The 144,179-nt window shown below is 44.0% G+C and overlaps 4 protein-coding genes and 1 pseudogene across 7 annotated transcripts; 4 read left to right on the top strand and 1 right to left on the bottom strand.

Moving 5' to 3' along the window:
* Positions 1-24,623: 24,623 nt before the first annotated feature.
* On the top strand, positions 24,624-28,511 carry LOC135507391 (leucine-rich repeat-containing protein 74A). The gene is given in 13 exon segments (XM_064926938.1): positions 24,624-24,795; positions 24,930-25,105; positions 25,261-25,368; positions 25,596-25,689; positions 25,795-25,844; positions 25,943-26,024; positions 26,165-26,250; positions 26,362-26,556; positions 26,642-26,737; positions 26,820-26,963; positions 27,176-27,280; positions 27,440-27,525; positions 27,849-28,511. Coding segments are annotated over 13 exon segments (1,950 nt in total). The 5' UTR covers positions 24,624-24,683; the 3' UTR covers positions 28,465-28,511.
* Positions 28,512-31,934: 3,423 nt separating this feature from the next.
* LOC135507390 (olfactomedin-4-like) lies at positions 31,935-33,811 on the top strand (annotated as a pseudogene).
* A 922-nt stretch (positions 33,812-34,733) lies between these two features.
* LOC135508219 (ribosomal protein S6 kinase delta-1-like) lies at positions 34,734-44,535 on the top strand. 3 transcript variants are annotated; one of them, XM_064928263.1, is made up of 12 exons: positions 34,734-34,824; positions 35,643-35,765; positions 36,121-36,294; positions 37,066-37,190; positions 37,708-37,800; positions 38,058-38,105; positions 38,808-38,940; positions 39,177-40,694; positions 40,813-40,902; positions 41,064-41,146; positions 42,820-42,915; positions 43,068-44,535. In XM_064928263.1, the coding sequence occupies exons 3-12, from the start codon at positions 36,159-36,161 to the stop codon at positions 43,176-43,178; spliced, it is 2,433 nt and encodes an 810-aa protein (XP_064784335.1). In that variant the 5' UTR covers positions 34,734-34,824; positions 35,643-35,765; positions 36,121-36,158; the 3' UTR covers positions 43,179-44,535. The 3 variants fall into 3 exon arrangements, with proteins under 3 accessions (XP_064784335.1, XP_064784336.1, XP_064784337.1); XM_064928264.1 differs by lacking the exons at positions 40,813-40,902; positions 41,064-41,146 and having other exon boundaries at positions 43,068-43,154; XM_064928265.1 differs by lacking the exons at positions 34,734-34,824; positions 35,643-35,765; positions 36,121-36,294 and adding an exon at positions 36,504-36,573.
* On the bottom strand, positions 44,098-59,425 carry LOC135508220 (dihydrolipoyllysine-residue succinyltransferase component of 2-oxoglutarate dehydrogenase complex, mitochondrial-like). Of its 2 annotated transcripts, none has more exons than XM_064928266.1 (15): positions 59,299-59,425; positions 58,097-58,130; positions 56,185-56,278; positions 56,003-56,064; positions 55,819-55,893; positions 55,651-55,706; positions 55,387-55,495; positions 54,993-55,154; positions 53,305-53,381; positions 53,009-53,106; positions 51,704-51,834; positions 48,299-48,372; positions 45,879-45,962; positions 45,629-45,796; positions 44,098-45,490 (listed from the first exon to the last, which is right to left on the bottom strand). In XM_064928266.1, exons 1-15 carry the CDS (start codon positions 59,359-59,361, stop codon positions 45,356-45,358), a joined length of 1,422 nt encoding a protein of 473 aa, XP_064784338.1. In that variant the 5' UTR covers positions 59,362-59,425; the 3' UTR covers positions 44,098-45,355. The 2 variants fall into 2 exon arrangements, with proteins under 2 accessions (XP_064784338.1, XP_064784339.1); XM_064928267.1 differs by having other exon boundaries at positions 56,185-56,224.
* Positions 59,426-63,264: 3,839 nt separating this feature from the next.
* Positions 63,265-71,675, top strand: LOC135507389 (prospero homeobox protein 1-like). Its single transcript, XM_064926937.1, has 4 exons — positions 63,265-64,816; positions 66,538-66,647; positions 67,733-67,927; positions 71,508-71,675. Exons 1-4 carry the CDS (start codon positions 63,265-63,267, stop codon positions 71,673-71,675), a joined length of 2,025 nt encoding a protein of 674 aa, XP_064783009.1.
* Positions 71,676-144,179: the final 72,504 nt, after the last annotated feature.

Genomic DNA, 144,179 nt, shown 5'->3' with positions numbered 1-144,179 from the left:
AGTGAGCTTTATAACGTGAAAGAATCCTTTTCATAGCATCACTTTCATATACTGTACATTAACACAAATCCTACTGTGAGTATTAGAACGCAGTTTACATAACCTGATGATGACTTGATATTTGAGTGTATTCACAACAAGCCACCTGCAGACAACTTACAAAATGCAATATTGCATTTGAGGGTTTGTTTTTCTGATAAATAGTTATTTGATGCATGGCCTACTACTTCTAACTGGGAAAATAAATTCCTACGTCTTTTGTGAGTAAAATCCTTTTTCCAAAATTGATTTAGGTACATTTTTGTGAAGAGGTATGAGGGTTGTGATATGGGTAATTTAATAGTAAAATCCTTTAAGGGATCAATACATTTCTATGTTGCTTCCCCAGTATCTGCATGAACCATCAGGCCAAGTGTTTTTGGTTGACCCTGCTGGACAGAAAGAATAGGAGGAATCGGAACACGGTGCATTCAAATTCAGGTCTTGGTTATTCCATTGTACTGGATCTAATACATATTAGCATTTGACATACATTCATAAGTGTAATACTTTTTTATGACATACTGTGATAAACTCTCTTGGCTGCTGGCTATGTCACTTTCAGACATGCGCAGAGCAGACTTGAAACACAAGGGGTTCTCTGTAAAGAGAGAGTAATCCAAAAGACAGACACACCCTTGACATTCAATTGGCACCATTGACCTATATGTATTCTCTCCTGATTGGCTCTGTGGTGCACAGTCTGGCAGTCTGACTAAAGTGCCAGAGGTATGAGGAGAGAATTCCACCTTTGTATTTATGGGAACAAATATTTCCTAACACTTTGGATCCTATTCTTGGACAGTTAGACACAATGCATCAATGCAAAATGTATTACTAATTACTGTCCCTGAGTAACCTTAACCTTGTGGGTCTATGGGTGTTTGGGCCAATAAAGTGCCAACTCAATTCTACCACTGACTAGTCTCTCATGCCCCTATGAATGGGGACACAGGGCAATAGTTTTTAATCTAAACCAGCCCTTTTTTTACTGGAGTACACTAACCCCTAATTGGGGATATTTTCTTGACACATAGTAGCAGTTCACCAGATAGGAAGTCAAGAAGATCAAAAAGTTGATTGTTGGGAGTGTGTTATACATCCTGTGCTGGCCCCATTGTCATATCCATTCTGGATTCTAAGTGGTAAAATCATAGCTGAAAAATGCCTCTATGTATGTGTATACATTTCTGCCAAGACAGAACTGCCAAAGGGGGTGGAGTTGCAATCTACTGCAGAGACAGCCTGCAGAGTTCTGTCATGGTATTCAGGTTTGTGCCCAAACAGTTTGAGCTTCTACTTTTAAAAATCCACCTTTCCAGAAATAAGTCTCTCACTGTTTCCGCTTGTTACAGACCCCCCTCAGCCCCCAGCTGTGCCCTGGACACCATATGTGAATCAATTGCCCCCCCCCCCATTTATCTTCAGAGTTTGTACTGTTAGGTGACCTAAACTGGGATATGCTTAACACCCCGGCCGTCCTACAATGTAAGCTAGATGCCCTCAATCTCCCAAATGATCATGGAATCTACCAGGTACAACCCCAAATCCGTAAACTCAGGCACCCTCATAGATATCATCCTGACCAACCTGTCCTCTAAATACACCTCTGCTGTCTTCAATCAGGATCTCAGTGATCACTGCCTCATTGCCTGCGTCCGTAATGGGTCCGCGGTCAAACAACCACCCCTCATCACAGTCAAACGCTCCCTAAAACACTTCAGCGAGCAGGCCTTTCTAATCGACCTGGCCCGGGTATCCTGGAAAGATATTGACCTCATTCCGTCAGTAGAGGATGCCTGGTTATTCTTTAAAAGTGCTTTCCTCACCATCTTAAATAAGCATGCCCCATTCAAAAAATGTAGAACCAGGAACAGATATAGCCCTTGGTTCACCCCAGACCTGACTGCCCTTGACCAGCACAAAAACATCCTGAATAATGAATGGTTAGCTGTTATGTGACAATTAGGTCAAAAACTCTATTTTTATTTTTTGGGTGTTTTGGGTCCATGGCCAGGAAACTCCCCAGACCTTAATCCCATTGAGAACTTGTGGTCAATCCTCAAGAGGCGGGTGGACAAACAAAATCCCACAAATTCTGACAAACTCCAAGCATTGATTATGCAAGAATGGGCTGCCATCAGTCAGGATGTGGCCCAGAAGTTAATTGACAGCATGCCAGGGCGGATTGCAGAGGTCTTGAAAAAGAAGGGGCAACTCTGCAAATATTGACTCTTTGCATCAACTTCATGTAATTGTCAATAAAAACATTTGACAATTATGAAATGCTTGTAATTATACTTCAGTATTCCATAGTAACATCTGATAAACTTTGTGGAAGCAGCAAACTTTGTGGAAATTAATATTTGTGTCATTCTCAAAACTTTTGGCCACGACTGTAGATGGCCAAGGAAGTTGCACAGAACTTCCCAACATCTCCTCCCAAATTGATATGGAACCTTCAAAAACACATGGAGCAACTGCGAAAAGAAATGGCTGAGGATATACTAAAAATGTCTGGTATGTAATGACATTTAATTCAAAGTAAATATAAATTCTTTATGTTTATGTAGTTGTGTGGGACAGCCATATGTTCAGTTCATACCTATGATTTCAGAGTTCAACAAAGCCAACAACTGCTTCATGTGTGACACTGATAAAGAACCTGGATGTGGCCCAAAGATTGACTGGGTTAGTAACTTTATTTAACATGTTTATACTCTTTTGACAAAAGTGACGGCATGTAAGACAATTTATGATATAACACAATGGGATAGCTAATTTGTCATACTGCATTGATATTTGATATTAATTATAACGTGTTACACAGAGTAAAGAACCAACTGGAAGTGCAGTCTGTGACATGTACATCAACCAGGGATACAGAGAACGTTAACACTGTGAAATGTTTCATACTTAATTGAAGTTAAGTGTCTGTTGACTTGTTGGAAAATATTAGTCTACAATTTCTATTTCATTTGTCAATATTACATCTTTATTCATTGATTTACTGGCCAGCATTACTGTGGTTACATGTTCAGTATATGTATTGACCAGCAAACCCACTGCAGCCCAGCTCACTAGCTCACTCTCCATCCCTGTTCAGTATATGTGTTGACCAGCAAACCCACTGCAGCCCAGCTCACTAGCTCACTCTCCATCCCTGTTCAGTATATGTATTGACCAGCAAACCCACTGCAGCCCACCTCACTAGCTCACTCTCCATCCCTGTTCAGTATATGTATTGACCAGCAAACCCACCTCACTAGCTCACTCTCCATCCCTGTTCAGTATATGTATTGACCAGCAAACCCACTGCAGCCCAGCTCACTAGCTCACTCTCCATCCCTGTTCAGTATATGTATTGACCAGCAAACCCACCTCACTAGCTCACTCTCCATCCCTGTTCAGTATATGTATTGACCAGCAAACCCACTGCAGACCACCTCACTAGCTCACTCTCCATCCCTGTTCAGTATATGTATTGACCAGCAAACCCACTGCAGCCCAGCTCACTAGCTCACTCTCCATCCCTGTTCAGTATATGTATTGACCAGCAAACCCACTGCAGCCCAGCTCACTAGCTCACTCTCCATCCCTGTTCAGTATATGTATTGACCAGCAAACCCACTGCAGCCCACCTCACTAGCTCACTCTCCATCCCTGTTCAGTATATGTATTGACCAGCAAACCCACTGCAGCCCACCTCACTAGCTCACTCTCCATCCCTGTTCAGTATATGTATTGACCAGCAAACCCACTGCAGCCCACCTCACTAGCTCACTCTCCATCCGTGTTCAGTATATGTATTGACCAGCAAACCCACTGCAGCCCAGCTCACTAGCTCACTCTCCATCCCTGTTCAGTATATGTATTGACCAGCAAACCCACTGCAGCCTACCTCACTATCTCACTCTCCATCCCTGTTCAGTATATGTATTGACCAGCAAACCCACTGCAGCCCACCTCACTAGTTCACTCTCCATCCCTGTTCAGTATATGTATTGACCAGCAAACCCACTGCAGCCCACCTCACTAGCTCACTCTCCATCCCTGTTCAGTATATGTATTGACCAGCAAACCCACTGCAGCCCACCTCACTAGCACACTCTCCATCCCTGTTCAGTATATGTATTGACCAGTAAACCCACTGCAGCCCACCTCACTATCTCACTCTCCATCCCTGTTCAGTATATGTATTGACCAGCAAACCCACTGCAGCCTACCTCACTAGCTCACTCTCCATCCCTGTTCAGTATATGTATTGACCAGCAAACCCACTGCAGCCTACCTCACTATCTCACTCTCCATCCCTGTTCAGTATATGTATTGACCAGCAAACCCACTGCAGCCTACCTCACTAGCTCACTCTCCATCCCTGTTCAGTATATGTATTGACCAGCAAACCCACTGCAGCCTACCTCACTATCTCACTCTCCATCCCTGTTCAGTATATGTATTGACCAGCAAACCCACTGCAGCCCACCTCACTAGTTCACTCTCCATCCCTGTTCAGTATATGTATTGACCAGCAAACCCACTGCAGCCCACCTCACTAGCTCACTCTCCATCCCTGTTCAGTATATGTATTGACCAGCAAACCCACTGCAGCCCACCTCACTAGCACACTCTCCATCCCTGTTCAGTATATGTATTGACCAGTAAACCCACTGCAGCCCACCTCACTAGCTCACTCTCCATCCCTGTTCAGTATATGTATTGACCAGTAAACCCACTGCAGCCCACCTCACTAGCTCACTCTCCATCCCTGTTCAGTATATGTATTGACCAGCAAACCCACTGCAGCCCACCTCACTAGCTCAATCTCCATCCCTGTTCAGTATATGTATTGACCAGTAAACCCACTGCAGCCTACCTCACTATCTCACTCTCCATCCCTGTTCAGTATATGTATTGACCAGTAAACCCACTGCAGCCTACCTCACTAGCTCACTCTCCATCCCTGTTCAGTATATGTATTGACCAGTAAACCCACTGCAGCCTACCTCACTATCTCACTCTCCATCCCTGTTCAGTATATGTATTGACCAGCAAACCCACTGCAGCCCACCTCACTAGCTCACTCTCCATCCCTGTTCAGTATATGTATTGACCAGTAAACCCACTGCAGCCTACCTCACTATCTCACTCTCCATCCCTGTTCAGTATATGTATTGACCAGCAAACCCACTGCAGCCCACCTCACTAGCTCACTCTCCATCCCTGTTCAGTATATGTATTGACCAGCAAACCCACTGCAGCCTACCTCACTAGCTCACTCTCCATCCCTGTTCAGTATATGTATTGACCAGCAAACCCACTGCAGCCTACCTCACTAGCTCACTCTCCATCCCTGTTCAGTATATGTATTGACCAGCTAACCCACTGCAGCCCACCTCACTAGCTCACTCTCCATCCCTGTTCAGTATATGTATTGACCAGCAAACCCACTGCAGCCTACCTCACTAGCTCACTCTCCATCCCTGTTCAGTATATGTATTGACCAGTAAACCCACTGCAGCCTACCTCACTAGCTCACTCTCCATCCCTGTTCAGTATATGTATTGACCAGCTAACCCACTGCAGCCTACCTCACTAGCTCACTCTCCATCCCTGTTCAGTATATGTATTGACCAGCTAACCCACTGCAGCCTACCTCACTAGCTCACTCTCCATCCCTGTTCAGTATATGTATTGACCAGCAAACCCACCTCACTATCTCACTCTCCATCCCTGTTCAGTATATGTATTGACCAGCAAACCCACTGCAGCCCACCTCACTAGCTCACTCTCCATCCCTGTTCAGTATATGTATTGACCAGTAAACCCACTGCAGCCTACCTCACTAGCTCACTCTCCATCCCTGTTCAGTATATGTATTGACCAGTAAACCCACTGTAGCCTACCTCACTAGCTCACTCTCCATCCCTGTTCAGTATATGTATTGACCAGCTAACCCACTGCAGCCTACCTCACTAGCTCACTCTCCATCCCTGTTCAGTATATGTATTGACCAGCAAACCCACTGCAGCCCACCTCACTAACTCACTCTCCATCCCTGTTCAGTATATGTATTGACCAGCAAACCCACTGCAGCCTACCTCACTTGCTCACTCTCCATCCCTGTTCAGTATATGTATTGACCAGCAAACCCACTGCAGCCCACCTCACTAGCTCACTCTCCATCCCTGTTCAGTATATGTATTGACCAGCTAACCCACTGCAGCCCACCTCACTAGCTCACTCTCCATCCCTGTTCAGTATATGTATTGACCAGTAAACCCACTGCAGCCCACCTCACTAGCTCACTCTCCATCCCTGTTCAGTATATGTATTGACCAGCAAACCCACTGCAGCCCACCTCACTAGCTCACTCTCCATCCCTGTTCAGTATATGTATTGACCAGCTAACCCACTGCAGCCTACCTCACTAGCTCACTCTCCATCCCTGTTCAGTATATGTATTGACCAGCAAACCCACTGCAGCCCACCTCACTATCTCACTCTCCATCCCTGTTCAGTATATGTATTGACCAGCTAACCCACTGCAGCCCACCTCACTAGCTCACTCTCCATCCCTGTTCAGTATATGTATTGACCAGTAAACCCACTGCAGCCCACCTCACTAGCTCACTCTCCATCCCTGTTCAGTATATGTATTGACCAGCTAACCCACTGCAGCCTACCTCACTAGCTCACTCTCCATCCCTGTTCAGTATATGTATTGACCAGCAAACCCACCTCACTATCTCACTCTCCATCCCTGTTCAGTATATGTATTGACCAGCTAACCCACTGCAGCCTACCTCACTAGCTCACTCTCCATCCCTGTTCAGTATATGTATTGACCAGCAAACCCACTGCAGCCTACCTCACTATCTCACTCTCCATCCCTGTTCAGTATATGTATTGACCAGCAAACCCACTGCAGCCTACCTCACTAGCTCACTCTCCATCCCTGTTCAGTATATGTATTGACCAGCAAACCCACTGCAGCCCACCTCACTAGCTCACTCTCCATCCCTGTTCAGTATATGTATTGACCAGCAAACCCACTGCAGCCCACCTCACTAGCACACTCTCCATCCCTGTTCAGTATATGTATTGACCAGTAAACCCACTGCAGCCCACCTCACTAGCTCACTCTCCATCCCTGTTCAGTATATGTATTGACCAGTAAACCCACTGCAGCCCACCTCACTAGCTCACTCTCCATCCCTGTTCAGTATATGTATTGACCAGCAAACCCACTGCAGCCCACCTCACTAACTCCATCCCTGTTCAGTATATGTATTGACCAGTAAACCCCTGCAGCCTACCTCACTATCTCACTCTCCATCCCTGTTCAGTATATGTATTGACCAGTAAACCCACTGCAGCCCACCTCACTAGCTCACTCTCCATCCCTGTTCAGTATATGTATTGACCAGTAAACCCACTGCAGCCTACCTCACTATCTCACTCTCCATCCCTGTTCAGTATATGTATTGACCAGCAAACCCACTGCAGCCCACCTCACTAGCTCACTCTCCATCCCTGTTCAGTATATGTATTGACCAGTAAACCCACTGCAGCCTACCTCACTATCTCACTCTCCATCCCTGTTCAGTATATGTATTGACCAGCAAACCCACTGCAGCCCACCTCACTAGCTCACTCTCCATCCCTGTTCAGTATATGTATTGACCAGCAAACCCACTGCAGCCTACCTCACTAGCTCACTCTCCATCCCTGTTCAGTATATGTATTGACCAGCAAACCCACTGCAGCCCACCTCACTAGCTCACTCTCCATCCCTGTTCAGTATATGTATTGACCAGCAAACCCACTGCAGCCCACCTCACTAGCTCACTCTCCATCCCTGTTCAGTATATGTATTGACCAGCAAACCCACTGCAGCCTACCTCACTAGCTCACTCTCCATCCCTGTTCAGTATATGTATTGACCAGTAAACCCACTGCAGCCTACCTCACTATCTCACTCTCCATCCCTGTTCAGTATATGTATTGACCAGTAAACCCACTGCAGCCTACCTCACTAGCTCACTCTCCATCCCTGTTCAGTATATGTATTGACCAGCTAACCCACTGCAGCCTACCTCACTAGCTCACTCTCCATCCCTGTTCAGTATATGTATTGACCAGCAAACCCACCTCACTATCTCACTCTCCATCCCTGTTCAGTATATGTATTGACCAGCTAAACCCACTGCAGCCCACCTCACTAGCTCACTCTCCATCCCTGTTCAGTATATGTATTGACCAGCAAACCCACTGCAGCCCACCTCACTAGCTCACTCTCCATCCCTGTTCAGTATATGTATTGACCAGCAAACCCACTGCAGCCTACCTCACTAGCTCACTCTCCATCCCTGTTCAGTATATGTATTGACCAGTAAACCCACTGCAGCCTACCTCACTAGCTCACTCTCCATCCCTGTTCAGTATATGTATTGACCAGTAAACCCACTGTAGCCTACCTCACTAGCTCACTCTCCATCCCTGTTCAGTATATGTATTGACCAGCTAACCCACTGCAGCCTACCTCACTAGCTCACTCTCCATCCCTGTTCAGTATATGTATTGACCAGCAAACCCACTGCAGCCCACCTCACTAACTCACTCTCCATCCCTGTTCAGTATATGTATTGACCAGCAAACCCACTGCAGCCTACCTCACTTGCTCACTCTCCATCCCTGTTCAGTATATGTATTGACCAGCAAACCCACTGCAGCCCACCTCACTAGCTCACTCTCCATCCCTGTTCAGTATATGTATTGACCAGCTAACCCACTGCAGCCCACCTCACTAGCTCACTCTCCATCCCTGTTCAGTATATGTATTGACCAGCAAACCCACTGCAGCCCACCTCACTAGCTCACTCTCCATCCCTGTTCAGTATATGTATTGACCAGCAAACCCACTGCAGCCCACCTCACTATCTCACTCTCCATCCCTGTTCAGTATATGTATTGACCAGCAAACCCACTGCAGCCCACCTCACTAGCTCACTCTCCATCCCTGTTCAGTATATGTATTGACCAGCAAACCCACTGCAGCCCACCTCACTAGCTCACTCTCCATCCCTGTTCAGTATATGTATTGACCAGCTAACCCACTGCAGCCCACCTCACTATCTCAATCTCCATCCCTGTTCAGTATATGTATTGACCAGTAAACCCACTGCAGCCCACCTCACTATCTCACTCTCCATCCCTGTTCAGTATATGTATTGACCAGCTAACCCACTGCAGCCCACCTCACTAGCTCACTCTCCATCCCTGTTCAGTATATGTATTGACCAGCACTAACTCCATCCCTGTTCAGTATAGCCCACCTCACTAGCCCACCTCACTAGCTCTCCATCCCTGTTCAGTATATGTATTGACCAGCAAACCCACTGCAGCCTACCTCACTAGCTCACTCTCCATCCCTGTTCAGTATATGTATTGACCAGTAAACCCACTGCAGCCTACCTCACTAGCTCACTCTCCATCCCTGTTCAGTATATGTATTGACCAGCTAACCCACTGCAGCCTACCTCACTAGCTCCTCTCCATCCCTGTTCAGTATATGTATTGACCAGCAAACCCACTGCAGCCTACCTCACTAGCTCACTCTCCATCCCTGTTCAGTATATGTATTGACCAGACCAAACCCACTGCAGCCTACCTCACTAGCTCACTCTCCATCCCTGTTCAGTATATGTATTGACCAGCTAACCCACTGCAGCCTACCTCACTAACTCCATCCCTGTTCATTGCCCACCTCACTATCTCACTCTCCATCCCTGTTCAGTATATGTATTGACCAGCAAACCCACTGCAGCCCACCTCACTAGCTCACTCTCCATCCCTGTTCAGTATATGTATTGACCAGTAAACCCACTGCAGCCTACCTCACTAGCTCACTCTCCATCCCTGTTCAGTATATGTATTGACCAGCAAACCCACTGCAGCCCACCTCACTATCTCACTCTCCATCCCTGTTCAGTATATGTATTGACCAGCTAACCCACTGCAGCCCACCTCACTAGCTCACTCTCCATCCCTGTTCAGTATATGTATTGACCAGTAAACCCACTGCAGCCCACCTCACTAGCTCACTCTCCATCCCTGTTCAGTATATGTATTGACCAGCTAACCCACTGCAGCCTACCTCACTAGCTCACTCTCCATCCCTGTTCAGTATATGTATTGACCAGCAAACCCACCTCACTATCTCACTCTCCATCCCTGTTCAGTATATGTATTGACCAGCTAACCCACTGCAGCCCACCTCACTAGCTCACTCTCCATCCCTGTTCAGTATATGTATTGACCAGTAAACCCACTGCAGCCCACCTCACTAGCTCACTCTCCATCCCTGTTCAGTATATGTATTGACCAGCTAACCCACTGCAGCCTACCTCACTAGCTCACTCTCCATCCCTGTTCAGTATATGTATTGACCAGTAAACCCACTGCAGCCTACCTCACTAGCACTCTCCATCCCTGTTCAGTATATGTATTGACCAGTAAACCCACTGCAGCCTACCTCACTAGCTCACTCTCCATCCCTGTTCAGTATATGTATTGACCAGCTAACCCACTGCAGCCTACCTCACTAGCTCACTCTCCATCCCTGTTCAGTATATGTATTGACCAGCAAACCCACTGCAGCCCACCTCACTAACTCACTCTCCATCCCTGTTCAGTATATGTATTGACCAGCAAAAACTCCATCCCTGTTCAGTATATGTATTGACCAGCAAACCCACTGCAGCCCACCTCACTAGCTCACTCTCCATCCCTGTTCAGTATATGTATTGACCAGCAAACCCACTGCAGCCCACCTCACTAGCTCACTCTCCATCCCTGTTCAGTATATGTATTGACCAGCAAACCCACTGCAGCCCACCTCACTAGCTCACTCTCCATCCCTGTTCAGTATATGTATTGACCAGCAAACCCACTGCATCCCACCTCACTATCTCACTCTCCATCCCTGTTCAGTATATGTATTGACCAGCAAACCCACTGCAGCCCACCTCACTAGCTCACTCTCCATCCCTGTTCAGTATATGTATTGACCAGCAAACCCACTGCAGCCCACCTCACTATCTCACTCTCCATCCCTGTTCAGTATATGTATTGACCAGTAAACCCACTACCTCACTATCTCACTCTCCATCCCTGTTCAGTATATGTATTGACCAGCTAACCCACTGCAGCCCACTCCATCCCTGTTCAGCCCACCTCACTAGCTCACTCTCCATCCCTGTTCAGTATATGTATTGACCAGCAAACCCACTGCAGCCCACCTCACTAGCTCACTCTCCATCCCTGTTCAGTATATGTATTGACCAGTAAACCCACTGCAGCCCACCTCACTAGCTCACTCTCCATCCCTGTTCAGTATATGTATTGACCAGCTAAACCCACTGCACCTCACTAGCTCACTCTCCCTGTTCACCTCACTAGCTCACTCTCCATCCCTGTTCAGTATATGTATTGACCAGCAAACCCACTGCAGCCCACCTCACTAGCTCACTCTCCATCCCTGTTCAGTATATGTATTGACCAGCAAACCCACTGCAGCCCACCTCACTAGCTCACTCTCCATCCCTGTTCAGTATATGTATTGACCAGTAAACCCAAACCCACTGCAGCCTACCTCACTAGCTCACTCTCCATCCCTGTTCAGTATATGTATTGACCAGAAAACCCACTGCAGCCTACCTCACTAGCTCACTCTCCATCCCTGTTCAGTATATGTATTGACCAGCAAACCCACTGCAGCCTACCTCACTAGCTCACTCTCCATCCCTGTTCAGTATATGTATTGACCAGTAAACCCACTGCAGCCTACCTCACTAGCTCACTCTCCATCCCTGTTCAGTATATGTATTGACCAGCTAACCCACTGCAGCCTACCTCACTAGCTCACTCTCCATCCCTGTTCAGTATATGTATTGACCAGCTAACCCACTGCAGCCTACCTCAAACTCCATCCCTGTTCTGACCAGCAAACCCACCTCACTATCTCACTCTCCATCCCTGTTCAGTATATGTATTGACCAGCAAACCACTGCAGCCCACCTCACAGCTCACTCTCCATCCCTGTTCAGTATATGTATTGACCAGTAAACTGCAGCCTACCTCACTAGCTCACTCTCCATCCCTGTTCAGTATATGTATTGACCAGCAAACCCACTGCAGCCCACCTCACTAGCTCACTCTCCATCCCTGTTCAGTATATGTATTGACCAGCTAACCCACTGCAGCCCACCTCACTAGCTCACTCTCCATCCCTGTTCAGTATATGTATTGACCAGTAAACCCACTGCAGCCCACCTCACTAGCTCACTCTCCATCCCTGTTCAGTATATGTATTGACCAGCTAACCCACTGCAGCCTACCTCACTAGCTCACTCTCCATCCCTGTTCAGTATATGTATTGACCAGCAAACCCACCTCACTATCTCACTCTCCATCCCTGTTCAGTATATGTATTGACCAGCTAACCCACTGCAGCCCACCTCACTAGCTCACTCTCCATCCCTGTTCAGTATATGTATTGACCAGTAAACCCACTGCAGCCCACCTCACTAGCTCACTCTCCATCCCTGTTCAGTATATGTATTGACCAGCAAACCCACTGCAGCCTACCTCACTAGCTCACTCTCCATCCCTGTTCAGTATATGACCAGTATTGACCAGTATAAACCCACTGCAGCCTACCTCACTAGCTCACTCTCCATCCCTGTTCAGTATATGTATTGACCAGCAAACCCACTGCAGCCCACCTCACTAACTCACTCTCCATCCCTGTTCAGTATATGTATTGACCAGCAAACCCACTGCAGCCTTCACTTGCTCACTCTCCATCCCTGTTCAGTATATTGACCAGCAAACCCACTGCAGCCCACCTCACTAGCTCACTCTCCATCCCTGTTCAGTATATGTATTGACCAGCAAACCCACTGCAGCCCACCTCACTAGCTCACTCTCCATCCCTGTTCAGTATATGTATTGACCAGCTAACCCACTGCAGCCCACCTCACTAGCTCACTCTCCATCCCTGTTCAGTATATGTATTGACCAGTAAACCCACTGCAGCCCACCTCACTAGCTCACTCTCCATCCCTGTTCAGTATATGTATTGACCAGCAAACCCACTGCAGCCCACCTCACTAGCTCACTCTCCATCCCTGTTCAGTATATGTATTGACCAGCAAACCCACTGCAGCCCACCTCACTAGCTCACTCTCCATCCCTGTTCAGTATATGTATTGACCAGTAAACCCACTGCAGCCCACCTCACTATCTCACTCTCCATCCCTGTTCAGTATATGTATTGACCAGTAAACCCACTGCAGCCCACCTCACTATCTCACTCTCCATCCCTGTTCAGTATATGTATTGACCAGCTAACCCACTGCAGCCCACCTCACTAGCTCACTCTCCATCCCTGTTCAGTATATGTATTGACCAGCAAACCCACCTCACTATCTCACTCTCCATCCCTGTTCAGTATATGTATTGACCAGCAAACCCACTGCAGCCCACCTCACTAGCTCACTCTCCATCCCTGTTCAGTATATGTATTGACCAGTAAACCCACTGCAGCCTACCTCACTAGCTCACTCTCCATCCCTGTTCAGTATATGTATTGACCAGTAAACCCACTGCAGCCTACCTCACTAGCTCACTCTCCATCCCTGTTCAGTATATGTATTGACCAGCTAACCCACTGCAGCCTACCTCACTAGCTCACTCTCCATCCCTGTTCAGTATATGTATTGACCAGCAAACCCACTGCAGCCCACCTCACTAACTCACTCTCCATCCCTGTTCAGTATATGTATTGACCAGCAAACCCACTGCAGCCTACCTCACTTGCTCACTCTCCATCCCTGTTCAGTATATGTATTGACCAGCAAACCCACTGCAGCCCACCTCACTAGCTCACTCTCCATCCCTGTTCAGTATATGTATTGACCAGCTAACCCACTGCAGCCCACCTCACTAGCTCACTCTCCATCCCTGTTCAGTATATGTATTGACCAGTAAACCCACTGCAGCCCACCTCACTAGCTCACTCTCCATCCCTGTTCAGTATATGTATTGACCAGCAAACCCACTGCAGCCCACCTCACTAGCTCACTCTCCATCCCTGTTCAGTATATGTATTGACCAGCTAACCCACTGCAGCCTACCTCACTAGCTCACTCTCCATCCCTGTTCAGTATATGTATTGACCAGCAAACCCACTGCAGCCCACCTCACTATCTCACTCTCCATCCCTGTTCAGTATATGTATTGACCAGCTAACCCACTGCAGCCCACCTCACTAGCTCACTCTCCATCCCTGTTCAGTATATGTATTGACCAGTAAACCCACTGCAGCCCACCTCACTAGCTCACTCTCCATCCCTGTTCAGTATATGTATTGACCAGCTAACCCACTGCAGCCTACCTCACTAGCTCACTCTCCATCCCTGTTCAGTATATGTATTGACCAGCAAACCCACCTCACTATCTCACTCTCCATCCCTGTTCAGTATATGTATTGACCAGCAAACCCACTGCAGCCCACCTCACTAGCTCACTCTCCATCCCTGTTCAGTATATGTATTGACCAGCTAACCCACTGCAGCCTACCTCACTAGCTCACTCTCCATCCCTGTTCAGTATATGTATTGACCAGTAAACCCACTGCAGCCTACCTCACTAGCTCACTCTCCATCCCTGTTCAGTATATGTATTGACCAGTAAACCCACTGTAGCCTACCTCACTAGCTCACTCTCCATCCCTGTTCAGTATATGTATTGACCAGCTAACCCACTGCAGCCTACCTCACTAGCTCACTCTCCATCCCTGTTCAGTATATGTATTGACCAGCAAACCCACTGCAGCCCACCTCACTAACTCACTCTCCATCCCTGTTCAGTATATGTATTGACCAGCAAACCCACTGCAGCCTACCTCACTTGCTCACTCTCCATCCCTGTTCAGTATATGTATTGACCAGCAAACCCACTGCAGCCCACCTCACTAGCTCACTCTCCATCCCTGTTCAGTATATGTATTGACCAGCTAACCCACTGCAGCCCACCTCACTAGCTCACTCTCCATCCCTGTTCAGTATATGTATTGACCAGCAAACCCACTGCAGCCCACCTCACTAGCTCACTCTCCATCCCTGTTCAGTATATGTGACCAGCAAACCCACTTGACCACTAAACCCACTGCAGCCCACCTCACTAGCTCACTCTCCATCCCTGTTCAGTATATGTATTGACCAGCAAACCCACTGCAGCCCACCTCACTAGCTCACTCTCCATCCCTGTTCAGTATATGTATTGACCAGCTAACCCACTGCAGCCCACCTCACTAGCTCACTCTCCATCCCTGTTCAGTATATGTATTGACCAGCAAACCCACTGCAGCCCACCTCACTAGCTCACTCTCCATCCCTGTTCAGTATATGTATTGACCAGCAAACCCACTGCAGCCCACCTCACTAGCTCACTCTCCATCCCTGTTCAGTATATGTATTGACCAGCAAACCCACTGCAACCCACCTCACTATCTCACTCTCCATCCCTGTTCAGTATATGTATTGACCAGCAAACCCACTGCAGCCCACCTCACTAGCTCACTCTCCATCCCTGTTCAGTATATGTATTGACCAGCAAACCCACTGCAGCCCACCTCACTAGCTCACTCTCCATCCCTGTTCAGTATATGTATTGACCAGCTAACCCACTGCAGCCCACCTCACTATCTCACTCTCCATCCCTGTTCAGTATATGTATTGACCAGTAAACCCACTGCAGCCCACCTCACTATCTCACTCTCCATCCCTGTTCAGTATATGTATTGACCAGCTAACCCACTGCAGCCCACCTCACTAGCTCACTCTCCATCCCTGTTCAGTATATGTATTGACCAGCAAACCCACTGCAGCCCACCTCACTATCTCACTCTCCATCCCTGTTCAGTATATGTATTGACCAGCAAACCCACTGCAGCCCACCTCACTAGCTCACTCTCCATCCCTGTTCAGTATATGTATTGACCAGCAAACCCACTGCAGCCCACCTCACTAGCTCACTCTCCATCCCTGTTCAGTATATGTATTGACCAGCTAACCCACTGCAGCCCACCTCACTATCTCACTCTCCATCCCTGTTCAGTATATGTATTGACCAGTAAACCCACTGCAGCCCACCTCACTATCTCACTCTCCATCCCTGTTCAGTATATGTATTGACCAGCTAACCCACTCCAGTTCCCACCTCACTAGCTCACTATCTCCATCCCTGTTCAGTATATGTATTGACCAGTAAACCCACTGCAGCCCACCTCACTAGCTCAATCTCCATCCCTGTTCAGTATATGTATTGACCAGCTAACCCACTGCAGCCCACCTCACTAGCTCACTCTCCATCCCTGTTCAGTATATGTATTGACCAGCTAACCCACTGCAGCCCACCTCACTATCTCACTCTCCATCCCTGTTCAGTATATGTATTGACCAGTAAACCCACTGCAGCCCACCTCACTATCTCACTCTCCATCCCTGTTCAGTATATGTATTGACCAGCTAACCCACTGCAGCCCACCTCACTAGCTCACTCTCCATCCCTGTTCAGTATATGTAATGACCAGCAAACCCACCTCACTATCTCACTCTCCATCCCTGTTCAGTATATGTATTGACCAGCAAACCCACTGCAGCCCACCTCACTAGCTCACTCTCCATCCCTGTTCAGTATATGTATTGACCAGTAAACCCACTGCAGCCTACCTCACTAGCTCACTCTCCATCCCTGTTCAGTATATGTATTGACCAGCTAACCCACTGCAGCCTACCTCACTAGCTCACTCTCCATCCCTGTTCAGTATATGTATTGACCAGCAAACCCACTGCAGCCCACCTCACTAACTCACTCTCCATCCCTGTTCAGTATATGTATTGACCAGCAAACCCACTGCAGCCTACCTCACTTGCTCACTCTCCATCCCTGTTCAGTATATGTATTGACCAGCAAACCCACTGCAGCCCACCTCACTAGCTCACTCTCCATCCCTGTTCAGTATATGTATTGACCAGCTAACCCACTGCAGCCCACCTCACTAGCTCACTCTCCATCCCTGTTCAGTATATGTATTGACCAGTAAACCCACTGCAGCCCACCTCACTAGCTCACTCTCCATCCCTGTTCAGTATATGTATTGACCAGCAAACCCACTGCAGCCCACCTCACTAGCTCACTCTCCATCCCTGTTCAGTATATGTATTGACCAGCTAACCCACTGCAGCCTACCTCACTAGCTCACTCTCCATCCCTGTTCAGTATATGTATTGACCAGCAAACCCACTGCAGCCCACCTCACTATCTCACTCTCCATCCCTGTTCAGTATATGTATTGACCAGCTAACCCACTGCAGCCCACCTCACTAGCTCACTCTCCATCCCTGTTCAGTATATGTATTGACCAGTAAACCCACTGCAGCCCACCTCACTAGCTCACTCTCCATCCCTGTTCAGTATATGTATTGACCAGCTAAACTGCAGCCTACCTCACCATCCCTGTTCATTAGCTCAATCCATCATCCCTGTTCAGTATATGTATTGACCAGCAAACCCAACCCACCTCACTAGCTCACTCTCCATCCCTGTTCAGTATATGTATTGACCAGCAAACCCACTGCAGCCCACCTCACTAGCTCACTCTCCATCCCTGTTCAGTATATGTATTGACCAGCTAAACCCACTGCAGCCTACCTCACTAGCTCACTCTCCATCCCTGTTCAGTATATGTATTGACCAGTAAACCCACTGCAGCCTACCTCACTAGCTCACTCTCCATCCCTGTTCAGTATATGTATTGACCAGCTAAACCCACTGCAGCCTACCTCACTAGCTCACTCTCCATCCCTGTTCAGTATATGTATTGACCATAACCCACTGACACTAGCTCACTCTCCATCCCTGTTCAGTATATGTATTGACCAGCAAACCCACTGCAGCCCACCTCACTTGCTCACTCTCCATCCCTGTTCAGTATATGTATTGACCAGCAAAAACCCACTGCAGCCCACCTCACTAGCTCACTCTCCATCCCTGTTCAGTATATGTATTGACCAGCTAACCCACTGCAGCCCACCTCACTAGCTCACTCTCCATCCCTGTTCAGTATATGTATTGACCAGCAAACCCACTGCAGCCCACCTCACTAGCTCACTCTCCATCCCTGTTCAGTATATGTATTGACCAGCAAACCCACTGCAGCCCACCTCACTATCTCACTCTCCATCCCTGTTCAGTATATGTATTGACCAGCAAACCCACTGCAGCCCACCTCACTAGCTCACTCTCCATCCCTGTTCAGTATATGTATTGACCAGCAAACCCACTGCAGCCCACCTCACTAGCTCACTCTCCATCCCTGTTCAGTATATGTATTGACCAGCTAACCCACTGCAGCCCACCTCACTATCTCACTCTCCATCCCTGTTCAGTATATGTATTGACCAGTAAACCCACTGCAGCCCACCTCACTATCTCACTCTCCATCCCTGTTCAGTATATGTATTGACCAGCTAACCCACTGCAGCCCACCTCACTAGCTCACTCTCCATCCCTGTTCAGTATATGTATTGACCAGCAAACCCACTGCAGCCCACCTCACTAGCTCACTCTCCATCCCTGTTCAGTATATGTATTGACCAGCAAACCCACTGCAGCCCACCTCACTAGCTCACTCTCCATCCCTGTTCAGTATATGTATTGACCAGCAAACCCACTGCAGCCCACCTCACTATCTCACTCTCCATCCCTGTTCAGTATATGTATTGACCAGCAAACCCACTGCAGCCCACCTCACTAGCTCACTCTCCATCCCTGTTCAGTATATGTATTGACCAGCAAACCCACTGCAGCCCACCTCACTAGCTCACTCTCCATCCCTGTTCAGTATATGTATTGACCAGCTAACCCACTGCAGCCCACCTCACTATCTCACTCTCCATCCCTGTTCAGTATATGTATTGACCAGTAAACCCACTGCAGCCCACCTCACTATCTTACTCTCCATCCCTGTTCAGTATATGTATTGACCAGCTAACCCACTGCAGCCCACCTCACTAGCTCACTCTCCATCCCTGTTCAGTATATGTATTGACCAGCAAACCCACTGCAGCCCACCTCACTATCTCACTCTCCATCCCTGTTCAGTATATGTATTGACCAGCAAACCCACTGCAGCCCACCTCCCTAGCTCACTCTCCATCCCTGTTCAGTGTATGTATTGACCAGCAAACCCACTGCAGCCCACCTCACTAGCTCACTCTCCATCCCTGTTCAGTATATGTATTGACCAGCTAACCCACTGCAGCCCACCTCACTATCTCACTCTCCATCCCTGTTCAGTATATGTATTGACCAGTAAACCCACTGCAGCCCACCTCACTATCTCACTCTCCATCCCTGTTCAGTATATGTATTGACCAGCTAACCCACTGCAGCCCACCTCACTAGCTCACTCTCCATCCCTGTTCAGTATATGTATTGACCAGTAAACCCACTGCAGCCCACCTCACTATCTCACTCTCCATCCCTGTTCAGTATATGTATTGACCAGCTAACCCACTGCAGCCCACCTCACTAGCTCACTCTCCATCCCTGTTCAGTATATGTATTGACCAGTAAACCCACTGCAGCCCACCTCACTATCTCACTCTCCATCCCTGGTCAGTATATGTATTGACCAGTAAACCCACTGCAGCCTACCTCATTTTTGTTCAAAATATTGCGACATTGAAACTGAAATTGTTGATCCTGAATAGGTGGAGGCAGCAAACAACGTACCAGGCCAGCTGTGATTTAAAACCTGATAGCAATGTTTTTTGGACTACCAAGAAATGTATTGGGGAATTATATTAATCATGCATTGAACTGCATCCATTTATTTTGCGAACAATGCCCTACTGTATGTCATGGAACTTTGAGTCAAATATATCCTATTTTTAAACCTCTTATAAAGTTGGTTTTCAAGCATAAACTGGGAGGTGTGTGTATATATATAAATAAAAGTTGAAGTCGGAAGTTTACATACACCTTAGCCAAATACATTTAAAAACAATTCCTGACATTTAATCCGAGTAAAAATTCCCTGTCCTGTCCACTTAAGAATGTGAAATGTCAGAATAATAGTTGAGAAAATTATTTATTTTTATTATTATTTAGCTTTTATTTCTTTCATCACATTCCCAGTGGGTCAGAAGTTAACATGCACTCAATTAGTATTTGGTAGCATTGCCTTAAACAATTTAAACTTGGGTCAAATGTTTCGGGTAGCCTTCCACAAGCTTCACATAATAAATTGGGTGAATTTTGGCCCATTCCTCCTGACAGAGCTGGTGTAACTACTCGCACATGCTTTTTCAGTTCTGCCCACAGATTTTCTATAGGATTGAGGTCAGGGCTTTGTGATGGCCACTCCAATACCTTGACTTTGTTGTCCTTAAGCCATTTTGCCACAACTTTGGAAGTATGCTTGGGGTCAAAGCACACCCACAACATGATGCTGCCACCCCCATGCTTCACGGTTGGGATGGTGTTCTTCGGCTTGCAAGCCTCCCTCTTTTTCCTCCAAACATAATGATGGTTATTATGGCCAAACAGTTCTATTTTCGTTTCATCAGACCAGAGGACATTTCTCCAAAAAGTATGGTCTTTGTCCCCATGTGCAGTTGCAAACCGTAGTCTAGCTTTTTATGGCGGTTTTGGAGCAGTGGCTTCTTCCTTGCTGAGCGGCCTTTCAGGTTATATCGATAGGACTTGTTTTACTGTGGATATAGATACATTTGTACTGGTTTCCTCCAGCATCTTCACAAGGTCCTTTGCTGTTGTTCTGGGATTGATGTGCATTTTTCGGCACCAAAGTACGTTCATCTCTAGGAGACAGAACAAGTCTCCTTCCTTAGCGGTATGACGGCTGCATGGTCCCATGGTGTTTATACTTGCATACTATTGTTTGTACAGATGAACGCAATACCTTCAGGCATATATAATATATATATATTATTTTTCCGAAAGTTTTTTTATGATTATACAGACAACAGACCGAACAGGTAGAGGGCAGAACACACATGGATCACCTACCAAATCAAACCCACCCCAAAACCAGATTTAAAGCAGGTATGATATACAATGAGTAATATAATCAAATAGTTTAAAAAAAATACAAAGATATTATAAATCAAAAAGTGAAAGTGTAAAAATAACGATATCATTTCTAATTTGGTTTGGTTTATGGAGTTGTGAAATTAGCTGGGTCCATGTCTTCTACAAAGGATAGGAAAGGTTGCCAGATATTATAAAATGTAATTACAGATCCCCTAAAGGAGTGGCATATTTTCTCTAGCTTGAGATGTTGCTTAACTTCCTTTATCCAATGGTTAAAGTAGGAGGAATCCAATCCTTCTACTTAAATAGTATAAGACGTCTAGCTAGAAGAGCATTAAATGCCAGCATTTTGCCCATAGAACTGTTGAGAGGGCCCCCCTGTCATGCCACTCCATAGAACTGTTGAGAGGGGCCCCCTGTCATGCCACTCCATAGAACTGTTGAGAGGGCCCCCCTGTCATGCCACTCCATAGAACTGTTGAGAGGGGCCTCCTGTCGTGCCCTCCGAATGATGAAAAAAAAGTAAGAAGATTCTATAGGTCTCTCCAGTATCTTAGAAAGGGTCTCAAATTGATATCCAGAAATCTGTCAACTGCAGGCATGTCCAAAACATGTGTAATAAAGTAGCAGGAGCCTGCTCACATCAATCACAAGTGGGATATATTTATGGTCTAATCTTGGATAATTTTGGTTTGACCAATGCAGCCGATTTAACTATTTTAAATTGAATTGCAGCATGTCTTACACATATAGATGAAGAATGTATTCTCTGAAGCATACTCTGCGAAGTTTAGTCTAAAAGTTGTTCTCACCTAAATCCTCTTCCCATTGGTTCTTAAGAGAGTTCAGGAAATCCAGATTGTGCGAGTTGAATAATGTATAGATCAAGCTTATGCCCCCTTTGTTATAAGGGTTCACTTTAGGGAATTTTAGATTTTTGACTGATATGAAACAGACAATCATATCGGTAAAGTAGTTCAAATGTGGTCAGTTCCACTTTAACTGTTCTCTACACAACTGGAGTCTCACCTGCCGTGAGTACTGTTGAGATGAAGTGTTTTAGTAGTTGTGTGTGTGTGTTACCATGTGTGTTGTCAGTGAACCTTGGGATGAGCTCCAGGTCGTGTGGCCCGATACAGGCAGCCTTACAGAAATGCAGCTGACGGAGGAAGTCATGGTTGTACTGCAGGTTCCCTACACAGGAATAACAAATATAAAGTCCACAGTCAGATCACACAACACTTAAATGGAGACACGCTGTCTGTGAGAAGAGGAATCGACCTATTGTCATAATGGAAGCTTGAAATCCCTCTATATACTTGCCTGACACAGCTGTATATGCCATCTGTAGTATTCATAACCGACAATCCACCCTGACATGGTCCAAACAGACTGACACAAACGTACCTGGTTCTGGACTCTGGGTTGTTGTGTATTGGCAGTTGTCATCGATGCCCACAATGCATGGCCAAAGGGGGGCAAACACCCTCCTATCATGGATATTGTAGGACACATCCTCTTGACCTGATATCTGCCACACAGAGGAAACAAAACACAAAACACAGGTAACATACAAATGATGACAACAACAAGCCATTTTCCATAGAAGCAGTGGTGGGGAAAGTACCCAATCGTCATACTAGAGCAAAAGTAAAGATATCTTAATAGAAAATGACTCAAGTGAAAGGCACCCAGTAAAATATTGCTTGAGGAAAAAGTAAAAGTATTTGGTTTTAAGTATACTTAAGTATCAATAGTAAATTTAATTACTAAAATATACTGAAGTATCCAAAATAAAAGTATAAATCCTTTCAAATTCCTTATTAGGCAAACCAGATGGCACAATTTTCTTGTTTTAATTTTTATTTATTTAAGGATAGCCAGGGGCACACTTCAATACTCAGCACGTGGGGGGCTGGGTGGAGATGGAATTCCTCTGTGAAGTGGTTCTCCTGGACCTCCTGAACACAGATCTACACATGGGAAAAACATACAGCTCAATTCCCAACAAGAGACACAGACATCATTTACAAACAAAGCATTTGTGTTTAGTGAGTCCACCAAATCAGAGGCAGTATGTCCAGGGATGTTCTCTTGATACGTGAGTGAATTGGACCATTTTCCTGTCCTGCTAAGCATTAGAAATGTAACGGGTACTTTTGGGTGTCAGGGAAAATGTATGGAGTAAAAAGTACATTATTTTCTTTTGGAATGTGGTGGAGTAATAGTTGTCAAAAAATATAAACAGTAAAGTACAGATACTTTAAAACTAGTTTTTATGGGTATTTTTACTTAAGTACTTTACACCACTGGCTCGCCAGCAGAGTTCGCGAAAATGTACATGCACTAGCCTATTATGACAATGTCTCAAATGGTGCTCTACAAATTCAAAATGACACTGAAGTGCATGTGGTTAACCTAAAACAGAGTTTCTACGCCGTGTTAGCGAGTAAAGTTCGTAAAATGTCAGGCTCCTGAACATGTTCTCCTCTAATGACTGCTCCAATGTTGTCAACTATATTCCAGAGTTCCGCTATTGGCTCCTTGATTTTGTCGGTATATTACGTTTTTGCCGTTGCCGCGACGACGTCACAGCATCATTTTGCCTTGTTGCGGCACACATGCAGTCCCCTTTCCTAGCGTTTTGCCTCCTCTCCCGCCGAACATTCCTCCCCTTTTGTGCCTGTGTGTGGGCTGCTGCTGTAACTTCTGTTTGCGGCAGAATAGAGTGGAAAAAGTCGCTAAATGATATCAAAATCATATAACCGCCAAAGACAGTCTGAAAAGTAGATGATTTTATCGCTAGAATCATTTACCAATAAAAAGTCGATACATATAGCGACAACGTCAGTAAATTATCTGGTCTGCTAGCTATGATTGTCTTTAAATTCGTTCAACAATCATACCTCAATGCAATGTCCTTGCTACATGGAATCCTTGCGACGTCCCAAATTGACATTTTTGAAATGGTTAGGTAAGGGTATGGTTTAGGATAAAAACATCCCAAGGATTCCAGGTAGAACTAACCGTGACTGCTGCAACCACCTCAGTGCCCGATTATCATTTTACTGTAGATTTAAAGATGACAGTGACAACAAATAAAACAAATTCAACAACAAGAAAGCTGCTCATGTAGGAATATTTGTAGAAGATTGTCATGGTCTGGAACTAGGAATGCAGCATTTTGTTTGTGCGTTGTAGGTAAGCACTCAATAGGCCTTCTCTTAGCCTTTCCCTGTGAATGGTGAATTCTTTATGACACACCATGGTCTCCTTAGGATTGAATTACAGTTTGGGACAACTCAGGTGGGTATTTGATTTCACTGTTGCAACAACAGTTGCTCAGCCCTCACAGATACCAGTGCATAATGTGGGAAGAGCCAAAGTCATAACGGGAAGTAAACTACAAATTCAACAAACATGTTTTAGACCGGGAGTATGTGAGTGTTAGGACAGAGATGTCGTCTGTCCTATCTCTCGAGTCCCTCTGCCTAGCAGATAATGACAGTCCATCCTCTGCAGAAGACCTAGACCTGGAGGATAAGTGGGATACAGACCTGGAGGTTGATGGTGAGTAGGCTATTATATTGACATTTTATGGATAATAACACATCAGCTCACTGTTGTTATGACAATGTATCATTGTTTGTATTGTAAGTTGATTTGTTTGATGCATGTCTCACACTGATGGTTGTCATTGTTAGAGGTGAAAAAGACCAGTAAAGACACATCGACTGCTGAGATATACCTGCAGGCCTGCAAGCTGGTCGGGGTGGTTCCTGTCTCCTACTTCCTCCGGAACCTAGGCACCTCCACCATGAACCTCAACCACCATGGCCTGGGACCTCCAGGGGGCAAGGCACTAGCCATCGCCCTGGTGGTAAGTCTGGTGGGCGTCTATTAACATAATTTCCACTTCAAGGAACTCTCTTTATGTTCAAGGAACTCTCTTTATGTTCAAGGAACTCTCTATATGTTCAAGGAACGCTCTATATGTTCAAGGAACGCTCTTTATGTTCCAATGTTTCTTCTCAGACTGACATGCACATCACCAACCTGGAGTTGGCAGACAACTACCTGCTGGCTGAGGGAGCCAGATACCTTCTAGAGATGTTAAAGGCAAATTTCACCATTCAGCATCTGGTAAGTTTGTATGAGATGGTCTTTAGGCAGCTCTTTGTAAGAAGGTAAAGTAATTGTATCTGGTATCTCTATAACATGTTTATTCAGAAGTGGGATACGTATGACATATGTCCCACAATCCTTGATTTGATTTGAATCTGCCACAAGAGGGCATAAGAGTCTTGCGGGTCATGCTTTCATGATGGAATTATAGCTCTGTATTAACATGCCCACTGTTTGTCTCGTAGGATTTGTCCAACAATCACCTACAGTCTGAAGGGGCTGAGTGCATTACAAAAATGTTGCTCGATAACATTTCCATCAAATCCATCAAACTTTCAGGTAGTACACACAGATTTGAAAATGGAAACAAAAATAATGGTCTGTTAGATACTATATTTCTCTACTCTATTTCTGAATCTTTTTATATAAACAATTTCTTCACAGGGAATGGATTCATAGAGGACGATGCTAAAAGTTTTGCAGATGCCCTGGCAGTAAGTGAAAAGAAATGACATTCAAACATGCAGGCATATTGATGATATTACTGTCATTGGAGTCTATAGCTAGCTACTTGCAATATCTCTCCCTTTAGAGCAACTATAGAGTGAAGGAGCTGGACTTGAGCCACAATCAGTTCTGTGGGAGAGGTGGGGAGCATCTGGGTCAGATGTTAGGTAGAGACCTTTTCACTTTGTATCTCACATCATTATGGCTGAGCAGTCTCATGGAGTATACAGGCAAATGGAGTCATTAGGGTTAGAATCATGCACAATGTGAGTGTTTTGCATCTGCTGTCACTGATGTGATCCTACAGCAAACAATGAAGCTCTGGAGGTACTAGACTTGAGCTGGAACCATCTGAGAATGAAAGGAGCTGTGGCTTTCTGTGCCGGCCTCAAGGTTTGGATAAACATACTCATCCCAATTCGCACATTTAAGGTGTAAGTTTGTAAAAAAAAAAAAAACGAAGAGTAAAACAGTATGTGATTAAAATACCTACAATTCACATAGGTGAATGTGACCCTGAAACACCTGGACCTGTCCTGGAATGGCTTTGGGAATGAGGGGGCCTTGGCTTTAGGAGAGGCACTGAAATTCAACAACACTCTGGTGTACCTGGACCTCAACAACAACCGCATCACCAACGAGGGGGTGGGCATGCTGTGCAAGGGGCTGGAGGCCAACGACACTCTCAGAGCACTGATGGTAGGTGCTTGATGGACAGGGCACACACCCATTGACCTGTGTGGTATGAAACTAGGGTGACTTTCTATGTTTTGTGTCCCCGCAGCTGGCTTATAACTCTCTGACAGTGGAGGGGGCGCTGGCTCTTGTTACTGTGGTCAAGAACACCCCCAAAACTGCTCTGGAGGAGATCAACATATCTGTGAGCGTTGTTGTTCACTTCTTGATGTACAGAAGTGTTTTGGTCCCTGCATTTGAACTTAATATTTTGTGTTTGTGTGTAGAATGTGTTGGTGAATGAGAACTTTGTGCAGCTGCTGGATCTGACATGCCAGGAGCATCCCTCTCTAGAGGTGCAGTATGCAGGGGTTGGGGGCTTTATTGCTAAGAAACCACCCAAACGCCTTGACCCAATGAAAGTAATCCAGGTACTGTGGTAGACTACTGTTACTCATAAAACAATTTTAGTCATGTAGAAAAGTGGTAATCACCAGAGCATTGTATTATTATTATTTTTTACGGCTAATTCTACAAACTAGGACTTATATAGTCTGTTTTTAAAGACAGTGCATGATTTGAAATAGGGAGGAATTTTAAGACAAAAAACTCCGTCGCAACTGCTCTATTCTTTTCTTTGAAGGATTATCTGGATGAACGGAAGCTGCGTCTTTGGGACTTCTTTCGGAAAATCGATAAAGATGGGACAATGCGAGTGCCTGTGGCAGACTTCAGGAAGGCTGTGCAGGTCTCAAACTAATTGCTCATTCCATAGTCCCTGACATTTGCTAGGTCTGTTGAGCTAATGCATTTCCAATGCTCCAAGATGTACTTTATATTGAAGTTAGTGGCCAGCTAGCTCATAGTCTTTATTTGTTTACTCTTATGTCTTATGTAACCATTACAGCAATCCAACATCCCCTTGGATCGATACCAGATTGAGGAATTGATTCAGAGACTGGATCGTGAAAGGACAGGGATGGTAGACTACAGGTGGGCTTTTATCATAAGAACAAACTGCCAGAGTGGGGAGACTATTATGGGTGTGTTAAAAAAAACGCCTAACATCAGCAAGAACATGAGAACTGAACAGAAACTAGTCATAAACTGTCTACACCTGTTTCCCTACAAACAAAACATGAGCAGATCTGTATGGTCAGAGTTTTGAAGTAGGGCAGTCTTATCTATGTGTAATTGCTTGTAGTGCCATGCCAATGTTTTCCCCATTCAAAAGCTGAGAAAGTCCAGTTTACATCTGACTTGAAATGAGTTTAAGTGAATCATCACATTAAATACATTCCTTGGTTTCTCCTTAGGGGCCTGGCCGACACCAGGAAGCAGATGATGCGGGACCACCGGCGGCAGCTGCGTAAGGTGGAGTCCCGTCAGAAGAAAGAGAAGCAGAAGAGCGAGCGCATCCTGAAGACCTTCCAGAGCGCCGTGGAGGCCAACACCCCCCGCAGCTCCATGGTTATGTCCCCAGGGGGCACAAAGGAGGACTCCAGTGGCCCCCAGCACTTCTCTGCCACCCCACTCAGCTCCTGGCACCACATTGTCATGTCCAACAGCAGCCGCTACTCTGTCACAAACCTGAGTAGTGAGCACATCCACCTCCCCATGCTAGGGGGCAGCACCCACCAACGGCCCACCAGTTCCCCCACCATGCGTTCCTACTCCCAGCCCAACCTGATGGATGACTCCCAACGATAGCCCCAATCCAAACCCTCCTCGGCCCAGGGGATGCTCTCTGAATCCACCCCTGATGTTGACCACACCAAGCTGAGCCCCACTGCCAACCACCTGACCAGGTCCAGTCCAGCACTGAACTCCAAGCAGCCAGACACTAAAACCAAAATCACCAAAGTGAAGAAAAAAAAGAAACGCGTGGATAAAACTCCACATGAACAGAATCAAACACAATCATCAAAGTGACTGCTGCTGCTGTGTCTTACTATGCAGTAACCGCTCCACTGACCCATCGTTATACAGTGGGGCAAAAAAGTATTTAGTCAGCCACCAATTGTGCAAGTTCTCCCACTTAAAAAGATGAGGCCTGTACTTTTCATCATAGGTACACTTCAACTATGACAGACAAAATGAGAAAAATATCCAGAAAATCACATTGTAGGATTTTTAATGAATTTATTTGCAAATTATGGTGGAAAATAAGTATTTGGTCACCTACAAACAAGCAAGATTTCTGGCTCTCACAGACATGTAACTTCTTCTTTAAGAGGCTCCTCTGTCCTCCACTCGTTACCTGTATTAATGGCACCAGTTTGAACAACCTCAAACAGTCACACTCCAAACTCCACTATGGCCAATACCAAAGAGCTGTCAAAGGACACCAGAAACAAAATTGTAGACCTGCACCAGGCTGGGAAGACTGAATCTGCAATAGGTAAGCAGCTTGGTTTGAAGAAATCAACTGTGGGAGCAATTATTAGGAAATGGAAGACATACAAGACCACTGATAATCTCCCTCGATCTGGGGCTCCACGCAAGATCTCACCCCATGGGGTCAAAATGATCACAAGAACGGTGAGCAAAAATCCCAGAACCACACTGGGCGACCTAGTGAATGACCTGCAGAGAGCTGGGACCAAAGTAACAAAGCCTACCATCAGTAACACACTACGCCGCCAGGGACTCAAATCCTGCAGTGCCAGACGTGTCCCCCTGCTTAAGCCAGTACATGTCCAGGCCCGTCTGAAGTTTGCTAGAGAGCATTTGGATGATCCAGAAGAAGATTGGGAGAATGTCATATGGTCAGATGAAACCAAAATATAACTTTTTGGTTAAAACTCAACTTGTTGTGTTTGGAGGACAAAGAATGCAGAGTTGCATCCAAAGAACACCATACCTACTGTGAAGCATGGGGGTGGAAACATCATGCTTTGGGGCTGTTTTTCTGAAAAGGGACCAGGACGACTGATCCGTGTAAAGGAAAGAATGAATGGGGCCATGTATCGTGAGATTTTGAGTGAAAACCTCCTTCCATCAGCATTGAAGATGAAACGTGGCTGGGTCTTTCAGCATGACAATGATCCCAAACACACCGCCCGGGCAACGAAAGAGTGGCTTCGTAAGAAGCATTTCAAGGTCCTGGAGTGACTTAGCCAGTCTCCAGATCTCAACCCCATAGAAAATCTTTGGAGGGAGTTGAAAGTCTGTGTTGCCCAGCAACAGCTCCAAAACATCACTGCTCTAGAGGAGATCTGCATGGAGGAATGGGCCAAAATACCAGCAACAGTGTGTGAAAACCTTGTGAAGACTTACAGAAAACATTTGACCTCTGTCATTGCCAACAAAGGGTATATAATAAAGTATTGAGATAACAAAAGCTTATTGACCAAATACTTATTTTCCACCATAATTTGCAAATAAATTCATTAAAAATACTACAATGTGATTTTCTGGATTTCTTTTTCTCATTTTGTCTGTCATAGTTGAAGTGAACCTATGATGAGAATTACAGGCCTCTAACATCTTTTTAAGTGGGAGAACTTGCACAATTGGTGGCTGACTAAATACTTTTTTGCCCCACTGTATATTATTTTTACTGGAAATATTAATAATAGGTATTGATAGTACTCTATGTAATTATTACATGTATTACACAAAATAAATATTATTCCAGTATACATGGCCACGTTTCATGCCAATCTTATTCTTACCCAGCTAAATACGATGGTATGATTATCTTTAGTTGTTGAATTGATGTGCCTTAGCTCAATACTATGAACTCTTTTGTTTAAGATACCATTTAGTACCAGAACTCTACCCAAGACTGTTCCTAACAACTCATATGGTCATGATACAGCTATGGTCAATGACCATGTCGACTTTTCACTTGAGATACTTCTCTTTTGTACGATTTAAAACTTTTGGTCTTGTGGTTGCTCATCTGTGTTCTCTGTCAGATCTCCTCCATGCTGGTGGTCCTGAACCAGCTGGAGTGGTACGATGAGAACCTGCTGCTGGTGACCCGTCGTGAGTACATAAAGATACAGCTCAGACTGAAGGAGTGTGATATGCACCTCAACCAGATCGTCATATAATGAGGTGTATTAGTACTTATATAATGGTGTGTATCAGCCAAATGAAGGTCAGTTGTGGCTAATAAGCATGACTATATCTTATATAAAATACTTTAAATGTTTTTTTTCCATGCTGACAACAGTCCCTTATGCTGATAGCAAATTCAGTTCCAAACTTAAAGTTAGAGGAAACATAGTTTTGGGCTGTAGACTTTGTTAATCTTCATGTACTGTAGGTATCAAACAGTGTCACCAACATTATAGCGGGATATTGTGCTACTGTATTAGGGTCTAATCTCTCTCAATATGCAGCATATTGTTAAGAATTAATTAACTAGAACCCCCTTCATTCCTGAGTATACTTAGTCTGCTCATTATTGATATCTAACCACATAGAAAATAAAACGTGTTCAATTTAATTTGAAAGTTTACATGTGTAGACTACAGGAAAGTCTTGAAAAAACAAATTTTCTTTGTTCCCTTATCTAAAAAATACTACGATAGACCCAATCCGCTTTGGCCATCATTTCCTGTAAATGAAAGAATCATTTACAAAAGCCATTTATTATATCAGCAATTTATTATTATTCAAACATGCATAACAGTATTGATCGGACTATGGAACTCTGCTTGAGTGAATTAACTACTAAAATGTGGTTCATGGAAAAACTAGGGCAGAATCAAACACTTAAACCAGTACTATACTTCTTACCAACATACAATCTAAAGTCCCATGAGGAGAAATGAAGTAATATTTGTGTGCTGGAACTTGCTAGGCTATATAATTGGAATAAGGAGGAAAATTCTTAATTATACTATCATGTCAACATATGATATTCTGCCACATTGCTGATGACTGATAGTAAGGTTACGCGGTTGATAATATCAGGTACCATCTATAACATGACGTCATCATATGTCCATATGGCCTGTTTCTCATGAACTCTATGTCCACATCATCATTGTGATCAATAAAAGGATAAGAGACAGGTTTCAGAAAATTGTATTTGAGTATTTTATCAAACAAGGATGTCTGCATATATTGTGCCAAGAATTGAAGGGAGTCTATTACGCAACAGCAGTAACTTTGGGAAGAAGCAAGATGTTTCTGATGAGCTGATAGGAGGGTCTTTAAAAATACAGAGCGAACAGACAAGGAGATTCACCAGAACAACACTTGAGACAAGATGGCTCCATTTCTACTGCTCCTGACTTTCCTTTGCCTTGGCTGGTAAGGGACTTTCATTTTCTCCTTCCACTAAAACTTAACAGCTAGAGATACTTCCAAATAGACTGCCAGTTTACTACCATTGTGAAGTACCACTGTGAAGTTTACTCTGATCTTGTATTTTCCTCCAGCCAATGGAGGACTGGGACTCTGGCAATGTGACTGCATCTGTAGGGGAGTCGGGGAAATGCCTTTGTCATGTGTTTCTACCTGACACCACCTTCCCTGCCGACCGTGTGGAACACATGCAGCAAGTCACCAAGGATCTAATGCTGGAAGTGGGAATCCAGATAAATAAGGTACTGTACTGAACGGTCTAGAAGAAAAAGAAACGCACACCTATAAAGACGAGGTGCTGGCTAGCGGAGTAGAAACTTGAAAATAAAAATAAAAGAGAGCCGCACACTCTTGGAGCTCAGATGCAAAAATTTAATACCAACGTTTCGACAGCCAAGCTGTCTTCATCAGGGTATAATGAACACCATGAGGTGTAAGCCCCCTGAACAGGATTACAATCATATTGCATTTACACACCAGGTTTTAAAGTGATGTTAAACGTTGCCTACTCCAGTAAATGGAACGTCTTGTAAACCTCGGAGGAGATGCATGTGTATATTTAACTGAGACCTCATTCACAGTATAGCCTACTAGATATCTTACACCAGGACTACTACCTGTGTCTCTCTTGCAGCTGGACAGTTCCATGGGAAAGCTGGTGATCGTTTTGGCTGAGCTGAGGAACCTGACTATGAGAGCTGAGATTGTGGAGAGCGGCCCTGACCAGTACATCCGACTGGACTTCGAGCTTCTCAGGATCGAGCTGAGAGAGTTTGAATTGTTGGTGACACAGCTGTGTGATAGTCATTCCGATAGACAAATATATCTATTAATGACTGGCAGTGGCATAATAAATAAGTGACAGGCAATATGATGCAGGAGCAAGAAGAATGTTACTGTGTGGAACTAAATACTTATTTGTCCTTTGTACACATGCATCCATAGATTTGCAACATGAGTCTGACTGTGAACCAGTTGGAGAGCCAAGACAAGAGTAACCTGGAGGAGATCCATATTGAGTTTGGAAAACTGCAGAAGAAGCTGGAGGAGTGCCAGAAGAACCAAGAGGAGGGCATAAACCCAGATATTGGTAAGGAGCCTCTGTTATGGTAGCATTGTTGACATATTGTATCATTACATCAAAGCAGTAGTTTGTGGATTTGTTTGTAATACATATTATTAATAGCTATTTATATTTCCCCCCAGGCTCCTGCAACCACAAAGGCATCGCCAGTGTAGGGAAGCCAGTGGTCAGCCAACTGAATGCAAACTTGAATGCAGGCTACAGATTTGGGGGGTGGGGGCAAGACTGAAAACCCAATCGTGGCTTTGAATCAATGTATTGGTATGGTGCCTATAGCAGTGCCTCAGTGAATACATTTTATCTTTATTCCAACTATCAAAATCTGGTTTTAAGGAATTCATTTAAACAACATACCTTACCAAATGGATGGCAGGGTACTGGCAACAATTACATTGTTCATGGTAACACCCTGTATTACCAGAAAAACAGCCCATTCAGCATGGCTAAACTGAATTTGACCACATCCAAATATGACTACAGAGTAATTGAAAAGGCCAGTGCAACGTTCTCATACAGTTTCTCAGCCAATCAGAACATGGATTTCTCAGCCGTAAAATGGTCATTGCCAAAGTAAACGAGGATGAATTTGGTATAGAGGATGTATGGGGTACCGGTGTGTACAAATCATTGGTAGGTAATACCTTCATAGTGTGTGGTGTTCTCTATGCTACTAGACCAGTCGACATTCACGCTGAGGAGATATTCTACTCCTATGACACCAAAACCGAGCAGGAGAACTACCTCCGCATTCCATTTGAGAAGTTCCAGGATGACTATTTAAACCTGCACTACAACCCTATTGATCAGAAAATCTACATGTACAACAAGGGCTACTATGTGTCCTATAGTGTCAAGTTTATCAAAGACTAGATTCCCCCTCTGGTCTAATCGTATCTTGATTGATGAGACTGATGTGTCTTTCTGACAGCATGGGGCTTTGCTGAATAGATACATATTCATTACTTTGCCTGATGCATTGACATGCATTCTACAATCATGTCTCTTGAATTCCTGAAATAAAATCAAACTGAAGCATTGAAATAACTGTATGTGCTCCATTTTGGTTCATTTGAAATTGGATTGAAAAATAAAATGTGCATTATTATCATTACTAAAAATACCCAGCCACTGTGTCAGATTCCCTCCCATTACATAGGCAGTCCAATGAGAAAGAGTATTGGGGTGCAGTATCCCACCCCTTAATTTTCAGTTGAATTTGAGTCAATCCGTATAATTAGCACCTCAATATGACTCATCCCCAGTATGATATCAGACCCCTCCCACCCTAGCTTAGGGCTGATGGGCTGGGCCTGTCCTTTCCTCCCCTCCTTTGGCTCAGGCTGGAGCTTCCACCCGGCTCCTCTGTAAGCAAGCCCTCCCCTGGGTTTGTTCTTTGTGCTCCAGTGAGAAGCTGGCTCCCACTGGTACTGAGGACCAAGTCAGAGCTGATTAGACTAACCAGGCAGGGTGAGCCCACATAGCAGCCACCCACTGCATATACAACAATGAACCAGGCACATTATTTTATTCATACGGTTTCAGGTAATTGTTGTACAAATCCATTGACTCATTCACATTTTCATACAAAATTACACTATAGCATACTGTAACATATTGCAAAATCTATCTGAAATTAAAAAAGAGGTTTGGAGACACAGCACGACAAAAATAGCACTGTCTTTTTAAATCTTGCATCTGTCAGGATGAGAGGGGAAGTGAAGGCCTTGTGGCTAATGGTACCCTTAGTGACATCATCGCAAGCCAATAGGCAGCCTCGCTGAGCTCTCTCCTCCTTTTCCTGAGGTCCGTGAAGGGAGGGAGGCTGCTGAGGACGCAGGCTGCTACTGGAGCGGTGGGTCCAGGGCATGCTCTGATCACATCAGGTAGGTAGAATATATGTAGTGGTGTTTGTGTGTGTGTAGCAGCACTGATTTCTAGATCTATCTAGCCTGCCTCCCCCTCTAAGGAGGGCCAGATCAGAGATGCTTAAATAGCAGTGTGAGGGAGGGTCAAGAGAGACTGCAGATGGCTGTGTTTCATGACAGTGGCTTATTCTATGCTATAGCATCCCTGTCTGTCGTGTGGCGACCATGATGTGTGTGTGATGCAAGCAATTATCCATTCGAGACAAACAAATGTGATTATTCCATTGTGAATCTTGTCTCTATTATCACATGATGTGTTTGTCATTGGTATCAAGGATGTCAGTGCATGTATCATGGAAATACTGCAGGAGGCTGACTGCATGTTATTGCTGTGTGGATTCTCAACGACACACTAGGGTGCTGCAGTGCTACTTGGCTTGACTTCCCCTCCTCAGACTGTATGAGGGATGATAATGAGTGTATGTGTGTGGGTGTGTATACAACGCTAACCCCATGTCACAATGGTACTGTATAAGGCATCAGCACATTTTCATAGTGCACATTTGTGGTATTCTAAGAGCTTCTCCGATTGGAATACATTCACATTTATAAGTCCCCTGACAACAGGGATCTGCCCACAGCTTTCCTATATGTATTTAGTCTGACATGAGTGAGTGGACATCAGGCAGTTAAGCACTCTGAGTCATCGTTCGATCCTCGGCCACCCCGGCAGCACTGACAGTGTCTGTTCATTCATCACCAATAATACAGGAGCAGCACACTCAATCACTTCCTGTGCTCTGCTGAAGTTGAACCAAACTCTCTTGATTACCCAGGTTCGTATCGTCATGCTCGTCAACAAAGACTTTAACCTTCAAGTGGAGGAGGATAACCCCCCAGTGAGCCGACTGACTGCTGCCAGTGATGAGTCCCACTGCTGATAGGACCAGGGAGCAAATGTGAGACAACTTACTCCACAAGTTTATGATCTGACGCTAGCATGGAGAAGGGGAGAGAAACAGAAACAGTCTGTTATTGATCACATTACTCTCTGTCTCGTGCTTTGCTGTCATGTTTTTCTCAGACAGGTGACTAGATAAGGGATTTACTGTAGCCCTGGGGAAATATTGACTCTTGGTTTTCGGCAGTTACCACCTCTGAAGATTTGATCAATCATTCACCGCCAGCATAGGGATTATTCTTAGCAAAGTCTTAGTAGTGGCTTGTCATGTTATGATCCCTCCTAGAACATACAGATCAGTGTGATTTACATACTGTACACTCCTTTAACCGGGTCTGTTGTGCGGCTGCTAGGCCCATCTGGACCTCCACAGGGTCGAGCCAGGACAGCCATGGCCAAGAGAGACTACCTGGTGGAGGCAGCCAAGCAGATCCGCATGGCTCTGGACAGGGAGGTCAGTGAAGACTATGAGGCTGCCTTCAGCTACTACAAGAACGGGGTTGACCTGCTGCTCAATGGAGTTCAAGGTACAGTGGTAATCTACTGTACTGCATTCTGTTAACATGCAGGGTTCTGGTTAAGGTGATATTGAGTAGATCAGCTCGTCAACACAGTGAGAACAAGTCACATGGTATGAAACAGGAACATGTGGATTTGTCGGTCCATGATTCATCCATTGAAAAGCAGAATTCAATAATTGCTATGAAAAACAGGAATTCAGAAAGCCAAAGTCAGAGGAGAGATTTCCATACTGATAAAGCATGCTGAATTTGACTCTGCTCTCTTTCCTCTGCTGTTTTAGTGAGGTAGGTAAAACAGAAGCTTTTGAATTATATGAGTCAGGGATTGACATTAAAGTCTGAAAGGCACTTGCCCATACGGCAAGTCAGGAGTATTTTCTTTGGTTGCCCGCAGATTATGATCACTTGCAGGACTGGAATTCTTTGAATTCGGTAGTTCAGTAAAAAATACAATTAAGAGCAGAATCAGCTTCTCTGACTGGCATAAATGCCATAAATTCACTTAGGATAAACAATGTTGAGGAATGAGAAAGATCCGTTTCAGGCTACTGGAATTCTTTACAGTTTGGTTGTTTTACTTTTTCTTCTTTTTATCACCTGGCCAATAGGGCAACCTCAGAGCAGGCTCAAGTTGCGCAACTGCTCAGTTCACTTGCCCCGGGCAATAGGGCAACCCTTAATGTCAATCCCTGTGAGTTGATTTCAGTTTAGTGAAGTGAGGTTTCAGCCTCTCTCTGTGTGAGGAGGAGAGAAATCTGAGGTTGGTCTGTCTTCCAGTGGACCCTAACAAGGAGCGCCGGGAGGCAGTGAAGAGGAAGACTACTCAGTATCTGAAGAGGGCCGAGGAAATCTTTATCTCCCACCTGCAGGACAACCTGGGAAAGGGGAACTCTCACTTAGGGGTAAGAAGATGACTTTTTACAGTAAACCCTCCTTCGACACGATTAACATGCCATACTACTGTGCACATCTTATGAATGGTAATCAACCTGTTCTGACCATCTGTGTTACTCAATGATACTGGGTACTCATTTTCCAGCTTTTCAGTCCTGTATTGATTCTTATGTCTAGTCTGTTTGTTGAAGAGCTGGTTGACATGCTATTTATATGTCCACCTCTCTGAATCATTTCCTTCTGGGAAAGTCTGAGTCACATCTTCAGAGCAACCAGTCTGTGCTGCTAACAGTCTCTGGAGGTTGGCTACAGAGCAGCACAACATCCCCTCTGTTACACGATCTGCCAGGGTGGCTCGCACTGGGCCGCTGGGCGCTCTCACTTCCCCTCTCTCTTATGTAACATTCTAATATATGTCCTAAGATTGTAACTAATCCCAGTGTAGAAGCACTTTCAGATGTGAATTCAACACAAACACGTGTCCACATTGCTGACATCTGTGCAGTAATCTCTTTTTATCACCAGGGTTACAGTAGTCTGAGATTCCGGCCAATCAGACACCTGAGCTCCCCAGTGGAGGATCTGGAGATGTGTAAAGTGGTGGGGATCATCGATAAGGTAGGGAGGTTTTTACACTCACTGCTCTCAACCAGTATACATGAACTGTTTGTTCCAGCTGATGATAATCTCTTGAACAGACATCCTGGCTGTAGTTAACCCTTTATTAACCATGGTTTATAGATCCAGTGAACCATGATGCTTACCTTTCCAAATATGAACTTGTCCCAAAACGGTCATAACCATCTACTAACATACTACTCAATTTATTATCAGCTCTATTTAAACTAACATAAAATGTATGTCTTCTCCCCAAGGTCTTGATTGTCCAAAGCCTGATTACCAAGGAGAACTTTGTTGTTAAAGTAAGTACTTATGCCTCAGCACTGCCAATACAGTATGTCAGGGGGGAGGGCGGCAGGGCAGAATGACAGAGTGCACATGTCGTGCAGCTATCTAGCAGTGCAGGTAGCCTAGTGGTTGAGAGCGTTGGGCCAGTAACTGAAAGGTTGCTGGTTTGAATCCCCAAGCCGACTTGGTGGAAAATCTGTCTTTGTGCCCTTGAGCAAGCACTAACCCCTAATTACTCCTACAAGTTGCTCTGGATAAGAGTTTCTGCTAAATGTAAAATGTCTATCTGTGTAGATGCATATCCAGTGCACAGATGGCTGTTGTACTGTCTGGATCCCTGCCAGCCAGCCAGGCAGCCCAGTTGATAGGAATATTATCAGCCTTGTCTCCATGAGTATCCTTCCCATTGATCTGGCTAAAAGCCCTCTACTTTGACCCTCTTAGTGCAAATGCACCACCCATCTCTGTAACCAGAGAGTTGCTATTGGAACATACTGTTGCAGGGTTGGCTACGGTGTAGGTCTCAGAAAAAATGCTTTCTAGGCACTGGTAGGGCCAACTTTTGTAGAAAGATTTGTTTTTCGATCAATTAACAATAGACTTATTAAGACTAGCCTGAAAATAATGTGTAGTACAGTAGTGATAAGTTGTATTTTGACAAAGGTAATAACAGCATAGTAATATGTGTGTTGATCTGTTGAGCTGTGTCGTCACAGAGCCTGCCCAAGTCGAGCTGGGAGAGCCGGGGCCAGCCCACTATCATCCCCCAGGGCGTCCCCTTCATGGTGAAGCTGCTGAGGTACTATGTCAGTGAGGATGCTGTGTACCTGCATCTGGAGCATGTTCAAGGTGAGCTGAACACAGGCTCTGCCTGCCAGCCCTGCAGTATGGGAGATTTAGCTGATGCTCTTATCTAGACTATAGCCATGCAAAGGCAAGTGGACCAACAGTTTTCATTTTTTGCTGATGTCTGCACTTTTCAGCCATTTTGGGTCAAGGATGCCATAGAGAGTAGAAAAGATAGCTGAATTCAAATGAAGAAAAACAACTATTGTCTGATGTGTTGACTATTCTATGATCTGTAGGTGGGAAGCTTTTCTCTAAACTTCACAAGGTCAGGAACGACCGAGCCAAAGAGCACCCAGAATGCTCCAGTCCCAGCCAGCACAGGATCAAACTGAAGAACAGCTACACCTCACCTACCATCAGCTCAGACTACCAGCAGAATGACAGAGGGGGCACAGAGAAAACCTCTCTCCTGGAGACGGAGAATGAGGAGAGTTCAGACACAGACTCCCCGGCATTCTGGCTCGAGGCTCAGCATCGTCTAGAAAGCTGTAGGACCCACTCCTACTGCGAGGAGACAGGCTGCCTGCAGAACAACTCCAGGTCTGCAGCGCCACACACTCCGGCGACACAGCCCTCCTTATCTAGGTCAGACACCAGGCCCCATATCCATCCAGCAGGACTCAGTCAGTGTTTGCACTCTAAAACTCAGGACAAACCTGCTCTCTGTGGTCATCCGTGTATCGATCAGGCCCCTGATGTCACCTCTGAGCCCTCAAGCAAGGCCACTGGAACAGAAAAAATAAAATCCAGTTTGAATTTCAACATTGTGTGGAAGGCTGATCTGACTCGTAACTGTGAAAGTCCAGCCCCCTATGCAGGGACTTGTACTGACTCAGATATAGCTGCAGGTAAATCTGTACCTCAAACAACTCAGACCTCTTCTGGTGGTACAGGGTCAACAGTGAACTTCAAGAATCCTACTATCAGTTTATATTCACAGAAAAGTTACGTTCCCAATACATTGCAATTACCCCTCCATAATCAAAGTCAGGTTAGTGAGAGAGCAACTTTGACCTCCAATGGCTCTCACCGAGACAGTGTTTCAGGTAGAGAACTTGAGAACACTGTGAGCATGGTGACAGACACACACCAGGGTAGAGGGAAGGAGAAGGTAAACCATCACATTGAGGAGAGCATGGTGAATTCAGTAACCAGGGACACAGAGACTCCCCAGCCTGGCAGAGCTGTGTGTCCCTCTATAGTAGACAAGCTTAAGCTCATGAGGACATCCTCAGGGAACTCTCACCCCCCCTCAGTCCCTCACTGTCACAGTACTGGGACACAGCTGGGTACCCAGCCAGGCACTTCTCTGGCCCTCACAGGAGTGAAGTATCAGGTGGGGCCTCCTGGCAGAGAGCCAGGGGAGGAGGTGGAGGAGGGCTGGGAGCTGCTGAGCCCTGTGAGTAAGGACCTCCCCCGAGAGAAAGGATCACTATGTTACCCCAACACCCCTGACCACACAGGGGCCTCCCCACAGTGCCGGAAGGGGGACATGGATGCTTTCCTGAAGTCAGAGGAATCGGATGGACAGGATGAGGATCAAATCATTGAGGTGGATGGCTGGTGCCACCTACCCAAGTTCCCAGCCAAGGCCTCCAGAGGGAGAGACAGGGCCAGGCAAAGTAGCTGGGGGCTGCCTGAGGCAGAGGTGCGTCTGTTGGGGGCTCAGATTCTCCTGGCCCTGGAAAGTCTTCACCAGCAAGGTGTGGTGTGCCGAGACCTCAACCCAAAGAATATCCTGCTCACGAGTAATGGTTAGTCACCTAAATCACTTTAACTTGGTAAGGGGTGTCATTGTTGGTCTGTTTTTGGCATGGAGTCTTGAAAACCCAAATAACTTTGATTGTGACATAATTTGATGTTTCTCACTAGGAAAGGTCTGCCTGACATTCTTTGGCCAGTGGAGTGAAGTTCAGTCAGAAATCAACTCTAAAGCTATGGACCAGATGTACTGTGCCCCAGGTGAAAACACTGTTTATTCAATAAACTTCAGTCACATGTTACAACCGTGACACATATGGTTCATACCCTAGATATAAAGTGTGATCTTGTGGTAAGAATCAGACATTTAGCTTGATCCAACAATAAATCTGTAAAGAACAAATTCTGTTGTTGGCCAACAGAGATTGGAGGTGTGTCCAAAATCACAGAGGCTTGTGACTGGTGGAGTCTGGGGGCATTGCTGATTGAACTTCTTACTGGAATGGTAAACAACACTCTATTTTCCATGGTCTCTATCTGTTTCTTTCCCTGTGCTGTAGTAAATCCAAACCTGTATATATTGACACTGCTGCCTACTGGGCCTGTTGATAATGTATATCTGTTGTTGGTACCAGGGATGCAACTTTCACTGGGGACATGTTCCCCTCCCAACGTTCTGAAATTGCATGACACCCCCAATAAAGGAGTGGTTCTGCAGGTGATAACCACAGACCACTTCTCAGTTCCTATGCTTCCTGGCTGATGTTTTGGTCACTTTTGAATGCTGGCGGTGCTTTCACTCTAGTGGTAGCATGAGACGGAGTCTACAACCCACACAAGTGGCTCAGGTAGTGCAGCTCATCCAGGATGGCACATCAATGCGAGCTGTGGCTAGAAGGTTTGCTGTGTCTGTCAGAGTAGTGTCCAGAGCATGGAGGCGCTACCAGGAGACAGTCCAGTACATCAGGAGACGTGGAGGAGGCCATAGGAGGGCAACAACCCAGCAGCAGGACCGCTACCTCCGCCTTTGTGCAAGGAGGAGCAGGAGGAGCACTGCCAGAGCCCTGCAAAAATACCTCCAGCAGGCCACAAATGTGCATGTCTCTGCTCAAACGGTCAGAAACAGACTCCACGAGGGTGGTATGAGGGCCCGACGTCCACGGGTGGGGGTTGTGCTTACAGCCCAACACCGTGCAGGACGTTTGGCATTTGCCAGAGAACACCAAGATTTGCAAATTCGCCACTGGCGCCCTGTGCTCTTCACAGATGAAAGTAGGTTCACACTGAGCACATGTGACAGACGTGACAGTCTGGAGATGCCGTGGAGAACGTTCTGCTGTCTGCAACATCCTCCAGCATGACCGGTTTGGCGGTGGGTCACTCATGGTGTGGGGTGACATTTCTTTGGGGGGCCGCACAGCCCTCCATGTGCTCGCCAGAGGCAGCATGACTGCCATTAGGTACCGAGATGAGATCTTCAGACCCCTTGTGAGACCAAATGCTGATGCGGTTGGCCCTGGGTTCCTCCTAATGCAAGACAATACTAGACCTCATGTGGCTGGAGTGTGTCAGCAGTTCCTGCAAGAGGAAGGCATTGATGCTATGGACTGGCCCGCCCGTTCCCCAGACCTGAATCCAATTGAGCACATCTGGGACATCATGTCTCGCTCCATCCACCAACGCCACGTTGCACCACAGACTGTCCAGGAGTTGGCGGATGCTTTAGTCCAGGTCTGGGAGGAGATCCCTCAGGAGACCGTCCGCCACCTCATCAGGAGCATGCCCAGGCGTTGTAGGGAGGTCATACAGGCACGTGGAGGCAACACACACTACCGAGCCTCATTTTGTCTTGTTTTAAGGATATTACATCAAAGTTGGATCAGCCTTTAGTGTGGTTTTCCACTTTAATTTTGAGTGTGACTCCAAATCCAGACCTCCATGGGTTGATAAATTTGATTTCCATTGATGATTTTGTCAGCACATTCAACTATGTAAAGAAAAAAGTATTTAATAAGAATATTTCATTAATTCAGATCTAGGATGTGTTATTTTAGTGTTCCCCTTATTTTCTTGAGCAGTGTATATGTGCCCCCCAGTTCTAAAACCAAAGTTCCTCCCATGGTTGGTACCATTATCAAGGCATGGTTGTTTAATGAAACTGTATGCCTGTGCCTCCAGCCCCTGTGGCAGTTCCACCCAGCCGGGGTGCATTCTCACACCCAGCTCCTGATCCCAGAGCAGCTGAGTACTGCAGCCGCCTCCCTGCTCACTGAGGTTAGAACTGCATCCCCCTTACACACCCATGTGACCTGTACTTTAGCTACCGCAAACATATCAACTCTAGCCTGCTACCACAGAAACACAGAGCCATAAACATTGTACAAACTCATTTATTTCTGAATGAGTGACAATTACATGTTCCACAGCTGCTGCAGTTTGATGCTGGTTATCGTTTGGGCTCTGGAGGCGGTGGTGTGAGTGACATCAAGTGTCACCCCTTCTTCAATGGTGTCTCCTGGAAAGCACTGTCAAGTTAACATGCCAACAGACTACCTGTGTGTCTCTGGCCTAAATGCAGCCTGAACTGTTCTGGGCAGCCACTGCCCCCTTGTGGCTAAAATAGTTGAAGCCCCAGCTCTGGTGCTACATCCTGAGCATCTTACTTCCCAAAGAAAGATGATAGATTGATTAGAAGTATAATTCAGAGCAGCAGACACACAGCTAACATGTCAACCCTGCAACAACCAACCTCCATGTTTGAATGATAGAGGCTAGTGTAAACCTCACCTGTCCTTTTGACATATGGTAGGGCAAGATGTTTTAAAGTTTAAAGTGTACTCTTTATCAGCTGACTTTTGGGGTACTTCTGTCATAAAAATGACAAGCAATATTTCTGTTAATATACTGAACAAAAATATAAACGCAACAAAGTGTTGGTCCCATGTTTCATAAGCTGAAATAAGACCCCAGAAATGTTCCATACACACATGTATTTCTCTCAACTTTTGTTCGTTTTTTTTTACATTCCTGTTAGTGAGCATTTCTCCTTTGCCAAGATAATCCATCCACCTGACAGGTGTGGTATATCAAGAAGCTGATTAAACAGCATGATCATTACACAGGTGCACCTTGTGCTGGGGACAATAAAAGGCTACTCTAAAATGTGTGGTCACACAACACTAATGCCACAAGTTTTGAGGGAGCGTGCAATTACCATGCTGACTGCAGGAAGTCTGAGAGCTGTTGCTAGAGTAATGTAATGTTAATTTCTCTTCCGTAAGCCGCCTCCAACGTCATTTTAGAGAACTTTGCAGTGCAACCAGCCAGCCTCACAACCACGTGTAACCACACCAGTTCAGGACCTACACATTCTTCTTCACCTGCGGAATCGTCTGAGTAGCCACACGAGGAAACTGTGGGTTTGCAGAATCGAGAGCTCTGTGTGAAGGAGACGTATTGTGCTGCATGAGGCAAATGGTGGACACACCAGATGCTGAATTTATTTCCTTATATCAAATGTTATTTGTCACATCATTTGCGCTGAATACAACAGGTGTAGGTACACCTTACAGTGAAATGCTTACTTAAAGCCCTTAACCAACAATGCAGTTCAAGAAATAAGAAAAAATTACCAAAGTAAGAAATGTAATAAAAAGTTACAATAACGAGGCTATATACAGGGGGTACCGAGTCAACGTGCGGGGATACAGGTTATTCGAGGTAATTTGTACATGTAGGTAGGGGTAAAGAGTGAACTGTAACTCTGTAAATTCTTGCATGGTGCGTTTATATTTTTGTTCAGTGAATCCATGAATATCATCCTTATAAACCAAGCATGAAACATTTTTCCATTGTCAAATACTTTGAGGTTAATAAAAAAGAAGCAAAGCCTCATATTTTTGCTTGGTCATCTGTACATAGCCTTCATAACTAAACATTTACCACAACTCAGTCTATCCACTGACTGCATGAGAAATTAAAACGGACTTGTGATGTGGCCACTGGCATGCGTCTTTCAAACATCTCTATTTCTTTTAGCTACCAAGCCCTGGCGATAGCTATTTTAAACCATACCAGCCACCTGGTTTCTGAATTATTGTCAGTCATTTTGAGAGCATTCTGTAAAAAAGGCAATTGTTTTTGTAAACAGTAGACAACAAAAAGGATAGTTAAGATTTTGTTAAATCTTTTTTTCTTTACACAACATAAAGATACTTTTCTTAGGGTGTGTGTGAATCAGATTTTTTTTAAATGCTTTAAGGACCCACTGTGATTTCAGTGTAACAACGGATAAAATCCTGTCCCATGTACCACATCTTTGGCTATAGTGTTTACTGTTTGCAGTCCATCTTATGATGGACTGCAATTGTTCTTTTCTCAGAAAAAAAATAAATGAACAATACATAACTAATTTTTTTTTGGTCATTTATATTACAATTATTTGACAAATATTTATTGTAGGTAGAAAATGGCAAATGGTGCTGTGCGTTGTACAACACCCTCACCATCTCCAGAGACCCGTTTTAGTGAAACCCCTGCCCCAGACATATAGAACATTTAGCATAAATTCTTTCATCATTTCAGGCCATGCAATAAGTCCAATGCTCTTTTCAAGTATCACTTTGTCTAGTTATTCAACAATAAACATCATCAGAAGGAAGGGTATAGCCACTGTGTGTGAAGGGTGGCTTGTTGTGACTGCCGAGAGGCTGGCTCACAAGTCCAGGAGCAGCACTCTGGGGTCTTCTACCACTGCCTTGATCTTACGCAGGAAGGTGACTGCCTCTCTGCCATCGATGAGCCGATGGTCATATGTCAGAGCCACGTACATCATGGGGCGGATCTCCACCTGCAGCAGAGGAGGAGCTTCAGAGACAAACAAATCCTGCTTCCTGTCGCTATACCACATCTGATAAGGGGGTCTCCTGAGATGTGAGTCTATTTATATGGAATAATTCAAAGTCTACAGAACAGAGCCAACACCCACCTTGCCCCCGATGGCCACTGGCCTGTCGAAGATGCCATGCATGCCAAGGATGGCAGACTGCGGAGGGTTGATGATAGGTGTGCCAAACATTGATCCAAATACGCCACCGTTGCTGATGGTGAAGGTGCCGCCATCCATGTCTTCCACGGCCAGCTCATTCTTACGGGCCTGCAAACAACATCAACTTAGAAAATGCACAACAGTCAAAAAATATAGTACAGCGAAACAGCACATATCCTTGTCATCCTACTTTCTCCCCCAGCTCGTTGATGGTCTTCTCGATGTCAGCGAAGTTCATTCCCTCCACCCCACGGATCACAGGCACCACCAGGCCCTGGGAGACAGGACGAATGAGATTCAGAGCTTCGGTTCATGAACACAGTTGAAGTCGGAAGTTTACATACACCTTAGCTAAATACATTTAAACTCAGTTTTTCACAATTCCTGACATTTAATCTTAGTAAAAGGTCCCTGTCTTAGGTCAGTTAGGATCACCACTATTTTAAGAATGTGAAATGTCAGAATAATAGTAGAGTGATTTATTTCAGCTTTTATTTATTTCATCATATTCCCAGTGGGTAAGAAGTTTACATACACTCAATTAGTATTTGGTACACTAATTTTCTATAGGATTGAGGTCAGGGCTTTGTGATGGCCACTCCAATACCTTGACTTTGATGTCCTTAATCCATTTTGCCACAACTTTGGAAGTATGCTTGGAGTTATTGTTCATTTGGAAGACCCATTTGTGACCAAGCATTAAATTCCTGACTGATGTCTTGAGATGTTGCTTCAATATATCCACGTAATTGTCCTCCCTCATGATGCCATCTATTTTGTGAAATGCACCAGTCCCTCCTGCAGCAAAGCATCCCCACAACATGATGCTGCCACCCCCGTGCTTCACGGTTGGAATGGTGTTCCTCGGCTTGCAAGCATCCCCCGTTTTCCTCCAAACATAATGATGGCCATTATGGCCAAACAGTTTTAGTTTTGTTTCATCAGACCAGAGGACATTTCTCCAAAAAGTATAGTCTTTGTCCCCATGTGCAGTTGCAAACCATAGTCTAGCTTTTTTATGGCGGTTTTGGAGCAGTGGCTTCTTCATTGCTGAGCGGCCTTTCAGGTTATATCGATAGGACTTGTTTTACTGTGGATATAGATACTTTTGTACTGGTTTCCTCCAGCATCTTCACAAGGTCCTTTGCTGTTGTTCTGGGATTGATGTGCACTTTTCGCACCAAAGTATGTTCATCTCTAGGAAACAGAACGCGTCTCCTTCCTGAGCGGTATGACGGCTGCGTGGTCCCATGGTGTTATAACTTGGACTATTGTTCAGAAAGATGAACGTGTCTCCTTCCTGAGCGGTATGACGGCTGCGTGGTCCCATGGTGTTTATACTTGGACTATTGTTCAGAAAGATGAACGTGGCACCTTCCTGAGCGGTATGACGGCTGCGTGGTCCCATGGTGTTTATACTTGGACTATTGTTCAGAAAGATGAACGTGGTACCTTCCTGAGCGGTATGACGGCTGCGTGGTCCCATGGTGTTATAACTTGGACTATTGTTCAGAAAGATGAACGTGTCTCCTTCCTGAGCGGTATGACGGCTGCGTGGTCCCATGGTGTTTATACTTGGACTATTGTTCAGAAAGATGAACGTGGCACCTTCCTGAGCGGTATGACGGCTGCGTGGTCCCATGGTGTTTATACTTGGACTATTGTTCAGAAAGATGAACGTGGCACCTTCCTGGACTATTGCGGTATGACGGCTGCGTGGTCCCATGGTGTTTATACTTGGACTATTGTTCAGAAAGATGAACGTGGTACCTTCCTGAGCGGTATGACGGCTGCGTGGTCCCATGGTGTTTATACTTGGACTATTGTTCAGAAAGATGAACGTGGTACCTTCCTGAGCGGTATGACGGCTGCGTGGTCCCATGGTGTTTATACTTGGACTATTGTTCAGAAAGATGAACGTGGCACCTTCCTGAGCGGTATGACGGCTGTGTGGTCCCATGGTGTTTATACTTGGACTATTGTTCAGAAAGATGAACGTGGTACCTTCCTGAGCGGTATGCCGGCTGCGTGGTCCCATGGTGTTTATACTTGGACTATTGTTCAGAAAGATGAACGTGGTACCTTCAGGCGTTTGGAAATTGCACCCATGGATGAACCAGACTTGTGAAGGTCTACAATAATTTTTTCTGAGGTCTTGGCTGATTTCTTTTGATTTTCCCATGATGTCAAGAAAAGAGGCACTGAGTTTGAAGGTCGGCCTTGAAATACATCCACAAGTACACCTCCAATTGACTGAAATGATGTCAATTAGCCTATCAGAATCTTTTAAAGTCAACACAATTTTCTGGAATTTTCCAAGCTGTTTAAAGGCATAGTCAACTTAGTGTATGTAAACTTCTGATCCACTGGAATTGTGATACAGTGAGTTAAGTGAAATCTGTAAACAGTTGTTGGAAAAACTACTTGTGTCATGCACAAAGTAGATTTCCTAACCGACTTGCCAAAACTATAGTTCATTAACAAGAAATTTGTGTAGTAGTTGAAAAATGAGTTAATGACTCCAACCTAAGTGTATGTAAACTTCCGACTTCAGCTGCACTAGCCCTGTTGTGAATGTGTTAACAGTGAGTATCCAACCATCGGCATTACCTTTGGTGTTGCTACAGCCACACTGATGTCCACGTAGTCCCTGTACACAACCTCTTTGGTGGTGTCATCAATTACTAAAAAGAGAAGTTATGAAAATAGGTTTTCAAAGTTTAAATACTGTATTAACCTCTTAAATGTAAAGTCCCTTTATAGTCCCTATAAAATCCAGCCCTCCGATAAAATTCAAAATCCCGATGTGGCCCTCAAGCAAAAAGGTTTGCCCACCCCTGGTCTAGAACCTTTTATCCGTAATGCGAACTATTGCTACCAATCTCAGAGACGAGACACACCGAGCACGCTACATTACATTGTAAACAGATTCCATCCCTTTAGCATAAAATTTGTTCTCAAGGGGGGGGTAAAAACTAAGAATATTGAGCAGGAAGCTAAAAAAGGCAGCAGCTCTGAATAAGTATACCGGCATAGAAGCTTTGAATAAAATACTGGTCGGACTCAGATTAGGGGAGCGATTTGGACAACGAGTATTTTTTGACACGGCCGATGAAGATTGCTTTCTAGAAGGATTGGATCCACTTTTAGATCTGTAAGGAAATAAATTATTTTCATGACTTTCTAATAGATTTACTATATGTATTATGTTTTTTATAAGTAGTCTGCTTTTTGTGCACTGGATTTAGTTGACATAGGCCTATGTAACAAGTCAATTCATCTTATATAATTCCAAAGTAGTTATTGTCTATGTTTCATATTAGTTCACTGTATGCTGTTCTAAGTTTCATCCTTGTAACTTTGGAGAGGCCACTAAACTCTCATGGCTATTGTTGCTTTGTGGTTCTCACCTCTGCCTTTGTCTCCAAAATGTTACTGTTTGCATTGTGTGTGTGCTTCACTGTACAGAAAGTTTAGGCTGTGTATTTACTTGACAAAATGTACAAAACAACATTACTGTAAACTGCAATTATTTGTGCCTTACAACAATATATATCTTTATTTTATTTGGATGATGACATTTGGGAGCCACCTTTCCCCAGCAAGCGCCCCTGCCAGTCAAGGTCTTCACCCCCCACTGGTATGTCAATCACCCCGTCTGATGGTTCTACATCCACTTTTCATTGACCGCTTGTAAAAGAAAATAGGACGAATGTTGCCACAAGCCCCTAACAGAATCAGTTTCCCCAAGACCAAGGTAAACGACATGACAAAGACAGTGGAGAATGGGACCATACGTTGAAACAAGCTGCTTTTTGTGAAATGGAAGGACACTAGGGAAGTAACCTTGCTCACCACACAGCATAAGGCATTCAATAACAGCCATGTCTCAAGGAGGGTGAAAAGGGAAGAATGTCCCTATTCCTGTGAAGGACTACAATGCCAGCATGGGGGGTGTCGACCTATCTGATGCTCTGATAGGCTACTACCAAGCTTACTACCCCGCCCTCCACAAGACCAAAAAGTGGTATAATACTATTTTTTTTACCATTTTGTGGACATTGCTACAGTAAATGCTTTCTTTCTCCACAAGCAGATGGCCAAAGCAAAAGGTCAAGCTCCTCTTTCTCCCAGTTGGCCTTCTGAGAGCAGCTGGTGATGGAAATGGCTGAATTGGAGGCCCAAAGCAACCTCGCAACCATCACAAGACCCCCCACTCAAGGTGAGCGCCACTATCCAACACACATGCCAAAAGAAAAAAGGAAGAACTGCAAGCAAAACACAGCGAGGAGGGAAATGCCAGATCTCCTGTCCAAAATGCCAGTTCATTTTTTGTTTCCTGGCAGAGAGGGACTGCTTCAAAGACTATCACGACATGCACAAGCTGTGCTGAAAGTGAAATCTAATCATCTACAACTGGGATATAAAACAAACACCATTTGTAAATAGTTCAGCTTATTTCTATTTTTATTTTAAACCTTTTTTAGTGAAGGATGCAGGTGTAAGAAAGTTTGTTTGATAAGACATTTTTATATTTTTTGTATGTGTATCTGTTGCTTTTATATTGTTTTATTAAACAGTTAATTTGTATGTGGGACCAATACATTGGATATGCCAAGGCTAAACATTCAGGCAAAACAAACAACAACACTTGGATACCTCCTGTATGATGTCTCCCGACACCACCACAATGTTTGAGAGAGGTTGATGTTGTAGAAATATCGTTTCTATAGTGAACAGGCTCTAGGCACATCCAGGGTGCAAAAACAGTGCAATTACCATATTCAGACACTTTGGAGAGGTTGAAAAGACACTTGAATGTACCCTGGATACCCCTTACCACCACAATGTTGGAGTGAGGTTGATGTGGTAGAAATTGTGTTTTTATACTGAACAAATAACATTTAGGGATTGCAAATATATGTTATAGCACTGGATTTATCTCATTTGCAGGCATATGCCACTTTGGAGAGGTTTGGTATTTTATTGGGATCTCCTATCGCAAAAGCTCTACTCTTTCTTCCACACATAATACAGAAAGAACATTAATAGACAAGAACAGAACTACGGAAAGGTTTTAAAAAGGCACACTTAGTTTGTGTGTATGCATTGATATGTAGGCTATCTAGAACAAATAGGGGAGAGGTGTTGTGCCGTGAGGTGTTGCTTTCTGTTTTTTGAAACCAGGTTTGCTGTTTATTTGAGCAATATGAGATGGAACAGAGTGCCACGCAACAATGGCTCTATATAATACCAAATGTTTTCTTGAATTTGTTCTGGATTTGGGGACTGTGAAAAGACCCCTGGTGGCATGTCTGGTGGGGTAAAAGACACTCGGAAACGTCCCATGACCACACCTGACACCACTTACTAAAATATCTGCCCATTTCTAGTTGTTAGGTCTATCAATCCCATTTCCCCCCTGATAGTGAGCACATGTTGTGGAAGCAATCTGATATGTTTCCAGCTCTGGGGATCAATAACGCACATATGAATTAAATAGTCAATGAAATATGACTTTCAACATAAAAAAAAGATTGTGTGTGCTTGAGCTTGTGAATTCTGAACTATGTAACTCCTATCTTCTGATCATTTCCTCACAATCTCCCAGATGTCTTCTTTCCTAATGTTTGCATGTCAGAATCATGTAATTACACATGAATAGCAGTTACTTTTGGGTATATCTATTTAGGCGAAAATCTAACATTTTGCCATTACATTTAAGAGGTTAACCAATGAACTTTAAAAATGGATTTAGCTTCTATGATTCACTTCCTTGAAGCATATAGTGTTTTTTCTGTCTGTGGGTAGGGAAACCCACAGACAAGTTTAGATACTAATGGGTTAGCAGTGAAGATCAAACCTACTTGGTTATGGTTAGTTTAAATAGGCCAGAGAGGCCTTGGTGGAGTACATGGGTGCACTGTGGTTCTGAAGGTTGTCTATGAAAGAGGCTAAACTTCTTCTTTTTTGCCTTATTCAGATGGATGTGACTTTGGGTAAAGGAGAGCATACCTCCGTTGACGGAAGGTTGGTCCATCAGAGCGTATGCTGAAGCCTTGACAAATGCAGACATGAAGCCCAGCTTGATGTTGTGTTTCTTCAGGAAAGTGTCTTTGTAGGCTTTCCTCATCTCACTGATGTTGCTATGGACAGAAACTAGACCAAGTCAGAATGCTGCTGTCCTAACCAACACCCAGTATATGTACTTATTTTCAGGAAAATGTTACGTAATTGAACATACTAAAATACATTTTTCATAGACATCTCTGATATTGATTGACAGCACAAACATGCACTACTCTCTCAATCTTTTCAACCAATCTTAAAAACCAATACATATTTTTCAGTCAAAGTTCTGCTTCTCCAGGTCATGGTGATTGAGTGCCATTGACACTGGGCTGCTAATGTTACACCATTGCTCATTTCTCTTCTGTATGATGAAAAAGGACTCTTATATCTCACTTTTTAATTGTTTGTTTTCCTGTCTCTAACCCGGTTTAAACTCTAGGGTTTCTCCACTAACGGCATTAGCCCCTCCCAAGACACGCACTCTCCGAGAAAGGAGAGAAGAAGCGATAAAAATCTTCACTTTCCAAACCCTCTAAATCTTATTGGCCTGTCATAAAAGCCCATATCGGTTGAGGCAGCTCGTCCACTCAGAGCGCAGGTCTCTGTGGGCCCCAGTAGATGCTCTGGCCTCCTGCTCTGGCTGCTCCTTCGGCTCCAGATGAGCCCAGGCCTGGAAGTCTTCCTCCAGATCATCAATGCCAATTCAATTAAGATGCACAGAAACCCCTGAATAGCTGAAAGCTGACACCCCACATTTACACAGAAAAGAAATCCTCAAAGTGTCATCTTCAGCACAGGGGGGCAAACATGAGCACTAACATTTCCTTGTAAATTAATAAAGCCCCCGTTTTAACAAATCTTATCTTTGTTTTCACCAACATTAGGACCAAATATTTACATTCCATCGTTTAAGAGGGGATCAGGTTGCAAAAATGTTTTCCTGTTGAGCAGATCCAATCTATAACCATTGTCTGTATGGCCTCAGCTTGAATAACATAGAGAAGTATAGCATTTCTTTACTTTTGACCTTACTTTATCCAGACATTTATTTTAGATACAGGATTTAAATTTCCAGATAACATAATCCCTAATATAAAATGTATACATTAATATAAGTGCATCTGTTTCACGGAAAGTGTATTGCTAATGTTAAAAATGTGGTGGTTGTGTAATCATCTCCCTTAAGAAGGACTTCCTATCTAATAATGTTAATAGGGATATAGGGCAACCCATTCTGTTATTGCCTACCTCATGTCGACCTCATTAAATGTTGTCAACATAGCGCAGGTGTTCTGGGCTTCCTTCAGTCTCTGGGCGATTCTCAGACGCATACGGTTCATCTTCACCTGAGATACAAAAAATAGAAACAATATTTTAAGAATTTCTCAAAATATTTTCTCTGAAGAAAAAATGTAAAACAATGCCACAACAGCAGATAGTTGATTTTTTTTTTTTTGCTTACTCTACCAACTCCACCTCCAGTCTGAGCTATTGTGAATAACATGGGTGCTTTACTGCATTATTTCGTGATTATGATCCCTCACCCTGTGCTCTGTCCTGGCTGGTATCCCCCTTCCATCTGCAACAGCGGCTGGGGCAGCAGTGGGTTTGATGGCTGAAACTGTGTCAGACAGACAGGGGAACAGGAGCTGTTAGTACCTCGCCACCTCCATTTAGCCATTAGCAATTGTCACTGTCAACAGGCAAGGGCTGTGATTTATTCAATTTCCATAATCAACAGTGCACACAGGTCAGGCTAAATACCTCTCATGACATTGAGTCCACTGAGTGGCCGGTTGACAGACTAAGCCCCAAAATTGCCTACCTTGTAGGCCTGTGTTTCAGACATAAGGAAATGGATGGTGGGAATTGTTTTACTTTTAAAAACCTTGCCAATACAGAGATTCTCGTTCTAGGTCCCAGGAAACAAAGAGATCTGCTGTTTGTACAACCATCAATATTCATTGTTTTGATCAGTCATCTCAAATAAAACAGTGAAGGACCACAAAGTTACTCTGGACACTGATCTATCATTTGGCAAACATTTCAATAATTTTTCAAGGGCTGCTTTTTTCCCCATCTTCACAACATTGCAAAAATCTGAAACTTTTTGTGCAAATAAAAGCTATTCCATGCTTTTGTCACTTCTAGGTTAGACTACTGCAATGCTCTACTCTCAGGCTACCCAGATAAAGCACTAAATATATTTCAGTTAGTGCTAAATATGACTGCTAGAATCTTGACGAGAACCAAAAAATGTGATCATATTACTCCAGTGCTAGCCTCTCTACACTGGCTTCCTGTTAAGGCTAGGGCTGATTTCAAGGTTTCACTGCAAACCTCCAAAGCATTACATGGACTTGCTCCTACCAATCTCTCTGATTTGGTCCTGCCGTACATAACTACAAGGTATGCTACGGCGATCACAAGACACAGGCCTCCTTATTGTCCCTGGAATATCTAAGCAAGCAGCTGGAGGCAGGGTTTTCTCCTATAGAGCTCCATTTTTATTAAATTATCTGCCTATCTGAGAGATACAGACTCAGTCTCAAACTTTAAGTCTGTACTGAAGAATCAGCTCTTCAGTCGGTCCTATGACCTGATTTTCCTATCATGTTTTGGGCCCCTTGGGCTCGTGCGGTGGGGGATATTTTTGTGGCCTATACTCAGCCTTGTCTCAGGGTAGTAATTTGGTGGTCTGCTGATAGTCCAATAGTGATGTGGGGGCTGTGCTTTGGCAAAGTGGGTGAGGTTATATCCTGCCTGGTTGGCCCAGTCAGACGGGGCCACAATGTCTACAGACCCCCTCTGTCTCAGTCTCCTGTATCTACGCTGCAATAGTCTGTGCGGGGGGGCTAGGGTCTGTGCTATCTGGCGTAATTATCCTGTCTTATCTGGTGTCCTGTGTGAATGCAAGTATGCTCCCTCTAATTCTCCTCTTGTTCTCTTTTCTCTCCTCTTAACAATGTTTGAACATCTTGAAGAATGATCTGGCCTTAACGGACATGTACTCTTATAATATCCACCCGGCACAGCCAGAAGAGGACTGGCCACCCCTCAGAGCCTGGTTCCTCTCTAGGTTTCTGCCTTTCTAGGGAGTTTTTCCTAGCAAACGTGCTTCTACATCTGTATTGCTTACTCTTTGTGGTTTTAGGCTGGGTTTCTGTATAAGCACTTTAACATCTGCTGATGTAAAAATGGCTTTATACATGAATGTGATTGATTGATTAACCTGGTGTGGCAGAGATGGCAGCTCCTGGCACGGGTGGCACGGGGGGCATTGTGGTGGGGATGGGGCCCACCGCAGAGGCAGCAAAGGATGGAGGTGTGGCAGCAGCAGGGGGTGGAGGAGCTGCTACTGCTGCTGGGGCCTCTGCAGCTTGGGCAGCAACAGCTGCAGAAAGAATGTTATAAAAATGTGCATCAGGCAAGATTAACACTAGACAATGTGTTTGCAGTGTAGCTAAATATGATCTAATACCTCTATAAACAACATCTACCATGTGTCTTGAATTGGTGGAATTTAGACTTTTTTTATTGGGTCCTCCAACATTAACATGCCACAATCAGGTCAGAACAGTGGAGGATGTGCCGACGATACACGTGGTAAACTCAATGGTACTGACCTCCTTTCCGGAGTTTGAAGAGAGCCTGTCCTCCCTCGACCTTCTCCCCATCAGGGACCAGTAGCTCCTCAATCACCCCAGCAGCAGGAGACGGCACCTGCACTGATGTCTGTGGAGCAAGACAAACCATTGCAGACCATGCATGATACAAACTATCCATGTATCTGTTATTAACAAAAAACAGTCAACCGTATTAGTCTATTAATATATAAGGAGGTTGTAAAAATGGCATTTCAAAAGAACAATAGACTCCCAGAGCGGTACCTTGTCCGTCTCAATCTCACAAACCACCTCATCCTCTTTGACAGAGTCACCAACCGCTGCAAGGAGAAGGTTACATTTAGCTAACAGAGAAATATCTACCCGGCTGCAACCGACATCTAAATGAGCACAAAGAACAGACACAAATAAAATAAGCCGAAGTTACTTTACCTTTCTCCCACCTCACATCCCCCTCTGTGACTGACTCCGCAAACGCAGGTGTCTTTACTGTGATGACTTCATTCCCTAGAAGAATACACAAAGTTGACTCCATACAACTCCTGTAGTATTATACACATTACTGCTTAGATCACAAGGGTCAAAAAAAGGGAGAAGAGTCGAAGCCGATACATACTGCAAGCTGAAGACGTCTTGAAGTATCTGATTTGGAAGACACTGGACCTGGCTCCGCATTTCCTACAGATTAAAAAAAAGTGTCAATATAAAAAGTGCAACTGCACATAACGAGGCTAAAACACAGGTGAAGCCATGCTCTAATGAGAAGACGGAGGTCAATGGTGCATTGATAATACTTACGCTGGGTTGTTGACTGTGACACTACGGCTAGCTGACAGTCCTAGAGCAGATGACAACAGTAAATCACTCCCTTCTCGTGCAGAATCTAAAACGACTTCATACAGGCAAGAGCTGCGTTGAACTACTGTGATTTACAGTGCCTTCAGAAAGCATTTAGACCCCTTGACTTTTTCCTCATTTTGTTATGTTACAGCCTTGTTCTAAAATGTATTTATTTTATTTTTTATTTTACTAGGCAAGTCAGTTAAGAACAAATTCTTATTTTCAATGACGGCCTAAGAACAGTGGGTTAACTGCCTGTTCAGGGGCAGAACGAAAGATTTGTACCTTGTCAGCTCGGGGATTCAAACTTGCAACCTTTCGGTTACTAGTCCAACGCTCTAACCACTAGGCTACCCTGCCGCCCCATGGGTTAAATATTTTTTTTCTCCAGCAATCTACCCCATAATGACAACGAGAAAAAAGGTTTGTAGATTATTTTGCAAACGTATTAAAAATAAAAAACATATCTTATTCACATAAGTATTCAGACCCTTGAGACTCAAAATTGAGCTCAGGTGCATCCTGTTTCCATTGATCATCCTTGATGTTTCTACAACTTCATTGGAGTCCAAGTGGGGTAAATTAAATTGATTGGATATGATTTGGAAAGGCACACACCTGACTATATAAAAAGGTCCCACAGTTGACAGTGCATGCCAGAGCAAAAATCAAGCCATGAGCTCGAAGGAATTGTCAGTAGAGAGGATTGTGTCGAGGCAGAGATCTGGGGAAGGCTACCAAAAATGTCTAGAGCATTGAAGGTCCCCAAGAACACAGTGGCCTCCATCATTCTTAAAATGGAAGAAGTTTGGAACCACCAAGACTCTTCCTAGAGCTGGCTGCCCAGCCAAACTGAGCAATCTGGGGAGAAGGGCCTCGGTCAGGGAGGTGACCAAGAACCCGATGGTCACTCTGACAGAGCTCTAGAAGGACAACCATCTCTACAGCACTCCACCAATCAGGCCTTTATTGTAGAGTGGTCAGACAGAAGCCACTCCTCAGGAAAGAGCACATGACAGCCCGCTTGGAGTTTGCCAAAAGGCACCCAGACCAAGGACTCTCAGACCATGATAAACAAGATTCTCTTGTCTGATGAAACCAAGACTGAACCCTTTGGCCTGAATGCCAAGCATCACGTCTGGAGGAAACCTGGTACCATCCCTACGGGGAAGCAGGTGGCGGCAGCATCATGCTGTGGGGATGTTTTTCAGCGGCAAGGACTGGGAGACTAGTCAGGATCGAGGGAAAGATGAACAGAGCAAAGTACAGCGAGATCCTTGATGAAAACCTGCTCCAGAGCACTCAGGATCTCAGATTGGGGCGAAGGTTCACCTTCCAAAAGGACAACGATCCTAAACACACAGCCAAGACAACGCAGGAGTGGCTTCGGGACAAGTCTCAATGTCCTTGAGTGGCCTAGCCAAAGCCAGGACTTGAACCCGATCGAACATCTCTGGAGAGACCTGAAAATAGCTGTGCAACAATGCTCCCCATCCAACCCGACAGCTTGAGAGGATCTGCAGAGAAGAATGGGAGAAACTCCCCAAATACAGGTCTGCCAAGCTTGTAACATCATACCCAATAAGACTCGAGGCTGTAGTCGCTGCCAAAGGTGTTTCAACAAAGTACTAAGTAAAGGGTCTGAATAGTTATGTAAATGTCATATTTCAGCTTTTTAATTTATATAAATTTGCAAACATTTAAAAAGAAAAATCAGTTTTTGCTTTGTCATGGGTTATTGTGGGTAGATTGAGAGAGGAAAACAATTTCATACATTTTTGAATAAGACTGTAGTAACAAGATTTGGAAAAAGTCTAGGGGTCTGAAAACTTCTAAATGCACTGTACATGCGGTTTCAAAACACACTCACCTGACACAGCCTGCCGTGCCAATACATTGTTTCCCTGTCATAAAAAAACAGCAACCTGTTAGCTATCAATATAAAGTGTTTATTAAACAATTCTAAATAATATCCTGATGTGATGTTGTTCAGGTGGTTTACAGTACAATTCACATAGTTTTAAAAAGTTGGATGTACTCAGATTTCTCATATCATATGCCACTTACTGTATTCCCCTCTTCCAAAACAAGGGACTGAATATGCATAAAATCAAACCCCCAGTTTTATCATTGGAATGTGACACAAAACGAGTCAACAGTTTGCTTTAGGACCATGCGGACGCCTCCAAGCAGACCCGTAGGCTGTTTGGAGTGTTAATTCGACTGGATAAAAAAATATATAATTTATGTCTCTCACCAATTTCTAACGTTAAAGTTGCACCCTTGTTCACATGAACAGTCTGACAGTCAAACTGGTACATACTGTTCTGTACCTCCCAAGTCAAAGGTCATTGTAGTGGTAGGTCAACATGTGTGTTGGACCAATCAGTGAAACCAACGCTTGGAAACAATGTAGACATAGGGTCAACTACATTATCATACTACTATAATTTAATATGACCAAGTGAAAATAGACTGAATAGAGGGCTACCTGTGTGTGAAAGTTCAACTTCAAACCGGTCTGTTTATCTTATACTAAGATTGGACAGTCAATTGAGGGGTGATGGAACTTTGAAGAGGGAATTCGAACATCATGTGCAATGTAACGTTAATCTCAATAAAAGATGACATAGTTCAAGATATATATAACTAACTTGCTAGGCCACGTACAATAGTCTTTATCATTAACGTTACACAAATAGTTACCGGTATGTGTGCTAGCCAAAACTCTCAAATGACCTCAGATTGTTTCCAAGACACAAGCTAGCTAAATAAACCACTGGTTAACTAACGAACAAGTTAGCGCGTAAAACCAAAATGTCAGCTAACAAATCAGATTAACGTTAGCTACATGGGGGAGACTACTTTAGAATTCAAAATAGGTTTGAACGAAACAGGGTGTCAGGCTGTCCTTGGTTTGACAATGCGAAGAAGGCCTACCACGGCCTCCTGATCGCACCGGCGGCGCCGCTCTCTAGCTAGCGAGCTAACGTTAGCATTGGCAGCAGCATGGATGAATCTACGCATGCGATCACAGAAAACACTTAAGCTTGCCAATGGTGTAATACTTACCTGACTAATGACAGCGATAAAACGGCTAACATTCCGGGTGACACGCCGGGAGTGGGATAACATGGCGGCTGAAGTGACAGAAACCTGTCCACGGAAGGGAATCTCCTTCAGCAGGCCAAGTTGGGTCGTCACTAGTTACCACAGTCACAAAGTCATGAACCCCGCCTATTTTTAAAATGTTTCTTGTGATTTCTTCAGAAACACCAGGATACATACAATAAGCATACAAACAGACAATGATAACATACAACAAATTACAGGTTATACTAATACCGTAAAAGATACGCACGTACTGATTGTTTTCTCAGCTTTCTTATTGAAATAATGTATAATGGTCTTAAAGTACTGCTCGAATTCCTTATAGAAAACATGGAAAGGTTATTTTTTTATTTGTGAATTTATAAAACTATAAATATCTTTCCAAAGTTTCTTTAGATGTAGACAATGCCAAAATAAATGCAAAACTGTTTCTGGATGCTCAACACAAAAAAACACAGTTAATGTGCATGTGTTTTTTTGAGTTTCTTTAGGTAATGTTTCGCAGGGTAATTATTTTATGATTTTATTAAACCTAACGCTGACCTTAACCAGACCGCTAATATTTTCTTTTGTGGCTGTGGTAACTAGTGGAAACTCAAAATTGCTAGATCCAGCGGAAGCAGTGTGGGACTGGGAGGAACCAGCTAAAGTGGGGAGTGATCAAAGGCTATCCCAAAGAGGATTCACTGTGGAAAAGCTAGTGGCATGAGTGGGAATAGCTTAATGTATGTTTTATATTTATTCATCTAGGATTGGCTAAATATAATTGCATAATACTATTATTATACATGTGTATTTTTATGACAGTTTATTAATGTGTAATATAACTTTTTTTAAATGGTAACATGACATATGCCATTTAGCAGACGCTTTTATCCAAAGCGATTTACTGTAATGCGTATATACATTTTACGTATGGTAGGCCAATCGAATCGTTGACAATGTGATTTATTCTAGTCTACACTCAATAAAGTTAGTGCCTAAAACAAACTATGAGTTCACCACAAATTGTAGCCTATATTATTTTCAAATACCATAATCAGTTTTCTTGCAAATTATACTAACTCACCGCCTATTATGCCAATCCATAGATTTGTTGTCATTTAGTTGTTTTTTTGTTTGTTTTTATCTAAAAGCAACTAATATGAGCTCAACTCATTTGTATTGAGGAGTTATTTTGAATGACAATCCTTTATATGTTTGTCTCTTCACTTTCCCAGTTGTTTGAGTCAACTCCGAGGCCACGCCTCTGTTTGTTTGATACAATGACAGTCGCTCCCGCACTCATCTCATCTCTTCACTCGGCGTATAACCCGACCCGACTCTACTCAACGTAACAGGTAAGGTTCACATGCTCTGTGTTATTTTACTTTGGCACATGCTCATGATGACAACCAAGTCTAAATAACTCAGATGCATCCGCATTTTCAAATCTAATGGCTATGATTGATTGTTGGTTGACCTTAGTTGATGTCAATAATGGACAGCATTGTCCACGTCCAAATAACTTGGCTGCTTATGATTTCAATGTTGAAATCTGTACGTTTTTTTGTTTGTTTCTATCAATAATTCAGTGAATAAAGGCAAGTTTATATGGTATTTTAAGGTGATGTTAGACTAACTTATCAAACATTTGATGGACAAGAACTCTCAACTTATCTCATCATCAATAAGCACATGTACTTTTCATGACAGATACAAGCTGCACTGTAACAGTTTGTAATGCTTGTCTTGTGAAAATATATTCACATTGATTATATTGATTACAGTTTTTTGGATTGTTTCGTCATTTCTATGCAGATTGATGTATAGGCTGTTTGGTATTATGGTAGAATATCTTGCCTCGTTAAGGCTGATTTAAAAAAAAGCACTTCATAATGTACCTTTCATCATGAGTTGCCTAAAGAATATGATATATTAGATAGCGTTATCTTACTATATATTAATTAGGCTAGCCTTACTGAAAGTTGCAAGGAGGGTTTCCATCAAATAAATTAGATGAAATAATGATGAAATAATCCTTATTTAAATTGTACATCAAGTGTAGAGACTATCTGCTCTTCAGTCATATAGCAGGTATACAATATGGAATGTGCTGTAAATTATGACACCTGGGATAGGTGCTGTATGTGGAATATGAATGACTTCACTGTATTTATTGAGGATGCCTCTTTTTACAACTTTTTTAGTTGTTTTGTCCTCTCATAAATTGTTATTGTAAAACATGGTTTATGTTATTGGCTTGAGGCTTATGGTTATTTTGGACTTATATAAAAGTAGAGGTTTATAGTGTGAGGAATAGGTGAAATTGAAATATATCAAATGTGGATCTCTCACAAAATAGTTGTTTTGTTTTTATAGACTGAAATTCTGTCATTTGCCATTTGTAGTTAAAGGTGTATTCGATCCATGCATGTTTTCACCAGAATAAATTTTTTACGAGCCAACTTAACCTATTGTTTTACAGAGATTTTAAAACAGTGCATACATGGTCCACACATTGGAATCAAATCCACTTACTAAGAAACTACAATTTAACGCAACTGAGAGATTAAAATATAAATCCCTTTATTTTTCTCTTAATAATATACAGATAACTGCCAAAATAAAGGAAACACCAACATAAAGTGACTTAATAGGGTGTTGTGACACCATGAGCCAGAACAGCTTCAATGCACCTTGGCATAGATTCCACAAGTGTCTGGAACTCTATTAGAGGGATGTGACACCATTCTTCCATGAGAAATTCCATCGTTTTGGTGTTTTGTTAATGGTGGTGGAAAACGCTGTCTCGGGCGCCATTCCAGAATCTCCCATAAGTGTTCAATTGGGTTGAGATCTGATGACTGACAAGGCCATAGCATATGGTTTACATCATCTTCATGCTCATTAAACCTTTCAGTGACCACTCATGCCCTGTGGATGGAAACATTGTCATCATATGGGGGCATAGCCATGGAAGCCAAAATAATGGCCAAAATAAGGGCCTGACCAGTATTTTTATACATGAACATAAGGGATGTTAATTTCTTAATTAACTCAGGAATCACACCTGTGTGGAAGAACCTGCTTTTAATGTACTTTGTATCCCTCATTTACTCAAGTGTTTCCATTATTTTGGCAGTTACCTGTACATTGAACCTTTGTGTGGTTTTTCGGAATCTTTTCTTGCCTTTCAAAGAATACCTTTCATGAGTATAAAACTGCTATTCTTTTTATCATTCATATTGACTATCTCCAACCCAAGATGAAAGGGAGACACTAGTGTGCACTCCCCTGTGCCTTGAGATCTTAGAGATTTCACTTATGAATCTGAGGGTCTTCATATAATGAGCGACGGGTCGTTTGATATTCCATGCTATAAATATGTAATAACAACTTTGTTAGCTGAGGTAGTCATTATAAGATCCCAGATTAAATGTCATGTTCTAAAAATGTGAGGCTATTGCATTTTATTTTATATTACTTAAATAAATAAAAAATGTGTTGTGGTGGACATCACTACTTTAAGCTCCTAACTCAGGTGTCATAAGCATAATGGTGGGGGGAGATTATTGTTTCCCACCATGATTACATAAATTATATTCAACAGAGTTGATTGAATCTAAGTGGTATGTAGTAGAGAAATGAGGGAGAGCTGTCTAACATTTAGTAGCCTAAGTGTTCTGGTGCAAGTCCTCTGCTCGATGTTTTGTATGTTTAACTTTCTACTTTCCCCAAAACACAACCATATGAATCAAAAATATTGTTAAGTGTGCTATACTGTTCACATATATACTGTACTATAGATAGTGTACAGAATGAGAGATTTACGGTATGTTCCTTTTTTCCCCTTACTTTTTCTAGAGCAGTCTGAGGTCCAGTCATCTCATACTGACTCACTCCAAGGTGTCCTGACACAGCTAGTAAAAAGGTTGCACAGTGAGCATGAACCTGAGCCTCCCTGACCAGAACATGCACAACCCCAGTGACGGTGGTCTGGAGGATAACAAGGCTGGGCTCATGATCCCCTGCTTCCGTAGAAACATGTACGATGAGCCTCTAATTTCATACTCCAATGGATCCATCATCTCTCACCTCCTGCGCAAAACCATCCACAACAAGAAGGCTCTGGACGAAAGCCATTTCTACCTACCCACATCGACTGTGTCCAGCTCCACAATGGCTGACTCCAGTCAGGAGGACCAGAGCAGTGTCTCGTCCAAGGACAGCGCGGCAGAGTCTGCATCCCCAGGCAGGCACCTCTCGACCAGGGTCAGCCCTGAGGAGGACAGGCCCCTGAGTGATCACCTCCAGGCCAAGCGTGCCCGTGTGGAGAACATCATCCGCAGTATGGCGGGGTCTCCCAACAGCAGGCTCCATGGGGACAGTGAAAGGGCTGAGTCAGACACCAGGGAGGCTAGAGAGGCCTACAGGGAGAACAAACGTAAACAGATGCTCCCCCAGCATCAGGAGCACAGTCTCAATGTGGCAGCTCCAGCTAACAGAGGCAGCAGTAGCAGCAGCAGCAGTAAGGATGAAGAGTGCCACAAACTGAAGGTGCAGCTCCAGAGCATGCAGAGAATCCTTAGACAGCTCCAGGATAAGTTTTTACAGGTTTATAACCAGGACGACGCTGTGCACGAAGACAGAGATGACACAGGCACAGCCAGCCCTCCTGAAAATGATGACACCACACCAAGCAAAGAGTCTGGGTTCATGTTCCGTATAAACATGGATGAGGAGTTAGAGAGGAAGCATGACAGTGGTAAAGGGGACTGTAAGGACAGAGTGAAGACAGACAGAAGTTATCTGACACATCAAAGGGGAGGCAAGAACCTACAGGAGACTCTGAAGCATGAGCTCTCCAAAGCGATGAGTGAGAGTGTAGATAGGGTGTTCAAGAAACTCTCCTCCACGGGGCTCAACCAGTCATCTCATCAGCGCATGTGTCACACCCCAGAGCACGTCATTATGGGAGCTGAGAGGAAGAGCCAGGTACCCTGTAACCAGGAGCAATCACACACTGAGGAGCCAGTCAAACGCCAGGCTCTAGAGCGCTATGAGAGAAGTGAGGCTTGCAGTCCTAAGGATCAGACCGAAGCTCTGTCTCTAGTGGTCCGTAAGCCGCCCCTGAGCCAGCTTAGCTCAGTTACCCCGACAGTGAAGAGGCCCTATCCCTTACACCAGTCTCCATTCCAGTTCAACTACAGCACACCTCTCCATGACAGTCAAATGCTGGAACACCTCCTCAAATACGGGCCCCACACTAACTTCGGAGGTCTCCCATGCATGCCCCCATCCATGGACAGAACGTCCCCAGACTCAGTGGACCTACCCTGGTCCATGAGGTCCAAAGTGACATCCAGCCACCTGGCCCACCACCATCACCCATCAGGCCTGGGTCCAGTGACCGTAGACAGTCTGTGTCTCCCTCATGTCAAGATGGAGTGTGGGGACCTGCAGAGCATAGCAGAGAGAAACTCCTACATGTCTCTCAATATATCCTTTTACTGGCCTGAAAAATCTCTTACTCTCATAGTGTCCCAGTTAACGTTTATAATTGCGTAGGATTTGATATAATTAATGGCTGTATGAATAAAATGGTATTATATTTTTCTCCACTAAGATAACCTATAGAGGATTACATACACACTGAATCCTAAATGTTTAGTAATATTTTGTTATCTGATATAAACCTTAGTATCCAGTACCTCAGTATTCAAACTCCCTGTGTTTTGCCTTCCCAGTTGAACAAAGACTTGTGGAGGTTCATTGCAGCACGAGCAATTCCAGTAAAACAGACTTCAAGGAAATGTTTCTTTTCTTTGATCTTGCTAACCACACAGAAAATTATAGCATCTTCTTTAATCTGAGCAGAGTAATGACTTTAAGTCTAGAAAAAGACAAATAAAAAGGAATACAAGGCTTTGATAAGAATTGTCAGGAACAAAAGCCAATTTTCAAAGGCAGAGAAAGCATCAGTTTCTGTCCAGGAAACAGTGTTTTTTTCAGACTTGAAAAGGTACAGAATATATTTCTCTATCATCAGTGTGATAGGGGTGTATCTGAAAGGTCAGAGCTGAGTGCCTGTGGAAAGCAGAAGTGCCTCCCTAGCAGAACACTTGTCTTCTTGAGCATACATACACAGCCATTAAACAAATATATAGATTTATAAAGTACATGAATGAGTACATTTTATAAATAATGTTTTTGCAAAATAAGAGACAAGCAATCCAAGAAATATAATCCAGTGAAAATATTTTCAACCACACCACTCTGCATTTTATTTCAATGAATGATTATGATAACTATAATGATAATTATTCATATAATAACATTATCATAAGCAGCGTAATAATAATTATGTCCATAATCACTATTACATAAAACAAATATGGATAATTTTTCAATTTTTTGGGGGATCATTTTTCAAAAATCGAATATGTTATAGAGACATCACAGGTCAACTGTTGTAAGGCAGCTCCTGTGTGATATGTGTTTAAGCTACTGAACAACTCAAAGTTATATGAAGATCCTTAACATGCTCCGAAGTGGTCATTGTCCTTGGTTGTAAGTATCAGGAGAAGAATATTATCTGCTCTCTCTCAGGATATGTTTTATCTTTACTGTGTAAAGAGCTATGGTTCTCTTTGAACAATTTCTCATCAATCTTTCATTCCAACTTCCTTATTTCAAGGTAGGATTCCTTAATAAATGTATGGTGTGCTGTGACCTGCTGAAAAAGTATTACCTACGGCGTGGCTGTGGGCTACAGAGAGAAAGACCTCTAAAGATCTAGATGTATAGAAACATTGCGTTGAAATATGAGATATTTTATTTGTTACATGATGTATTTCATTTAATAAGATTAAGTTGTTCCTCCCAAACTACTCATCTTTTAATGTTCAGAGGGATGATATAAAATATAATTTATGAAAATACCAATGCAGTGACAAAAATGTATTTTTAAATGTTAAACATTTGATTAGTTTAATACAATGAAATAGCTGCAACAGAGCCCCAGTCACTAATTAAAATCCCTAATCTAATGAATATTGTTGTAGGGTCATTGTTGACTTCCTGGTTACTGCAGAGCTGTTATTTAGTGTCATCCATTTTAACTGGAGACAGAAGCAACCTAGTATTCTAGTCCATTAACACTTTGAACATTGTATTTGAACTGTATTATGATTGACTGAAAGTACTTAACACATTGACACATCCAGCAAGGCCTGACCCCCAACCATCTGAAGAAAGCTAAGCTGATGTTCTTCTACACCCGTTACCCCAGCTCCAATGTGCTGAAAACCTTCTTTCCAGATGTCAAGGTAAGCAATCACATTATCATTTAACATGATAGTATTTCCTGCTAGGATTAATAGTTTGTTCTACGTTCACCATATTTGCCTATAGAATACTTGTGGGTGTATTTTTGGGGCAGAATGAGAAGTGGGTTGGAGGAAGGAAACAAAAGAACACACAGTTTAGAAAAACAAAGCTGTTAAGCCAGTAGCATGTCCTGGGGCATAGGCCAGGGAGATAGAGAGGCATTATTTATTTTAAAAGCCACTCCAGTCAGCAAATGGAGTGACAAAAGCCTCTGTAATAAAGCCACTATCATTTGGCGTCAACACAGGGCAGGTTTTTAAAATGCAGGCAGGCAGGCAGGCTGTGAGGCGAGCTCTGGGCCTAACCACGGTATTCCGTATGTCTGTGTGCCCTGTGTGTCTCCTCTCATGTTTCCTCTCCTTCCACCATGGCCGGGACATGTCCTACTGGAGCCTGTCCGTGTCTGGCCCAGGCCTCCTCACTACTCTGTCTGACCCCTTAGGTCATGGGGGAGTCCGGCAGCCAGCAGCCCACTGTGTCTCCTCCTTGCCCACGACCCTGTGGTGGGAAGTGGCACTGAACAAAAGACAGTTCTAATCCGGGTGTCTGTATCAATCCTATCAGGCAGAGTCACTGAGAGAGAAGCTTCCTTCTGTCCTTACGCTGCTCTGCGGCTTTCTCACCGTCCGAAAACACTAGAGAAAATAAACGTCTTTCATGCCTGCCCAGTCCTTGGGTGTTCTTCCTTCTTTTTTTCTGGATGAAAATATAGAATAAGAAGGCTAATGTCAAGACTGAGATTAGAAATACAGTACATGGCTTTGACAGATGTATTTTTCATTCAGTAAGTTGGTGGGAAAAGATCAGAGTAATTAACATTGAATAAAATGACAGACCAAGGCTAAACATACAATCCATACATACATTTATTGTCTTGTGGAAGGTTTTACAAGTCAATGATGAAAAATAAATATGATCGTTTTTTCCCCCAAAAAACATCTTGATAACAAGTTGATCGTGACTTGGTTGACAATGACAAAATCAGGCCATCTTCTCAAACTTGTTGTTGACATTGTGTCCCCAGTTCAATCGCTGCATCACCTCTCAGCTCATCAAGTGGTTCAGTAACTTCCGTGAGTTTTACTACATCCAGATGGAGAAGTTTGCCCGCCAGGCCATAGTGGACGGGGTCAGGGATGTGAAAGACATGTCCATCAGCAGAGACTCTGAGCTGTTCAGAGCCCTCAACATGCACTACAACAAAGCCAATGACTTCCAGGTAAGTCAAAATATTTGTATCTTACCATATGGTCAGCTCCTCCCCTGGTATCCAATGTAACTATATACTGTATATAAGCTCGTCAATGTTTTTCCATGACCTTTAAATCATTAGATATTACATTAACACCCTCCCTTTCCAAAGTAAATTGAGTGAATTATGTTTATGTATGGGAACACTGTGTACATTCTGCTTTCATCAACACTCCTCGGTTTATACAGCCAATTCTGTGTTTTCTTTTCCTGAGAGAAACAATTGGAAACTACAATTTGTATTAAAGTGAGCAAAAAATACAGTTGTTTTGGCATGAATGTGATATATTATGTGTGTGATGTAATATAAATGTAATACACCTTCATTAGCATATCAGAGAACTCCTCACAAAAACATGGGTGTTAAATGTTCCTGGTCTGGTCAGCTATCTCCTACCTCTGTGGTTCTGGTCTGGTCAGCTATCTCCTACCTCTGTGGTTCTGGTCTGGTCAGCTATCTCCTACAGTACCTCTGTGGTTCTGGTCTGGTCAGCTATCTCCTACCTCTGTGGTTCTGGTCTGGTCAGCTATCTCCTACCTCTGTGGTTCTGGTCTGGTCAGCTATCTCCTACCTCTGTGGTTCTGGTCTGGTCAGCTATCTCCTACCTCTGTGATTCTGGTCTGGTCAGCTATCTCCTACCTCTGTGGTTCTGGTCTGGTCAGCTATCTCCTACCTCTGTGATTCTGGTCTGGTCAGCTATCTCCTACCTCTGTGGTTCTGGTCTGGTCAGCTATCTCCCACCTCTGATTCTGGTCTGGTCAGCTGTCTCCCACTTCTGTGGTTTTGGTCTGGTCAGCTATCTCCTACAGTACCTCTGTGGTTCTGGTCTGGTCAGCTATCTCCTACAGTACCTCTGTGGTTCTGGTCTGGTCAGCTATCTCCTACCTCTGTGGTTCTGGTCTGGTCAGCTATCTCCTACCTCTGTGGTTCTGGTCTGGTCAGCTATCTCCTACAGTACCTCTGTGGTTCTGGTCTGGTCAGCTATCTCCTACCTCTGTGGTTCTGGTCTGGTCAGCTATCTCCCACCTCTGTGGTTCTGGTCTGGTCAGCTATCTCCTACCTCTGTGGTTCTGGTCTGGTCAGCTATCTCCTACAGTACCTCTGTGGTTCTGGTCTGGTCAGTTGTCTCCTACCTCTGTGGTTCTGGTCTGGTCAGCTATCTCCTACCTCTGTGGTTCTGGTCTGGTCAGCTATCTCCTACCTCTGTGGTTCTGGTCTGGTCAGCTATCTCCTACCTCTGTGATTCTGGTCTGGTCAGCTATCTCCTACCTCTGTGGTTCTGGTCTGGTCAGCTATCTCCTACCTCTGTGATTCTGGTCTGGTCAGCTATCTCCTACCTCTGTGGTTCTGGTCTGGTCAGCTATCTCCCACCTCTGATTCTGGTCTGGTCAGCTGTCTCCCACTTCTGTGGTTTTGGTCTGGTCAGCTATCTCCTACAGTACCTCTGTGGTTCTGGTCTGGTCAGCTATCTCCTACAGTACCTCTGTGGTTCTGGTCTGGTCAGCTATCTCCTACCTCTGTGGTTCTGGTCTGGTCAGCTATCTCCTACCTCTGTGGTTCTGGTCTGGTCAGCTATCTCCTACAGTACATCTGTGGTTCTGGTCTGGTCAGCTATCTCCTACCTCTGTGGTTCTGGTCTGGTCAGCTATCTCCCACCTCTGTAGTTCTGGTCTGGTCAGCTATCTCCTACCTCTGTGGTTCTGGTCTGGTCAGCTATCTCCTACAGTATCTCTGTGGTTCTGGTCTGGTCAGCTATCTCCTACCTCTGTGGTTCTGGTCTGGTCAGCTATCTCCTAACTCTGTGATTCTGGTCTGGTCAGCTATCTCCTATCTCTGTGGTTCTGGTCTGGTCAGCTATCTCCTACAGTACCTCTGTGGTTCTGGTCTGGTCAGCTATCTCCTACCTCTGTGGTTCTGGTCTGGTCAGCTATCTCATAACTCTGTGGTTCTGGTCTGGTCAGCTATCTCCTACAGTACCTCTGTGGTTCTGGTCTGGTCAGCTATCTCCTACAGTACCTCTGTGGTTCTGGTCTGGTCAGCAATCTCCTACAGTACCTCTGTGGTTCTGGTCTGGTCAGCTATCTCTTACTTCTGTGGTTCTTGTCTGGTCAGCTATCTCCTACCTCTGTGATTCTGGTCTGGTCAGCTAACTCCTACATCTGTGATTCTGGTCTGGTCAGCTAACTCCTACCTCTGTGATTCTGGTCTGGTCAGCTAACTCCGACCTCTGTGGCTGCGGCCACGTATGACCGTGTCCTTGCCCTGACCCATGTGTCACTCTGCACCTGTGGCTTCACAACCATTATCTAGACTCTAGAGCGATGCGTTATCAAACTGTGGGAAGAGGAAGCCGCATGAATCCCACTAAAACAACCCGGGATTAGAGGACCAGTACGCCTGAGCGAGGCTCAGATTGCTACTGACGCGGAATGCTGAGAAAGACGCTGTAAATTCAGAGGGAGAAAGCTGTTTGGTGGGAAAGAGCAGAGATCATTTTCTTTACCTTGGGACCAAGACATTCCTTTCCCAGGGATGCTTTGTGTTGGGAGATGAGGGCAAAGAAAAATAAGTTATGCCAAGAACTTGACTGTTAGCTGGCCTATGGGAAATAATTGCACCGGATAGATCCTTGTCCCAACATCCAAGCCTCGATCTGATGATCTTTGTTGAGAGCAGAGTAAAATTCCTGGGAAGGCTTGGTGCTTTCTCTCTTTCCGAACAGTTAAGTTTAAGGCTACAAAGTCAAAGCAGAATCCCACCACAGACGACTAATGATTCAGAACGGACAGAGAGGACAAAGAACAAGGAGCTGTCCGTTTTTGAAAAACATGCTCGTAGGTCTGGGTTCCACAGTGTTGGTTCAGAGTGTAATGAAAGACGATGGGAGACAGAGTGCTGGTTTTAAGCGCAGGGCGCAGCAGGTGTTTATTAGCAAAGGACCACAGGAAGAGGCAGGTAGCTTTGCCCAGGGACAAGCAGAAGGTCACACACAGGGACGCCAAAACAGTAACAGTACAGGCAGGGAAAGGCTAATAACATAGTCAGGGAGATTAGGCAAGAGGTTGACGACAGGAAATCTGATAGGCAAAAGTACAGGCAGGGAATAGGCAAAAAGGCGTCGTTAGTGAGGATGGCCAAAAAACTACGATACACAGGAGGACTAATACGGAAATAAACAGAGCCCCCGAATAGAACGTGTATCAAAGCAAACAATACCTCACAATGATGGGGTGCAAAGAACTGAACTAAATAGTGTGTGTAAATGACATATAGGTGTGTGAACAGGTGATCAGAATTAAGGTGATTGGGATCTGGAGAGTGAGCTGCGTTCAGGGATCTACTTGTTTGAGAGTGTGAGTTGGAAGCAGACGTTACACAGAGCACCAGTAATGTAAATCAATGAGACAACACACTTACCATCTACTGAAGTGGTTTGCCACTCACAACATCTAAGCTGTTGGCTTAGATTTCTGTTGCTACCAGTGCAGGTGATTATGATGATACTTGACTTTAAGCACACCATTGTGTTTGATCCCTCTACCAACAGGTTCCTGAGAGATTCCTTGAGGTTTCTGAAATTACTCTTCAGGAGTTTTTCAACGCCATTTCAACTGCTAAAGATTCTGACCCCTCTTGGAAGAAGGCAATCTACAAGGTCATCTGTAAGCTGGACAGTGATGTCCCAGATGAGTTCAAATCATCCACCTGCCTATAGACAGAGCAAGCAAAAGCCATGCTCCAGGAAGGAAGGACATTTTGAAGTCATGCAATGACAATAAATTCTGATTTTAACCCGTTGCCAATGAATTGGATTTTAGTGAGGAAATTCTGGAAAAAAACATAATGTTGTAAATGACGTATTATACACTGCAGGAACCTACTTTTGGCACACTTTTTACCGTCGAAGTAAACACATTATAACACTGCTTCAGCTCTCTCCTATGAGTTTTTGGTAACACATACTTGACACCAAGGACATAACCATGTCATAATATCTCACAACCGCTGATTATGACACCTACATACGAGGGTCACAACCCACATGTATTCAAAATCTTTTTTCCCCCTGCCAAGAAGTTTCCTTTCATTTGAAAGTTTGTTTCTTCAATATTCTGTTGTTGTTATGAATTCTTTAGTCATGTTTTTTTTCATCACATTTTAAATAACTTGTAGAACATACACTTTATGACACTGTCATGAAGCGTTATGACCATCATAATCATTTAAGCCAAAAAGGCCTATCACGTAAATGCCCTTATATCAGTCATCAGTCATTTGCCCCTGAAATCTGCTCCTGCATTCATCCCAGTCATCATCAACAGAGCATTGGGGTAGGTGCATGTCTGACATCAATGTTTGCGCAATTACAATGATAATTCAATATGTTCAATTTAATATATATATATATATATATATATATATATATATATATATATATATATATATATATAACATAAACATACTGTTGACACGTAGGCTATGGTGTTATGGAATGTTTTGCCTTGTGTGGTAGGTTTTTGCCTTGTGTGGTAGGTTTTTGCCTTGTGTGGTAGGTTTTTGCCTTGTGTGGTAGGTTTTTGCCTTGTGTGGTAGGTTTTGTGGGTTTTGACACTATTTATGTAGGTGTCATAACCAGCCATAAAATAACGCAATATGTGTCACAACAGGTTGAAATATATGTGTCATGACAGTGTTATGACTATGTTATAACAGGTTATGACAAGTTATGTCAGCTGTTATGACATATTATGACATGGTTATGACCGAGGGTGTCAAGTAAAGTGTTACTGAGTTTTTTTTAAAGACTTAGCTGAGTGCATATGTTATTACTGTGTCGTTGTGTTTCCATGTGGATTCATTTAATACAATATGTAGTTGCATGTTTGTAGATTTACTGATATTTAAAGGCAGTGTTTCAGTACTATAGTGTACTTTCTCGGTCTGGTAGACTTACAAGTGTTAAGAAATTTGTACTTTTTATACATATTTGACTTATGCTTCCTCAATGGACATGGGATTTAATCGTCTCTATAGGTGAGAGAAAGATTCATTCGTATCAAGTGTCATATGTAAATGTAAATACGCTACAATTACATTTGGATACTCTAAAGTGTTTAAGACCAAATAAATAACCTAATAACATGTAAATATTGCAAATGACCAGAAACTTACAAAAAAGGCTGTTAATATGTTTGTGTGCCTATTGCTATAGTCTATGGCCTACTGTCATCTTACTTCCATAGACACCATATTTTGAGTGGTTATTTGATAGTCCAGTTGATAGATTAAAGCTGCACTTAACTTCATCTTGTGACGTCTTGTTTCGTTATAACTGATTGTAAGTTGCTCTGGGTGAGTGTGTCTACTAAAATTATTTAAACGTAAACAAGCACAATTTTATTTTATTGAATTATTACACAATTAGTTTCAGGCATTACCAAACATTTAGTAAATATAATTGGCATTTGAAGTACTAATGTTTGTAACAACCCATATAAAGTATTCTGCCTCAATTCTGAGCCACTAAGGTACTTCTAATCCATGTCATTAAAGACAGCTGTTTGAAGTCCTACAAACTATGTTGCTCACATTGTTCACTGAAGCCAATACAAGTCAACTTTCTAAGGCCTGCATTCATTCTGCGGGCAGCGCGGATGCGAACAACTGCCTTGTCTTAAAAACAGACACAATGCATTCCCTCCTAATGAGTAATGCCCAATGTGACCTCATATCAGAGTTGTGCCACCAAAGCAAAATTCCACAAACCCGTTGACTTTTTCTTCCAGGCACCGGCCCGCTCAAAGCGTGTTAGTCACTTTACAAACACACACGCTCACACACACTGTGACACCACAACTATGAATGGTGTGGTTTCTCTCCCTGTTATCTGATAGAGAGCCGCCTGCTGTTAGCTCAATCCAAGCCTTTCAACTTCAAACCTGCCATGACATTCAGCCATGATGATTGATTATAAATCTATCAAAAGACTATCATTACAATACCCTTAAATGTACGACTAAACATGTTGTAGCTACAGCTTTGACTTCTTATAAACATAAATGAATAGGAATTTTAAAAATCCAAAAGGAATTAGCATAGATTGAGAATTGAAGCTTTTTATTAAAGTCAACTGTTTCATGTTAATGCTAATGTGACAATTCACAAAACAAACATTTAATTGAAAAACCTTCTAGACACCCAAGCACCAATTGCATCTGAAATGACAACATTAAAGAAATGAAAACTTGTGTTTTATTAGCTTCATAAGGAGGATTGGGGAATACAAATGGAGGTAATCATTTAATAGATCATCTTCCTTCATAAATGTACTTAAAATGTCAACTAAATTAAAAAGCCACCGGTTGAACCAAAGTGCTTTATTCAAGTCAATTTGTTTTCAAATTTTCAGTACAAGACTTGGTAATTTATGATATGATCAAATAAAATAAAGGGATTTGTCTCAAATGTCCAACTGCCCCCAGGGTTTACAATGCTAAAGCTCCCATTGTGACAACATAGAAATAGGAAGGTAAATAGGTCAATCGAACTCGACCAAAACAATGGAATTGCCATGGAAACGCATGGGGGCTGTGGGAAAAGATCCTGAATCATCTCATTGCCCCCCAGCAAAATTAGACTACAGTGGCTTGTGAAAGTATTCACCCCCATAGCATTTTTCCTATTCTGTTGACTTACAACCTGGAATTAAAATAGATTTTGGGGGGATTTGTATAGTTTGATTTACACAACATGCTTACAACTTTGAAGATGCTAAATATTATTGTGAAACAAAAAAACAAAAACGTGAGCGTGCATAGCTATTCCCCCCCAAAGTCAGTACTTTGTAGAGTCACCTTTTGCAGCAATTACAGCTGCAAGTCTCTTGGGGTATGTCTCTATAAGCTTGGCACATCTAGCCACTGGGATTTTTGCCCATTGTTCAAGGCAAAACCTTTAAGTCATAATCTTTAAGTCATACCACAGATTCTGGGCTTTGAGGTCTGGGCTTTGACTAGGCCATTCCAATACATTTAAATGTTTCCCCTTAAACCACTCAAGTGTTGCTTTAGCAATATGCTTCGGGTCATTGTCCTGCTGGAAGGTGAACCTCCGTCCCAGTCTGAAATCTCTTGAAGACTGAAGCAGGTTTCCCTCAAGAATTTCCCTGTATTTAGCTCCATCCATCATTCCTTCAATTCTGACCAGTTTCCCAGTACCCTGCCGATGAAAAACACCCACAGCATGATGCTGCCACCTCCATGCTTCAATGCGGGGATGTTGTTCTCGGGGTGATGAGAGGTGTGGGGCTTGCGACAGACATAGCGTTTCTCCTTGATGGCCAAAAAGCTCAATTTTAGTCTTATCTATCTAGAGTAACTTCTTGTCACGACTTCCGCTGAAGTCGGGTCCTCTCCTTGTTCAGGCTGCGCTCAGCGCTCAGCGTCACCGGTCTTCTAGCCATCGCCAATCCACTTTTCATTTTCCATTTGTTTTGTCTTGTTTTTCCACACACCTGGTTTCAATTCCCTCATTTGCTTGTTGTGCATTTAACCCTCTGTTCCCCCATGTCTTTGTGTGGGATTGCTTATTGTAGTGCTTGTGCACATTCAACGTGGGCGCACAACAGGTTATTTTTGTGCCCATTTATCTTGTTGTTCTGGATGCCGCTGGTTTTGCTTAATAAATCTCAGGTTATTGCCCAGTTCTGCTCTCCTGCGCCTGACTTCTCTGCCGCCAATTACGCACCCCACTACACTTCTCCATATGTTTGGGGAGTCTCCCGCATGCATTTTGGCAAACACCAAACGTGCTTGATTATTTTTTTCATTAATCAATGGCTTTTTCTGGCCACTCTTCAATAAAGCCCAGCTCTGTGGAGTGTACGGGTTAAAGTGGTCCTATGGACAGATACTCCAATCTCTGCTGTGGAGCTTTGCAGCTCCTTCGGGTTATCTTTGGTCTCTTTGTTGCCTCTCTGATTAATGCCCTCCTTGCTTGGTCCATAAGTTTTGGTGGGTGGCCCTCTCTTGGCAGGTTTGTTGTGGTGACATGTTCTTTCCATTTTTTAAATAATGTTTTTAATGGTGCTCCGTTAGATTGTATAATTTTCACATATATTTTCAATCTCAATTTCCATCTACGGACTGAACATACTCTCCTGCAACCCACCTCACCCAATGTGGTACGGATCTGATATTTTTATACATTAGAACTGGAACCCCCACCAGAAGCTAGCCAGCAAACTAGCTACTAGCTAGTAGTCAGTTGGCCACTGCTAGCGGGCATCACCGTTAACTCGGACATCAGCCAGCCTCAGCCCGGTCAATTCCTGCCAGTCTGCACAGCTCGATATCAACCCAGAGCATATCATACTGCTTTTTCTCTACCAGATCTACGGATTCCTACTGGAAGCTCTGATCCTTTACACCAGATCATCACAGCTAGCTAGCTGCTATCCGAGTGGCTACTCCTGGATAATGTCTCTGTCCTTAAGCAAGCACCAGATAGCCTGGAGCTAGCCTGGAGCTAGGCCCATCTCCCAGCTAGCCAAAGAGGTCCATCAGCCAATTCTTGGGCTACAATACCACGTTTGCCAATTGGCCTGGACCATTTACTGTCGACACGGCGCACCGCCGATCCATCACGACTGGTCTGCCGATGTAACCGTCCAAGATGGTTTCAACAGGCTCTTCTGTTGCGACGTCCCCAAATGCCCATCTGCTAGCCCCGGCCCGCTAGCTGTCTGAATCGACCTAGGTCCAGCTCACCTAGCGTAGTAGCACTACTGAATTAGCTCCCTGACTCATATATTGCTACTCACTGGACCCTATGATCACTCAGCTACACATGCCCCTAATGTCAATATGCCTTGTCAATTGCTGTTTTGGTTAGTGATTATATTGTCTTATTTCACTGTAGAGCCTCCAGCCCTGCCCAATATGCCTTAACGAGCTCTTCTGTTCCACCCCCCACACATGCGTGACCTCACCTGGCCTAACTGGTGCCTCTAGAGACAAGACCTCTCTCATCGTCACTCAATGCCTAGGTTTTATCTCCACTGTACTCACATCCTACCAAACATCTGTACATTATGCCTTGAATCTATTCTTCCGCGCCCAGAAATCTGTTCCTTTTACTCTCTGTTCCAAACGCACTAGACAACCAGTTCTTATAGCCTTTAGCCTCACCCTTATCCTACTCCTCCTCTGTTCCTCTGGTGATGTAGAGGTTAACCCAGGCTCTGCAGCCCCCTGCACCACTCCCATTCCCCAGGCGCTCTCATTTGTTGATTTCTGTAACCGTAAAAGCATTGGTTATGCATGTTAACATTAGAAGCCTCCTCCCTAAGTTTGTTTTATTCACTGCTTTAGCACACTCTGCCAACCCGGATATCCTAGCTGTGTCTGAATCCTGGCTTAGGAAGGGGGGGGGGGTTGCAATCTACTGCAGAGATAGCCTGCAGAGTTTTGTCGTAGTATCCAGGTCTGTGCCCAAACAATTTGTGCTTCTTCTTTTAAAAATCCACCTTTCCAAAAAACAAGTCTCTCACTGTTGCCGCTTGTTATAGACCCCCTTCAGCCCCTAGCTGTGCCTTGGACATCATATGTGAATCTTCAGAGTTCAAACTGTTAGGTGACCTAAACTAGGACATGCTTAACACCCCGACCATCCTACAATCTAAACTAGATGCCCTCAATCTCACACATGTTATCAAGGAACCTACAAGGTGCAACCCCAAATCCGTAACCATGGGCACCCTCTTAGATATCATCCTGACCAACTTGCCCTCTAAATACAATTCTGCTGTCTTCAACCAGGATCTCAGCGATCACTGCCTCATTGCCTGCGTGCGTAATGGGTCCACGGTCAAACGATCACCCTCACTGTCAAATGCTCCCTAAAACACTTCAGCGAGCAGGCCTTTTTAATCAACCTGGCCCGGGTATCCTGGAAGGATATTGACCTCATTCCGTCAGTAGAGGATGCCTGGTTATTCTTTAAAAGTGTTTTCCTCACCATCTTAAATAAGCATGCCCCATTCAAAAAAATGTAGAACTAAGAACAGATATAGCCCTTGGTTCACCCCAACCTTGACTGCCCTTGACCAGCACAAAAACATCCTGTGGTGTTCCGCATTAGCATCGAAAAGCCCCCATGATATGCAACTTTTCAGGGAAGTCAGGAACCAATATACTCAGTCAGTTAGGAAAGCCTAGCTTTTTCAAACAGAAATTTGCATCCTGTAGCACTTTGGGACACTGTCCATGGAGAATAACAGCTCCTCTTCCCAGCTGCCCACTAAACTGAGGCTAGGAAACCCTGTCAGCACTGATAAATCTACTATAATCGATAATTTCAATAAACATTTTTCTACGGCAAGCCATGCTTTCCACCTGGCTACCCCTACCCCGGCCAACAGCTCAGCACCCACTGCAGCAACTTGCCCAAGCCCCCCCCCCCCCCCCGCTTCTCCTTAACCCAAATCCAGACAGCTGATGTTTTGAAAGAGCTGCAAAAACTGGATCCCTACAAATCGGTTGGGTTAGACAATCTGGACCCTCTCTAAAATGATCTGCCGAAATTGTTGCAACCCCTATTACTAACCTGTTCAACTTCTATTTCGTATCGTCTGAGATCCCCAAAGATTGGAAAGCTGCCGCGGTCATCCCCCTCTTCAAAGGGGGAGACACTCTAGACCCGAACTGTTACAGACCTATGTCCATCCAGCCCTTCGAAAGCCAAGTTAACAAACAGATCACCGACCATTTCGAATCCCACCGTACCTTCTCCACTATGCAATCTGGGTTCCGAGCTGGTCATGGGTGTACCTCAGCCACGTTCAAGGTCCTAAACGATATCATAAACACCATCGATAAAAGACAGTATTGTGCAGCCATCTTCATTGACCTGGCCAAGGCTTTCGACTCTATCATCACAATCTTATCGGCAGACTCAACATCCTTGGCTTCTCAAATGACTGCCTCGCCTGGTTCACCAACTACTTCTCAGATAGAGTTCAGTGTGTCAAATCGGAGGGCCTGTTGTCTGGACCTCTGGCAGTCTCTATGGGGGTGTCACAGGGTTCAATTCTCGGGCTGACTCTTTTCTCTGTATATATCAATGAGGTTGATCTTGCTGCTGGTGATTCTCTGATCCACCCTTCTTTGGCCACTGTGCTGATAAACCTCCAAATCATCTTCAATACCATACAACACTCCTTCCATGGCATCCAACTGCTTTTAAATGCTAGTAAAACTAAATGCATGCTCTTCAACCGATTGCTACCCGCTCCCGCCCGCCCGACTAGCATCACTACTCTGGACGGTTCTGACTTAGAATATGTGTACAACTGAAAACACCTAGGTGTCTGGTTAGACTGTAAACTCTCCTTCCAGACTCACATTAAGCATCTCTAATCCAACATTAAATTTAGAATCGGCTTGCTATTTCGCAACAAAGCCTCCTTCACTCATGCTGCCAAACATACCTTCGTAAAACTGACTATCTTACCGATCCTTGACTTTGGCGATGTCATTTACAAAATAGCCTCCAACACTCTACTCCACAAACTGGATGTAGTATATATCAGTGCCATCCGTTTTGTCACCAATGCCCCATATACTACCTACCACTGCAACCTGTATGATCTCGTTGGCTGGCCCTCACTACATATTCGTCGCCAGACCCACTGGCTCCAGGTCATCTATAAGTCTTTGCTAGGTAAAGCCCCGCCTTATCTCAGCTCACTGGTCCCCATAGCAACACCCACCCATAGCACGCGCTCCAGCAGGTATATTTCACTGGTCATCCCCAAATCCAATACTTCCTTTGGCTGCTTTTCCTTCCAGTTCTCTGCTGCCAATGACTGGAACGAATTGCAAAAATCACTGATGCTGGAGTCTTATATCTCCCTTTCTAACTTTAAGCATCAGCTGTCAGAGCAGCTTACCGATCACTGTATCTCCACACAGCCAATCTGTAAATAGCACACCCAACTACCTCATCCTTATATTGTTATTTATCCTCTTGTTCTTTTGCACTCCAGTATCTCTACCTGCACGTCTATCACTCCAGTGTTAATCCTAAATTGAAATTATTTCACCTATATGACCTATTTATTGCCTTACCTCCCTCCTCTTCTACATTTACACACACTGTTCATCGATTTTTCTAAGGTGATTTTGACTGTAAAAACAACAACACTGAATAACAAACAATCTCTGACAAAGACATGAGGGGAAACAGAGGGTTAAATACACAAGGAAGACAAGACAAAACCAATGGAAAATGAAAAATGGATCAATGATAGCTAGAAGACCGGTGACGTCAACTGCCGAGCATCGCCCGAACAAGGAGAGGCTTCAAATTCGGGCAGAAGTCGTGACATGAATACATATGCACGCACCACTTTTCTGTTTTTCATTTTTTTGAATTTTTTGCATTTCACTTCACCAATTTTGACTATTTTGTGTATGTCCGTTTATATGTGCATTTCACACTACGTTCAGATAAAAATCAGAGTATAATGCTTGTTGGATGTCAACCCCAACACATGTTCATGTCATCATCACCAATCAACTGTATTACTGTTAAAAAATGACTTTGACTACTGTAGTAACTTGACAAGGAATGCCCACACACAATTCAATATTACTTTCCTTTGAACCTAATAAATAAAAGGTGTTCAAATACAGCAAAGCGATACAGCCCCAAAACAACAATAACTACTAAGACATGACATACTGTATGGGGGTGTAGTAGGATACTCAATGGGCTGGATGTTTCTCTTCTCATCACTAATCTTCAAAAAACACATACTGAAAACTTGGAAATCAATCAATCCACCCTCATTGACACAATGGAAAAATCTAATTGTAATGGGTCCTAGGTGTAGCTGGTGTAGAGAGTCAGGCGCAGGACAGCAGATATGAGTAATCAATCGTACTTTACTCAAAAATGTAAAATATACAAGGTAACAAATATACGTACACCATGACAGACCGAAAATACAAAATAAACAATCACTCACAAAAACCATGGGGGAACCAAAATAGGTGTGTGAAACAAAGACAAAACAAATGGAAAATGAAAAGTGGATCGGCAGTAGCTAGAAAGCCGGTGACGTCAACCGCCGAAAGCCGCCCAAACAAGGAGAAGGACCGACTTCGGTGGAAGTCGTGACACTAATGATTTATTCCATTTGCTTTTCTTTGTCACCCATGCTATTTCAATATTAAATCATTTGATTTTTCTATCGTGTCAATGATGGCGGATTGATCAACTTCCAATTATTGTAATTTTTTTCCGGTGTTAAGTTACACCAGCTTCAAACAGCTGAAAATACAATATATTTGGTTGTGGAAAATATATTTCACAGGGGTTTAGATGGTACAATAATTCTCTACACTATACTTGCTTGTTTTGACACATAAAGTGATATTAGGCAAACTATTAGAATTTTAGCAACCAGGAAATGGTGGAGCAATTTCTGCATAGGGCATCTTTAACTATATGTTCAAGTAAAAGCCTTGGGTAGGGAGTTGATACAATTCCAAGTCTGGAAAGTTAAAACCACCCCCAGACTTGGGAAGATGTATAACTTTATTTTTTATTCTATGAATTTTATTTGCCCATATAAAGTCTGTTATCACCTATTATACTTTTTTAAAGAATGTCTTCGGTGGGGTAATTGCATTTACTGAAATAAATACAACATTCTAAAGAGGTTTATTCCATCTGTAAGATTTATGGGAAGATTATTCAATTTAATTAGATCTGCTTTCATATTGTGGAGTAATGGAATAAAGTTATTTATATATTTGTATTTTGTTGTCACTTATAAGCATCCTAAGTATTTCATATGTTTTGTGGTCCACTTGTACATCGTGAGTTATTATTTTCTTTTTCCTATTGCCATTATTTTCAGATTTTTCAAAATAAATACAACGTTCTACTTTATTTTTATAACCTGAGATCATTTTAGTATTCTGAAAATATTTTAGCAAAGGGTACATTGAGTTTTCAATGTTGGTCAGGTATGTCAGGCGATCACCTGCAAATAAGTTTAGTTTATATTCATGTTTACCTGTTACGTTTGTGTCCTGTCTAATTCTTTCTGCAAGCGGCTCAATTGCCAGTACAAACAGGAGGGGGGAGTGGGGATATCCCTGTATTGTGCCCCTTTTCTAAAAGCAAATTCATCACATAATGTATTATTTTTCTATATTAGCTTTACAACATTTATACACTATTTTTAGAAAATGTATTATTGCAGCTGGAAAGTTGAAAGCTTCCAAAGTTTTGAATAGAAAGGGCCAATCATGAATGTCAAAAGCCTTTTCTGCATCAAAAGACGTTTTTTTGATAAATCTATATCTTGTTTTTTTTGGGGTATTGTATTAAACTCAAACATTGTTCTTGTATTTGTTTGTGTCTATTTTTATAAACCCTGCTGGACTTAATCAAGTCTGGTAAGACCTTTGCCATTCTATTACTTATAAGCTTTGTTATTATTTTACCGTCACAATTTATTAAACTTATGGGTCTTTAATCAGCAGGGACTCTCCAGATTTTCCTGGTTTTAATATAACTGAAACATCTGTTTGATACATGGAACTAGGAGTACTGAATTGAGTGACATGTCTTGTCATTTGTGTAAATAGGGGGGCTACTTCGTCCCAAAATATTAGATAGAATTCTATAGGAAAGCCGTCCATTCCTGGTGCTTTTCTCCTGCTAATGTTTTAACAGTATCTAATATTTATTCTTGGTGTCACGTACGTGAGGAGAGACGGACCAAGGCGCACCGGATGTTGAGTTCCACATATTTATTATAAAGTGAAACTTAGCAAGAACAAAACAAATAAATCAATAAACTAACAACGAAACGTGACTACGTGGTGCACATGCACAAAACACAAAAATAATATCCCACACACACAGGTGGGAAAAATGCGACCTAAATATGATCCCCAATCAGAGACAACGATTACCAGCTGCCTCTAATTGGGAATCATACAAATCACCAACGTAGAAAAATAAACTAGAACACCACATAGAAATAATAAACTAGAATATCCCCAGTCAAAAAATAATCACTAAAAACAGAGATCACCCAAGTGTCACACCCTGACCACAGAGAGCCCTTGTTTCTCTATGGTGTAGTAGGTCAGGGTGTGACACTTGGGTGACACTGTTTTTAGTGATTCTTTTTTGTCTGCTGATAGTTGCTTCAGAGTTGTTGAGCCTAAGAAGGCTATAGGATCCATTCAACCATTGTTTATTCCAATGTATATACATTTTCATAGAAGCTTTTAAAATGATCATTAATTGCATTGTTGTTTCTAATTACTGCTTTTGTATCTTTATCTTAAACATATATAACTGGTTTAGCATGTATTTGTTTTGTGAGAGCTGTGAGATATTTATCAGGTTTATTTGTACTTTATTTGAGTTTAACCTGTAGTCATTGGCTCTCTTCAGAAGTAAAATACTTTTTCTAAGAAGTAAAATACTTTTTCTAAGATTCTTTATCCTTCATTTATTTTCTAAATCAGATTTAACTTTTGCCGTATGAGATTATCAATGCCCTAATGTATGCCTTCAATACATCCCAAATGATATCGGTTCAGCTTTTCTTCTATGTCTACAAATTGTAATGGTGAAGGTTTGAATTTTTTCCTTTATGTATTTAATACATGTATTTAATGCATCACGGATTTGAGGAATATCCACTTTGTTAAATCAGATTTGATGAATGTGTCCCAATGTGGTGTCTATCTCCTATCCCCCAGGGTCTGCTTCCAGTGACTGCTTTACCGCATCTATACGGAAAATCAAAAGACATTCTAAGTAAGAAAAAAAAAACATAACATTTTGGTATAGTTGTGTTGTTTGTGTAATGTCAACAGGCTTTACAAGCATTTCCCGTAATAACATCTGTTAAATATGTGTATGTGACCAATACAATTTGATTTGATTTGATATTTAAATACTGTTTTGTTTCCCAAAATACTAATAAGAGTTCGCATTGATTTTTGAGACGGGGGACAATGGGGGATAGCTATTCTTGTTTGTTGATTATGAGAACACCCTCTAGTCAAAAACCAATTATGAGAAACAATTTAATGAAAACATGCCCCTACATTTACATGTTGGAACTGTCATGGACTGTGTTATTGTGATGACCTGGTATAGTAGCCTACATCTTTATTGAGACTTCGATAGAGTATATATATAAAAACAGAGAAAGTGAATGGAAAGGGGAATGTTTCAAAATGTTATACAATGTTGAAGATCAAGCATGAAAATCAAATGAAAGCATAATTATCATCACTAAGCCTCACAAAATGATATAATAAAGACTCAGTAGAGAAACAGTGCCATCTAGTGGATCTTTGAAGTAACACGCTGTAGAGAGGCGGAGGTGGGACTATTGCGCAAGATCCAGCTTTAAGCCGTTTGAATTTTCAGTTGATTATACATATGATAGTACAGCATGCATACAGCATTATTCTCCTAACATGTTATCGTATTTAAACAATCTGATATTATATATAGTGACACAGTTATGTTGTTAATGAAAGTGCCATAGTCCTTATAGTCACAATACTGAACCTGAGCCTGTCCTCAAAACTTTTAAATGTTCCCCTATTATAAGATATTAACTGCGAGGTAAACAATAAATCATGTGAAGCTGCATGTATTTCATCACCTTGAAAATCATAATCTCCTGTTCAATTGTAGCAGCCATTCTAGCCTCAAACTATTCAATGGCTGCAATTTTGGGCAGGGGAAAAACAGATATTTGCACGTATTTATGAAATGTCTACAGAATTGCTTTGATTTATGTACAGTATGTGCTGTGCAACATCCCTTTGATATTACTGTAATGACGCCTCATACTGGGTCTGGTAGACAAAGCCGGGAGCAAACGCAAAGGAGCTGGAGACAATAGGAGCAAAGTGGTGGCACTGGGACCGTTATTATACTTCATCTCCAATTTCTTCCTCCAAGATATGGGCTCTTTGGAACACTCATGTTGGGAGGGCGTAGGGAGCATAGGGAGGGAAACTTGAGAATAGAGAAGGCTGACTTTCGGCTGCCCTTCAGACAGCCACTCCTTGGCATAGTTTTGTGTGATCACCGGTAAATCTTTATTCATTATAATTGGAGCCCCCATTTAAAAGAGCAATTAAAGCAGATTAATCGAGCCCATCCCGTATAATGTCTTCTGTTAATTAGTTTGTCAGCACTGTTTTAATATCGCCTAATGACTTCATATTTCAGAGATGACATTCAGAGATGCTGAAGGAAAAGAAATGGCCTTATCAGAATGCAAAGCTTTAATGGTTGATGTACCCCACTGCCAGGCAAGGTCAGGGCTCTGTGGCCACTGGGGAGGGAGGGCAGCCTGCAGGGTGGCACCAGGGACAATGCACTGCCTAACTCGCTCTCTCACTCACTCTCTCCGTCACACACTCATTTAGCCCTGAGAGAGCTCAACTCCACTGTGACTGTCATTACAGCTGGATCAGTCAGTGAGGAAAATGTGCCAAAGAATAACAAACTGCTCTCTGGTTTTGGGTTCTACAATGTTGACAATTGTTGTAGTAACTGCTATATGGTATAAAATGATCCTCTAAATGGCCCCAGCTCTCATCTTATGAGAAAGCCAAGCAGACAATAGGGGTTGGAGGTCATGTCCTCTACCCCACCTGTTTTGGAGTAAACAAACCCAGGTTCAGGATCAGGGAGGGAGGTAGATACTGTAGCCCTCTCTCTCCTCATCTGTTTATCCATCTGAGAAACCACCATATGTCAGTGTTCTCTACAGCCCAGAGCCACTGTTTGTAACTAATGCCTTCACAGCCAATTCAATGGACTCATTATGGATGGAATAGGTATTGGGATCTACTCTGTCTGTCACTATGGCAATGATGATCCCCAGAGGCGTCAATGTAAGATAACAAAACCCTACAATGTGATATGGTAATGGCAGAGGTTTAAAATGGTTCTGACAATCCAACTCAAGAAGGAATTATTTCAATAAATCAAATATACTTTCTATTTGAAGTCCTCTTAAAGCTATTTGATGTTAGTTAACACATTAAACTTGGTCACACCAACCTGTGGTTTTCACAGCATAGAGAAAGAGAGATGGACAGGCGGAGTAAAGTTGATATAAAACAACACTTCAAAAAGCTCATCCAGCTTATTGCGACTGGTGTGCATCCCTGCTAATTTGAGTGTGTCCTCGCACCTCCACTCTCCTCTGCAAATTCATAAATCTCATTCCCATTATCCCACTAATTAGCCAGGATTGCAGGAGCATGTAATGCCCCTGCTTCCCAATAGATTGATTGGAGGACAGTCTCTTTGTTTTGAAATCACTTCCTGATTGATGTACAGAGCCCTAGTTTGCAATTGTAATGGCCCAGATGTTAACAATCAAATGTGTTTCCGCTCCAGGAAGTAACAGTCTGTCATGGAAGAGGAGCCAGCCAAGCGTGTAACGACACATCACAGGAGTGTGGGGAAGGAGGGACCAGGAGGGAGGGAAGGAGAGGAAGGCCGGTGGGAGGGGGGGGGGGTACATACTGAAGTATTGGCTTGCGTTGCGGATATATGCAGATATATGCCCCTAGCACATGCCCCTGCCCATCATGGAACGCTCTGTTCTTCCCACCATAAGTACCACACAGGCCCTTGTGTTGATTGTGAGTTGAAGTCCTCAGTCAAGCAATGCTCTCTGAAGCTCTATAGTATTGTGAGAAACACAGAGAGACTCTTTTTGATTATGCTTTAGTATAACCACTCCCATCTCTTTCTCAAATCTCCAAGATGATGGTTGTTCGGTGTGAGGCAATTAGAGGCCCCTCTGAGAAGTTACTCTTTTGGGTTGGTTACAGAACAGTATGGATTATAGAACATTGTGGGGTGAGAAACAGTTGGTATTCATACAGAGATTAGAGGTTTCAGTTAACTTTCACAGACATAAATTAAGATCATATTCATTCTAAGTACTTTGTACTGCATTTCAATGTAAGAAGTGATGGTAACATTACTAACCAGTAGAGGGCAATATTGTCTTTCTGAAGCCACTCTTTCTCTCCCTCTTCTTCATCTCTTCTTTCTTCCCTTTCACCAATAAATCACTTCCCAGTGTAGTTAATGGATATAGAAGCAGATCATGAGTGAGCTATCTACGGGCCGATAATTCAAGTGAAGATCCCAACACTGATTGTAGAGAAAGGTTATTTATTTCAGCAGTAACGCAGGACACAAAGGGGGAATCTGGGCAAGATTACTGGCAGGGGTATACTGGAGGTCTCCTCTCAAATGGAGCACTGTGTAAATTGGGTTCACTTTCCCCCAATGAAAATATGGACTGCAGTTTATTTCTACTTTATGCACATGGAAGCCTTTTGCCATTGTCTCGGGGGTGTGTGAGGTGAGAGAGAGGTGGCTGTGTGTGTGTGTGTGTGGAGAGAGAGTGGGCTTAGTTCTTGAAAAATGCCATTTGAGCCCTGGTTTCTCCCATTTCATGGCTCCCACTCTACTCTAATTAAAAGGTATGACAAGCATAAGGATAGGGTTGAAAGCCACTGTGTGGTATTATTGAAAGACATTGCATTGCATTGGGGGCACAGTGGCTGGCTCGGAACCGATACTTCAGCTTTCTCACCATGCAGAAAAATGCATGATTAGGACCCAACTGACATATCTGAACAGGGCAGTGGAGAGTGTAGGAAATATCTCCATATGCCTCCTCATGTGGCCACAGTATACCTTAAATATGACACTGTTGACTGGCTTTGCATTATTTACATTAGACTTTAACACAAGGGTTTAAAAATATTGGCATTATGGGAAACGTATGAATGAAAATACCTGAACACACATGGGACATGAAATGTATACTTATACATCTAGACATGTTGTGTAGCATGTTTCAGACATTCAACAGGCCTGTCAACTTGAGCCTAAAATACAGAAGATAAGTAACGAATATGAATCCACTCCTGCGTGAGATATGTCCAATGGGTATCCTAGGGTATGAGAGCGCATACTACAGATGTAGGGTCTTAATTTGATCCCTCTTTTGTGAATGCAAACTTGTAGTGTATTTGAGCTTTAAAAAGTTAATAATGTCCACTTTGACGTTTCAGACTTCATTTGTGTCAAACCCTACAAAAATGTCCATTCATTATAATCCACATAATAATTCACATTTGCTGTTGCTGCAGGACATTTTTCCTGCTGTAGCGAACTGGTTCAAATGAATCCTACATCAGTATGTGGCATGTGTGACAGAGAGATATTATACATGTATCTATGCTAAAGCCATAAAGCACAATGCTGACTCTACAAGGGGTGGGAGTTGTATTCCCTGCAGAGTGCCCATGAAACCACCACCTCACCCAGGAGGACCAGAGTATGAACCCAGGTACCATTGGTGTTACACCTTTCTTTGTGGAGATGCCATGAGGAGGTGTAAGCTTGAGGAGCACAGTTGAACATTCTTCCTGGGGAACCTTATCCAGGGACTACTGGGACTCCTCTTCAGGGGGTCACCAACTCTAGATGGGCCTGCTGATCAGCTCCCATCTCTCCAGATGGGTGGAACACAGGTCAGTCCGGCCCAGAAGCATCACAGGGGACGTCTTGGTCGCTGGTCCCAGGGGACATGGGACCTGCCTGGGACTGACAGCTGCATCTTTCCCCCAGCTCACTGACCCACACACCCCAGGGTGTACCTGCTGCTCGGCTTGTGTGCCCCAGTGGCATGTGACAAATGGTGACATGTTTCTGCTCTCCTGCTTGGTTTGATCGGAGGTCCTGATGGATATTGAAACAGCAGGTGACTTTCAGATCCTTGTTTCTCAGATAGAAAAGAAGAAAGAGGGGGAGAGAGGGGGGTGTAGAGAGAGAAAGAGAGAGAGAAAGAGAGAGAGATGGAGGGGGTGGGGGGGGGGAGAGAGAGAAAGAGAGAGAGAAAGATAGAGAGATGGAGGGGGTGGATGGGGGGGTGGAGAGAGAGAAAGAGAGAGAGAAAGAGAGAGAGATGGAGGGGGTGGAGGGGGTGGAGAGAGAGAAAGAGAGAGAGATGGAGGGGGGGTGGAGGGGGGGTGGAGAGAGAGAAAGCGAGAGAGAGAGATGGAGGGGGGTGGAGAGGGCGGAGGGGGGTGGAGAGAGAGAAAGAGAGAGGGAAAGAAAGAGAGATGGAGAGGAGGTGGAGAGAGGGAGTGGAGAAAAGAGGGAGGAAAGTGCCACCTCGAGCAGTGGTAAAGATTGCTTTATTTATAGTAAAAAAGTTGTTATAATACCGGTTGTACTTTTTTTATAGACTTTCCTAAATTGTGAGAAGGGAGGCAACAAAGATCAGCCTCTCCTTTGAATTTTCAACCAGCAGTTATTAAAAGTGTGGCCGTGATTGATAACCTGTCAGTCATGGAAATAATCAGGACCAATCCCATCCCATACAGCCATCTCTGCCTCCCGCCCTAATCCTTTATACCCCTATCACCCCCAACACATCCACTTGCCATTGAAAACCTGTAATTGAATGAGTTTTTGTCATTATTTTGATTAATCATATTAATTTGTACTAATTAAGAGATGGTTTGAAGTGATGACAATTAGATTAATGAAATTAGTTTTAACTTTCTTTTCCCCCACCTTAACAACAGAAAAAAAGGATTCCGACCAAGACTGTTATGAAACAGTTGGCAATCTGGATTTTGGGACTAATTGAATGTCTAATTTTATTAATGATGAAATTCATTAAAAGTCCTTGGGGGGGGGGGGGGATAACGTAGATTCAGCTGCTAAGAGTGGAGAATTAATTAAAATTCCTGAAGATATTTCTCATGTTAAAGGCATAGGCACTGTAAACCCTGGGCTTGGGAGTGGCTGTACTGTAGCACCAGGCTCCCTGAATGTTCTGCTTTCGGGAGATATATGGGGTTTTAAGTGGTGACAGATGAAGGCTGTTGAGGATCCCTAGATTCATGGTGCTATCTCAAAGGGTTGAATAATTGTGATGATTGGCTGACCACTACACCAATCAGCAATGAGCAAATTAATCCTATTCTCTAAATTCATCCATAGGCAACAGCTGTTCCAGACACAAGGAGGACTGCTGTTCCGCTTCACCATATCCATCTAGATCTGTCCAGAGGACTCCACACCTCAAAGGTTGCCAGGTAAGAATACCATTGTCTGTTTAGATATGCTTTTACAGAAAAAGGAAATTGAAGCCAGGTGATTTAAACGGTACCCAGAGTGTAGTTTTCAGTGTCCAGTTCAAGCTGTCCCTGGTGGCTGGGTCAGGTCCGGTGATTGACACACAGGGCAGCCCCTGCCACACTGGGTGCAGTGGGGGTCTGACACTTGTGTTCTGTGGGTTCTGCCCGCTCCTTCAGCTCTACATATTCACCAGCCTGTCTCCCTCGCCACAGGCCAATTCATAATTAACAGCTGTTGGCTTGTCAACAGTGGCCCTGGCCATGGCACAGGCACATACATTTATATTCACTGAGAAGACCCCGTGCCATGGATGGATTTCAGAGGCCATGAACCCATCCTTTCTCACTGAATGATGGACACTCACCTGAAAGCTTGAACACAGACACTCTGTCTAGTCAAAGTCCCTCCGTCTCCCTCTGCCTCTCACAGGTCAGCTCCTTCTGCCACTGGCCCTGCATATGTATGCATCTCTACATTATGTCTGGCCTGCTGAGGTGGAATGAAAATAAATCCTTGCTGATGCCAGCCTCTGCTATGTGTGTTTGTTGAGCTTGTTGAGCTGAAGTTGAAATGTAAATATAGACTGCAGGAGATCAGCGCTGCGATATGCTGCTTGAAATTCGAATAAACAAGGAGCTGTCCACTTGTAATAAATGATACCCATGAAAAGGAGGATTCCTTTAACTGATAAAGATGAAAAGTAATTGTTTGTGCTCACACAAAATTAATCAGATCAAAACGAGCAATCATTTTAAAGAGACACCGGACACAAACATTATATATTTTTTTAAATGTGATGAAGTATTGGCTATCCCGCATGAAGTCGGAGGTCAGCATTACAATATGGAGGGCTCTTATTCAAGAGGCTAGAGATAGTATTATTGCATATATTCAAAGAGAATGAAATGTTTATGGTATGTATGTAAACAAGAGGAGGAAATGTTTATGGTATGTATGTAAACAATAGGAGGAAATGTTTATGGTATGTATGTAAACAAGAGGAGGAAATGTTTATGATATGTATGTAAACAAGAGGAGGAAATGTTTATGATATGTATGTAAACAAGAGGAGGAAATGTTTATGGTATGTATGTAAACAAGAGGAGGAAATGTTTATGGTATGTATGTAAACAAGAGGAGGAAATGTTTATGGTATGTATGTAAACAAGAGGAGGAAATGTTTATGGTATGTATGTAAACAAGAGGAAGAAATGTTTATGGTATGTGTGTAAATAAGAGGAGGAAATGTTTATGGTATGTATGTAAATAAGAGGAGGAAATGTTTATGGTATGTATGTAAACAAGAGAATGAAATGTTTATGGTATGTATGTAAACAAGAGGAGGAAATGTTTATGATATGTATGTAAACAAGAGGAGGAAATGTTTATGGTATGTATGTAAACAAGAGAATGAAATGTTTATGGTATGTATGTAAACAAGAGGAGGAAATGTTTATGATATGTATGTAAACAAGAGGAGGAAATGTTTATGGTATGTATGTAAACAAGAGGAGGAAATGTTTATGATATGTATGTAAACAAGAGGAGGAAATGTTTATGGTATGTATGTAAACAAGAGGAGGCCGTCAAAAGTGCCCCAGAGCTACAAGGCCGTGAACAATGCAGTCTCACTTTACGGAAAGAGGAATATCAGGGAGGATTCAATATGTTCAATAGTTCAAACTTCACCAAACTTCACTTCAACACATTGAACATTACCCAACTGTCCAAAAAAAAGATTTGCAAGCCCAAAAAGATATGAATAATATTGCTCCACAATGACGCTTTTTTTAAGTCTGAATTGAAGCACTATCATTTGAAGAGGTCTTATTTGTTTATTTTTCTGGACCGCCAGTAGCCCACACATTCATGTTACCAAGGGTGCTTCCTGCTCTCAGATGCCATAGTGATCAACACAACAGAGTGTTTTACCATCCAGCGTCAGGCTCCAAATATGGTAGAACACCTGGACAGACTGGATGCACAGCAAACACATTTATTGTCACAGCTTTCAAATGCTAAACCAACACACTTCAGGCAATCTAAACAGCCCAGGGTCACTAACACACACACTGGCATGTCTGGCCATGGTCCCAGCCAGCCTGTTTACCAGAGCATATGACAGACAACCTGATATGGACAAACAAGGCATGGAGCTCACTGGCCAGTGACACACCTTGGAGGCCATCCATACTCCAGTAATGTTTCACAGTCTTATTTTAGAGATTTGTGAAATTCTCATGTACTTGCAATATAGTGGAGAGTGGTGCTGAATGGACAGCTCCTTTCCTCCAGCTCCAGCCTGAACAGAGGCTGATGAGTTGAAGATGGGCAGAAATCTCTCCTGTGGCTATTCCTCTCTGTTATCTCTTTGGCTTGGCTCCCTCAATTCACTCATACCTATTGACATCATATTAATAGAAGTCATCATTTTATGCTGGTTGATATGTATATTTGTTCTATTTTTCTTTTTGTAATGAATCACTCAGAAATGGGTTTTGAAATGAGAGTCAGAACAACTGACCTGAACTCTAAACGTGTTATGTGAAATGATCAACAAGTCCATTTAGAAGCTGTCCTAATTGACTGGACGATGGGCTGGGCCTTCTCTGGATAGGACTGTGTGCTTTGGCAAGTGTCTCATCTGGTTAAACGGAAAAGATTGCATTTGAAAGGGAGGGAAAGCCACCAGCCAAAGGCACCACATCTGTGAAACTCTCAAGGCAGACCAAATTCCCTGCTCTCTTTATTTCTGTCTGCCAAGTTGTAATGGAGTTAATTGAACAATAAAAGCTATTCTCTAAATCATTTCCTCTCTGTCCATACAAGATTGATCACGCAACCAATCCTTTCTACGGCTGTAATTTTCATATTTAATGAGCGTGACTCCAAAACTATTACACTAATTAGTCAAATCTCACATACCGTTAATGATGCTCGCAGTAATTAATATTATATTTCATTAAAAAATGACCCATTTCAGTGGCTTGCACGCAGGCGTGCTTTGCCTGGGGGGTCGGAGGGAACGTTTGAGAGTGGGTTATATGGAGAGAGGGTGGGGGTTGGGCAGATGGACAACAAGGTTGAGATGGATAGAGAGGGGGAGGATGTGATGTGGAGAGAGGGTTGGTGTGTTTGCGTGTGTGAGACAGGTGTAGGTGCTGTGAATGGCCCTGTGCCTGTGCAGATTCTGCTTTGCTGCAGCATATGTCTGTGTGGTTAGCGTGTGCTCAGAACCCCCTCTCAGAAGGCAGCACACGGCAGAGCGGCAGAGCTGGCTGATTTATGGAGGAGCCCCTGTTCCACAGTGCGTACACTGGAAAATCTCCAGTTTACACAAGAATTGCCTGAAAAATGAGATCTGTGACTACATTCTTTTCATTAGTGGCTTACGCTAGCGTGGAGGCCGGGAGGGAGGCTCTGAGCTCCTAATGATGCGAGCAGAGCGGAGCGCAGGCCCACAGCCTCGGCAGGCAGCTGCTCTCTTCTCAGACTTGCTCATTACATCAATATTCATGTCACAAACACTCTTTTTTAATTTCGACAACAATTAAGGTGGAAAAAACAGTTGGTAAACTTGTGCTATTTGAGGCAGGCTTGGTGTTGTGAGTGAACAATAGCACAAACAGTGGTGAGGTACCAGTGGAGGCTGGTAGGAGGAGCTATAGGAGGACATGCTCATTGTAATGGCTGGAATGGAATCAATGGAACAGAGTCACATGTGGTTTTCATATGTTTGATGTGTTTGGTATGTTCCATTAATTCCATTACAGCCATTACAATAAGCCCGTCCGTCCTCCTATAGCTCCTCCCACTAGCCTCTTCTGTGAGGTGCACCACTCACTCATAGACATGCACACACACACAGGCACAAATAAAAAAAAATGAAATAAAAATTGATTAGCAGGTGACTCCTGTCATTTGGTATATATAGTTATACACCTCAAATCTACACTAATTTATGTGCACAATGATAGATATGTCTTTCATGTGATCTGAGTATCTCCCAATTCACACATGTACATGTTATTCCATCAGTTGCAGAATATAAAGCATACAACGCCAGTCACTGCCCCCAAACCCCCCTTCCATCTGGAACAAACAATGATGCATGAGTCCCAGCTGGGCAGCAGTTCAGTTCCCTTATCTAAATAAGATTTAGACTTCATTTAAACCGGGCTTCCATCAGTTTGGAGAGATGGCAGAAGAATAGTCAGCAGGATGGGAGACCTTGGGCACCTCATTTTATCTTTAAATGTATATGTTTCCCTTTTCTCTTCCTAGCAGCAGGACAAGTGTGCACCTGCTGCTGCCGAAACGCACTCAACAATGTAATTGAGGTGATGAAAAATTATCGTGATTGGGGGCATTGCTTCTCGCCCCCTCCACCCCCAGTCACACTCCTCCCACACCCCCAGACCAGTAATAATATCTCCAGGCCCATCTGTCACCATCTAATGTGACAAAGTTTTTATCGCATGTATTAGGGCTGCCAGATTAAAAAGTAAATACGGCAATCTCACCAGGCCCCCGCTGGCATGTTATGGTGCATTTCACGGTGGCCTGAGCACCTCATCAGTGTTCCGCCGCCTGTGCCCCTGGCAGGGAAACAAACAGGACCCTGGGGAGCAACGCCTGGGGGGTGGAGTGGGTTTGGGGGCAGTGGGCTGGAGAGGGGGTAGGGCTAGGGGCTAGGGGGATTGGGGTTAAGGAGATGTTAAAGGATACCATTAATGTTGTATGTCTTCTTCACCCAGAGGTAGACGGCAGCACAAACTGCTTCTCTCCTTCCCTATCACACCTTTTGCTCGCTCCCCTTCCCACCTCTTTGGGTGGGATAGAGCTGGGAGATTGTAGTGGTGGTAGGAGAGCATGAGAGGGGCCAGGACGTTTACTGGTGTATCTCTGTGGTGGATGTGTTAGCACCACATGCTTACACTACCAAGCATAGGGGTCCAAGTCATCAACAGCCAAGTGAATAAAATAAATACTTGATTACTTACACAGACAGTATGTTGAAGTTAGTGTTGAGTTGAGAGAATCTGTTCAATGCTTTCACCTGGTCTTTCTACTTGCATAATCTCACTGCCTCTACACAGTCCTCTTCCCTCTCCATTCTAACTACCTATTGCCGATGGATGAGTCTTAATGGTGTGTATTCCATCTGGCCGCTGTATGGCTGTGCTGTGTTCAGGAGAAACCTAGCAAGCGGCACCTAGAGACACGGCTGGCAGATGGAGAGCTGAATGGAGTGCGCCTCTCAGATTAGCTGTTGTAATGGCTCATTTGGGCTCCTATGAGGAGATATTATCACATGTGTTCCATACGTCTGTGCTCAGGTCTATTACACTACCAGGAGTATCCTTCATTTACTCCACATACACCTGCAGAGTCTTCCTAACCAGAGGAGGAAGTCCGTGAAACGGACTGAGGTAAAAAACGACTGGATAGATAAGACACCATCAAATTGTATTTGTCACATGCGCCGAATATCCACAGGTGAAGACAGTGAAATGCTTACTTACAAGCCCTTAACCGACAATGCTTACTTACAAGCCCTTAACCGACAATGCTTACTTACAAGCCCTTAACCGACAATGCTTACTTACAAGCCCTTAACCGACAATGCTTACTTACAAGCCCTTAACCGACAATGCTTACTTACAAGCCCTTAACCGACAATGCTTACTTACAAGCCCTTAACCGACAATGCTTACTTGCAAGCCCTTAACCGACAATGCAGTTTTAAGAAAATTAAAATTAGAATTAAAAAGTAAGAGATAAAAAAAATAAAAAATAATTCAAGAGCAGCAGTAAATAACAATAGCGGGGCTATATACAGGGGTACCGGTACAAAGTCATTGTGCATGGGCACCGGTGTCGAGGTAATTGAGGTAATATGTACAGAGTTATTAAAGTGACTATGCATAGATAATAACAGAGAGTAGGAGCAGCATAGAAGGGGGGGGGGGGGCAATGCAAATAGTCTGGGTAGCCACTTGATTAGCTGTTCAGGAGTTTTATGGCTTGGTGGTAGAAGCTGTTTAGAAGCCTCTTGGACCTAGACTTGGCGCTCCGGTAGCGCTTTCCGTACAATAGCAGAGAGAACAGTCTATGATTAGGGTGGCTGGAGTCTTTGACCATTTTTAGGGCCTTCTTCTGACACCACCTGGTATAGAGGTCCTGGATGGCAGGAAGCTTGGCCCCAGTGATGTACTGGGCAGTACGCACTACCCTCTGTAGTGCCTTGCGTTCGGAGGCTGAGCAGTTGCCATACCAGGCAGTGATGCAACCCGTCAGGATGCTCTCGATGGTGCAGCTGTAAAACCTTTTGAGGATCTGAGGCACATGCCAAATCTTTTCAGTCTCATGAAGGGGGATTAGGTTTTGTCCTGCCCATTTCATGACTGTCTTGTGTGCTTGAACCATGTTAGTTTGTTGGTGATGTGGACGCCGAGGAACTTGAAGCTCTCAACCTGCTATACTACAGCCCGATCGATGAGAATGGGGGTGTGCTCGGTCCTCCTTTTCCAGTAGTCCACCATCATCTCCTTTGTCTTGATCACGTTCTGTAATAGTTTGCAAGCCCTGCCACGTCAGATGAATGTCAGAGCCGGTGTAGTACAATTCAATCTTAGTCCTATATTGACGCTTTGTCTGTTTGATGATTCATCAGAGGGCATAGCGGGATTTCTTATAAGCTTCCGGGTTAGAGTCCCGCTCCTTGAAAGCGGCAGCTCTACCCTTTAGCTCAGGGCGCATGTTGCCTGCAATCCATGGCTTCTGGTTGGGGTATGTACGTACAGTCACTGTGGGGATGATCTCCTCGATGCACTTATTGATAAAGCCAGTGACTGATGTGGTGTATTCCTCAATGCCATCAGAAGAATCCTGGAACATGTTCCAGTCTGTGATAGCAAAACAGTCCTGTAGTTTAGCATCTGCTTCACCTGAACACATTTTTTATAGACCGACAAGTGTCACGGCATGTGTTTTTATTGTATATTTTTAATTTTTAATCTGTAACCCACTAGGTTCCATGGTTCCTTGAGATGTGCATAGGCTCCAGTGGCAGTCACTGACATTTAAGATGAGGGAGGAAAACATTTTTTTTTCATGAGCATGGCCTTATTTCTATTACAGCATATTGGATGACTGTCATTCATATTTAATTCACCCAGTTCAATGTAAAAGTGACAACTTTAGGCTTCTTACATGATCTTCAACTTTTGTCCTATACACATCACGAGGTTGCTACAACCGAGCCTGTGAATGAACGTTAACAATGTAGGTGCACATAGATCGAGATATTTTATTTTTTTAGGTGACAGACAGTGACACATTCAATACCGCTTTGCATCTAGCTGATCTAGGGTGTAATCATTAGTCCAACAGTTGCAAACAAAAGTTTCTATTGGACAAATTCAGGTATGTTTATCCCTGTTTCGTTCTGTTTGCTTCCCTTTAAGAAATGTTTTTCCACAGAATCGGCAGAATGAATACACCCCTGATCACGCGTAAACACAGTTCACTTTTATAGCAGCTACATTGTATTCCTTCTCGGATCTATGCGCTCTCCTCTTCTCACCTTTTCCCTTTGCTTGTGCACTTTAATGCACTACAATCATTCAGTAACGTTACAGTGTATAGTCAGTAAGCAGTTACACCGGCGGGGCCCTGTGGCAATAAAATAGTCAAACCAAAAGCTTAACTTGACTTGGAAGAGTTCCAGTGATGTGTTGGATAGTCATAGCCAGCTAGTTAACATAGAATCCCTCTGTTTGAGCAGGGTGTTTGAGTAGGCTAAACTAGCTAACTGCATTTGCTAAGAAAGTGAAACTGAAGGTGAAAAGAATGGCGAAATATTTCTCTCTCTTGCTTCTCCTTCATTTTGGAAAAATTAATTTGTACAAAACTGTTAAACTATTGTCCTTTTCTCTCTTTGAGTCAGCTACTCATCACATTTTATGCACTGCAGTGCTAGCTAGCTGTAGCTAGCTTATGCTTTCAGTACTAGATTCATTCTCTGATCCTTTGATTGTGTGGACAACATGTCAATTCATGCTGCAAAAGCTCTGATGGGTTACTGTGTAAGTCTATGGAAGGGGGTTAGAACCATGAGCCTCCTAGGTTTTGTATTGAAGACAATATACCCAGAGGAGGACGGAAGCTAGCTGTCCTCAGGCTACACCATGGTGCTATCCTACAGAGTGCTGTTGAGGCTACTGCAGACCTTCATTGCAAAACAGTGTGTTTTAATCAATTATTTGATGACGTGAATATATTTACTATATGTTTTATCTAAAAAGGATAACTTTTTAAATGATTTAAAATGTTTATTTTTATGAAATTCACTGAGGAGGATGGCCCTCCCCTTCCTCCTCTGAGAATCCTCCGCTGATCGGCTGTGGGCTCTGCCCCAGTCACTCCCTAGCCACACCCATAGTCACTTCCTGGTTTGAATGAAATAGGTAGTGGGTGTGTCAAAGTGCAGAAGTCATCTTTATGTCATGGTCAGAAGTGTTTGGTAACTACAGTAGAAAACTGTTTTAAAAGCCTAGGTTGTCATTATGAGAACTTTTCCAAGGGATAGCTTTCTCAATGGGATATTGTATTGATCACCAGCAGAAGTTTCCTTTGTGTGGACTATTGACTTCAAAGAACCAAAGTGTGAAAGGCTATTTCTAAGATCTATAATACATTTTTCTCTGTGGACTATTTTCCTTTTGATTATTATAGAGACTAACAACTGAACTGGTAAAATCACTACTCTGGCTGGAAAATTTGCATTTTTGGGGATTTCTTGCTGGATTTTCTGAATCTAAACATGTCCAATATGTCTCTTTGGTGTGTTGATAATAAACTGGCCACAGTGAGGCATTAGAATGAAGTGTTAATGAATCCTCGAAGCAGGCTCGGCAGAGCAGGAGGCAGAGCAGGAGACAGAGCAGGAGACAGAGCAGGAGACAGAGCAGGAGACAGAGCAGGAGACAGAGCAGGAGACAGAGCAGGAGACAGAGCAGGAGACAGAGCAGAGCAGGGTGGAGGGAGGGAGGGATTATCGCAGGTGCACCTGTGATAGTGCCCACGTGCTGGGCCTGGGCTGTGTTACTGTCTGACAGTCTGTCTGCTGACAGGTTTGTGACAGGGCAGTGTCTGCATGGCCCGTTATCTGTAGCGTCCTCCAGAGGGAGAGAGGAGAACATGTGTAGTTGTCTCTCTGCCTGTCATTAGGGGCTGCTTACTGAGAGGGGCCTGGGCAGCGCAGTCCAATTCACAATTAACTGTGCAGGATGCTGGGTGTGACAGACATTTGAGAGTGCGGGTTGGTGTCGGCCAATGGTGAGGACAGGGCGACCGCTGAGCTGCTCCCGGCTGCAGCAGATGCCAGTTCAGATGCCCAGGACCCGGGTAGCACTGACCAGTCCTCTCTTTCGCTATGCTCCAGAAATTAGAACATTTTATAAAGAAAAAAGTAAATACCATCTAATTACACAGGGTCAATCATTTTAAATATCACAGTGACAAATCATCACAGGAATATACAGTATTTGTACAGACTCAGGTTAATAATCATGGTATAAGATCTTAAAATTGTTACGTTAAACAACAGTTTCATGCAGTGAATAGTCTGCATGGCTGCTGTATTTCATGGCTGTGAGTAACCTCTCTACAATAAGCTAGATGGACTGTATTGTGCTGTGAGTAGCCTGTCTACAGTAAGCTAGATGGACTGTACTGTGCTGTGAGTAGCCTCTCTACAGTAAGCAAGATGGACTGTACTGTGCTGTGAGTAGCCTCTCTACAGTAAGCTAGATGGACTGTACTGTGCTGTGAGTAGCCTCTCTACAATAAGCTAGATGGACTGTACTGTGCTGTGAGTAGCCTGTCTACAGTAAGCTAGATGGACTGTACTGTGCTGTGAGTAACCTCTCTACAATAAGCTAGATGGACTGTATTGTGCTGTGAGTAACCTCTCTACAGTAAGCTAGATGGACTGTACTGTGCTGTGAGTAGCCTCTCTACAGTAAGCAAGATGGACTGTACTGTGCTGTGAGTAGCCTCTCTACAGTAAACTAGATGGACTGTACTGTGCTGTGAGTAGCCTCTCTACAGTAAGCTAGATGCACCGTTCTGTGCTGTGTGGATCTCTAGCTAAGCAGTGCTGTGTATATGTGAGATGTGCTGACAGGCTGCTGATGTCTGCCAGGTAGGCCACACTGCAGATGGAGGACACCAATGGTGCTGAAAAGGCCAGGGCCAAACATTTAAGAGTCAATTCACCAGGAAGGAGCCATAAAGAAAGGTCAAGTGGGCACATTATGGCATTCAGGAGGAAGAGATCGGCATTATAGGCCAGAATAAATCAATGAATAAACTCCTAACATAATGTTTTTCTTTTCATATGTACTGGTGTGTGTATGGTGTGTTGGTGCAACCTGACTCAGGGGTAGACGTAACATAGTAAATGTAAATCCGGGACACTCTAATTAGTATGACATATTACGTTTTGTATGCTTTGCAAATATTTGTGGTTGTCCATCATCCATTTCATATTAAATGTTACGAATTACAATTTATACAACATGTTACAAATTTGCAGAATGTATGATGTTACTATGTACCCCTGCACATCAACTCGGATAACTACCAAGTTATCGTTACTCAATGAGTATATATTCCTGGTGTTATTATTTTTAAAATGTTAAATTATGTTATATCATTTTTTTCTTTGCATTGTTGGGAAGGGCTCGTAAAGTAAGCATTTCACTGTTGTTTACAATGCATGTGACAGATAACATTTCATTTGATTTGAATTCCAATTTGTTGTGGCTAACGTTAGCTAGGTGTCTCACGCTAACGTCAGCTCGGCTAGGGGTTAGGGGTTAAGGTTAGGGTTAATGTTAGGGTTAGGGGAAGGGTTAGCTAACAAAAGTAGTATGTAGTTACAAAGTTGCTAATTAACTAAAATTCTAAAGTTGTCCGTGATGGAATCATGAAACCTTTGGCTTGCTAGATGCTCGTGTCACATCCAACAATCCACCCATCCACCAATCGACCAATATACCCTACTTTTGTTTTTGCCTTAACCTTTTACTGCAGTGGGCTAAATCAGGGTCTCACAGGGTGTTTCTTGGTGTCTTAAACAAATCTACTTTGAAACTAAAGTATACACCTCCACACATGGTTATGGGCTTTAAAAAAACAAGACACCTGTACCATGTCAGATATAGAGTTAAAATGTATGACATTTTGAATTTGCATTCCAGTATTACATGCTATATACTTCACAGAAGACTGAAATATAACAAACCGTTGTCTTGGATCTACCCATCCCGGAACCGGGAGAATTGTCATCAACTGACACTAATTAGCATAACGCTAGAAAATAACACTAGTAAATTATTACTAGAAACTATTCATATTCATAAAATCGCAGGGGAAATATATTGAAACACAGCTTAGCCTTTTGTTAATCACCCGGTCATCTCAGATTTTGAAAGACAAAGAAAGACAAGCATTTGTGTAAGTTTATCGATAGCCTAGCATAGCATTATGCCTAGCTAGCAGCAGGCAACCTGGTCACGAAAATCAGAAAAGCAATCAAATGAAATCGTTTACCTTTGATGAGCTTCGGATGTTTTCACTCACAAGACTCCCAGTTAGATAGCAAATGTTCCTTTTTTCCAAAAATATTATTTTTGTAGCCGAAATAACTCCATTAGTTCTTCACGTTTGGCTGAGAATTCGGTCGGAAATTGCGGTCATGTTGACGTTGTTGACGTTCAGGCTCATTTTTCAAAATAAAAGCCTGAAACTATGTATTATGACACTAGACACATTAGGGAAGCCATAGAAAAAGGAATCTGGTTGATATCTCATTCACTGCTCAATAGGGACGCATAGGAACGCAGAGCTTTCTAAATAAGAGTCCCTTCCTGATTGGATTTTTCTCAGGCTTTCGCTTGCAATATCAGTTCTGTTATACTCACAGACAATATTTTTACAGTTTTGGAAACTTTGGAGTGTTTTCTATCCTAAGCTGCCCATTATATGCATATTCTAGCATTTTGTCCTGACAAAATAGCACGTTTACTTTGGGAACATTATTTTTCCAAAAATGAAAATAGTGCCCCCTAGATTCAACAGGTTTTAACAGACATTATAAACACCAAATTATTGTCTGTTTAAAAAAAAACATGTTTATTAATTATCACATTCTGAAAAATATTTATAACACTCCACCCATGAGACCACTAGGTCATTTGACTGCAGGAAAGGGCCAGGTAACCTTCTGTCTTATGTAACCATACCAAATGTAACATATACAGTGAGGGAAAAAACTATTTGATCCCCTGCTGATTTTGTACATTTGGTATGGTTACTGACAAAGAAATTATCAGTCTATAATTTGAATGGTAGATTTATTTGAACAGTGAGAGACAGAATTTTTATTTTACCTTTATTTTACTAGGCAAGTCAGTTAAGAACAAATTCTTATTTTCAATGACGGCCTAGGAACAGTGGGTTGACTGCCTGTTCAGGGGCAGAACGACAGATTTTGTACCTTGTCAGCTCGGGGATTTGAACTTGCAACCTTTCGGTCACTAGTCCAACACTCTAACCGCTAGGCTACCCTGCCGCCCCGTGTGTGTGTACAATGTCTGTTCTAGGTGTGTCCACAGTATGTGTATAATGAAAACATTACTGATTGACCTATCACATGTTTATAGAATCTACTTTACATACAGAGGCACACTATCTCAGTCATTAGGTTCACCTTACCTCTCCAACTCAGACGGCGATATAGTCACATAAAATGTAACTTCCTGCACCACTGAAAATATACTATTACACAGTAAGCAGACAATATCAATCCAGTTTTTGGGGTATTTCTGCCAATTGATCTAACCACTGTGACCAGATATGTGAATGACCTCTCATTAATACAGGTGATGAATCAAAACCAAGGGGTTTCTTCAGGAGCAGAGTGGGACAGGTACAGACATAATGACTATAGGATGACTTAAGATGAAGAGGAGAGGGATGGAATTAATTACCTTCCTGAGGCAATGGAGAAACAGAATGTCTACAGTATGATATCAGACGAGGACACAGCCCTATTGACATGGGGAGAAACAGAATGTCTACAGTATGACATCAGATGAGGACACAGCCCTATTGACATGGGGAGAAACAGAATGTCTACAGTATGATATCAGACGAGGACACAGCCCTATTGACATGGGGAGAAACAGAATGTCTACAGTATGATATCAGATGAGGACACAGCCCTATTGACATGGGGAGAAACAGAATGTCTACAGTATGATATCAGATGAGGACACAGCCCTATTGACATGATATCAGACGAGGACACAGCCCTATTGGATGGGGAGAAACAGAATGTCTACAGTATGATATCAGACGAGGACACAGCCCAGACATGGGGAGAAACAGAACACAGTATGATATCCCAGCCCAATTGACATGGGGAGAAACAGAATGTCTACAGTATGATATCAGATGAGGACACAGCCCTATTGACATGGGGAGAAACAGAATGTCTACAGTATGATATCAGATGAGGACACAGCCCTATTAACATGGGGAGAAACAGAATGTCTACAGTATGATATCAGACGAGGACACAGCCCTATTGACATGGGGAGAAACAGAATGTCTACAGTATGATATCAGATGAGGACACAGCCCTATTGACATGGGGAGAAACAGAATGTCTACAGTATGATATCAGACGAGGACACAGCCCTATTGACATGGGGAGAAACAGAATGTCTACAGTATGATATCAGACGAGGACACAGCCCTATTGACATGGGGAGAAACAGAATGTCTACAGTATGATATCAGACGAGGACACAGCCCTATTGACATGGGGAGAAACAGAATGTCTACAGTATGATATCAGATGAGGACACAGCCCTATTGACATGGGGAGAAACAGAATGTCTACAGTATGATATCAGACGAGGACACAGCCCTATTGACATGGGGAGAAACAGAATGTCTACAGTATGATATCAGATGAGGACACAGCCCTATTGACATGGGGAGAAACAGAATGTCTACAGTATGATATCAGACGAGGACACAGCCCTACATTGACATGAGGGGAGAAACAGAATGTCTACAGTATGATATCAGATGAGGACACAGCCCTATTGACATGGGGAGAAACAGAATGAATGACATCAGATGAGGACACAGCCCAATTATGATAATCAGTATGATATCAGAGGACACAGCCCTATTGACATGGGGAGAAACAGAATGTCTACAGTATGATATCAGACGAGGACACAGCCCTATTGACATGGGGAGAAACAGAATGTCTACAGTATGATATCAGATGAGGACACAGCCCTATTGACATGGGGAGAAACAGAATGTCTACAGTATGATATCAGACGAGGACACAGCCCTATTGACATGGGGAGAAACAGAATGTCTACAGTATGATATCAGATGAGGACACAGCCCTATTGACATGGGGAGAAACAGAATGTCTACAGTATGATATCAGACGAGGACACAGCCCTATTGACATGGGGAGAAACAGAATGTCTACAGTATGATATCAGATGAGGACACAGCCCTATTGACATGGGGAGAAACAGAATGTCTACAGTATGATATCAGATGAGGACACATGGGGAGAAACCCTATTGACATGGGGAGAAACAGAATGTCTACAGTATGATATCAGATGAGGACACAGCCCTATTGACATGGGGAGAAACAGAATGTCTACAGTATGATATCAGATGAGGACACAGCCCTATTGACATGGGGAGAAACAGAATGTCTACAGTATGATATCAGATGAGGACACAGCCCTATTGACATGGGGAGAAACAGAATGTCTACAGTATGATATCAGATGAGGACACAGCCCAATTGACATGGGGAGAAACAGAATGTCTACAGTATGATATCAGATGTCTACAGTATGATATCAGATGAGGACACAGCCCTATTGACATGGGGAGAAACAAACTACAGTATGAATGCCCTATTGACATGGGGAGAAACAGAAGTATGATATCAGATGAGGACACAGCCCTATTGACATGGGGAGAAACAGAATGTCTACAGTATGATATCAGATGAGGACACAGCCCTATTGACATGGGGAGAAACAGAATGTCTACAGTATGATATCAGATGAGGACACAGCCCTATTGACATGGGGAGAAACAGAATGTCTACAGTATGATATCAGATGAGGACACAGCCCTATTGACATGGGGAGAAACAGAATGTCTACAGTATGATATCAGATGAGGACACAGCCCTATTGACATGGGGAGAAACAGAATGTCTACAGTATGATATCAGACGAGGACACAGCCCTATTGACATGGGGAGAAACAGAATGTCTACAGTATGATATCAGATGAGGACACAGCCCTATTGACATGGGGAGAAACAGAATGTCTACAGTATGATATCAGACGAGGACACAGCCCTATTGACATGGGGAGAAACAGAATGTCTACAGTATGATATCAGACGAGGACACAGCCCTATTGACATGGGGAGAAACAGAATCAGTATGATATCAGAGGACACAGCCCTATTGACATGGGGAGAAACAGAATGTCTACAGTATGATATCAGACGAGGACACAGCCCTATTGACATGGGGAGAAACAGAATGTCTACAGTATGATATCAGATGAGGACACAGCCCTATTGACATGGGGAGAAACAGAATGTCTACAGTATGATATCAGACGAGGACACAGCCCTATTGACATGGGGAGAAACAGAATGTCTACAGTATGATATCAGATGAGGACACAGCCCTATTGACATGGGGAGAAACAGAATGTCTACAGTATGATATCAGATGAGGACACAGCCCTATTGACATGGGGAGAAACAGAATGTCTACAGTATGATATCAGACGAGGACACAGCCCTATTGACATGGGGAGAAACAGAATGTCTACAGTATGATATCAGATGAGGACACAGCCCTATTGACATGGGGAGAAACAGAATGTCTACAGTATGATATCAGATGATTGACATGGGGAGAAACAGAATGTCTACAGTATGGACACAGCCCTATTGACATGGGGAGAAACAGAATGTCTACAGTATGATATCAGATGAGGACACAGCCCTATTGACATGGGGAGAAACAGAATGTCTACAGTATGATATCAGACGAGGACACAGCCCTATTGACATGGGGAGAAACAGAATGTCTACAGTATGATATCAGACGAGGACACAGCCCTATTGACATGGGGAGAAACAGAATGTCTACAGTATGATATCAGACGAGGACACAGCCCTATTGACATGGGGAGAAACAGAATGTCTACAGTATGATATCAGATGAGGACACAGCCCTATTGACATGGGGAGAAACAGAATGTCTACAGTATGATATCAGACGAGGACACAGCCCTATTGACATGGGGAGAAACAGAATGTCTACAGTATGATATCAGATGAGGACACAGCCCTATTGACATGGGGAGAAACAGAATGTCTACAGTATGATATCAGACGAGGACACAGCCCTATTGACATGGGGAGAAACAGAATGTCTACAGTATGATATCAGATGAGGACACAGCCCAATTGACATGGGGAGAAACAGAATGTCTACAGTATGATATCAGATGAGGACACAGCCCAATTGACATGGGGAGAAACAGAATGTCTACAGTATGATATCAGATGAGGACACAGCCCAATTGACATGGGGAGAAACAGAATGTCTACAGTATGATATCAGATGAGGACACAGCCCTATTGACATGGGGAGAAACAGAATGTCTACAGTATGATATCAGATGAGGACACAGCCCAATTGACATGGGGAGAAACAGAATGTCTACAGTATGATATCAGATGAGGACACAGCCCAATTGACATGGGGAGAAACAGAATGTCTACAGTATGATATCAGATGAGGACACAGCCCAATTGACATGGGGAGAAACAGAATGTCTACAGTATGATATCAGATGAGGACACAGCCCTATTGACATGGGGAGAAACAGAATGTCTACAGTATGATATCAGATGAGGACACAGCCCTATTGACATGGGGAGAAACAGAATGTCTACAGTATGATATCAGACGAGGACACAGCCCTATTGACATGGGGAGAAACAGAATGTCTACAGTATGATATCAGATGAGGACACAGCCCTATTGACATGGGGAGAAACAGAATGTCTACAGTATGATATCAGATGAGGACACAGCCCTATTGACATGGGGAGAAACAGAATGTCTACAGTATGATATCAGATGAGGACACAGCCCTATTGACATGGGGATAAACAGAATGTCTACAGTATGATATCAGACGAGGACACAGCCCTATTGACATGGGGAGAAACAGAATGTCTACAGTATGATATCAGATGAGGACACAGCCCAATTGACATGGGGAGAAACAGAATGTCTACAGTATGATATCAGATGAGGACACAAATATATTGACATGGGGAGAAAACAACATCAGTTATTACCCTGTCCTGTTTGCGTGAACATCTCTCTGAGCGAGGACTGACCCATCCAATCATCCACCATTTTCCTCTTCCAGTTCCCTGTATTCTGCATCCTGTCTATCCTGTGTGTATTCTGCATCCTGTCATCTCCTGTCTGGACTACTGCAACTGGCTGCTTGCTGGGCTCCCCACTTGTGCCATCAAACCCATGCAACTCCTCCAGAACGCTGCAACCCACCTGGTGTTCAACCTTCCCAAATTCTTCCACTAAATGCCCCATGACATTAATGTCAAATATAAATGTAGAAACCATTCTATCTGATAGATGGCTGGTTTATATTTTAGTAGTGAACTACAGTTCAACCAGTAATTAAACTACATTTTGCAGCAACAAAACTAAATTAAAATAGTAGTTGAACTAAATTTAAATCTTGGTAGTTGTCAGTAGTTAATTAATTTTCTACCATGTAGAGGTGTAGCTATCTACTTGAACTACACACTACTTTTGTATGCAAAAATTAAACATTGTGGAAGTAGGCAAGAATTTCCTTTCTTTTCTGCATCAGACCTACCTAGTTCTCACTTGAAACATTGTTTTTGTGTTTAATAGGATAAATTACACATTCTGTTAACATCTGACTACACTGATCTGTTCTTGCGAATAGTATTCTACTTCATTTCATTATAATTTTTCATGAAGTAGTGGATGTAGTGAACTACCTTTTCAAAATAGCTTTATTTAAAGAGATACTTCAGTACTTTTGTATGTTTTTCAGCCAGGACCTCTGAGAGTAGTGCACACAAACCAAAAGTAGTCCCCGAACACTGTGTACTACGTCACATACTGTATGTGCAGAAATGTGCACCTGGTCATTTCGCTCTCTCTCGCTCTGCTGTGTGTGCATCTTGCTAGCTGTTTCTCAAATGGCGTGGGACTGAAGCTCATATGCTAGAACTCTAATTTCTAGGGGGCTGGCCCATATGGGGAAAAATGTAGGGCAAATGGCGCAGCACAGCTTCCAGAAAAACAGTATCTTTCAAACTAGGGATTTCCTGGCTAATTGAGTTAAGTCATTCTGTTCATAGATGATGCATGTATGAACTACACATTGACACATCCAGCCCAAAGCGGGAAGTTTAAAAAAGCTTACAGTAGTTGTCGTCGGAGCATGTCCGGAGTTCCGGAGCATGTCTTTATTAATTCAACTATATTTTTCTAAATGTAGCTTTAGTGTACCATAACTTCTCCCAGTGTGAAGTAATTAGCAGCTTGGTAAACTATATTTTCAGAGAAGTAGACACAAGGTCAAGAGCCGCTGGGCCTCCTGCCTCTCACGCCTCTCCTGCATGGCAATTAACGCTGAAGCAGTGGGAGGGAGAGAGCTGATTTCAGTAGCCAGTCAAAGTGCCAATCAGCTGTGATTGGTTTGAGTCCCCCTGGTGTGGATGTTAGGGGGGCAGGTAGGTGAAGGGTAGCTGGTCTGTACTGGGGTTAAAGGGAGAGGAGGGGAGGAGAACTGGGTGGTTTGCATGGTTGTTATGTATACAGAACTCACTGCACATGTGTTGTTAGCGTCTTGGTTTAGAAAAATTGTATTCCTGATTTAATTAACACTTCAATTAGCCATAATTGCATAAACACTCTACTAATAAGTGGAGAAAGCCAGTTGTAAGCAGCCAATGAGAGCAATCTTGTTACACAAATGATAATTAGGCATCATTAGCAGCACACACAAACTGGGTTAATTAGAGTGCAGACACACAAACATTTTTAGATGGACTGATCAAAGTTCAGGTCTACCGTCATGAAGGGTAACCCAACCTAACACAAGCACAATACTGTAATCAGTTCTATCAGCTACCTAACTGTAACCAAAACAACATCTATTTACTATTATGAATACACAGCGAATCATCCATTATTGAATGCATTTTTATCAAACTTTCAGGTTTCTGCTTGTTGTCTCAGATATTTTCCCATCTCTTTATTCATGAAATATTCCTGTGGTAATCTGTAGCTGCTCAGAGTATCCCTGGCTTCTCCAGCAAGGCGGCAGACTCACACCTGAACTTTGATACTCTTTAGAATAATTGCATATCAGCACACAGCATCACAGCAGTGCGCACCAAACAAGCTCTTATGCACATGGCAAAAACCCCACTGTTTGCATAAACCCATTTATTATGAGCGATAGCGCTGCCTTCCCTGACATTTCGTAAACTGGAAGCGCCTAATCTTGTTTGGGCTTGATACTTATTAAAATACGAGAATAGTGAGGGAGCAGACACCCAAAGCAGCACTGCCCATGTCCTGTTAGGCATTGTGTTTTTGTTTTAAAATAAATACATTTGTCTTGTGGCTTGCCTCGTCACCATCCGCCTGCCGCTGTGTCTGATGTGAGAGGGGCTCAGTGGCTGCATGCCTGCCTCAGTCACATGATGTATGATCCCAGCTGTACTGACTAGCTCTGAGACGAGGGTCTGAGATGTGGCTCTGAGATGTGGCTGTGAGATGTGGCTCTGAGACGAGGGTCTGAGATGTGGCTGTGAGACGAGGGTCTGAGATGTGGCTCTGAGATGTGGCTGTGAGATGTGGCTCTGAGACGAGGGTCTGAGATGTGGCTGTGAGACGAGGGTCTGAGATGTGGCTCTGAGAAGTGGCTCTGAGATGTGGCTCTGAGACGAGGGTCTGAGATGTGGCTGTGAGATGTGGCTCTGAGACGAGGGTCTGCGATATAGCTCTGAGATGTAGCTCTGAGATGTGGCTCTGAGATGTGGCTCTGAGACGAGGGTCTGTAATCTTGCTCTAAGATGTGGCTCTGAGATGAGGGTCTGAGATGTGGCTCTGAGATGTGGCTCTGAGAGGGGCTGCAGGAGACAGGTGGAGGAGTGCAGGGGGTGAAGGAGACAGGTGGAGGAGTGTAGGGGCTACAGGAGACAGGTAGAGAGGTGTAGTGGCTGCAGGAGACAGGTGGAGAGGTGGAGGGGGCTGCAGGAGACAGTTGGAGAGGTGGAGGGGCTGCAGGAGACAGGTGGAGGAGTGTAGGGCTACAGGAGACAGGTAGAGAGGTGTAGGGGCTACAGGAGACAGGTAGAGAGGTGTAGGGGCTGCAGTAGACAGGTGGAGGGGTGTAGGGAGCTGCAGGAGACAGGTAGAGAGGTGTAGGGGCTGCATGAGACAGGTGGAGGGGTGTAGGGGCTACAGGAGACAGGTAGAGAGGTATAGGGGCTGCAGGAGACAGGTAGAGAGGTGTAGGGGCTGCAGGAGACAGGTAGCGAGGTGTAGGGGCTGCTGGAGACAGGTGGCGGTGTGTAGGGGCTGCAGGAGACAGTTAGAGGAGTGTAGGGGCTACAGGAGACAGGTAGAGAGGTGTAGGGGCTGCAGGAGACAGGTAGAGAGGTGTAGGGGCTGCAGGAGACAGGTGGAGGGGTGTAGGGGCTACAGAAGACAGGTAGAGAGGGGCTGCAGGAGACAGGTGGAGGAGTGCAGGGGGTGAAGGAGACAGGTGGAGGAGTGTAGGGGCTGCAGGAGACAGGTAGAGAGGGGCTGCAGGAGACAGGTGGAGGAGTGCAGGGGTGAAGGAGACAGGTGGAGGAGTGTAGGGGCTGCAGGAGACAAGTAGCGAGGTGTAGGGGCTGCAGGAGACAGGTAGAGAGGTGGAGGGGGCTGCAGGAGACAGTTGGAGAGGTGGGGGCTGCAGGAGACAGGTGGAGGAGTGGAGAGGCTGCAGGAGACAGTTGGAGAGGGCTGCAGGAGACAGTTGGAGAGGTGGAGGGGCTGCAAGAGACAGGTGGAGGAGTGTAGGGGCCACAGGAGACAGGTAGAGAGGTGTAGGGGCTGCAGGAGACAAGTAGAGAGGTGTAGGGGCTGCAGGAGACAGGTGGAGAGGTGTAGGGGCTACAGGAGACAGGTGGAGGGGTGTAGGGGGCTGCAGGAGACAGGTGGAGGGGTGTAGGGAGCTGCAGGAGACAGGTAGAGAGGTGTAGGGGCTGCAGGAGACAGGTGGAGAGGTGTAGGGGCTACAGGAGACAGGTGGAGGGGTGTAGGAGGCTGCAGGAGACAGGTAGCGAGGTGCAGGGGCTGCAAGAGACAAGTGGAGAGGTGTAGGGGGCTGCAGGAGACAGGTGGAGGGGTGTAGGGGCTACAGGAGACAGGTGGAGGGGTGTAGGGGGCTGCACGAGACAGGTAGTGAGGTGTAGGGGCTGCAGCAGACAGGTGGAGGGGTGTAGGAGGCTGCAGGAGACAGGTGGAGAGGTGTAGGGACTGCAGGAGACAGGTGGAGGGGTGTAGGGGGCTGCACGAGACAGGTAGTGAGGTGTAGGGGCTGCAGCAGACAGGTGGAGGGGTGTAGGAGGCTGCAGGAGACAGGTAGCGAGGTGTAGGGGGCTGCTGGAGACAGGTGGAGGAGTATAGTGGCTGCAGGAGACAGGTGGAGGAGTATATGGGCTACAGGAGACAGGTAGAGAGGTGTAGGGGCTGCAGGAGACAGGTGGAGAGGTATAGGGGGCTGCAGGAGACAGGTGGAGGAGTATACGGGCTGCAGGAGACAGGTGGAGGAGTGTAGGGGCTACAAGAGACAGGTAGAGAGGTGCAGGGGCTGCAAGAGACAAGTGGAGAGGTGTAGGGGGCTGCAGGAGACAGGTGGAGGGGTGTAGGGGTCTGCAGGAAACAGGTGGAGTGGTGTAGGGGGCTGCAGGAGACAGGTGGAGAGGTGTAGGGGCTGCAGGAGACAGGTGGAGTTGTGTAGGGGGCTGAAGGAGACAGGTAGAGAGGTGTAGGGGCTGCAGGAGACAGGTGGAGAGGTGTAGGGGCTGCAGGAGACAGGTGGAGAGGTGTAGGGGCTGCAGGAGACAGGTGGAGAGGTGTAGGGGCTGCAGGAGACAGGTGGAGAGGTTTAGGGACTGCAGGAGACAGGTGGAGGGGTGTAGGGGGCTGCTGGAGACAGGTGGAGGAGTATAGTGGCTGCAGGAGACAGGAGGAGGGGTGTAGGGGCTCCAGGAGACAGGTGGAGAGGTTTAGGGACTGCAGGAGACAGGTGGAGGGGTGTAGGGGCTGCAGGAGACAGGTGGTGGAGTGTAGGGGCTGCAGGAGACAGTTGGAGGAGTGTAGGGGCTGCAGGAGACAGTTGGAGGAGTGTAGGGGGCTGCAGGAGACAGGTAGAGAGGTGTAGGGGCTGCAGGAGACAGGTGGAGAGGTGTAGGGGCTGCAGGAGACAGGTGGTGGAGTATAGGGGCTGCAGGAGACAGGTAGAGAGGTGTAGGGGCTGCAGGAGACAGGTGGAGAGGTGTAGGGGCTGCAGGAGACAGGTGGAGAGGTGTAGGGGCTGCAGGAGACAGGTGGAGAGGTTTAGGGACTGCAGGAGACAGGTGGAGGGGTGTAGGGGGCTGCAGGAGACAGGTGGAGGAGTATAGTGGCTGCAGGAGTCAGGTGGAGGAGTGTAGGGGGCTGCAGGAGACGTGTGGAGGAGTGTAGGGGCTGCAGAAGACAGGTGAAGGGGTAGAGGGGCTGCAAGAGACAGGTGGAGGGGTGTAGGGCCTGCAGGAGACAGGTGGAGGGGTGTAGGGGGCTACTGGAGACAGATGGACGAGTGTAGGGGCTGCAGGAGAAACGTGGGTGTAGTGTTAGCGAAATAATTGAATTCTACATTGGCTAGCAGATATCTGAATGTGACTTTGTGAGCTCCAATCCTTTATCCCTTCACGGTCCGAGTATTGACAGCTAAAAACAACAGCCATTATCTGTTAATTACATTAACATTTTATCAGCGCCGGGTTGCTGAAGTGCGTGTCCCGCAGCTGGAAGATAGCTGTCAGTCAGCAGTGGTGGGGTGGGAGAGGGGGAGAGGGGCCGGAGGAGCAGGCTCTGGAGACCCAGCCCTCCTAGACCAAGGGCCCTCTCAGTGAGCCGCCCTGTCACGCTGGCCTGGCCCTCCTCCCCTCCTCCCCTGTCCCCTCAGGAGCTAACAGGGACAGGGGACAGGCCTGACAGGAGGGTGCATGCCATGGCTTCAGCTGTCCTGTTCAAAGAGTAAAGGCTAAGATAAGTAATGACACCTGCCAAGCTTTTGCACTCAGGGGCCAAGAAACACACTGAATCACAAAGCCACGTCTGGACAATGGACTTGAGACACATCTGGACACACACTGGACTGACTGTATGGTTAGTATCTCAGTGTAGCTCTCAATGACAACTAAAGGTGGAGCCAGTGGATCTGGAGAACCTGCGGCATTCTGGCTCTGTTGGCCCTACAGTGGACCCTGAAGCTGTCTGTGGCTCTGCCCGCAGCTCACTGGCTGTGTTGGCCCAGCAGCTCTGTCCTCATTACAGCTCTCATATGTTTTATTTATGCTGTCTGTAGAGTGTCCAGCTCTGCCAGCAATAGGCTGGGCCTGGGCACGGCTGGCAGTGCCAGGGAGAGGACAATAGGAGCAGGTGCCAGACTTCTACAGATAATTGCCCATGGACAGAGTGTGATAGCTCCAGTCAGTGAAGGGGGGCTCTGCCTGCAGGTCTTTGGGGGTGATCCACAGTCCTCAATCGCATTAACTCGGACCACTGTAGCTGCTGCTGTGGGACCTGGCTTTGCCCCTCGTGGTCCCAGCCCTGTTTATTGATTGGAAGCTGCCTTATAACTTAATATTTCACCTGCTTATTTCCCCTGCCGAGGCTGCTTCCTGTCAGAGGGCCGACGGGGGGATCAATGGGAACCTTGTCTGAGCAGGGGAAGGTCCTGGCAGGGGTCGCCCAGTGACTGACAGGACCCCAGCCTCCAGCTGGCAGCATTACAGGACAGCCCACGGTCAATGAGAGAAGCCATGTAGCTTACTTCTCATGTTGGGCCTCAACACAATTAACAAAATGACTGCTTTTAAAAACGACATGGTGGGGAAAGAGAATAAAACACAGAGCAGCTTCCAGGCAGAGAAGTATTAAGAACCAGCCCTGAGCTGAGCACAGAGCTACTGAAACACATTGCTTCAATACACAACAATTGCCAAGGACCACTGCTGACAAAGAAAGAGTAAGAAAGAAAGAGATATCAAGTGTAGTAATCGAAATGAAAAATGGGTCTCCGGCTACTTCAAACAAGAGCTAATTTATCACCAGAAAGTACGGATAAGTAGCCGAGTTGTTGCCGTTCAGTAAGTACCCGTTCTGCACCAAATTATTCCACCCCTGCCTGCGTACAACCATAAATCATACACTTCCACACATCTTTTCCTATTAGCAGCTGTGCTAGGCATGGGAGCATGCTCAGCTACCAAACACAGACTAATAGGCTACAACTTTTAATTTTGAGAATACCCCCTTCCCTAACTGTACCCTCCTAATCCTTCATATCACATCAGAGGAATACACGATCATGTTAATCAACAACCAGCATCCATACAGCTCTGTGAAGAAGTGGGATCTCTATCCTGTTATGTTCTGCTGTGGTGTGGCTGGGAAGCAACTGGGAGGCTACACTCTACAGAGGGGATCTCACCCGCTATACTGAGAGTGCTGATGTCTTACCTCTGGACACTGAGGGTTCAGTCAGCTATCACACTGCTCCCCCAGATGGACTGTCCACAAGTCAATTCAAATCATGGGATGCACTGCATGACTTTTATTTGTACAGTTCTTACTAAGGTTAAAAAATTAAATGAAATACAATGATGTTGTCATAGAAAAATGAAATAAAACAATTGATTATTGATGTCAGAATCTTGAATTTAAACAACTGAGGATTTTAATCCTATGTTGTTGTTTGGGAACTCTTGGGCGAATAAGGAATAGATTGACCAATGTGAGGTAGGCAACGCATCATTTATCTGAATTAGAGAAACTGATCTCAGTACTGGAGGAGTCCAGGAAGATTGATGAGATCAGCTTAAACCATCACAACTAAACCTATCTTGTTGTGTTGTCTTTCAGACCGCAGCCAGCTGTACACATACAGTACATTACACCATTCACCCCCCCCCCCCCCGCCTACCTTCAACTTCAATGGAATACCAACAACAGAACAACAATGGCCACAAAAATAAATGCATCAAAGTGGCTCTGGAGCTACTCTGGGAAGTCCCAGGAAAGACAGACAGACAACATGGAGAGGAGTGGAGAGGGGAGCCCTGGCAGTCAGATGCTGAGGGGACATGCAGTGTGATGGATGGAGTCGTTGACTTCCAGTAGAAATGGTATGATGGCCTGGTATCTCTCTGAAGTGCTCTGCTCGCATCGTGACCAAATCCTGTTATGTCCCTGTTTCGTTGTGGTGACAGCATGAGGAATGCTTGGTTTTGTTCTCCCCACTGTTGCTATCCATCATCAGAGGAAAGCACAGCCGTGCTCTCTTCCCTCGACCTCCCCTCTCATTTCTCTCTCTCTCTCTCTCTCTCTCTCTCTCTCTCTCTCTCTCTCTCTCTCTCTCTCTCTCTCTCTCTCTCTCTCCCTCTCTCTCTTTCTCTCTCTCTCAGCACCACTCTGTTGAGACATCTTTTGTTTGCCACTGTAGGTCCTCCTCCTCATCTGCAGCACATGTGCTGTTGAATTAGCTACCCTGTTGTTCACATACTCCACACTCCATTCTAGGGGATCTGTCTTCATGGGGCATGTGAGAGGACAGAGGGGAGCAATGTGTGGTGCTGTATTCAGAAACACTTAGGTTGTAAAGACAGGCTTTTCTTTCAGATCAATGTTGTACTTACTGTAGGAGCGGATGTAATTTGATCCCAGTCAATGTGCTCAACGTTGAAAGCATCCTGTCTGGGTTTCCTAACCTAGAAGGAAAAAAAGAATATGTCCAGCCATCACATTAATTCCCAAGTCTCACTTGATCACATTCTGGGCGGTCAATGAGTGGGGAATTAATAGTTTAATTATCACCCATAAAGTGGTCAAAGCTTATATTTAATTAGAAAATAAACAAAAAAATAGAGGCCCTTGTATCCAATCATGATCAATGAAGCAGAAAGAGGGGCCACAGCATTATGAGGGGAAACTCCCAGCATGTAATATTGCCACGTAAAAGAATCAGAATTAGTCAAACGTAATTAGCGGAACATTACAGAGTCACTGAGCTGCTCTGGAATGTAGTTCATGCTTCTATCAGGAGAAAGCAAGGAGAGACACAATTCATCAGTCTCACATATGGTACAGTATTACAGACACATTCATTCTAAAGTGCTTAAGGTGTGATGTTTAAAATAGTAGATGCATACACATTTGCTAGACATTAATTGTACAGATCACAATTATTTAGTTTCAGACTTTTTTATATGAATATGAACATAATTCTAAAATGTACTGTATCTTGAAAACTGCATCGGTATGATTACAATTGTTTTCATAAGTTGCTATTCCATTACTCCTCTTTAGCAGAGGTCTGATATAGACTCTGCCTCTCTATTACCCACTAAGCATCGCATCACCTTGTGAGCTTCTGCTGGGGTTGTGAGTGTGTCGCTAAGTATGACGTAAGCTCAAGTTTCAAGATCTTATCTCATAAAGAGGCTTATAAATGTACAACTATCTCATGTCACATAAAGGAGCGGGCTGATTTATTCCTATTGATCAGCTGCTGGGGGCCGTGACAGCCTTGTAAAGGAAATCAACACCCAGCCGCTCACAGTCACACAGGAGATGGAGCCTGAATGCATTGAGACCAATGCACAGGTGGCATCTGGAGAATTATACAGATTAAATAGAACATGATGTATGATGTATGTTGCTTCACTTGTAAGTAGCTCAGTGTTGAATGGGACTGCTATTGACTGCTATAGGAGTTCAGAAAACATAGACCTAACTAAAGGAAGTAGATATCTCTGTCTGAAAACACCCAACATCCATTAATTTCAGTCTTCACAACAAGAAGTTGAATAATTTGAAAGTTTATTCAATGTTTTTTCAATGACATCATAGAATTCCAGCTCTGGACAGTCAGTGACCCCCAACCTGTCTCAGTATGGTGCCCCAGAGGTGTCATAAAACCTGGGCAGGGAGCTTTGTCTGGGATGACAGAGTGCCAGGCGTTCTCCCACCAGGGCCTAATTTCCCCATGTGAAAATGGATAGCACGTCCATGGCGTAGCTTAGTTTAAAATGCAAAATGTGGACGTTATCTGGCACGGAGATTCAGTGGCATCCATCACGCTATGCTAATACAGCCCAGTGGTTAAGATATTCTAATGTAAGCCACCCAGGAGATGTAGAGGAATTAACACAAACAGAGCAGGGCGGTGGGAACACAGAGGGGTCAGGAGATAGGAGGGGACAGGGGAGCCACTCAGGAGACAGCACACACACACACACACACACACACACACACACACACACACACACACACACACACACACACACACACACACACACACACACACACACACACACACACACACACACACACACACACACACACACACACGTTTGCATGAATACATACACCCTCCCACAGGACTAATAGAACTTAAATCCCTAAAGAACATATGCCTTGAAAGCACGTAAAACTCCAAAGCCTCACCTACAGTGTATATTTTCCAACACACATAGTGGGATCACCTAAACTCTTAAATACAGGAATTCATGCGTTCTTGAGTTTTATTACTTCAATTCAATATTTCAGCCATTCAGCCATCTATCCATTAATTCAGCACTAACATACGTGCACTAAAACACAGGTAAACCAATATCTCACGATATATCTTTTCAAAGAGTAAAAACGGGTCCCATTTACAGTACAGCATTAAGCGGGGTTTGTTTGGCCTCCATCCCATAATGGGAGCTGTTTTGGGACCAACAGCCTGGGCAGGATGGGTCCCCTCTCCTCTGTTTAGCAGGGAAGCAGCCCCAGTGGAAGCCCAGTTCCTAGTCCCCAGGCCCCCTGCTCACTAGTACTACAAGGGAAGGCATTATTATCATTATATTAATGTGACATTAATTGCTTTTACTTTTTCACTCCATTAAGTGTTCTCTATCTCTTTGGGAGCTTGGACAGATGTTTTATCACTCCCGTGCTGTTGGTAGCACCATTAATGGGCAAAGACACTGGGCTATAAAATAATTGCGCCGCAGTGTTGGAAATATTCATGGTGCTAATTGAAAAGTAATTGCGGAGGTGTAGTGTAACTGTCGCGCCATAAAAGGCCTGTCAGTGGAGAGGAGGAGGACCGTTAGACTGTATTGTTTGCAGGCTAACATCGCTGGAAGTATCTGGCTAGAGAAAGGAAGAATCCGCCCGGTACCAAAATGGAAACAGAACCAATGAGACTTTTAAAAGATCATTGTGTTTTTCTACTGTCTCTTTCTTTGGGTACTGAAAATAGGATGATACTCCTCTATCAAATACTGGACACAATCATTCAAGCACCCATTATTGTCAATATTTCAATAAAATCATAGCTACCCCAATTGAGTAACAGCAGAGGCAATGCAGTTTCTGTCCCCTAACACTAGAGGAAGCATGTACCACTGGTAACTGTATGGTACGATAGCAGAAATGGTTGGTAGAGAGGGCAGTAGTAGCTGCATGGTTTCAGCATCCACTGTGGGTCTCTTGTGGCCGTATTGAAATACATTGAGATGTGATTTGTTGGTTGTGGGGACAAGGGACTGAGCACACCAGACACAAAACAAACAGCAGACTGAATCAATGCTTGTGAAAACCAAAACATATATTCTGATATACGTTTGCACAGTGCCGTCTCTAGTGTACTGTATTGTGTGTGTGTTGTGTGTGTGTGTGTTTGTTTGGTTGTTTGTTTGTTTGTGTGTGTGTGTGTGTGTGCGCACATGACTGTGTGTCCAAAATAAAGTCAAAGCACCACTATTTTTTCCAACCTTAGTGTCTTATTGAGAAGTAGATCATAATTACAACAAATTTAATGACTGCTGCACCATCAGCAGTGAGATTTGATTCATTTCTAATGAACTTTGGATATTGCAGTGCAGAACCAAGAGTATTAAATCGTTAAAGTGTTAATGTAACATTATAAAATATCATTAACTTAGCAATTAATCAGCTCAAAAAATAAAATGAACGATTTTATAGCCCCAAATTCTATAGATTTCTGCCCTCTTCCTTCCATTGAGTGTTTCAGGATAAATCCCTGTAGACTATTGCTTCAGTACTACTCCCACTTGGGATTTAAGCTCAGCACCATTTTCAACAGAATCCTACAAACATTCCTCTGAGAGGATGCCTCATGTGCCGTAACTATCACAAACTACAGAATAAGAAAAGAACCTGCAAGCTATGCAGTATCTTATACATCACTTTCAATGTAGAATTAAAAAATGCAGTCTTTCACCAATACAGTGTGAGTGCTCTGTGGACATGCAGAATGTCTGATCTAACACAGGGATCAAGGTCTGTGTCCAGCAGCCCTGTATTGATGTGGCTTTGTGTTTGAGGGTTTGCTGCAGGTTAAAGGAAGGGGCAGGGGCATTCTTTTAATCCGTCATTACTAAAACAAAGCAGCCTCTCGCTTATCAGCCCCTCATCGACTCTCCTTCCAGCCCCCTGTCGCTGAGACAATCCACAGTATTGACACCCATTGACTGGGGCTTGAGAGAGAACAGGATGGTGAACTTGTCTAACATGGAGATGGGTCAGGGCGAGGGACAGGGGCTAGGGGGAGTGGTGTTTGAGAGACACCCACATTCTGGGCCATGGATCCAATAGTGCTGTGTGTGACTATGGCACACTCCAATCAATAGCCAAGGGTTGGAGATGAGGACTGACATTGGAATGATTGATTTCAGCAGTTATGATGCCATGTTCATTTGATTTCCTTTTGATTTGTGTGAGTTTCCTTTTGATTTCTCCTCTGACTTCCTGTTTATGAGCAACATGCATGTGTTTAGGCTCAGGCTGGGCGCATGCAGGCAGGTTGTACTGTATGAGGGCGTGGCTTCTCTGTAGGTCAACTAACCCGTGCATATTCTCTACCTAGAGAGCCACCTCTACCCCGGCCCTCACCCAACCCCCTCTCCGATACTCGCCCCTTTCCAAGGTCAATATCCTCAAGGATTAGTCTAAGGGGGAGGAGGGGAATTTTAAGCATGGTCGCACCCTCTCCAAATGCCCCCTCAAGGGCTTCGGGGGGTAGTGACGGTATGTCAGAGCAAAGTGAAAAGTGTACCCATTCCCTCTTTATGTCTCCATTTGCCACCTTCATTAGGACCATTCAGGAACACTTAGAGGCTGCTCTCTCCTTAAAGCACCTTCCCCAATCAAATAACTACCATTAAAAACCGTGCAGGAGACAGAGAGATGGAGAGAGAGGCAGGGAGAGAGAGGCAGGGAGAGAGAGGCAGGGAGAGAGGGGGGAGGGCAGAGAGGAAGAGAGAGTTGAATACATATAGCAAGATTTTACTAATGTAATATTGATCACTCCCAGACAGTCACCATGGCACCAGGACAATAGCTCAGGTCCCTGGCCACTGGTCAGTCCTCTCTTCTTCTGTCTTCTGGCAGCCTGTAGGCAGGCCCTCTACTCTTCACGGGGTCCCCTCCCTCCACTGGCCTGTCTCTAAAGGATCCACACGGCCGCAGACAAAAACAACAACACATGGTTATAAATGAGTCTGACTGCTCAATCTTTAAAAGTAGCCACGTTCTCTTCTCTATGTGTATCTCTGAGAGACCAGTGCACTGGGAGTCAAAGTCAGGGGACAAAATCTAATTCATAAACCCCTGCCCGAAGTGTCAGATCCACGCTGGTAAATCTCCTGCTCATCCTCTCCCCCCCTTGTCTCTGGCTGCTGGCTCATCTGGCCTCAGAGGGGGAAAAAAGAAAAACAAGAATGGAGAGAGCAACAGAGGTGAAGTGAGTACAAGTGTTGATCTCAGAGAAGCCAGTCCCCTGTGTGTTACAGTCCAGGGCAGTGCAGTGCAGTAGAACCACAAGGAAAACTCAAGACAAGGGGTTGAAAAACAGTGTCAGCTCATCCTTTTTTTCTAGCTTTCACCATAATGCTCCAGCTTTACAATAGTCTATGTGCACCAGAAGCGGCTGGTGGGAGGAGCTATACGAGGACAGGCTCATTGTAATGGCTGGAATGGAATAAATGGAATGGAGTCAAACATGTGGTTTCCACTTGTTTGACGTGTTTGACACTGTTCCATTTTTTTCCATTCTAGCCAATACAATGAGCCCGTCCTCCTATAACTCCTCCCACCAGCCACCTTTGATGTATACATAAAGCTTCTCTCCTCTGCCTGTCCTGAACCTACAGTGGCCAACACAAAGAGCGTACAGTCACAGTGGAGAGGCAATGTCATGAATTCCTTATGGCTGAGGCAGGCACCTGTTCCTTCAGTCATTTGTAGCCGGCGACAGCTGTCCTCTCTTCCCTCTATCTCCCCGTGAGGGCCTTAGCTGCCTCTAATTCAGGGGGTTAAGAGGAAATCCACAAAGTTAAAGCAAAGACTTACATTGACAAATGAGGTGGAGAAACGTGTTGGCCACAATTAACTTCACCAGAGCAGTAATATGTTGGAACAGGAACTCACAGTATAACTCCAATGGTTTCATAGCCAGCTCTCTGCTGAGCTGTGCTATACATACACCAGCCTGAAGCACTGCATTTGGGATAGGTAAAATACAACAAATAGTTATGTTGTTTGTATGAAGAGCAACCCTGTTCACCGAATTGAGACTAGTCTACATTGAATAATTTCCTTCCTCAACAAAAGGGATACCAGAAGAACACCACTTTTATAAAGATAGGGAGAGAAGTAACTGATTTGCATAGAGAAGTTCATAAGCTTGGGACATAAGGATATGGTCATAAAAAAGACCAATAAAATGTTTAACTATGACAGAATATTAAAAGAGGCAGTAAATTTAAGGCACGCTGCAGGAATGACCCCTTTAGAGTGCCATGCAGAGCAGTGGTCTACGGTTCAGACTGCTAATCTCACTGTGTGAGGGGGTGTGCTCACTGTACACAGAGTATAAAGCATTTTCTGCTCACCCCTGACAGATATGGCTGTCTCTTACACTTCCATCCAGCAGGATAGTTAAGATTTAAGATAATGAATGACACAACGAGTTTCACGATGGTGCACCCCCCCCCCCCCTTACTGGGGCTGCTGCCTGTCAGACACTTGCAGTGAAAGAGTTGAACGTCTCGCGCATACTCCTTTCCCGATGTCTGGAAGAGATTGTTGATAACATCAGCTCCTCACACTTGTCTCAACTCATTTATTTCAGCCAAGTTCTACGAATATACTGTAAATAAAAGGAAATGTTACTGGATATTTTTGGGAGCCAGCCTTGAGGCCCAGCCATGAGGCCCAGCCATGAGGCCCAGCCTTGAGGCCCAGTCTTGAGGCTCAGCATGAGGCCCAGCCTTGAGGACAAGCATGAGGCACAGCATGAGGCCCAGCATGAGGCCCAGCCTTGAGGCCCAGCATAAGGCCCAGCCTTGAGGACAGTGATGTAACCACATGCTGAATCTACCTGTGTCATCGGGCATGACATGCAATTCCTTCAAATATTCACATTTGTTCTGATTCACACAAAAATATAATCATATAAAGGCTGACCTCCAACATTTTTCAAGCTGAATGTCATTTATACTCAGAGAAACTGGACAATAGAAAATAGAAAATAGTGCCATTTACAAGAATTTCCTTTTAGACATTCTTGAATTTAATTCCAAGCTTCAGAATCAGTCCATGATGGAGATGGAACTGACAAATCCAGCTGTCAAGCTGCTCTCCATAATAAATGCAGTTCAACAGGTGGTCCATAGATGGAGCTCTTCTCATTAGAATACATTACATTACACTAAAAGCCTGTCTTCATGTTACTGTGTCCGTTCATCTCCCATGGAGCGTCGGTCAGAGCAGAGAGGAGAAAGCTACCTTTATCTGACCTTGAGCAGCACAAAGTGGTTAAAAACATATGATCCACACCAGCTGGGGGGCCTAAAATGATTTCTTCATTAAATGGATATTGTGGCCATTTTAATAGTTGTATTCCTTTCTCTTACTTAACAGACTGGACCCCTTGTGAGTGTCAAACCATAAACCACTGTGTTCCCTGGAGCAGTATGACTTAATTGAGCTATCCTGGGGAATATAATTACAATAATGCATGGAGAGGATTGGGTAATATTCTCTCTGTTTTACCTCCTCATCAACAGGCACACACACACACACGCATGCACGCACCCACCCACCCACACACACACACACACCTACCCACCCACCCCCCCCACCCACCCACCCACCCACACACACACACACACACACACACACACACACACACACACACACACACACACACACACACACACACACACACACACACACACACACACACACACACACACACACACACACACACACACACACACACACACAAATGAAACAGTAACAACAATAAATAAATTCATTGGATGGGTTTTGATCATTATTCCTGAGCCAGTAAAGTCAGTCAGTCTCCATGTCTAGGGCCAAGGGTCGGCAAAACCATCACCTCCATCTTAGATCACGGAACTGAAGAAGTAATAAGAGACATATTTGTGTTTTTTTTATTAGAAATGTAAAAAGATGGGAAACAGCACAAAGAAATTGATTTTAAATGAGATAAACATCTTATACATCGGGGTGATCCTCATTCACTAGCTCTCCAGTATGATGATGCATGTACTGTATCATGTTAGTGCAGCTGTCCCATCATTCTGCTACTGAGTCAGTCAGGACAATCCAAACATCTTATACATCGGGGTGATCCTCATTCACTAGCTCTCCAGTATGATGATGCATGTACTGTATCATGTTAGTGCAGCTGTCCCATCATTCTGCTACTGAGTCAGTCAGGACAATCCAAACATCTTATACATCGGGGTGATCCTCATTCACTAGCTCTCCAGTATGATGATGCATGTACTGTATCATGTTAGTGCAGCTGTCCCATCATTCTGCTACTGAGTCAGTCAGGACAATCCAAACATCTTATACATCGGTGTGATCCTCATTCACTAGCTCTCCAGTATGATGATGCATGTACTGTATCATGTTAGTGCAGCTGTCCCATCATTCTGCTACTGAGTCAGTCAGGACAATCCAAACATCTTATACATCGGGGTGATCCTCATTCACTAGCTCTCCAGTATGATGATGCATGTACTGTATCATGTTAGTACAGCTGTCCCATCATTCTGCTACTGAGTCAGTCAGGACAATCCAAACATCTTATACATCGGGGAGATCCTCATTCACTAGCTCTCCAGTATGATGATGCATGTACTGTATCATGTTAGTGCAGCTGTCCCATCATTCTGCTACTGAGTCAGTCAGGACAATCCAAACATCTTATACATCGGGGTGATCCTCATTCACTAGCTCTCCAGTATGATGATGCATGTACTGTATCATGTTAGTGCAGCTGTCCCATCATTCTGCTACTGAGTCAGTCAGGACAATCCAAACATGCCCATGCACAGAACATGTTGCAGTTGCAGACAGGGACTAAGGACAATTAAGCTACATATACCTATTGAAGTGCTTACAATAATCTATTCTACAATAATCTATTCTCTGACCATTCTCATTAGCTGTGTAGTGACAGTGTTAATTCCAGTGAAAAGTGTCCCAAAATACCTGCCGATATGTGAGCTTTAACTACACAAAGACAATAGTCCAGCCCTGCAGCTATAGTTGATGGTATTGATGGATGTCAGGACTTGACAGAGGTACCTTTTGTGTCTCACATCGTACAGCTCTAAACTGACAAAGCAAAAGCCACTTTCTACAGTATTTTTATGGTTAAAAAACGTATCTGAAGAGCATTGTCACATTTTTTAAATGAATTAATGAATTTGAAAGTCATGCTATTTTTGTTGTTGTTATTATATTTTACATTGAACCTTTTCTTTAGAGTGCCATCTATATTTTGTTTGTGGATTTGTGTGTGTAGGCTATGTCGGCATGTGATTGAGAGATGGTTTGTTTACACCAAGTCGTTAACAAGGCTTGAAAGGCTTCCTAAATGGCATTATGTCCATGACATCGCAATGGTAGCATCTGCACGTGTGTGACGCGTGTGTGTGTGTGTGTGTGTGTGTGTGTGTGTGTGTTTATTACGTCTTTCTGTGATTGAGAGCAAGGTCAAAGGGACATATGGGAGACAGGAAAGACGGGGGGAGAGATGGAGAGATGGGGTGAGTGGTGTGGTAAGAGGGGGTTGCTACTGTACCGTGCCCAAGGCCATAACCACACAGACAGACACCATATTGAAATTAGCAAATGGACTGAAGAGTGTCGCTTGCTTCCCCATTTGCTGTCCAGTCTTCTCTGTGTGATATACAGATGTGCGCTGTGAAGGGACAACCACTCCCTGTTCTAAAATTAAATGGATCGACTCTTATTTATTTACAGCATGTTTTTCACTCCCATAACACTGTAAATTACCTGCATGGTCAATGCTCCTTTCTCAGGCGAAAAGGGAAAGGAAGGCACATCAAACATGTAATCTATATGATATTTAATTTAGGAATCACATATGATCTGTCAATTTCCATATATCATGGTTTATGAGTCATATTTTAAATACAAAAACACATTTTTGAATATAAATGTTTGAATTGAGAGCGGTCATATGTGTTATGTGATGTGCAATATGTATATGGGCTCCAGACAAAGTACCACACCAATATTTACTAGATTTCTATGTCTCATAAGAGGATAAGGAACGGGCGATTTATTTTAGGCAGTTGATCACCTATTTCCTTCCATCAAATGAATCCCTATCATCTCCTTACACGTTTGACAATTAAACCTCCTCAAATATAAAATGGTAGGAAATGTAAGTAAATATCTTCTAACTTACAAGACACTTCTGAATTCCTGTTAATAAAATAAACCATGTACCTTTTTATTTGTCTTTGACCAGCTATATTTTCACCCTCCGTTTTGAGCAGCAACACAGTATTTTGATTCTCAAAAGGCTTTTTTTGATTTCAGAAACCATTAGGCTGCGGAGAGGGGAGGGGAGCGATAGAATGAGACTGAGAGGCAGAAGGAAAGGTGAAGGGAGGATAGACCGTATGTGTATTTGCAGAAGGAATTCCTCAGCAGCCAGGGTTATTCTCCTGGGATTGGACCTGGTCTCTCCCTGTTCGCCAGAATAAGCAGGGGCCTTCTCCATTATGGCATACAAGTGCCTTTCCTTTAAGGCCAGGGGAGATTTCTAACCTTTGGTTGACATGCAGAAAAGGTCACGTCCATCCCTGGCTTCCCCCTGTGAGTTACTCCTGACCATTTTATTTTATTATCTGGCTGGGGCTCTGAAGGAGCCTGAACTCTGCATGCAAGTGAAGAAACACAATGTCCCATCCTGCCATCACCCTGTCACTGTCACTACTGCCACTGCTACTATCACTGAGAAAGTCACATGGTCTCGACAAACACAAATGCATGAACAAGTGATATTCTGTATATCTCTAAATAAATATAGGAGTACAATGCAAAGATCTTGTTGAGTAAGGATTGGTTATAATTTACTAAATCAAAATGTGTTTCTATTAAATTTCTTTTTTACTTAAATTCAAACAAACCCTTCGCAGATTTGATCATTTGAAAAAAATATGAATACATCTTAAATTTGGGTTTTGAGCAGTGGTGAAAATATTTTAATTTATTCACATCTGAAAAAACTATGTATGGGACATCCACATTTGAGATAAAAAATACTGCATTACAAGTAAAACACTAGAGGAAATACTAGGCAATAGTATAGCAATGGTATACTAAAATCAGCACGTGCTATGCTCAAGTGTTCTTGCACACATTAATCAAATGAATGTCTTTATCTAGCTGTAAGTGTACACATTACAGTACTGGTCTTTAATGCCATGGTGATTGTGTTCACTTCCTGTGAAGTGAGCAAACTCTCTGAGTTTTTCTCCATTTGATGGACGTATTCATGCTTATCCGAGCTCCTTATCTACCTTCATTATTTCCAAACCACTGGCTAAATTGGAAAATCCCATAAGAACGTGTGAATACATGGCAGAAGCAATAAAATAAAACAGAGGGAGAAGCAGTCCCACCACACCAGGGCTTTGCTTCGGCAATAGAAGATAGACTCCACAGATAGCAGGGATATTTCTGCTCCCCACTGCACCATATAGAGCCGTATAGATAAAGATACAGCCAACCATATAAATCTCAAATGAAGGAACAAAACTTCAGGTAGGATTATGTAGTGTGTGTGAGTTTGCATTGTTATAGTCTCAGAAATACTTCTTATACTAAACAAATAAGGAAAGTGTGCACTTTTTTGCAGTCCGTTTTAGTATTAGTGGAGTCCCTGTTATATAGACATGCCTGCTTGCTTGCTTCTCTCTTCTGAGGACTGCTGTCGTTTTCCCCTCTGTCTGCTCCCTCAGGACCATTGCTCAGGGAATTTTTTGGATCACTTCATTTCTATGGTGTTGATCAGCTGAAATGGAAGGGCCATTCAGGCAGCTCTCTCCAATTGGTGTGAATGACCTCAGTTAGTGCTCTGTCCAGAAACCATATCAGCTCACAGGATGCACTCGACTGGTATGTCACTATACAGGCTCCAGAATGGGCTATGTTTTCAACTGAGTGTCGGCTGACTCTTCCCCAGCCTCTGTACGTGTGTGTGTGTGTGTGCGTGCGTGAGTGCATGTGTGTGTGTGTGAGTGTGTGCGTGTGTGAGGCCTGAGTGGATATCAGGACCAAAACACTCCTGCATGCTGATTCAGTGAGGGCCGTGTACGCACAACAGCTTGACCTCCCTGCTTCCAGTGCATTAAATGGGAAGGACAGTAGGCGTGTAACCTGATAAATGCACTTAAAACAGTGAAGCTGGACAGGGAAAGGAGGAAATCTCAGATGGGCTGTAGCCCAGTCTGCCTGCTAGGCAGTTAGAGGCTATTGATTAGCCACACAGAGTCCAAAGGAGGGTCATAGGTGTTGGCTTCATGGATCATCTTATGCTTGAGTAACAGGTACAATGGGAGAGCGATTCACAAAAACATGACATTGAAAAAATGGTTGGTTAGATATATTTTATATAGTATACTGCAGTAGAATAAGATGAATCAGGTACACGGTACAACTAACTGAGGGTGTACGGAACAGAATATGGGCAAGAGATGGGGTTGGAGCCAGTGTTTATTTAGGCACGGTGAATGGAGCGATGCCAGTCTAAAAGGGCAATAGGATTTATTGGTTCAAAGTAACACCTCCCACTGGCCCCTGGCCCCTGGCCCCTGGCCACAACCTCATTCAGTTGAGCACTTACATTACACATTACATTAGTCAACCTGAGTACTGAACACTACAGGATACATGGTCCTGTCCTGGGAAAGTCAGCTTTTCCCCTGTTAAGAGGACAAAAAATATAACACAATACTACAGTATTTGACGCTACTTTTGGAAGTAAATGACGTAAAAGGTCTCTGTACATTGTGCTGCCTTAGACACTGATACCCTTAGGTTGTGAAATATGCCCCGCTCTTGTTATTCAATAATAATAGACTTGTCTGGCAATGCCTCAAATTTCACAAATGGAGCAATAAATAAGCACAATAAAGTCAGTCTCACTATAAGTTCAACCGTATCGTACAGAGCAGCTGAGGATTTAAAAAGAGAAAGGAGGGAGAGAGAGGAGAAAGGGATAAAGAAAATTAGACAGGGTGAGGGGAGAGAGAGCAAGAGAGCGAGAGAGAGAGACAGGGAGAGAGATGGTGGCCCATGCTTTATATCTGTGCCACATGTTCTCCTGGGTATTTGCGTGCTCCGTTTTCAACCTAAGTGTAATTTGGGCCTTTGGTTGATGCAAAGTCTGTGCAGCAGCTCTGTTCAAACCCAATCACTCACACTGACGTGTAATCCTTTCCCTTCCCATCATCAGTGCTGCTCAGAGAATAATGAAACACACTTAAGCAATACACAGCCGTCATACACCTGCAATCGAGATTGCATTCTGATGAGATGCGTTGTATCGAAAGAAATGAAAGGTGTTTTTACTTGTCAATACAGTGCCTTGCGAAATTATTCGGCCCCCTTGAACTTTGCGACCTTTTGCCACATTTCAGGCTTCAAACATAAAGATATAAAACTGTATTTTTTTGTGAAGAATCAACAACAAGTGGGACACAATCATGAAGTGGAACAACATTTATTGGATATTTCAAACTTTTTTAACAAATCAAAAACTGAAAAATTGGGCGTGCAAAATTATTCAGCCCCCTTAAGTTAATACTTTGTAGCGCCACCTTTTGCTGCGATTACAGCTGTAAGATGCTTGGGGTATGTCTCTATCAGTTTTGCACATCGAGAGACTGAATTTTTTTTCCCATTCCTCCTTGCAAAACAGCTCGAGCACAGTGAGGTTGGATGGAGAGCATTTGTGAACAGCAGTTTTCAGTTCTTTCCACAGATTCTCGATTGGATTCAGGTCTGGACTTTGACTTGGCCATTCTAACACCTGGATATGTTTATTTTTTAACCATTCCATTGTAGATTTTGCTTTATGTTTTGGATCATTGTCTTGTTGGAAGACAAATCTTCGTCCCAGTCTCAGGTCTTTTGCAGACTCCATCAGGATTTCTTCCAGAATGGTCCTGTATTTGGCTCCATCCATCTTCCCATCCATTTGAACCATCTTCCCTGTCCCTGCTGAAGAAAAGCAGGCCCAAACCATGATGCTGCCACCACCATGTTTGACAGTGGGTATGGTGTGTTCAGGGTGATGAGCTGTGTTGCTTTTACGCCAAACATAACGTTTTGCATTGTTGCCAAAAAGTTCAATTTTGGTTTCATCTGACCAGAGCACCTTCTTCCACATGTTTGGTGTGTCTCCCAGGTGGCTTGTGGCAAACTTTAAATGACACTTTTTATGGATATCTTTAAGAAATGGCTTTCTTCTTGCCACTCTTCCAAAAAGGCCAGATTTGTGAAATATATGACTGATTGTTGTGCTATGAACAGAGTCTCCCACCTCAGCTGTAGATCTCTGCAGTTCATCCAGAGTGATCATGGGCCTCTTGGCTGCATCTCTGATCAGTCTTCTCCTTGTATGAGCTGAAAGTTTAGAGGGACGGCCAGGTCTTGGTAGATTTGCAGTGGTCTGATACTCCTTCCATTTCAATATTATCGCTTGCACAGTGCTCCTTGGGATGTTTAAAGCTTGGGAAATCTTTTTGTATCTAAATCCGGCTTTAAACTTCTTCACAACAGTATCTCGGACCTGCCTGGTGTGTTCCTTGTTCTTCATGATGCTCTCTGCGCGTTTAACGGACCTCTGAGACTATCACAGTGCAGGTGCATTTATACGGAGACTTGATTACATACAGGTGGATTGTATTTATCATGATTAGTCATTTAGGTCAACATTGGATCATTCAGAGATCCTCCCTGAACGTCTGGAGAGAGTTTGCTGCACTGAAAGTAAAGGGGCTGAATAATTTTGCACACCCAATTTTTCAGTTTTTGATTTGTTACAAAAGTTTGAAATATCCAATAAATGTCGTTCCACTTCATGATTGTGTCCCACTTGTTGTTGATTCTTCACAAAAAATACAGTTTTATATCTTTATGTTTGAAGCCTGAAATGTGGCAAAATGTCGCAAAGTTCAAGGGGGCCGAATACTTTCTCAAGGCATTGTAGCTGGCTGGTTGTACAACTGCCTGTTTTCAGTTGAGAGGGTGCTGTACAGCTGACTGTTTTCAGTTGAGAGGGTGCTGTACAACTGCCTGTTTTCAGTTGAGAGGGTGCTGTACAGCTGCCGGTTTTCAGTTGAGAGGGTGCTGTACAGCTGCCTGTTTTCAGTTGAGAGGGTGCTGTACAGCTGCCGGTTTTCAGTTGAGAGGGTGCTGTACAGCTGCCTGTTTTCAGTTGAGAGGGTGCTGTACAGCTGCCTGTTTTCAGTTGAGAGGGTGCTGTACAGCTGCCTGTTTTCAGTTGAGAGGGTGCTGTACAACTGCCTGTTTTCAGTTGAGAGGGTGCTGTACAGCTGCCGGTTTTCAGTTGAGAGGGTGCTGTACAGCTTGGGATATCTGGAAAGTCTGGAAGATCCTAATTTAGCATGAAAATAACATAACTCTAAATGTACCCATTACAACTCAGATATGTACACAGTATGTGTAGGAGCTACCTGACCCCACAGCGACAGAGAGAAAATACACCCTCCTTTCCTTTGCTTTCTTCCATCAGTCAACCTAAAGCCACCATCACCCTGGCGCTGTCTCGTGTCGTTTAATACCGCCGTCTTTACATGGAGGATTATTACAATTAATTGGTTAGCTAGACATTATTTCAAAAAAGGAAATTGCCTCTTATAATTATATAGAGCAGGGAATATGCAAGTCCCAGGAATCTCAGCTTCCTGAAATGATGGAACCATCTTCCCTCCACCACACCTCCCCCATCCCAGTCCTCCCCCTCCCCCGGTAGTGTTAGCGTGTCTGCCTGTTTCCTGTGATGAATGCATTTTCTATGGTTCACTTCCATAGCTCCTGGCCTGGCTGAGTGGAGGCCGAGGCTGTTAGCTCGTCTGCTCTTCGCCGGTGGCCTGCCTGGCTACTTTACCGCCCCGGCTGCTCTCTTCTGGTCTGCTGGGACTATTGCTCTCTGCTCTCACCGCTCCTGAACTCACAGCGTTAAGCCAAGCACAATCTGAGTGTCTGTCAACCCTGTGGAGGAGCAACATGCTAGTGTCCCTGCAGATTGGGTAAATACACTGAGGGGAGGATGAGATTGGAGTTACCCTGAAAGCTCAATGAGTAAGTGGCCTAGACATGAGAGGGTGAAACATGCAGTGGCGACCCGTCACATTTTGAGCCCAACATATTTGGGGGCTTGCCTGTTTTGCATGTTATTTTGGCATTAATACGTGTCACATATCAGTTTGCAAACAATGTCAAATATACAGTTGAAGTTGGAAGTTTACATACACTGAGGTTGGAGTCATTAAAACTTGTTTTTCAACCAATCCACAAATTTCTTGTTAGCAAACTATAGTTTTGGTTATTCGGTTAGGACATCTACTTTGTGCATGACACAAGTCATTTTTCCAACAATTGTTTACAGACATTTTATTTCACTTAAAATTCACTGTATCACAATTCCAGTGGGTCAGAAGTTTACATACACTAAGTTGACTGTGCCTTTAAACAGCTTGGAAAATTCCATAAAATGATGTCATTGCTTTAGAAGCTTCTAATAGGCTAATTGACATAATTTGAGTCAATTGGAAGTGTACCTGTGGATGTATTTCAAGGCCTACCTTCAAACTCAGTGCCTCTTTGCTTGACATCATGGGGAAATCAAAAGAAATCAGCTAAGACCTCAGAAAAACAATTGTAGAACTGTCACGACTTCTGCCAAAGTCGTTGCCTCTCCTTGTTCGGGCGGTGCTCGGCGTTCGATGTCACCGGTCTTCTGTACTTTTAGTGTTATGGAGCATACTCCGTGGACTTTATTAAAAGACTCCATTTTACACTCCATTTGACTCTCCTGCACCTGTCTTCCCTGCCACCTATTACACCTATGCATGACAGAATCTCTGACCATATATGAAGTCAGCAGGAGAGGACACTATGCCCATGGACCTGGAGGAACGCGTTCAAGAACAAGCGAGGGAGCTTGACGTTATCAGCTCCGTCATGGATCACATTGTCATGAAAATGGAACGCTGGGAGAGACAGGGAGTTTCTCCAGCACCACCACCACCACAACCGGAATCTCCCGTCAACGTTTTTTCCCCTCCGGAATCAAAGATCCGTTTATCCCTACCTACGGGATACAACGGAGATACTGTCGGCTGCCAGGGTTTCCTCCTTAAACTGAACTTGTATCTAGCCACGGCCTCCCCAGTACCATCTGACCATGAGAAGAGTTACGCCCTCGTCTCATGCCTCACCGGGAAAGCCCTGGAATGGGCCAGCGCTGTGTGTAGAAGGGAGGATGCGGCGTTGGACCATTTTGAGGAGTTCACCCGCCAATTCCGGATAGTATTCGATCACCCACCTGAAGGCAAAGCAGCGGGTGAGCTTCTCTATCATCTGAGGCAGGAGACGAGGAGTGCACAGGATTTTGCTTTGGAGTTTAGGACCTTGGATGCAGGCGCTGGATGGAGCGACAGGGCCCTGATCGACCATTACCGTTGTAGTCTACGCGAGGACGTCCGTCGGGAGCTGGCCTGTAGAGACACCACCCTCACCTTCGACCAGCTGGTGGACATGTCCATCAAGCTGGACAACATGCTGGCTACTCGTTGACGTCTAGATCGGGGTCTGGTTGTTCCATCCTCTCGCACCCTCTCTCCCGAACCTATGGAATTGGGAGGGATGGTGCGCAGGGAGACCGGAGGGGGTTCCCGCTCGAGCACCATTCAAGGTCGCAGAGAGCACACTGCTGGTCGGTGCCGGGTTGGTTCCTCTGGGAATAGAGAGGGCAGGCAGGGTATTCTGGCGTCACCTCAGGTGAGTAGGCACCATTCTCATCCAGAGCCCCCTGCTGCACTAATGTTTGTCTCTGTCTCTTTTCCTGATTTTCACTGCATTCCCAGTATAAGGCGATAGTAGATTCAGGTGCGACTGGGAATTTCATTAATAAAAGTCTAGCTCATAGTTTAGGGATCCCTATTGTTCCTGTGGATATGCCTTTCCCTATTCATGCCTTAGATAGTCGACCATTAGGGTCAAGGTTTATCAGGGAGGTAACCGCACCTTCGTGTATGATAACGCGGGAGGGTCACAAGGAGAAGATTAGTCTTTTCCTTATTGATTCTCCTGCGTATTCTGTGGTGCTAGGCCTACCCTGGTTAGTTTGTCATAACCCCACTGTTTCTTGGCCACAGAGGGCTCTCACGGGGTGGTCGCGAGAATGCTCAGGTAGGTGTTTAGGGGTTTCCGTTGGTGCTACTACGGTGGAAAGTCCAGACCAGGTCTCCACTGTGCGCATTCCCCCCGAATATGCTGATTTGGCTCTCGCCTTCTGTAAAAAGAAGGCGACTCAATTACCACCCCATCGACGGGGGGATTGTGCGATAGATCTCCTGGTAGACGCTGCATATCCCAAGAGTCACGTGTATCCCCTGTCGCAAGCGGAGACGGAGGCTATGGAGACATATGTCTCTGAATCCCTGCATCAGGGGTTCATTCAGCCATCCATTTCACCCGTCTCTTCGAGTTTCTTTTTTGTGAAAAAAAAGGATGGCGGTTTACGCCCGTGCGTTGATTATCGTGGTCTTAATAAAATCACAGTGAAATATAGTTACCCGCTACCTCTGATCAATACGATTATTGAGTTAATGCACGGGGCACTTTTTTTCACAAAATTGGATCTCAGGAGTGCGTACAATCTGGTGCGTATTAAGAAGGGTGATGAGTGGACGACGGCATTTAGCACCACCTCAGGTCATTATGAGTACCTGGTCATGCCATATGGGTTGATGAATGCTCCATCAGTTTTCCAATCATTTGTAGATGGGATCTTCAGGGACCTGCACAGGCAGGGTGTAGTGGTGTATATCGATGATATTCTGATATACTCTGCTACACGCGCCGAGCATGTGTCCCTGGTGCGCAGGGTGCTTGGTCGCCTGTTGGAGCATGATCTATATGTCAAGGCTGAGAAAGGCTTGTTTTTCCAACAATCCATCTCCTTCCTAGGGCATCGGATTTCCACTTCAGGAGTGGAGATGGAGAGCGACCGCATTACAACCATGCGTAATTGGCCGACTCCAACCACGGTAAAGGAGTTGCAGCGTTTTTTGGGGTTTTCCAATTACTACCGGAGGTTTATCCGGGGTTTTGGTCAGGTGGCAGCTCCCATTACCTCACTGCTAAAGGGGGGCCCAGTGCGCTTGCAGTGTTCGGCTGAGGCGAACATGGCTTTTGAGCACCTGAAGACTTTGTTTACCTCTGTGCCTGTGCGGGCTCATCCGGATCCCTCTTTGCCATTCATAGTGGAGGTGGACGCATCCGAAGCTGGGATAGGAGCAGTGCTCTCTCAGCGTTCGGGTACGCCACTGAAGCTTCGCCCCTGTGCTTTCTTATCGAATAAGCTCAGCCCGGCGGAGCGAAACTATGATGTGGGGAACGGAGAGCTGTTAGCTGTCATAGAAGCTTTGAAGGTGTGGAGGCATTGGTTTGAGGGGGCTAAACACCCTTTTCTCATCTGTACTGACCACCGCAATCTGGAGTATATCCGTCAGGCGAAGAGATTGAATCCTCGCCAGGCAAGGTGGGCCATGTTTTTCACTCATTTTGTGTTTACTCTTTCTTACAGACCAGGCTCCCAGAACGTTAAGGCAGACGCATTGTCTCGGCTGTATGACACAGAGGAGCGGTCCATGGATCCCACTCCCATACTCCCAGCTTCGTGTCTGGTGGCGCCTGTAGTGTGGGAGCTGGACGCGGACATTGAGCGGGCGTCACGTGCAGAGCCTTCTCCCCCCGAGTGTCCAGCTGGTCGTCTGTACGTTCCGTCTGCTGTCCGCGACCGATTTATATATTGGGCTCACACGTCACCCTCCTCTGGTCATCCTGGGATAGACGGGAGATACTGGTGGCCCACTTTAGCTAAGGAAGTGAGGATTTATGTTTCTTCCTGCTCGGTGTGCACCCAGTGCAAGGCTCCTAGACACCTGCCCACCTGCCTAGAGGTCAGCTACAACCTCTACCCGTTCCTCAACGACTGTGGTCGCACCTGTCGGTGGATTTTTTGACTGATCTTCCACCTTCACAGGGTTACACCACGATCCTGGTCGTTGTGGATCGGTTTTCTAAGTCCTGTCGTCTCCTCCCTTTGCCCGGTCTCCCTACGGCCTTACAAACTGCAGAGGCCCTGTTTACACACGTTTTCCGGCACTATGGGGTGCCTGAGGATATAGTGTCTGATCGGGGTCCCCAGTTCACATCAAGGGTCTGGAAGGCGTTCATGGAGCGTCTGGGGATCTCGGTTAGTCTTACCTCAGGTTTTCACCCTGAGAGTAATGGGCAGGTGGAGAGAGTTAACCAGGATGTGGGTAGGTTTCTGCGGTCTTATTGCCAGGATCGGCCGGGGGAGTGGGCGAAGTTCGTGCCTTGGGCAGAGATGGCTCAGAACTCTCTACGTCACTCCTCCACTAACCTTACTCCCTTTCAATGTGTATTAGGGTATCAGCCGGTTCTGGCTCCTTGGCATCAGAGCCAGACCGAGGCCCCTGCGGTTGACAATTGGTTTCGGCATGCTGAGGAGACCTGGGAGGCAGCCCACATCCACCTTCAGCGTGCCATAAGGCGCCAGAAAATTGTCAAAGACCGTCGCCGCAGTGAGGCCCCAGTGTTCGCACCAGGGGACAGGGTCTGGCTCTCGACCCGAAACTTGCCCCTTCGCCTGCTCTGCCGGAAGCTGGGTCCGCGGTTTGTGGGGCCGTTTAAAGTCCTGAGGAGAGTGAACGAGGTATGCTATAGGTTACAACTACCCACTCATTACCGTATTAACCCCTCGTTCCATGTGTCTCTCCTCAGGCCGATGGTGGCTGGTCCGCTCCAGGAGGCTGAAGTGCGTGATGTTCCTCCGCCTCCTCTAGACATCGAGGGGGTTCCGGCGTACTCTGTTCGATCCATTTTGGATTCGAGACGTCGGGCGAGGGGCATTCAGTACCTCGTGGACTGGGAGGGGTACGGGCCGGAGGAGAGATGCTGGGTTCCGGTGGAGGATGTGTTAGATCCTTCCATGTTATCAGAATTCCACCGTCTTCATCCGGATCGCCCTGCACCTCGCCCTCCGGGTCATCCCCGAGGCCGGCGTCAGGGGGGTGGGGTACTGCCTCTCCTTGTTCGGGGGGTGCTCGGCATTCGACGTCACCGGTCTTCTAGCCATCATTGATCCTTTTTTCATTTTTTCATTTTCCATTGGTTTTGTCTTGTCTTCCCACACACCTGTTTTCAATCCCATTCATTACCTGGTGTGTATATAACCCTCTGTTTCCCCTCATGTCTTTGTCAGAGATTGTTTTATTGTCAGTGTAGTGTGTTTGTTGTATAGGTGCGCGTCGGGTCCTTGTACCCATGTTTGTTTGTTATGTACTTTTAGTGTTATGGAGCATACTCCGTGGACTTTATTAAAAGACTCCATTTTACACTCCATTTGACTCTCCTGCGCCTGACTTCCCTGCCACCTATTACACCTATGCATGACAAGAACTCCACAAGTCTGGTTCATCCTTGGGAGCAATTTCCAAATGCCTGAAGGTACCACGTTTAAATGTACAAAAAATAGTATGCAGGTATAAACACCATGGGAACACGCAGCCGTTATATCGCTCAGGAAGGAGACGCGTTCTGTCTCCAAGAGAATAATGTACTTTGGTGCGAAAAGTACAAATCAATCCCAGAACAACACCAAAGGACCTTGTGAAGATGCTGGAGGAAACAGGTACAAAAGTATCTATATCCACAGTAAAACGAGTCATATATCGTCATAATCTGAAAGGCCGCTCAGCAAGGAAGAAGCCACTGCTCCAAAACCGCCATAAAAAAGCCAGACTACGGTTTGCAACTGCACATGGGGACAAAGATCGTACTGTTTGGAGAAATGTCCTCTGGTCTGATGAAACAAAAATAGAAATGTTTGGCCATATTGACCATTATTATGTTTGGAGGAAAAAGGGGAAGGCCTGCAAGCCGAAGAACACCATCCCAACCATGAATGTTGTGGGGGTGCTTTGCTGCAGGAGGGACTGCAGGAGGGACTGGTGCACTTCACAAAATAGATGGCATCATGAGGGAGGAAAATTATATGGATATACTGAAGCAACATCTCAAGACATCCGTCAGGAAGTTAAAGCTTGGTCGCAAATGGGTCTTCCAAATGGACAATGACCCCAAGCATACTTCCAAAGTTGTGGCAAAATGTCTTAAGGACAACAATGTCAAGGTATCAGAGTGGCCATCACTAAGCCCTGACCTCAATCACATAGAACATTTGTGGGCAGAACTGAAAAAGCATGTACGAGCAAGGAGGCCTACAAAGCTGACTCAGTTACACCAGCTCTGTCAGGAGGAATGGGACAAAATTCACCCAACTTATTGTGGGAAGCTTGTGGAAGGCTACTGGAAACATTTGACCCAAGTGAAACAATTAAAGGCAATGCAAACAAATACTAATTGAGTGTATGTAAACTTCTGACCTACTGGGAATTTGATTAAATAAATAAAAGCTGAAATAAATCATTCTCTCGACTATTATTATGACATTTCACATTCTTAAAATAAAGTGGTGATCCTAGCTGACCTTAGACAGGGAATTTTTATTAGTATTAAATTTCAGGAATTGTGAAAAACAGTTTAAATGTATTTGTCCAAGGTGTATGGAAACTTCCGACTTGAACTGTATATATATCATTGAGTTAATAAAGCCACATGCAAACATGGTCCCTTTCTTGTTTTCTTGAGTAAGGCAGGTGTTTTAGCCTAGCTCAGTGCTTTCTGTGGTTGGGGGCAAGCCAGCAGAAAATAAGGAGCGTTGTGCTGGGATTGGCTTAGTGTTCTGTCACTCATGGGGACACTACGTCACCACCTTAGGGTAGAGCTAGAAGATTCAAGCCCCTTGGGTGCTGCCATAGAGTAACATTAGAAGTGCCCATCCAAGAAGGCTCAAGGTCATTGGCCACAGATAAAATTACGTCAAATCACGTTATATTTACAGTAGCTTTGATTTGACTGATCATGTCAACATCATACTTTCAAATACAATCTACTGGAAAATCCTTTTTAATCCTTGTAATATGAAGAGAAATAAAGAAGAGAAACTATAGGTGTAACCTATTGGTGCTCATTGGCCATTGGACAAACATTACACAACATCTTGGAAATCGCAAATTAAACAATGAGTGGTTTGGAAGGAATCAGTGGCTAACTGCAAGCATCGCAAAGCAATCATTAGACTGCTATTCGTCGGAGTGGCTGTGTGGTCCCAAGCCTAAGATTAAGGATCTCTTTTCCTAGTTTAACATTTTAAACATGCAACATTTCCCATGCTATCAATGAAGCATGATTTGTGCCTCGCTCAAAACAACTGTTAACTCGGGACTGCAAAATCTGGGAACTCGGGAAAAACGAGTTGCGACTGGGAAAATAAGTTTTTAACTTTCATCCAACTCAGAATTGTAAATCCAGAACTCAGGCCTCTATCTAGAGCTACGACCTGAAGATCCCTGACATTATCATGATTCAAGCTTTTTTTTTCTTCGAGTTCCTAGTTGTCTTGAAAGCACAATAAATCCAGAGAATGTCAGATTTTGATGACAAAGTTTGATGACAAAAAATGACCACGAAGGACAGCCGCACCACCTTCCTGTTCAAGTGAGCGCAGCACAACAAGGTGAGTCCAAAAATGTCTTGTATGCTGCTGCATAAATTATGTAATATCCCTGTGGGGCGGCAGGTAGCCTAGTGGTTAGAGCGTTGGACTCGTAACCGGAAGGGTGCAATATCGAATCCCAGAGCTGACGAGGTAAAAATCTGTCTTTCTGCCCCTGAACAAGGCAGTTAACCCACCGTTCCTAGGCCGTCATTGAAAATAAGAATTTACTCTTAACTGACTTGCCTAGTTAAATAAAAGTAAAATCAATTGAAAAAAATACTGTTGTTAACCTCTAGCGTCGAGCAATCCTGTGTCCGGGAGCATAATCATAGCCTCAAGCTCATTAGCATAACGCAACGTTAACTATTCATGAAAATCGCAAATGAAATGAAATAAATATATTAGCTCACAAGCTTAGCCTTTTGTTAACAACACTGTCATCTCAGATTTTCAAAATATGCTTTTCAACCATAGCTACACAAGCATTTGTGTAAGAGTATTGATAGCTAGCATAGCATTAAGCCTAGCATTCAGCAGGCAACATTTTCACAAAAACAAGAAAAGCATTCAAATAAAATCGTTTACCTTTGAAGAACTTCGGATGTTTTCAATGAGGAGACACTCAGATAGCAAATGTTCCGTTTTTCCAAAAAGATTATTTGTGTATGAGAAAGTTCATCACGTTTGGCTAAGAAAACCCCCCGAAAATTCAGTCATTACAATGCCAAACTTTTTTCCAAATTAACTCCATAATATCGACAGAAACATGGCAAACGTTGTTTAGAATCAATCCTCAAGGTGTTTTTCACATGTCTATTCGATGATAAATCATTCGTGGCAGTTGCCTTTCTCCTCTGAACCAAATGGAAAAGTGGACGCAGCTGGAGATTGCGCAATAATTTTCACGGAGGACACCAAGCGGACACCTGGTAAATGTAGTCTCTTATGGTCAATCTTCCAATGCTATGTCTACAAATATGTCACAATGCTGCAGACACCTTGGGGAAACAACAGAAAGTGTAGGCTCATTCCTGGCGCATCCACAGCCATATAAGGAGACATTGGAACACAGCGCATTCAAAATCTGGGCATTTCCTGTATGAAATGTAATCTTGGTTTCGCCTGTAGCATTAGTTCTGGGGCACTCACAGACAATATCTTTGCAGTTTTGGAAACGTCAGAGTGTTTTCTTTCCAAAGCTGTCAATTATATGCATAGTCGAGCATCTTATCGTGACAAAATATCTTGTTTAAAACGGGAACTTTTTTTTTTATCCAAAAACTAAAAGAGCGCCCCCTATATCGAAGAAGTTAAGAAAGTAATACTAAGTGTATGTTGTGTAGTAAGCTGATAGTAGGCCATGTGCCTCACCCTAATCATTTGGTCTATTATCACCTCTTAATTTGGCCTACTGTCCTGACTTGGTGGTGCAGCTGTTTTTTAGAAATTGAATCATCAAATATTGTAAGAGCTTTCATTGTCTGCTTATATGCCCCCTTTATTTATCCTACAGTTCTGACTTGGTGTACAGGGAGAACACTGTAAGAACAGCCCATGTTCTGAATTCTGTCGCTGTACACTTCAAGAGTGCTGAACAAATATTTATATCGACTCCGGACGTCTTAATCGAAATTACGGATTACCTCTTATCTGCTTATCGTCCCTTATGCCATACTTTGTATATCGCAATTGTCAGTAGAAACCACATTTTTTTAAGCAAGTCAGCCATAGCAAGTCAGTCATGGGGCACCCAAGTGGTGCAGTGGTCTAAGGCACTGCATCTCAGTGCGAGAGGCGTCACTACAGACCATGTTTTGATTCCAGGCTGTATCACAACCGGCCATGATTGGGAGTCCCATAGGGCTGTGCACAATTGGCCCAGCGTCATCTGGGTTAGGGTTTGGTTGGGGTAGGCCGTCATTATAAATTAGAAGTTGTTCTTAACTGACTTGCCTAGTTAAATAAAGGTTGAATAAATACGAAAAATATCAGCTATGTTTTAAAAAAAGCAGTTAATGAGGCTGAATGAACTGTTTTGCTGCCAGACAAGGCTCAGCTGATAGCCAGGTGTAGCAGTGGTAATGTGTTGGGACTCTGCTGTTGGGATAGCTTTATGTAGGCCCTAACAGTTTGTGGGCGCCGTTTGTCACTGTTATAGTGCAATTACTGTATTGTTTAGTGTTGTATTGTGTAGTGGCTTTGCTGTCATTTATCCCACATTTTTTCTTTCTTGCCCCACCAAGATTTACATGCTAAGATAGCCACTGGAAACATGGAATCATATAAAGAAATCATAAAAAGAAACGTCCTCTCACTGTCAACTGCGTTTATTTTCTGCAAACTTAACATGTGTAAATATTTGTATGAACATAACAAGATTCAACAACTGAGACATAAACTGAACAAGTTCCACAGACATGTGACGAACAGAAATGGAATAATGTGTCCTTGAACAAAGGGGGTTAAAAATCTAAAGTAACAGTCAGTATCTAGTGTGGCCACCAGCTGCATTAAGTACTGCAGTGCATCTCCTCGTCGTGGACTGCACCAGATTTGCCAGTTATTTCTGTGGGATGTTACCCCACTCTTCCACCAAGGCACCTGCAAGTTCCCGGACATTTCTGGGGGGAATGACCCTAGCCCTCACCCTCCGGTCCAACAGGTCCCAGACGTGCTCAATGGGATTGAGGTCCGGGCTCTTCGCTGGCCATGGCAGAACATTGACAATCCTGTCTTGCAGGAAAATCACGCACAAAACGACTAGTATGGCTGGTGGCATTGTCATGCTGGAGGGTCATGTCAAGATGAGCCCGCAGGAAGCGTACCACATGAGGGAGGAGGATGTCTTCCCTGCAACGCACAATGTTGAGATTGCCTGGAATGACAACAAGTACAGACCAATGATGCTGTGACACACCGCCTGTGATGTCTGGTGAGGACCTGCCTACAACAGGCCTACAAGCCCTCAGTCCAGCCTCTCTCAGCCTATTGCGGACAGTCTGAGCACTGATGGAGGGATTGTGCATTCCGGGTGTAACTCAGGTAGTTGTTGTTACCACCCTGTACCTGTCCCGCAGGTGTGATATTTGGATGTACCAACCCTGTGCAGGTGTTGTTACACGTGGTCTGCCACTGCGAGGACGATCAGCTGTCCGTCCTGTCTCCCAGTAGCGCTGTCTTAGGCGTCTCACAGTACGGACATTGCAAGCATGGGAAACAGCATTTAAACTCTTTACAATGAATACCTGTGAAGTTATTTGGATTTTTACGAATTCTCTTTGAAAGACAGGGTCCTGAAAAAGGGACATTTCTTTTTTTGCTGAGTTTATGTATTCTATCTGATCCTCTTTCTGAGTCTAATGATATTATTACTAAAAATGTGCCCTCGTCATCACAAATGTGACTTTATAAATGCACTATGATTGGCATATCCTTACACGAGTATGTACTGTGCTGAAAGAGGTCAGGTGTGTTTGGGATATTTTAAAAGTCCATTTAAATGCATCACAACATCATCAATAGTGTAGAGCAGGCTTCCCCAACTGGTGGCCCGCGGGTGCTTTCAGTTGACTCCACAAGTTTTTGGAGCAATTTTTAAAATTGCTTTTCATTGTTGGACAGAAAAGACTAAAGACACCAGGAAATAAGCTCCATATGACTTTAATTTAAGACATTTGTTCCCAGGTATTCCCACACCTAATAGAGACGTGATTGTATGCAAATGTAAGCAAGGTTTGAAATGATCCTTTTTTAGTCAAACATGATCTGTTTTGGCTTCTTGTGGTCAATTTGCAGTCTACAAATTATTTGTAATTATGTTCCGTCCCCCCGACCCTCCACTCTAGAAAAAAATGAGCCTGTGAGTGAATCTAGTTGATGGTCCCTGGTGTTGTGGGATAATAAATGAATCACAGACTTCTGGGAGTTATTTAATTATTTCTTCCTTTACCTTTTAGGAAATCAAAACATAAAGGTGACACAGATATTGGTGATTCAACAATCAGAGATATCAATGTACACTGTTGCCAAATGATATAATTCACACCATTAATATTTATACTGTAGGAACAGGAAATAATTTTAAGTACCTGTTCCTTAATGCAAGTTTATCATCAAGGAACCAATTCTGACACATT

The sequence above is a fragment of the Oncorhynchus masou genome, chromosome 21 (genome assembly GCF_036934945.1).
Source record: "Oncorhynchus masou masou isolate Uvic2021 chromosome 21, UVic_Omas_1.1, whole genome shotgun sequence".
Classification (NCBI taxonomy): domain Eukaryota; kingdom Metazoa; phylum Chordata; class Actinopteri; order Salmoniformes; family Salmonidae; genus Oncorhynchus; species Oncorhynchus masou.
This window is presented reverse-complemented; position numbering and strand designations above follow the sequence as displayed.

Coding starts and splice junctions, on each gene's coding strand:
- LOC135508219 (XM_064928263.1), top strand. CDS start 36,159: ATGGCCAAGAGAGACTACCTGGTGGAGGCAGCCAAGCAGATCCGCATG. Junction 38,106..38,807: donor AGGAGAACTTTGTTGTTAAA/GTAAGTACTTAT, acceptor GTGTCGTCACAG/AGCCTGCCCAAGTCGAGCTG. Junction 41,147..42,819: donor TTGAACTTCTTACTGGAATG/GTAAACAACACT, acceptor CTGTGCCTCCAG/CCCCTGTGGCAGTTCCACCC.
- LOC135508220 (XM_064928266.1), bottom strand. CDS start 59,361: ATGTTATCCCACTCCCGGCGTGTCACCCGGAATGTTAGCCGTTTTATC. Junction 53,107..53,304: donor CAGCCAGGACAGAGCACAGG/GTGAGGGATCAT, acceptor TTTGTATCTCAG/GTGAAGATGAACCGTATGCG. Junction 45,797..45,878: donor TCAACGAGCTGGGGGAGAAA/GTAGGATGACAA, acceptor TGTTGTTTGCAG/GCCCGTAAGAATGAGCTGGC.
- LOC135507389 (XM_064926937.1), top strand. CDS start 63,265: ATGAACCTGAGCCTCCCTGACCAGAACATGCACAACCCCAGTGACGGT. Junction 64,817..66,537: donor AAACTCCTACATGTCTCTCA/ATATATCCTTTT, acceptor TAACACATTGAC/ACATCCAGCAAGGCCTGACC. Junction 66,648..67,732: donor CCTTCTTTCCAGATGTCAAG/GTAAGCAATCAC, acceptor TTGTGTCCCCAG/TTCAATCGCTGCATCACCTC.